The sequence below is a fragment of the Podarcis erhardii genome, assembly GCF_964252035.2.
Source record: "Podarcis erhardii genome assembly, chromosome: 14".
Classification (NCBI taxonomy): domain Eukaryota; kingdom Metazoa; phylum Chordata; class Lepidosauria; order Squamata; family Lacertidae; genus Podarcis; species Podarcis erhardii.
Genome location: NC_138503.1, coordinates 13697021 through 13818929, shown reverse-complemented (window position 1 = coordinate 13818929; position 121909 = coordinate 13697021). Strand labels below are relative to the sequence as shown.

General features: G+C 42.1%; 2 protein-coding genes and 1 long non-coding RNA gene across 4 annotated transcripts; all 3 read right to left on the bottom strand.

The window, feature by feature from the left end:
• Positions 1–25960: 25960 nt before the first annotated feature.
• On the bottom strand, positions 25961–35384 carry DUT (deoxyuridine triphosphatase). The gene is made up of 6 exons (XM_081839374.1): positions 34374–35384; positions 32285–32376; positions 30767–30811; positions 28270–28344; positions 26350–26420; positions 25961–26104 (listed from the first exon to the last, which is right to left on the bottom strand). The coding sequence occupies exons 1-6, from the start codon at positions 34532–34534 to the stop codon at positions 26048–26050; spliced, it is 501 nt and encodes a 166-aa protein (XP_081695500.1). The 5' UTR covers positions 34535–35384; the 3' UTR covers positions 25961–26047.
• A 157-nt stretch (positions 35385–35541) lies between these two features.
• On the bottom strand, positions 35542–37113 carry LOC309328938. Its single transcript, XR_014150918.1, has 2 exons — positions 36134–37113; positions 35542–35668 (listed from the first exon to the last, which is right to left on the bottom strand). It is a non-coding gene; the product is annotated as an uncharacterized lncRNA (long non-coding RNA).
• Positions 37114–40814: 3701 nt separating this feature from the next.
• Positions 40815–117739, bottom strand: SLC12A1 (solute carrier family 12 member 1). 2 transcript variants are annotated; one of them, XM_081838801.1, is made up of 27 exons: positions 117230–117739; positions 115095–115226; positions 113615–113690; positions 102362–102457; positions 101570–101665; positions 97516–97655; positions 96967–97077; positions 92092–92203; positions 90344–90471; positions 86017–86101; positions 83279–83430; positions 79919–80026; positions 78407–78530; positions 73644–73745; positions 69747–69902; positions 66197–66296; positions 66003–66114; positions 62527–62667; positions 57453–57559; positions 54309–54391; positions 49493–49636; positions 47860–47991; positions 47537–47648; positions 46664–46750; positions 44659–44794; positions 42512–42579; positions 40815–42097 (listed from the first exon to the last, which is right to left on the bottom strand). In XM_081838801.1, the coding sequence occupies exons 1-27, from the start codon at positions 117632–117634 to the stop codon at positions 41962–41964; spliced, it is 3381 nt and encodes a 1126-aa protein (XP_081694927.1). In that variant the 5' UTR covers positions 117635–117739; the 3' UTR covers positions 40815–41961. The 2 variants fall into 2 exon arrangements, with proteins under 2 accessions (XP_081694927.1, XP_081694926.1); XM_081838800.1 differs by lacking the exon at positions 102362–102457 and having other exon boundaries at positions 117230–117738.
• Between the last annotated feature and the right edge of the window lie 4170 nt (positions 117740–121909).

The following is a 121909-nucleotide window of genomic DNA, read 5'->3' as shown; positions in this document are numbered from 1 at the left end:
GCTGATTTCAAAGGTCTGTGCAAAGGGCTTTGCAAGACCTGCTGATCAGATCTTGCAAAGTGTTTGCAAGACCCAGCTATCGGCTGAAAGGAGAAGAGAGCCTTTTTTTTCCATTCTGCTGACCACCCACTCCAAATTGGTGACTGATACTGCCAAAATTGGCAACACTAAATATATGATGGAATTGACTGAATGGTCCCAGTCCAGTGACTGGAACTGGGCTTACAGCTTTGGGGGCTGGACTTGGGTGCTTACATGGGAATTGGGCATACAGCACCCTTTGGGGTATTCTGTTCTTGTAACAGCTATCTGTCTGCATGAGGAGATCCACTATAAATGGGAAGGTTTGTATTTATGAGCAGCCTTTCTTCCTAAATGCTGAATAAAATTTCTCTCATAAGCTCGTTTCCCCACCCTCCAACAGGGACACAACCAGTGGCGGCGCCTGCCCACACAAGCATCCTAATGGGGTGGCCGCTTGTGAGTGTCCCAATGGGGGTGCCGCCCGCAGCAATGTCACCCCCCTCAGGGTTGGGACCCAGGATGGTCCACCCCCTCTTCCTCTGCCAGTGGACACACCTTTGTGTCTCGTGTGAACTGGGGAAGATCGAAGGGTGTCTGCAAATAATGATAGTCAACTGTTAGTCATTTGGCTTGCTCTTCCCTCTGATCATGCTTCACAACTGCTAGGTCTATGGGAGGGGACAGCAAGACAAGTCAGGATGAAAACTTTTTTTTGCCTCAAAACTATTGTTGGAAATTAAATGGGGGGGTTGATTTGTACAAACGCGCTGTGTACATTTTGCCTTGCAATATAAACACTAGCAGTACCTACATATCTATCTATCCATAGTTCCTCTAGTTTTAAATCTTAAGATCTCCCACATCAATCACACACATCTTTTAAATGGCATTTTAATGAACCAAGTTATCATTGTCTCCCTCAGTAGATGATTCTGTGTTTTCTATAAATACGCTAACATCATAAAGCGAAATATAGGTATGCCTAAGTTTTGAAAGATGAGATCAACATTTAAGAATAATTTGTAATAATGAAAAATCAAGATTGTCTTCCAAACCCAAACAGCTTAACTTTGGCATTTGGCAAAGCACATAAACAGAATTATAATCAAGCTGTGACATTTACATTGATTTTGAGGTTTAGTAAGTTAATATGTCACTTCCCAGTAAAGATTGATTTACAAACAAGTAAAAAACACAATAAAATTACCGAAATGTATATAAAACAAAATTAACAATATAATATCATTGGTACTGCCCAAATGTCCAAGAAAACAAAAATGTCTTTGCCAGTTGAAATGGAGACATGGTTGGCACCAAGCAAGCCTTCCAAGGGAGAGTGCTACAGCCTAGGATGAATGTAATTGTGGGCATCATAATGTCAATGGATTCCAGATAAGTGATTTCAGAAGTTAACAATGTGTGTGTTCAGAATTTGGTGATGGCTTTTCACTGATGTTGGGAATTCCAGTTCTATCAACCATTCACTCACTTTAATCATTTACTGTCTCTGTAAACAAACATTTTAAAGTTTCCAAAAGTCATCATAACAGACAGTAGACAGACTTTAATGTACTGTAATGTACAATGCATTACTCATTTTGACTAAAGGGAGACATGGCAGCACCACTTGATTTAGTGGAATAATGTGAAATGAATAGGTAATTTCAGAGGTATTTCAGTTATTTAAACTGATTAACTCTGAGAAACAACAATTCAGATGAATAAGATACATGAAGATGTTTTGAAAAGCATGCATATTTCATTTCAAACGAATTGCATATTAAAACCGCTTTCAAGATGCTCCAGTTCAATCTATGCCTAGTATTTATTGCCTGATACACTGAGGCTGATGGTAGAGGGATAATCTAATATTAAAACCAACTTCAAACTAACATTGTTTTACTGCGAACTATGCAATGTGATGGCGCCAGCGCTTATGTCTTTAAAGAAAGAGGTATGCACAAGGGAAAATATTTTGCTCAAACCACATCAGAACAAATCTATAAAACTGCAATGTTGTTGTATTAATTCCATTCCACAGCAATTTGTGGTGTGGAGATATTCTCTAATAATTCAGCCTGCAGGATATAATTTCCAAGAATAATATATTATTTAATGTGTTGTTTGATGTAACAAATATGATAGTATGAAGGAGATCTGTAATATCTGGGATATATATATATATATAGTATATAAATATATATATACACACAGGAGGCATATATAGATATGTGGCTTGTATTTGTTATAATGCTAGAACTGTGAAAAACACATTTTCCATACCATGTTTACAAATTAAAATTTCCTGTATCATTGCAGCAGGTAGTGAGAAATAACTGAGCATCATTTAGCACATGTTTGTCTCACAGGTATGCACACCATATTCTGATATGGTTCTAACTGCTTATACTGTACTGTGTTTATCTAAGGGCATGTTTGCCTAATGATTCTGAAATGATGAAACCTGCATACAGACTTCTCTGTACTTGTTAACTGTACATTTCATGGATGTGGGAACTAACTCCATTGAAGAGCATGGCATTCGAGCTGAAGAGTTGATGTAAATTCTGTTTGCAGTCTTTATATCAGCCAGGGCCCAATCTCAAATGCAAGTCATCACTTGATGTAACTCTCATAAAGTGAGGAGTGTGTGAGAGCCAGCTCTCAGAAGCCCCTGTGATGCATGAGGCTGCCACTATCTGAAGCCAGAGCTGGAAGTGAGGAGGAGGGATCCAGTTTAAACACTAAGAAATTTTACATGTGCAAAGGCTGCCACATTCTGCCAAGGTAGGAATGCTTTGTGCTTGCAGAATGCAGCAAGCCTTTGTGCATGAACATTTTCTTGAAACACAGTGTCATCTGAGCACCCCTTCAGTCATCATGAGGAAGTCTAAAATGTATTATGAATTCCTCCCTGTGCAGCACGTGCACCTTCTATATTTTACAATGACTGGAAATTTCAGCTTCTATTGGTCTATTATTATTGGCAAAGAAAATTGTCAGTAAACAGCTATGGTCAGCCAGCCTGAGACATGCCCCCTGAATTTTAAATATTTGACATGGATGGCATAGAAAATACCTACTTTGTCCACTTACAATTTTGAAATATACACTGAATGTATAGCACATACTCTGCACATGATTATTTGTCCTTGTCTACTTGCATTTTCTTCTTCCAAGATGCCTCACTGTTATTTACAGGTAAAGGTGTCGCCCCAGTATGCATGTGGGAATTATAGACATAGTCCTTAAAAAACAAAAAACGAAACTCCTTTATGAAGAATCATGAATTACACATTACAAGAATGCTGAATCAACATGAAAACTATTTCAACCGCTTTCTTTTTTCTTTTTTTGCACGATAGCACATCACTAAAAATCCTTCTGCAATATCTGCACAAAATACGCTGACTTGGAGAGCTGTATCATCTTTTCTACCAATAGAAAATAGTACCAGCTCCATCTGGTACGCAGGCTAAGACCCTACCTGCCTGCAGACTGTCTTGCCAGAGTGGTGCATGCTCTAGTTATGGACTACTGCAATGCGCTCTACATGGGGCTACCTTTGAATGTGACTCGGAAACTGCAATTAATCCAGAATGCGACAGCTAGACTGGTGACTGGGAGTGGCCGCCGGGACCACATAACACTGGTCTTGAAAGACCTACATTGGCTCCCAGTACGTTTCTGAGCACAATTCAAAAGTCTTGGTGCTGACATTTAAAGCCCTAAACAGCCTCGGTCCAGTATACCTGAAGGAGCGTCTCCACCCCCATTGTTCAGCCCAGACACTGAGGTCCAGCTCCAAGAGTCTTCTGGCAGTTCCCTCCCTGTGAGTAGTGAGGTTACAGGGAACCAGGCAGAGGGCCTTCTCGGTAGTGGCATCTGCCCTGTGGAACGCCCCCCATCAGATGTCAAGGCAATAAGAAACTATCTTACTTTTAAAAGACATCTGTTTAGGGAAGTTTTTAATGTTTGATGCTGTACTGTGTTTTTAATATTTGGTTGGAAGCTGCCCAGAGTGGCTGGGGAAACACAGCCAGATGGTCGGGGTATAAATAATAATTTATTATTAATTACATTATTATTATTATTATTATTATTATTATTATTATTATTATTATTATTAATTATATATATATATAGAAGCAAAAAGCAAAACAGACCAGCTTAGTCCATACCTGCCAACTGCAGTAGCCGAGGCCTCAGTAAGGCAGGTTTCCTGTCTGTAATTCTATCCATACTTTGTAGCAAGGAAATGTATCATTTATTTTTAGTGAGGTAGATCTTGAAATGTGCTACTATGGATTGTTACTGTTTCTACACAGTAGTTTCACTTTAAACACTGAAAGTTATCTGTATGTGAATTCATCTCCAATTCTTTCTTACAGTGTGCACAAAGCTGGTCTTACAGACATGACCATAGAAGCATAGATTATGAATTCCTTTTCTCTTTGAAGTTAGTCTGTTTATCTGAAGCAACAAAACCAAAATATATATGTCTGCTCTAACTGGTCTCTGTAGATCTCTAGGTACAATCAAGCTATTGAATTTGTTTGCAACTGCTTTTAGTACAAATTGTTAAATGACTCAGCCTTGTCTGCAGAAATAAAGGGGCTCATAACAGACTGCATTGTAATCCTTGTCTCTTCCTCTTCTTGCCCAGCAACATACCTTTGTATTCCTACAAAACTAGACCCTAGTTACTCATTCCCTGTGCCCCAGGGCATGAGATACTCCCAGTAGGGTTGGTGCTGCAGGTGGCGAGTAGAGGTATGTCAGATCCACCTGTTTTCACCTTAACTAGGTAGGAATAGCTGGGCAGGATGGAAGGGGTAGGTCATGGGGAACACCTCCATTCTTGCCCTGAATGTCAAATAACTGCTTTATCATAGATCAGGTTTTGAAACAACTGTCTCAAATGACAAAAAGCAATTAAATCAACTTCCAGGTAGTGATATCCCAAAGACTCTCGACAAAATAAAGATAGGAAGCTGGACTTTAGTATGCATAGCAGTGTGCAATATGTGTGAAGCAGTACACTGAGAGACATATTTTGCTTGTTAGCATTTTGTACAGGGAAAATATTACAGGTGATGCATATATTTGCTGCCTCCATTTTCCTTGAGTCTTCATTCTCATTTAATTTCCAAAGACCTCAATTTATATTCATAATAGGGCAGATATGATGTTTTTCTAGGTAATTGTTTTTATTAAGATTCAGGTAGGTAGCCGTGTTGGTCTGACGCAACAGAAATAAAAAAAAAAATTGTCCAGTAGCACCTTAGAGACCAACTAAGTTTGTTCTGGGTATAAGCTTTCATGTGCATACACACTTCTTAGCATGTCATTGTAATGTTTTAACTTGCCTCCCAGCTTAGCTTGCATTGTCGGATGCTGTGGTGGACATTTGGCTGTGTGAGTTTTAAGTTTCAAACATTTGGATTATTAAATGACAGCTCCATGTGTAATGTAGCGTAACCTATGAAACCCCCAGATCCACTTACTTTCATTTCAGTTGTCTCTCCAATATATGTCAAGAAAGGAAAGCCATAGTAGAGATATGTTAATAAAGCTGTTTTATGTACATGCTTATTAGAATATGTATACCCCACTTTTCTAATGAAAAGGAAATCAGAGGCAGAAAACACTAAAATCACATAAGAACACTACCAGTATCATTAAAACCACTTAAAACCCAATGCAAAAGAAACAGTTAACAGATAAAAAGCCCCATCCCCTCATCACATGCAGTGAATATCCCAAAATTGCTACTACTATAAAAAGGTAAAGGGACCCCTGACCGTTAGGTCCAGTCGTGGCTGACTCTGGGGTTGTGGCGCTCATCTCGCTTTACTGACTGAGGGAACCGGCGTACAGCTTCTGGGTCATGTGGCCAGCATGACTAAGCCGCTTCTGGCGAACCAGAGCAGTGCACGGAAACGCCATTTACCTTCCCGCTGGAGCAGTACCTATTTATCTACTTATACTCGGACGTGCTTTCGAACTGCTAGGTTGGCAGGAGCAGGGACTGAACAATGGGAACTCACTCCGTTGCAGGGATTCGAACCGCTGACCCCTTCTGATCAGCAAGTCCTAAGCTCTGTGGTTTAGACCACAGTGCCACCCGCATCCCTGCTACTACTATAGAGCTCAAATAATTCCTGAGCCACACCCCTTTGAAGCATGTGCATTAAAGGAGGACAGTACATGTGCCAAAACTCTAACCTAGCTTCAGATGTTTTCTGAATGGGGCTCTGCACATGTGCAGAACGTATATGTGGGTTTACACAGAGACCATGAAGAAAAGCCCCCCCCCCCTTTCGAAGCCAAATCTGACTGCAAAACTAAGTGGATGCCTTACAGATCTATTCTGAAGTCCCATACATTTCCACCAGCTGGCAAAAGCAGAGCAATGAAGGGACCAGGCAGGCCTCCAGGGGTGTGTGGATTCTAGGGATAGAAGAGGCTTTGCCTCTCCCTACCCACGGCGCTGTGGGTTAAACCACAGAGCCTAGGACTTGCCGATCAGAAGGTCGGCATTTCGAATCCCCACGACGGGGAGAGCTCCCGTTGTTCGGTCCCTGCTCCTGCCAACCTAGCAGTTCGAAAGCACGTCAAAGTGCAAGTAGATAAATAGGTACTGCTCCAGCGGGAAGGTAAACGGCATTTCTGTGCACTGCTCTGGTTCTCCAGAAGCGGCTTAATCATGCTGGCCACATGACCCGGAAGCTGTATGCCGGCTCCCTCGGCCAATAAAGCGAGATGAGTGCCACAACCCCAGAGTCGGCCACAACTGGACCTAATGGTCAGGGGTCCCTTTACCTTTACCCACCACGTGCCGCACTTCAGACAATTGGAACGCAAAGCAGTCCCTTTGATATTGCTCTAAGCATGCAGCGGCACTTATGGGAAGAAAGTCTGCTTAAGATACCCTGGCTTTTTGGTGGGAAGTAGAACACTCTGACTAGAACTTAGGCATAAACAGACAACCAGTGTAATTGACATAATGTGGAAGTAATATGCTTGATCAGAGGAGCCCGTTAGTAATCTGGCATGACATTCTGTGCTGAGGTTCCTGTATGCTTTCCAAAGACAGCCCCATGTAAATGCATTACAGTAGGCTAATCTGAATGTTACTAAGGCCTGAATGACCAAGAGAGCTGGCTCATGTGACACTGGCTTAGCACTCAATGATTTACATTTAATTATATGAGATGGAAGTAAATGGGTATAATATGACAATGCTAGAAAACAATATTTGAGATCCAGCATCCCTGCTGTGGGCTTTACAAGAACACACATCATTTTCTCACAAACGGTATATTATTGCTGGCCCATAAGCTAGTTTATAACAAAAGAAGTTAGCTTAACATGTATCATATAAGTTTAAGAAAGCAATACATGTGAAGGTGAAATAGCTAACTGTCAAAGTAAAATGAAATTCTGTCTCATGAGATCTAACAATTGCTCACCAAGTATAGGGTTCAATACACTTTTTTAAAGCCAGTGTTTTGCAGTTGAAGCTCAAACCAATATGAAAATGGCTTGGCAAAGGCATTTCAACTTAATGGTTTAGTTGAAGTCATAATAAAATACTTTTGTCAGAACCAGTTTCGAGAAGCAGTGCAGGCAGTTGGAATTATCAATAGTGCTAAATTTTTGATATGTTATACTTGCAGTATGGCAGGAAAAAAAGAACTTCCCTCTGTAATTAATGGCTGTTCCTTGATTTATTTTGCACAGAGTCTTTTTTTTTTTTTACAATTCCAATAGCACTACAGATTTATCTAGTACAATTGGGCCGATGAGCACTTACAGTTCCCAACCCTAACCCTGCGGAAAGCCATCTAATTAGACTTTGATTTGACCCGTTTTTAGGAGGTAATTTAATTATTGTTTGATTTTATACTAATGTTATATATCTGATGTTAGTGTTGGCTATTTGCAGTTTAGTAGCGCTGCAGAGAGCTTGCTGGGGAGACCATGCATAACAAGGAACTCAAAAATAACTTTAACAAGGTTTTAATAACAAAACAAAAACTCCTTTTACACTAAAGATAACAACAACAAACATGACCCATCCCCCAGGGTGATGAGAGAGCTAGGTGCTGCTCCTTATATACTATGCCCAAATGCTGACACAGCTTAATTAACACAACCTAACAGCACCTGCTATGTTTCACAGTTGCAAGACTGGGTCTCGTTATTTGCCCTGGCCCTTAAAGACATACACAACTTGTGAAACAATAATGAACCTTCACATTTTACAGTGACCATTCAACAATAATTGTTTGATTTTATACTAATGTTATATACAGTGGTGCCTTGCAAGACGAAATTAATTCATTCCGCGAGTCTCTTCGTCTTGCGGTTTTTTCGTCTTGCGAAGCACGGCTATTAGCAGCTTAGCGCTATTAGCGCCTTAGCGGCTATTAGCGGCTTAGAAAAAGGGGGGGAAAGGGAAAAAACTCGCAAGACGTTTTCGTCTCGCGAAGCAAGCCCATAGGGAAATTCGTCTTGCGAAGCACCTCAAAAACGGAAAACTCTTTTGTCTAGCGAGTTTTTCGTCTTGCGGGGCACCACTGTATCTGATGTTAGCCGCCCTGAGCCCCACTTTGACCGGGGAGGGCGGGATATAACTAAAAGATGATGATGATGAATTCTATTCTGTCTTTTAATCCACTAGAAGCCACCAAGGCATTGAGGAAGCTCAGTCTCACAAGACTGTGCTTTGGAAATGCACTCTGTATAAGGGTCTGTGGATAAATTTTGTTTGCCTTTCATGCTGCTGAGTGCGGTAAATTTGCACAAGCTTGGGGGCGTTGCTAGATCCTGGCACCAAACCTAATAATTTATGAAGTGTCTCTGTTTTCCTGAGCAATTTTTAAGATGTTCTGATATTAGGCATCCAGAAATCTACTTGTCAACTCACCATGGGCAAGTGCCTTTTGCCAGAAGTATGCCCTTTTGCCAGAAGTATATCCTATGAGATTTCCCTTGAACTCTGGTTCAGATAAGAAATTCCCTGTTTCTTTTCCTATTCAAATCTCAGTGTAAAGCTCCCATCTCCAGAAGAGCTAGGCATTTACACTGCAGTTGGTGAATGGCAGAAATAGCAGGAAAGACTCACATTGCAGCTTGATTAGGACGGGGGGGGGGGTCACTGATTAGGATGGGGGGGAGAGTTTCTGACACTAATATTCTGCAGGGTGAGAGAAAACTCAACTTTTTCCCCAAGTCCTCAAACAAATTGCAGAGGGCTTGGCGGAAAAACAGTATTTATCTCTTTTGCACTGAGGCGTAAGAAAAAAATACTTCTGTTTCTTCCCTTCACTGAACTCCAGTTTATGCAAGTGAAACTGCCATCTCCAAGCCCACTGGCAGACAGATTTGGTGAAGAGGCAAGGATGTCTCCCACTTGTGCTGACGTTGAGAAATCATACTCCTGATGCTTACTTTCTTCTTAAAAAGTAAAGGTAAAGGACCCCTGACAGTTAAAGTCCAGTCATGAACAACTCTGAGGTTCCAGCGCTCATCTCACTTTACTGGCCGAGGGAGCTGACGTTTTGTCTGCAGTTTTTCTGGGTCATGTGGCCAGCATGACTAAGCTGCTTCTGGAGAAACCAGAGCAGTGCATGGAAACGCTGTTTACCTTCCCACCGGAGTGGTACCTATTTATCTACTTGCTTTTGAACTGCTACGTCGGCAGGAGCTGGGACCGAGCAACGGGAGTTCACCCCGTCGTGGGGATTTGAACTGCCAACCTTCCGATCGGCTCTGTGGTTTTGACCAGCCCAGTGCAAATAAAAGAATCCCTGCCTCTTTCCCAAACCCTTTACGTATGCCAGAAAACCTCCCCTCCCCAGGTGGAAAATTGAGTCATAATCAGAAGGAACTGTAAGGGTCATCTAGTCCAACCCCTGGAAATGCTGAAATCTTTTGCTCAACCTGCCGCTGGAACCCATTACTCTGAGATAAAAAGTTTCATGCTCTACTGGCTGACTGACGCATCATACCCTTCAACTGTCCTGATTTAACTGAGACATCCTGTTTTGGGAGGCCATGCTTTGGTGCAAAACTGTGACCTGGAAAGCTGGAATGATCAGTCTCTGCACCAAGGAGCTTACAATCCAAACTTCATAGTGAGGAAAGAATGGAGGCAGGGGGTGAGCAAGGCAGGGTGTAATTTCCTGTGTGGCAGGGGTTGCCAACATAGCACATGTCCTTCCATCTGTTGAAATTAACTCTGAAAGTATTCTGTTGTAGCCAATGGAATAGGTTGTGCTTGATTGCAATGTGCACGTAATGGTTTCTACCATTTGCAAATGTGCCCCCGGACCCCAAAAGGCTGGGGTCTCCTGCAGACAGTTGAAGGCAACACTCAGGCCATGCTTCTGTTATTAAGAAGTCATTTTATTTTCATAAGTGATTGGGGTACTAAAAGGAAGTGGCATTCTGCTGATGCTCAGAGTTTTATCTCCTCTCTCATTTTCTGAGTGCCTTAGGTGCAAAAAAAAAAAAAATGTGATAGACAGATTTCAAATAAATTTTGAGGGCACCTATCTAGAGAGGAATGTTTGGAAAACAAGGCTGAGATTATGAGGAAGGAATGAAATTGCTGAAAGGCAATAACGGATATAATGGGCATTGAATTTTGTGTTTGGAGTTTTGAAAGCATATCTGGTGCTGATAACAGTGTAGCTTGGCCAATATATAATTTCCTAAACCACACAAAGATCATTCTCTGGTGGAATCTTATCGCCCAGTTTCTCTATTTAATCTTGACTATAAAATCTTTACAACAATAACGGTTAATAGAATGAAAGCATTTATTGGGAAATACATCCATCTGGACCAAGCAGGGTTTGTTCCAGGACACAAAATTATAGACCCAATTAGAAAATTACTGAACTTAATATACCACAGCAAGCAGGCAACTTCAACATTAGCTTGTCATTGGATATATTCGATTGTGTAGAACCCAGGTATTTAATTGAAGTGATAAAAAAAGTTTGGATTCGGCCCAAAATTCATTGGACTATTAGAGAACATTTATGGCACCACATTTGCCACAATTAAGGTAAATAATATATACTCACAAAAATGTCAAATTGACTGTGGGACAAAGCAAGGATGCCTACTGTCGCCTGTATTATTTGACATAATTTTGGAACCCTTGGCAATTAGACCGCACCAAATTCTGGCAGGAAAGGGCGTAATCATCAATGGAAAGGAATATATTCTGGGACTGTATGCAGATGATATTGTTTTATGCACATCAGAGCTAATCAACACCAGAAAACTGTTGAGTCTGGAATTGGAGAACTTTTCCTATATTTCTGGACAGAGTAAACTTTCAAAATTTCAGAAGTAATGTTCTTTCATACACGCCCCCCACAGCTTCAAAAAATCCTTCTCTATAATGTTACAAATCCCAATAACCAATAAGTTTCTTCAGATACCTAGGTGTTCTGATAACTCACAATTTAAGTAAGTTATATCAGACCAGACCAATTATGGCAAATTATGGAAAACAATAAACACAGATATGAGGAGCTGGGAGGAAATGAAACTTGCACCGACTTGCCACAACCAAAATGATGATTGTTCCAAAGTTATTATTTTTATTCCAGACCCTAGCAGAAAAATTAACAAATTCACATTTCAATCAGATAGAACCCTCATTAAAAAATCCCTGCTGTATCAGCACCTAACTATTGTAGGATGGGGACTTGCAAACTTAAATGGCCTCAGTCCAGTATACCTGAAGGAGCGTCTCCACCCCCATCGTTCTGCCCGGACACTGAGGTCCAGCTCCCAGGGCCTTCTGGTGGTTCCCTTGCCGTGAGAAGCCAAGTTACAGGGAACCAGGCAGAGGGCCTTCTTGATAGTGGCACCCGCCTTGTGGAACGCCATTCCACCAGATGTCAAGGAGAAAAACAACTACCAGACTTTTAGAAGACATCTGAAGGCAGCCCTGTTTAGGGAAGATTTTTAATGTTTAACAGACTATTGTATTTTGCTATTTTGTTGGAAGCAGCCCAGGGTGGCTGGGGAAACCCACCCAGATCGGTGTGGTATAAATAATAAATTATTATTATTATTATTATTATTATTATTATTATTATTATTATTATTATAAACAGCTATTACAATGTGTGTCAGCTTAGCAATACAATACACCTAATATCTGGTAATGAAAGAATGCAATAGAACAGGCATTGGCAAACTCCAGCCCTCCAAATGTTTTGGGACTACAACTCCCATCATCCCTAACTAACAGGACCAGTGGTCAGGGATAATAGGAGTTGTAGTTCCAAAACATCTGGAGTGCCAAGGTTCGCCACCACTGGTATATAGGAACTGAGAAGTTGCATCCAGGTACATAAACCCAATTTATTTTACAGAGGAGAAATAAATGGAGAAAAGAAGTTGGAAAAAGGTAAGGAGATTGTTGAGGGCACCATATTACCTAGAAATCTACATATTGCTATGGTAAGTTTGAGGCTCTCCATCTTACTCTTAACACATCTAACTTTCAAAAGGAAGGCAATCATTCACAGCCAATGGGATGTGGGTGTGTTTTAGGGGGAAAAGAAGCTATAACAAAAATCGAACCTGCCAAATAATGTGAAAGTATGACAAAAGCACTTCTTAAATTGTCAAGAGATCCTATCAAATACCGTTAAGTAAGTGATGAAAATTAATACTAAAATCTGGCACCATACTACATAGCCCTCTACCGCTGGATCAGGCTAGAGCACGAGACAACTATGAAATTTCATAATAGCAAGCCAAGCTTTGCCTAGGAGGAAACTGACTTCGCATTAGTATAGTGTATGAAAAATGATATGTTAACCTGAAGTGTGTCAATCATAATAAAACCCTAAAGCAGTAACCTAAAACAGGCAAAAACAAGTTTTGGATTTCATTTCAAATCCACCAGAATAGCCAGGTTTGTCAAGGTTCATGAACCTCTTCTTGAAACTGGGCTCATTTTCAATAAATCTTGGACTGTTATCCAGGAAAGATGGGGCCAAGCTTGGAGTCAATTTTGAATAAAGTTCAGGTGAATCAGGAAATATTTTTGCTGTGAGGTAGAAACTGTACAAGCCTTGGAGGCTTCGCTTAGTTTCAGCCTGAACCCAATGAGTTGTTGGCAGCGTTTTCCCTTTGGTTTTTGAGTTTCAAACCTGAAAGGAAAATGGCCCGGTGAACTCAAAAGCAGGTGCCAGAAATCTGAGGGAAATGAATTCCCTACAGCAAATTATTCCCATGCAATAATTTGCATGAATCCTGCATGCAGTTTGGATAGATGTTTGGAAATAGACTTGTGCGCATTCTCTTGCGTGTGGCCAACTACACACAGAATTCTTTCCTAAACTGAAATCGTGTCTGCAGGAAATTTTTGTCTTCTGTGAATTGGCCCTGAGTGAGACATCTATCTGATGACTTGTGCAGCTTTCAACCTGCTGTCATCATCTGCCTTGCATTTCATATATAAAGCTGAAAGCGTGGACCCACCAGTGTCCAAACCAATTGCCATCACAATTTGACGTGCCAGAAATCACGTGGGCTTGAATAAAAAGCTTCATAGTCTATAAACTGTTGCTTAGCTGCATTCACCTTGGCTAGCCCACCAGCTGTAGCCACCTCACACTCTGATCAAAGACAGGTGTGCCTACAGACACCCAAACAGAGAGGTAAACATGGAGAGGCTGATCTATGCAGATCAGCTGAGGTGGTCCTCTCCCTGCTCATCTGAGGACCGGGGAGCAGGCAGTTTGAACCTCCATTAAGGCAGTGAGCACCCCAGTACTGTGTCTATTTTTTCTTTCTTTTGGCCACTCCCAAAACCTGTGGGGTTCTGGGGGAGTGGAAAAACATTGCTTAGGGAGCCAGATTAGGTTCCACGGTCAGGGTTAGCAACTCCTGCTATATCGTATATACTAATGAGAAACTCATTTTCCAAGTGCTGATCCTTATGTAGCCAAAATGCACAATTCCTGCACAAAACAGTTATCAGCAGGTTTGGGGAAATCTTAAGGTTTGTTGAACTATATAACAAGCTTTAGGGAGGGATCCTAAATGGGGTGCACCCAAAAACTGTTGGTGCAAAAGGAATTCCTGGTTGCCAGGATCCAAGTTTGGGGCAAGTACTCTCTGGTGAGAGAACCCTAGCAGAGATTAAAAATCACAAAATACGCAACAAAGTAAAGCATGGAAATATAGGCTTTTAAAATAGGCCTTTAAAATAGGCCTTGCAAGTTCCTTACAAAGTTTTCCACTTCCCTTAGCACGGAAAAAGACCACGTTTGGTAAGATAAAAATTGGTTTACTTACAAACTTTTCAGATGTCCAGTTCATGCATCAGTCAGACAAGCTGCACAGGCAGTAAAACTTGGTTTAGTTGCAAAGTGGCAAAAGCTCCTTAATTTATTGGTATAGGAGCACCAGAAAGGTTTGTGAGAGCCATGCAGTTAAGCTGGAGCAAGCAGCTGAAGCCTCTTCACACAGCTGAGCTCCATCAGGTAGATTTAGAGCAACAATAGGCTTGATTACTCCTTTCCTCCCAAGGTAAGGGAAGTCAACATAGCTAAGCCTAGCAGGATAGGCTTACTCAGTGGTATTAACCCCTTAGTGTATTCATTAACTTAATCATGTTAGCTATATGAAGCTGGTTATACCACAAAAACTGTCATATGAGAACTGTGCATCTTTAGTCGCCATGGATCACTGGGAGTCTGTTAAAGAAAGTCTGGAATGGAGCATTCTGCCTGGCACCCTGATCAGAAGCACTCTGAAACATTTTGTGATGATTTTACACCAGGGGTAGCCAACCTGGTGGTGTTCAGATGGTTTGAATTGCAACTCCTATTATCCCCAAGCAGTGTGTTGTCCAGGCATAGGCAAACTCGGCCCTTCAGATGTTTTGAGACTACAATTCCCATCATCTCTGACCACTAGTCCTGTTAGCTAGGGATGATGGGAGTTGTAGTCCCAAAACATCTGGAGTGCCGAGTTAGCCTATGCCTGGTGTTGTTGATTATCAGTGATGATTGGAGTTGTAGTCTAAGCCATTTGGAGGGCACCAGGTTGGCAACTCCTGCTCTATACCATATAAATGGGAGAGAAATCAGTTGTCACTGAGATCATTTTCAGTGACAGTTCCATGACCACTGCAACTTTATCTTCTGGCTCTATCTCATGCACTCAGATTCCTCACTAGAATGACATTGATTTCGGAGAAGAAAAAAAATAGAAAAAAAATAGAATGACATTGATTTCAATATATAGGTCAAATGTAATGTCACAAAGGCTGAAGAAAATAACAAAAAAAAAAATGGCACATTCCTGGCAGGGGTTGTGATATTAAAGCCAGCTGGCTGCAAATTATTGGGGGTATGTCAGTTTAGTACAAAGTTTGCTATCTGTCATTTTTAGACGTGATTATGGCTATATGATATTGTGTCTTATGAACACAATGAAAAGACATCTCTGTTAAGAACCAAGGTTGGTTTTTTTACTCTCTTTATGTACGCTGCTGTGCTGGTACAGTTACCATTACAGTGGTGCCTCGCAAGACGAAATTAATCCGTTCCGCGAGTCTCTTCATCTTGCGGTTTTTTCGTCTTGCGAAGCACGGCTATTAGCGGCTTAGCGCTATTAGTGGTTTAGCGGCTATTAGCGGCTTAGAAAAAGGGGGAAAAAGGGGGGAAACTCGCAAGAAGTTTCGTCTTGCGAAGCAAGCCCATAGGGAAATTCGTCTTGTGAAGCACCTCAAAAGACGGAAAACTCTTTCGTCTAGCGAGCTTTTCGTCTTGCGAGGCATTCGTCTTGCAAAGCAAGCCCATAGGGAAATTCGTCTTGAGAAGCACCTCAAAAGACGGAAAACTCTTTCGTCTAGCGAGTTTTTCGTCTTGCGAGGCATTCGTCCTGCGGGGCACCACTGTATGGGGGTAGGCTGGGTGAATAGGATATATTTTACTTCAATCAGCTTGCTTCAGATTAAAGAACACATGCATTAAAAGGTCTGATTATGTTTCACTTCTAGCAGGCGTGGTGATGACTCCATTCCCATGAAATCCCTGCTGCCAAACAACTGGGAATCAGACTAACAATCATTTTTTGCTATCATAGGACAAAGTTTTCTCAAGTGTCCATTAGCCATAGGAAATGGGGCTGTCAGTTTTCTATGTTTCCTTCAAAAATATGTACTCAGCTCTCACTAAGAATGCCGGCTGGCTTCATGCTGAATTGTAAGTAACCCCATCAATGAAATGATAAATCATGGTACAGAATGTATATACGATTCTAATGCAAAATGTGCATTTTGAATGGAAAACCCATACAACTAACCCATCCCTACCTCATTGTTGCTTTATATGCTTCTTATCCCTATAATTGAGACCATGTGTTATTCAGCAAACAATAACTCTATTACTCATGGTTCTTGTTGGTTCATACTTTGTAATGAAAGTGATGGGAAGGAGAATAATTTCTTTTCTTTTTGGTATGTTAACAACTCTAAATTATTAGGGTGGGAAGCAAATGTCAATGGAACATGAAAGTTTTTGGTGCATTATTCGCATTTGCTCATGCTTTCAAATCCACTGTGGCTTATTAGTTCATGGGAAAGATGACAGAGAGAGAATAAAAATCAGAGAATGAATCCAGGATCAACAACTGGCTTCTATAGTAACAGAGAAAATTGGAGCGGGTGGCTGAGAGGTGGCAACATAGAACAAGGAGCTGCATATTGTGGGGAGGGAGGGGATCCAAAAAGGAGATATCCCCCTGAGAGATACACTGTCCTTTTGGCACAGTACATTCCAGTGGAGAAAATACTGTCCTGCACGTTGCTTAAAGGGCTGAGATCCTGAACCCTCTGCTTCTAAAACTGTTGCTTTTACTCTGAAATCATTCTCCCTGGACTTGAATGCTGACAGAAAAATTATCTACTAAAGAGGAATGTTTGTTCTCAATTTACTGCAAGGGAGTTCAGGACTTGCCCATGGGCTTTTAGGGATGATGGTCTTCAACTGATTCCCCCAAGTGATCCGTCCATTGGTGCTGATGTTCCCATGGAAAAGTAGCTTAGGTCCTTACTAGAGAAGTGACCAGCTGTGAGCAGAAACATTTCATGTGGCAGTCACATGCAGTCTCCTTTCCTTAGATTCTTCGTTGAAGTTAAGAAAACTACTGTGGGAGTTGGTGCAATATCCGGGCCATGAGTGTAAACTGGGAAGAGGATGGTTTAAATTGCCCTTCAGCTACAAATTCACTAGAATCTGGTCTTTTGATAAACCACTATTCTCTCAGATTCCCATCTAAAATAAAAGGATACAGTGGTGCCTCGCAAGACGAAAATAATCCGTTCCACGAGTCTCTTCGTCTAGCGGTTTTTTCGTCTTGCGAAGCATCCCTATTAGCGGCTTAGCGCTATTAGAGGCTACGAAAAAGGGGGGGGGAAAGGGAAAAAACTCGCAAGACATTTTCGTCTTGCGAAGCAAGCCCATAGGGAAATTTGTCTTGCGAAGCGCCTCAAAAAACGGAAAACCCTTTCGTCTAGCTGGTTTTTCGTCTTGCGAGGCATTCGTCTTGCGGGGCACCACTGTATTAGTAAAGACTTGCTCTACAGGGCTTTTTTGAGAATTGCCGAAAAATTGTAAGTGTGGTGAGATATAGAAAATATAAATATTATCAAATAACAATTGAATTTAAAAATTGTTGTTAAGTAAACTGCTGTTTCTATGGAGGTGGGAGTGGTGGGAGTCTGTAGCAGAGAATCGCCACTTCCTTAGCCCTGGTAATGCAAACACTACCATCATGGATTAGGCCATAGGCCCATGCAATCCAGTAGTTTCCATTGGTACTTAGTAAGATGTATCTGGGGAACTCATAAGCAAGATATAGGTTACAGCCTTCCCCAATTCTTTGCCCTGCCTCTGAACATGAAGGTTCCATTTAGGCTAATATTAAGGCATCCCCAACACTAATTCAATGTTCTGCCAATCCCGTATAAACCACGGACCCTAACAGCTACATCCACATTATCAAAAATACGGTTTTCTTGCTATTTTGCAGAGGATTCCACAGCGTTTTTTCAGTGTGTGGAGAAAGATGGTTGCTAGTTGAAGCATTATTAACACTGAAGGATAATCACCCGTTCTTGCAAATTTAAGACTCCATTTTCAACTCCACTAACATCTATGAACATTATATTAATTGAATTGTGGCTAACCCCAAAACCCGATCACAGCCTAATACGTAGTTATGTGGGAACTCTGGTTTCTGGAAGAATTCCCAAACTGCTTGGGTGTGTCCCATATGTCAAGAATTTGGCACACACAGAACAAACTCTGATGCACCATTGTCCTGTATGCTCTCTGGGACATTGCTTAGCAGCAGTGTTGAACAAAGCATGAGAATGACCTCTTGCAGCAGTCATTAAGTTGGAGAAAAGAGGTTAAAGGAAAATAAACATGCCTAGCTCTGTCAGGAACAGCCCTCAGTGCAGCTCTGACACAACTGCATTCCAGTCCATCACATATATTCCATACTACATATTTAATCTGTTCTAGCAACCCTGGATTTCATTAGACAGATGTACAAATAAATCGGTATTGTTGCAATGCAATTTGAAATAATATGGTCAGACATTGCATGTCCAAATCTGTCAGACTGATAGAAATACATTTTACAGAGTTAAAGGAAGTGGAGTATGTGGGTGAGGTGGTCGTTTTGGCTTCCAGAAGATTGATGACTGAACTACGGTAGTTCTGCCAACTCTAAGGGCATATTGTCAAACCAGGTTTTTATTAAATGTTTGCAAATCATCTTGACACTAATGTAAAAAGCAATTAATAATATGTATCTCAAATTTTATAGAAATAGCTGAACTGCTGTTTCCCAACTCATCCTCAACCCATTAGTTATATTCCTTATTCTTCCCTTCTTCTGTCCTCCATATGTCCACAGCCTTACCATCTGAGTAAATTTGCTCCTCTGAAAGGTACATTTTAAACGAAATAAAAATGCCAGACATCCTCTTCTGCTCCAACACACATACACACTCTCTTTTACACACTTACACACACACACAGAGGGAGTACTGCCCCATGGGGAGCTGGTGGAATTACCAGGGTGGAGCACTTAGAGGCAAGGGTAACAGGGGTGCTGGAGGTGTAAATGACTATTAGACTTTGAGAAATTGGTATCACTGGATCAAGTGTATCAATTTTGTTGAATAGCTTTAATTGGATTTTGAATAAATGTTCAATTGCTTGTTACTGTTTTGAATTTTATTGTTTAATCTTTCTTAGTGGGTCATGCAAACTGCTATTCTGAATAACGCTTTTCGTAGGGTGGGGGGCACTGAGGGTGAGTTTATGGAACCAAGGTGGCGGCAGCAGCCAAGAAAAGAGAACCATGGCTTTATGGCCTTCTGTTTGGCATCTAGTCAGGATGATGAAATTGCGGCTAGTTGGCAATCTTGATTTTTGCTTGACAATAAATAACTTGCCTCCCATTCAGAGGATTTGGCAGATGGTCTAGGGGTGAAGGAATAAAATGTGAGATCCATACCATGGCCTGTCTCTTTTTCTTCTTGGAAGTAAATGCCTATATTATCAGAAACTACCCTACAATCTGACACAAGAATGGTTTGTGGAGGTATGGTCCAAGCACAGATGGCACAGTAGGGTCTAAAGTGCATTGGCTGAATCTGACTGGCTGAAAAGGAAATGAAGAGCTTTCCATCCATCTAAGACACATGGCTATTTTGTCTTGCACAATTAGACAGCCTTTCCTTTTTCTTCTTTACTCTGGCTACAAATCTTTAAACCACAAAATACTCATGTTAGAAGAATCCACTGAAGTGATTTTTATGATTGTTCAGTTTTCATTATATTTTGTTTTGTCCAATTTCACCACAATCAACAGCAATCAAGAGACACATTTGCTTCACTTCAAAACATGCCAGCTTCAGTTGTTAACTGGATCATTTAGTTGCTGACATTTTTATCGTGCTGTTCCAGGATTCTTGAACTGTTTAATGTATATTGTTTTTAATTCTAATTAAGCAATGGAAAAAACACACACTAATGAATCAACAAATTTTAAATGCAAACAACAGTAGCATCAATAGTCAACTGTAGCCAGGTAACTGCACACATTCTCAACTAAACCCCTTTCTAAACAGATGGGTCCATCTGAAAGGACAAGGCCACTGAAAAAATTCCATTTCCCACTGCAGATGTGCCTGAATCAAGGGAAAATTTCAGAGCAGGCACTTCACAAGGCAGCTAGACTAAATAAAAATATCCAGGTATCCAGGTCTTTATTATTTTTTGTGAACCCTGTAATGATTGAGAAACCCACTGCATTATATTTTCCTAGTGCTAGAGGGGCCGCAAAATACAGTAGAGGGGCTTCTCATAAAGCGTAGCCACCAGTCTTCTACCAAGCCACTGTACTAAGTGCTTGTTGGAAGACCAAATATGGTGCATTCCAGAAGGCTCATTCATCTAGAGACCTTTCCATGCCTTGTATTCTGACATCCACATAGACTTTGCACCTTGAGGCCCCCAAGTGCACAATCTCTGCTAGGAAAGTGAAAACCTAGCCATGAGAGGACCAGTGCAAGGGCAGCCTATTGAATGGTCTGTGTGCTAAAGCACGGAGGGGTCTCTGAGGAAATGGAGATACCCAGGTGGGGGAGTGAAAGCTACACTTCTGCTATGAAATATTTTACACCCTGTTCTAATCAACAGTGTCCATAATAATATGATCGTTATTATCATTATTACTATGACTTAAGACTTTAGCAAACTGTTCCCTTTTCCTTACCACTTCCACCAGCGTATAATAGTGTAATGATGGGAAATAGTTGTGCCGCTACTTCAGATACCTGAATGGTCCACAATCATTTTTTTAAAAATAAGCAAAACCTGGGAAACACTGAACCAAAGCATTCACTTTAGTTTCACTTGAGGTCACAAATGTATGCAAGTTGAAAATGCCAGGCCTGCCAAAAAAAGCACGCTGAACTCGAACCAAAGAAAAGGACACTGTTATTCTTATGAGGAGATATTTGACGGGGCAGGAAATTGGCAGGGTCATAGAAGTTTACTTAATACTGAAGCTCATTTAACTGTCCTGAAGCCAAAACACAATGACAGCAGACACTAAGTACCTGTCTGAGTAGTTACAAGAGTCCCAGCCAATACAGAAATTGAGAAATATTCATAAGGATTCTCATAACTCTGCCATGTTTCTGTAAGTAGATTAGGTTAACGTGCAGGGGTTGAACATATTCAATATCATGACAACACAGAAGTTAAAGGAGAAAAGAAGTTGAAAGCTGGGGGTGGGGTGGTAACGTTTATCTTCATTGCAATTTTCCATTTGTGTTGAAACCCAGCAGGGGAAAGAACCCACAGGCTTCTCTCCTATGCCAGAAGTGATTGTACAAAAGGCTCAACCTTCCAAATCTTATTTCAATTATGGGCATTGTTCCCCTCCTTGACATTATGCTTTTGCCAGCTTTCACTCAACTATTGTTGCATGTTGCTTTCCATCAATGTAGTCCCATTGGGAGTTATCAATGATTAATTACATACAAAAAGATCTTCGGGGGTGGGGCGGGGGATTCCTTTGCAGAAGTGTGTGCAATGTTAAAAGAAAAGGCTTAAAGTGCCATCTAGTGGTTCATTTGCTATACTAGAAGAGACACCCAACCTGCTACTGCTTTTGCTGCCTGTTTAGGAATGCAAAAACAGCATGTCCAGCAACTAGCAGCTCACCATACATGACTAGAGGGCTACATTCAGCTGGGAAGGTCACAATCATTCATTTGGACATCATCAGCATGGACATTTTTAGTTTTATTATAATTTGTTAATTGCCTGATTCAGGGTAGCCTCTGGGTCACTTACAATCAAGCTTAAAAAATACGAAACTATTTTGCACAACACAATACAGTGGTGCCCCGCAAGACGAACGCCTCGCAAGACGGAAAACCCGCTAGACCAAAGGGTTTTACGTTTTGGAGGCGCTTCGCAAAACGAATTTCCCTATGGGCTTGCTTCGCAAGATGAAAATGTCTTGCGAGTTCCTGCAGGTTTTTCCCCCTCCCCCCCTTTTTTAAAGCCGCTAAGCCGCTTATCAGCTGATCCGCTAATCCACTAAAAGCCGCTAATAGCGCTAATCCGTCAATGGGCTTGCTTCGCAAGACGAAAAAACTGCTAGACGAAGAGAATCGCGGAATGGATTAATTTCGTCTTGCGAGGCACCACTGTAATTATTTCAATCATTGTATTGAAAACTGTAAGAGTATAATCAAGCTTAGGTGCAAAGGGACAGCTTTGTAAACCAGCACTGCAGAAGAACTTGCAAGGTCTTTTAAAAGCCATGCTATGACAAAGGGTAGCAGTCAGTATTAAACTAGGGCTGGGGAGGCCAAGGTTCAAATCTTCACTGTCTTACCCTATAAAAAGTTGTGTCAGATACATTATAGGAAGGGAGAACCATGTATGTCACTGTGGACTCTTTTGAGGAGAGGCAAGATAAAAATGTATTAAAATAAAAACGCTAGTTCATAAACCTGTCCCTCTGCAGTAACCCCTCCCCCTATTGTTAATCATTTGCATGTTGGCTTGAGCTAAAGATCTGTAGATGGTAATAATATTGGAAATTAGACCTAGCTATATACAATTCCCCCCCCCTTTGATTCTTAGACTGCCCATGCCGGTTAAAAAGCAATGTTATCTGTTGGTTTATATTTTGTATATTTACAGTTAAGTCATGTTTTAAGTTATTTGTTTTCTCAACTCTTTACATTGTGGTGGCTCAGGATGACAAAATTAAATGCTGACATAAGTAAAATATTGCTAGGCTGCTAGTTCAGCAGGATGCACTTGGAAGCCACTGGGAAACAAGAGCAGTTAGAAAGCTTAATAATTCTTCAGTGTTTATATTGGAAAAGTTCAGCTTGAGGTGAACTTGAAAGCATTACTTTCCCATTGAAGTAGATGGATTTTCCCCAGATCCTTCCTGGCATGGGTTCTGCAGTTTCTCTTCAGCAAAATACTAACTTTCTAAAATAGGTTTTGAAACATGAATCATAAAGTAAAATGTTTTGTCTATCAGGTAGGAATAATTTAAGATGCTTTCCTTTAGCATTAGCTGGACAAAGGTACATGATGCTCAGCAGCTAGTCTTAATTCATAGAATCATAAGAGTTGTAGGGTTTGAAGGGACCCCAAGAGTCATCTAGTCCAACCCCCTGCAATGCAGGAACTGTAACTAAATCATCCATGACAGATGGCCATCCAACCACTGCTTAAAAACCTCCAAGGAGAGTCCACAACCTTCAGAGGGAGACTTGTTTAACAGCTGTCAGAAAGTTATTCCTGAGTTTTAGTCAGAATCTTCTTTCTCATAACTTGAAGTCACGGGTTTGAGTCCTACCATAGGTATCATATCTCCTCTTTTCCAGGCTAAACATACCCAGCTCCCCTTAAACCATTCTTCATAAGGCTTGGTTTCCAGACCCTTAATCATCTTGGTTGCCCTCCTCTGCACACATTCCAGCTTGTCAACATCCTTCTTAAATTGTGGTGCCCAGAACTGGACACAGTATTCCAGGTGTGGTCTGATCAAGGCAGAACAGAGTGGTACTTTTACTTCCCTTGATCTGGACCCTGTACTTCTAGATCCTTTTCACATGCACGGTTAGTAAGCCAAGTGTTTTCAACCTGGTTCTTCTTGCCTATGTGCAGAACATTACATTTTGTTAGCTTGGGGGCAGTTCTCCAATCTGTTAGTTATTTTGAATTCCGATTCTGTCTTCTGTGGCATTAGTTACCCCTCCCAGTTTAGCGTAATCTGCAAATTTGATGACCATCCCCTCAATTCCTTAATCCAAGTCATTTATGAATGTTGAACAACAACAGACCCAGGACAAAACCCTACAGCATCCTATTAGTCACTTTTACCCATGATGATGAGGAACCATTAATGCGTACTCTTTGGGTTTGGTCAGTTAACAAACTACAAATCCACCTAAATTACCTCATTTAACCCACATTTTACGAGCTTCCTTGCCAGAGTATCATGGGGGACTATGTCAAAAGCCTTATTGAAACCAAGATATACTGTGTCCACAGCATTCCCAATCCACTAAACTTGTAACTCCATAAAAAAAAAGGAATGAGATTTGCCTGAAGACTTTATTTTTTAGAAACCCATACTAGGTCATGATCGTAGCATCCTCTTCTGGTTATGTTAATTATCTGTTCTAGCACCTTGCCTGGTATTGATGTCAAACTCACAAGTCGGTTGTTACCTGGGGTCTCCTTTCCCCTTTTTGAAGATGGGTACAGCATTTGCCTGCCTCCAGTCTGCAGGGGCCTCACCTGTTCTCCAAAATTCTCAAAGATCATAGAAAAAGGCTCTGAGATTACATTCACAAGCTCCTTTACAGGTCCTGGAGATTTGAATTCACTTAAACTAGATGTTCCCTTACTACCTCTTTTCCTGTCTTGGGCTGCAGCTCCCGCCTTACTTCATTTATTTGGTTATCACCAGGTTGGGCATCACTTTCCTTTTGGGTGATGACAGAGGCAAAATAGGTGTTGAGTAGTTCCACTTTCTCTGTCGCCCAATAGCATTTTTCCATCGTCTCCATGCAAAGACCTAACACTTGCTTGTTCTTCCTCTTGCTTCTGAAGAAACCTTTATTTTTAACCTCTCTTGCAAGCCTGAACTCATTCTGAGCTTTAGCCAGCCTGACCTTCACCCTGCAACTGCTGGTTACTTGTATATACTGCTCCTTTGTGATTTCCCCTTTCTTCCATTTCTTGTACATGCCCTTCTTACATCTCAGCTTATCTGTAAACTCCTTATGCAGCCACACTGGTTCCCTTAGATGCCTCCCACTTTTCTTTGTTGGAACTGTCTGCATTTGGGCCTTCAACTGATAAGGAGAATGGCAGTTTTCTTTCATTGGAAATGTCAGCTGGAAAGTCTGTTGGCACAGAAAGGGGCCATGAGTGGGATACCCAGGAGGAGATAGGGATTGGGAACTGTTGCTAAAGTCATCTGGATATCCTGTTTTCTTTAACAGGCATTTGGTTTAATTGGAAATTCTAATTGTTCTCCTCACTGCTGTTTGTTTTGTTCATTTCATTATGAAGATGTTAATCTGCTTGTTGGAATTGTTTTATGGATTCTGTGATTGTTGAATATTGCCTCTTTTCTTAATGTTCATTTCTATTGAGATTGAATTAACAACGTATTGGTGAAGGCAGATTATAAACACTTAATAGTCATTTCTCATAAAGCGAGTCAGGTGGTCAGTTAAGGACCCAGACATAAATAGTATGCATTCCTAAACATTTTCCTCTCATTATTTCATTCTGAGTCAAGAACTGGGTGGGAAGCATAAAATCTGATGAGCAATTTCTGTTTTGCATATTAGTTTGAGATGCGGATCACGTCTGTTGCACCCAGGAATAGGACCATTTATGTTGTGGTGTCACACTATATAATAGCCCCCCTAGACGTATTGGCATCACTGTTGGCTTTTAGATTAGAGTTGTTCATATTCTAGGCATTTGCTAGGTGATCATTTTATTTTTTTCTTTGCTTCTTGCTGCTTTTGTTTCAGTCTTTATTTTAAGTGTGATTTTATAAACTTTTTTTGTTATGACTCCACTGATATTTTGTAAGTAATTCTGTGAAGAGCTTCAAGTGCCTTTTGTAGTTCTTAATAGTTTTCACTTGAAAAATTATTCTGCCCTCTACTAGCATGATATTGACCCCTACTGAACATAAGTAGGCAGAGAATAGTATGTTGTAACACATATTCAAGTTATTTTCCTTGAATAATGGTTGTAACTTCAGCAACTCTTTATGAACAGAAAGCAAGTCTACCAAAAGAAGTTTTATTTATACAAAAATGCTCTATACAAAAAAAAAGGGAAATAAAATCATTTACTACAAGTAACAGCTATCCTTATTTCTGGCCAGTTGATCCAAAACCTCCTGAGCCACGTTCTGTTTCATCCAAAACCTAAAAGATAAGCATGTGATTAATTTATCAAAGCCATTGTCTCTTGTTCTATAATTTTGGAAATCATGTGACCACCACAATATATTTCATGTTTAGATACAATATTAATTAATAAAATGCAGTGGATAGTGAATGACAAACTCTTGTGCTAAAGTATAATTCAGTAGCAAGCAGGGTTTAATTCCTCTCCTTCCTTTTAAAAAGAATAAATCAGCTGTGGATACAAAGTATTTGAAGTTCCTTACCTGGACTTCTTCAAGCTCAGGATAGTAGATGCGCTCACAGATCAGCTGGGCAATCCTATCCCCCTTTTTAACTTCAAAGCCAAAGTAAAAAGGGTTTAAGAATTCATAGTATCAACACTTTAAGAACACTACAGTATAAATTATCCTGCAATTCTATGGCTCCTTACTAAGCATATATATTAACTCAGGACATGTGAGCTACGTAATCAAAAGTTTTGAATTAGCCGCCACTACTGTTGTAAACCAATGTTCTAACAGTTATGCAGCCAGTTAGCATGTCTGCGTGAACCAACTATTAATTTTAGAAGAAAACGTGATTTAAAATCAGTCTGATTTAAAACCAATCTACCCTCATTCAGTCCTCCCAATCACTGACTAGACCTAAATTTGCTTAGCAATGCTGCCTGCATCCTGTTCCATCAGACTATGTCTTGAATCCATTACAGTGGTACCTTGGGTTAAGTACTTAATTCATTCCGGAGGTACATTCTTAACCTGAAACTGTTCTTAACCTGAAGCACCACTTTAGCTAATGGGCCTCCTGCTGCCGTCAGAGCATGATTTCTGTTCTCATCCTGAAGCAAAGTTCTTAACCTAAGGTACTATTTCTGGGTTAGCGGAGTCTGTAACCTGAAGCGTATGTAACCTGAAGCGTATCTAACCCGAGGTACCACTCAGGTACCTCAGTACAGTCTTCATTCATCTTCAAAGTTTGGTGATCCAACTTCAATTTAATACATCACTATGTATTATTCTGATTAAGTATTTAACTAGATGTATTATTGGAGTTTTGTTTCACCACAAACTCTAATATTTTTAATAACATCTGGAGCAGTCATTTGCTGCTGTAGCTAGTGATGTTAAATTCTTGAGAATAATCTTTTGGAGAATATTCTCAATGAATGAGAATATTAGAGAATTTTCATTAGTTAATATACATGTTTAGTCATGGATAAACTTGTTCAGATGGCAATCAAAAACTGTATACTTTTATTCAATGGGGCAATACAGTGAATTCACATTCTTCAAAAAATAAAAATAAAGAGACCTCAACTGTTTAAATCAAGACCACCTCACATGCAGTTACGCATAACTGTATAGGCCTAGGTACTGTATAAAGCATTAAAGCTACTTTCTGGAAAAACAAAACAAAACAAAACACTGTATGGGCCAAGGGTACAGAATTGCTAAGAATAAGGTCACACCAAAATAGAAAAAGGGCTATTACATATACTTGAAATACATACGAATTAAATTGTTCATCAAATTAAATAAATAGCATTTTTAAAACGAAAATAAAAATGTTTTCTGTAGTTCACATCTCAGAACTTCCAATGGTGAATGACACAATGCCCAGTAATGTAACTGGATCAAAAAAATTACTATTCATTACTTACACTGGCAATATCACAGCTTGACTTATTATTTACTATATCTTTTAAATGTGGGTTGCAAAACTGGTTCTTACATTAGAATTTACAGTTTGTGGAGAATATTCTCTGGAGAATTTTCTAGCAGAAAATATTCTCTAGAATATTCTAGCAGAGGATATTCTCACCTCACATCACTAGCTGTAGCAAGAGGACTATTGAACCTGAAAACACAAAGCAATACTGTAGAGAAGTTCTGCTATTTACTTTCCCTTGGAGATGCTTCTTAAACTCCAGGAAGAATGGTCATCCTCTAAAATACAGACCAGGCTAACTACACAACCCTAGCATATTGAAACTCCTTTTGTAAATGAATCACCAAGGCTAAAATAAGGCCGCAACCAGCTCAAAGTTTTAAACTACATTAGATCTTTCATATTGAGGACTGGAATGTTTATATGTTTCTAAAAAGGACACAATAAAAGAGAAAGCTTTTTTAAAAAACTACAAAGTTCAGGTGGATATCTACACTTCAAAGTTTAATTCTTACCTTTAAAAGGTTCCTTTCCAAAGTTAAACAGTACAACACCAACATTTCCTCTGTAATCCTCATCAATAACCCCAGCTGTAAAATATAACATCAGTTAATGTAAGAAAGTAGATGTTTTTCATTATACATTTATTAAGGAATTCTACCTTTTATTTGATTGCTAGAAACACCTGAATATTGAAATAAGAAACTGACTTAGATGCAACCTGTATCACACTGAAGTAAGTGGGCTAGTTCAGATGTAACATTTATGGCTCAAGACAAGAAAGGGCACTGAGTCTGCACGCTTACCTTCATCCTTGTTGGCTAGCTTTGATGCTTCAGGCCTAGTCTCTTTAAATCAGGCTCTCCAGATGTTGCTGGACCCCAACTTCCACCAAAGATCATGAGTTGCAGTCTTCCAACATCTGGAGGGCGCAGGTTTCCCACCTGCTTTAAACCACTGTTTTATGTTACACCCAAAACAGGCAATTATTGCTTAATGCCAAATTACAAACAACAATAGAATGTGAGGGGAAGAGTTCAGGCCGGATAACTTGTTTCCAGTTTAATAAAGTATTCTTTCTTTAACCAGGTTTAATACAACAGTACTGGTTCAATATCAAAACTCCAGTCTCAAGCTTGCAGTTAGTTTCAAATGGTCATAAAGGCCATTTATAGTGTAGAATTGTTACAATTTTACTTTAAAGAGGGGCATGAAGGGAGCCACTGCTGGCAGTTCTTACATAAACAGCCTTGTTTTCTCAGTACTGTACAGTGGTACCTCCAGTTGCAGACAGGATCCGTTCTGAAGGTCCGGTTAACAAAGGTATGACTATATTAATACAAATTAGCAAAAGCTACAGCAAGGGAAGTTCAGAACAAGTAGACAACTCTTTCCTATTTCCCTCTACTTGTGTCAAAGCAGCTAAAGTAGATAATACTGGGCTGCTCAAGGAATTTAACAGCAAACCAAATAAAACCGTGTAACGGAATACAGATACAGTGGAACCTTGGGTTGCGAACATGATCCATGCAGGAGGCACGTTCACAACCTGCCCCGTCTGCGCACACGACGTGATTTGGCGCTTCTGTGCATGCGCCAAAACCTGGAAGTAACCCGTTCCAGTACTTCCGAGTTTGGCGCAGTCCGTAACCCAAAAACGTGCAGCCCGTGGTAGTTCATTGTGGGTGTCAAGAATATTAAGCAATAAAATGAAAATCTGTACTCTCCCTGCCAGATTAACAATATACATTTTGTTGAAATCCTTCATTCCAAAAGCACACACATGCAGATTATGGAAACTTCCATAATGGCTTTTTCAGAATTACAATAACCTTCAACTATTCATACGTGTAAGGAATTTCCCAAGATTTTAATACAGGAGCAAAACAAAAAGCAGGAGATAGCCAAACTCAATTGTAATGTTTAAACTAGCATTCAAAATTTATTCTTAATTTGTATGCATTTAAAATAAGTTAGAAGAGTTCTCTGGAATTATGTTAATTTATTCAACTGCAAAGACTACATATAACAAGAACCAGCTATTCCAAATATTCAATGTGTGGCTGAAGAAACACTAATGAACTATTCAAGTAAGTACTAAGTAGGATATTTTCTAGAAACTAAATTGATGTCTTAAATAAACACCTTTACTTATCCAGATCTATATTTCTCCTCTCTAGACACAGCATCTGGTACTCTATTTCCTAAGCAAACTCTTTATCAGAGTTTGCATATTATTACTGGCAGTTTTAAAAGTTTTGCTGAGGAAAACATAATTTCAAAGGATCTCCCACCAGTGAAGTTATTGCAATGACAAAGATATGCAAATGGAACGGTCAAAATGGGGCCAAGTTAGATGTGGGTATGTAGCATAAAGTGTGTTTCCCACCTCAACTCCACGTGGTCCCCTGGTAATACAGCACTAAATTCTCTCCATTTCGTTATACCCAAGACACAAATGTTGCATATAACATGTGCTTCCTTTAAATTGAAAATGTTATGAAGTAAAACATGCCTCAGGGTCTTTGGGCACCTCATAGCCTCATGAGAGTATATGCTTCAGGGACTACCTAAAAATCAACACAGTAATGAGATTTTGCAGTATTCTGCAACTAAAGCTATGAATCTAGGGTTATGGTACACATAGCAGCATAAATGTCAAACCCATGTTAATTTCATGCTCTACTGAAACAGCTAAAGTAGTTTGTTGAAGGCTTGTGTTGAGTGGCAGTTGCAGCAGCGGTGGAAATAATATTAGAACAAGCCAGTTAAAGGTTTTATGAAGCCAACTTCTATTCCTGCAAAGCAGCATGAAGCTAAACCTCATTTGACTGAGGATGCAAACACCTAGGATAGAGATCTGATTTATTCCATCTACAAGTTAGCCATATCAGATGTCTCAACTGCTTGTGAACCCAGCTGTCAATTTCAACAATGTATGTTTCTACTATCATATACTGGTATATGATAAAGCCACCAAGTGTTAAAAAGTGTAAGAAACAAGTGACTTACCGCCAACATCTATGAAGTGGTTTGCGGCTAAACCAGAGCGAGGAGCTAAACAAAAAGAAAGGGAAATAGTTTTTAAAAACAAAAAATCAAAACTATTTTTTTGTAAAATGTACCTCCATGGCAAGTTGTTCAATACTAATAGTTTCACATTTCACAAATATTTCTAAAATGTTTCAATTAATGGCATTATATAGTTTCTTTCAGCAATAAAATAAAACACAAAGACTAAAATGGCTTTAATAAGAGAGCTGTCTTGCATTTAGAATAATTGTTTGCATGGCTGCACTCACACTAGTGAGCATTATTAAGTGACACATATGGACATGGCTAACTTGGTTAAGGTAGCCAGGAGTAAGAAGGAACACTCTATCCACACTTCTTGTTCAGCGTTATGGTATCTGGTGTGGTTATTCCCAACTTCAGTAGAAACCTACATTGCTTGACAAAACCGCTACAGTACATTCTTCAGTATGTTGCAATCCTTTTCAGTTAAGGTGGGGGAAAAACATTTTAGCCCATCAGTGTAGGTTTATTACTCATTTTATATAAGCAAAAAGGTACTGCAATCATAAGCATTTTGATTTGACGTTAAGCATATACAAAAATTCTTGAAGGACTGGAATACAAATGATATGTTGAAGCAAGTTGCAACTCAAATGAGTTCACTTCTGTGCTGGTACTAAGCTCAGGACAACTACAAAGGGAAACACACACTAAGTTTGCTTTCATTTATTGAAGCTAAATGCCCAATGAAAGGTTTAAAGAATCACATCCCAAAACCCTGATCTGCTAATAACATGGAACCAATAAGTGAGGCAACCCTGGATTTAATTTTAAGTAGAGGTCTGGACCCTGGCAAGAGGTAAGCATTGTTGGACCAGCACGAAATAGTGATCATAGTGCTATCACAATTCACCACTTATGTAACTGGACAAGAGTCTTTAACTGATTTCAAAAGAGAAAATTGTATTTGCAGACCCAACAAATTTTAGGACTGGACTTTATGGGTGGTATTTGTATAATTATCAGATTTCCAAATGCAAAGCAACAAAGAAACCAGGCTTCAGATACATAAAAATTAAGGTGTTCCAAATTTAGTTTTACATAAATGAATGTATTAATATGGCTGCTAAATAAAGCTTTAAGAGAGGCTACTAAAAAGTTGCCCTAGGCTGCAAATCCATAAGTACCTTATTTTTCCGTGCATAAGACTGTTTTTTTCCTAAAAAATAATGTCAGAAATTAGGGGGCGTCTTATACACGCATACCTCTTTCCCCATTTTCTTAAATCTGAGTCCCCCAAAATACGGGGCGTCTTATACATGGGGCATCTTATAGATGGAAAAATATGGTTCTTATTCAATACAAGGGACTATAGAACTAATGTACTCCTGCAGGTTTTGCAGATCATTTCCAGGAAATACTTATAGAGAATTTACATTCTTATTGCATAGTTCTCAGGATAATAGTCTTAAGAAGCAATTTGCAAGATTAGAAGCTTTCTGTTTTGCAACTTACCTACTCGACCATAACATCCAGAAGGAAGGGCTATCTGAATGTCTGTTTTCACTACAGCCTTCCCTGAAGCAGGGATTTCAATGTCATATGCACTAGAAAAGCAAGCAAATTTATGTTATTACCAGAAGAAATACCAATTGCCTTGTTAAGCATGACCATCAGACCAGCATTCAATTTCTAGGCATAACCAGCCAGGTGTTCTGGGAGCTCACAATGCCTGAAGGGAATGGCCTTCCTCTGCCATTTGGCCCCAGAATGTGATGAATCACATGTGTCAAAATTCCCTTTTACTGTATACATCAAGCTATTTTCCATCTGGTCACAATTGTACGGGCTGTAAACATTTCCGACTGGGTTACATGGTGGAAGGTGGAGATAAGGATAGGTCCTGAGTGCAAATAAAAATTAAAATAAATTGAAGACTAAAAGCTTCCTAGATAATTGCAGTATAAAGATAGTAACACCAGGTTAGCAATCTAAAGGGGTGCTTAACGCTACTTAGGTGATGTGTCTCTCAGGCAGGTTTTGAGGAGTGCTTGAATTACGGGGTGGGGTGCGGAGACCCCCCAGCTATTAGCCACCTTAAGCACCACTGTGAGGAAATGCAAAACAATACATTTAAATAATAAGTATCTTTTTGTGACAGACCCATAGCTAATGACTGCAGGAGAAAGAAGCAATTTAGCCAAAATTCCAGGAATTCAGGGATGGGATTTGTTTCATTTGGAAAACCCCTACTTGTGAAATTGTTCAGGGGATTGGAATATCTTTTGTACTGTAGTTTAAGGGTGAATTCTGGACACAATGGAGATGTAAAAGATGTGGATCACCTTAAAAATGCAGGAGGAAATGATTAATAGGACCCATAAAGGGAAGGGTGGAAGCCCAGGAGATTCCTTGGAATCTTGTTTTTATGATTTATGTCTGATATCTTTGTAAAATTTTAATTTGAAAAACCAAATAAATTTTTAATAAAATAATAATTTTATTATTTCCACGCTGCCCATCTGACTAAGCTGACCCAGCCACTCTGGGCAGCTTCCAGCATATGACCAAAACAAACATTTAAAAGCTTCCCTATACAGGGCTGCCTTAGCCTGATCCACCACTAATTCACCCAGTCCTCTTAAAGACACAAATAGCAGGTGTGGGGCTGAATGCACCGACTCCTGGCCTTGATAAATGGGTTGTGGCAACTCTCTCTCTCCACCTTGATCTTCCATAGTTCCAGTTACAGATAGGTAGCCGTGTTGGTCTGCCATGGTCAAAACAAAATAAAAAAATAAAAAAATTAAAAAAATTCCTACTGGAAGGAATTTTTTTATTTTGTTTTCACCTTGATCTTAAAAGTGAAAAAGGCTCTTTCCAGGATTGTTAAAACACTGAGAAGCAAGCAAGATTCAAACACTATTTTTTTTAAAAAAAAATACTGTTAAATCACTCTGAGAAGCAGGCAGGATTCTAGCACTATATATTTTATAGTTCCAGTTACAGGTAGGTAGCCGTGTTGGTCTGCCATAGTCAAAACAAAATAAAAAAAATTCCTTCCAGTAGCACCTTAAAGACCAACTAAGTTAAAGACCAACTTAGTTAGTTCTTGGTATGAGCTTTCGTGTGTATCTGAAGAAGTGTGCATGCACACGAAAGCTCATACCAAGAACTAACTTAGTTGGTCTTTAAGGTGCTACTGGAAGGAATTTTTTTATTTTGTTTTTATATATTTTATATTGCTGAACCGCTCTGAGGAGCAAGCAGGATTAAAGCACTATTTTTTAAAAATATTGTTAAACCATTCTGAGAAGCAAGCAGGATTCGAACTCTCTCTCTACATATAATAAATAATAATAGTAATAATAATAATAATTTTTATTTATACCCCGCCCTCCCCAGCCAAGGGGCTTACAAGCAATAATAAAAACAAGATGATTACAACTTAAAAACAAATAAAATACAACCTTAAAATAATGGAACATTAAAATATTAAAATGTAGCCTCATCGCAGGAGGAGAAGGGGAAAAAAAAGAGAGATATATAAATATATATATTTATCCATTGTTTAGCGGCGGCGGGCCAAAGCCCTCTCCCTCACCTGTACAAGTCATAGCCCGCAGCCCGGGAGGAGCCCTTGGAAGGAGCGGACGCGTTTTCCGACAGCTTGGAGAAGCGGAGTTTCTCGCCGGGCGCCTCGCAGGCGGAGACCTTTGGCCTCTTGCTGGGGGAAGAGGCGAGGTCCGCTTCAGAACAAGGCATGTTGGGCGCGCGAAAGAGAGAGACACAAAAAGGCGGGAGAAACAGAGATAAGGAGAGGCGGTTAATCCTGAGGAGAATGAAGAAGAAAAGCCCGCGCTTTTCTCCTCCCCGCCTAACCGCCTCCCTCGCGCGCGCGAAAATTTCAACCCCAGCACCAATGGGCGCGCGAGGGGGGCGGGGCGAATGAGGGGAAAGGATGTGCCGTCAGTCACTCTTGTTTTAGAGGCAAGAGATATGGCGTGGGGGGGGGGGTGTAGAGGAGCCCAAGCTACCCTCGCATAACGACTTTCCGAGTTCGTACTGGAACCCAGCCACTTCCATTCATCCTTTTCTACTGGATAAAGCGGGAGCTGCCCAAATGAGCAAAGCAAATGGAGAAACCCTCAGTTCTAGCGGAATTGTGACGAGATAGCAGCCTGCCCTCCACCAGCAATAATAATAAAAAAAAAACTGCTAGCACGTTTGCAAAAGCTAAGCAGAGTCCGGTATGGTTTCGAATTGGATGGCAGCATGTTGAGATTCCTGCGTTGCAAAGGGGTTGGACTGGATGACACCTAGGAATCCCTTCCAACTCTACAGTTCTGTGATCTCCCCCCTCCCGCAAAAAAGCAGCTCCATATTAGGGTGTGTGTGTGAGATTTGATTATTATAATAATGCCAAATAAATATATTCGTTTAAAACTATTGTTTAAAAAAAAGCCCACCGCTATAGGAAAGAAGACCCGAGTTAGTAAGCCTATGCACATTTTACATGGGAGGAAGTCTCCACTGAACTCGATGGTGCTTACTTCCAAGTAGACGTCCACTGGCCAGTGTGGTGCAGTGGTTAAGAGTGCTGGATTAAGACCAAGGAGATGGGGCGGCGGTTTCTAATCTCTACTCAGCCACTCACTGACCTAACCTACCTCGCAAGCTTGTTGTGAGGATAAAATGGGGAGAAGGCAGCTGAAGCACCTTGCACGACTTGGAGGGAAGCTTGGATATAAATGAATGCACTAAAAAAAAAAAAAAAAGTATGCCCTCCCTGGGAATCAGATACTGTTTGCGCTCACATCCCACTTGCAGGATTGCCATCTGGTTGGCTGCTGTGATCCCAGGATGCTGGGCTAGAATATCATGGGCCTTTGGCCTCATCTAGCAAGGCTAGATAAAGGTCCGTATGGTTAAAGCTTTGGTTTTCCCAGTAGTGATGTATGGAAGTGAGAGCTGGACCATAAAGAAGGCTGATCGCCAAAGAATGGATGTTTTTGAATTATGGTGCTGGAGGAGAGACTCTTGAGAGTCCCATGGACTGCAAGAAGATCAAACCTATCCATTCTGAAGGAAATCAGCCCTGAGTGCTCACTGGAAGGACAGATCCTGAAGCTGAGGCTCCAGTACTTTGGCCACCTCATGAGAAGAGAAGAGGAAAAGACCCTGATGTTGGGAAAGATGGAGGGCACAAGGAGAAGGGGACGACAGAGGACGAGATGGCTGGACAGTGTTCTCGAAGCTACCAGCATGAGTTTGACCAAACTGCGGGAGGCAGTGGAAGACAGGAGTGCCTGGTGTGCTCTGGTCCATGGGGTCACGAAGAGTCGGACACGACTAAACAACAACAAAGCAGGGATCTTCTCTGTGTGTTTTTTACATGGGTAAAAGATGCGTTGCTGCAAGGCGCAACCTTTTCTGGCTGGGCCAGCCTGCCTCACAGGGTTGTTGTGGAGGGTTCAACAAGAAAGGGGGAAGAGAACTATTTAACGCCACCTTGAGCTCCTTTGGAGAAAAAAAGTGGGAAACAAAATTGCAATGCAATGCAGTATGAAATGGTTGGCTGGGGGAAGGGGCGAGTTACATGCTGCTGCCCAGTTATTACAGCTAAGCTATAAAAAAACCCTCACCCAACCCCTCCTTGTTTGCAATGGGGAGCTTTTCCTTCTTACATTCCTAATTTTGCAACCAGGAGAAATATAGCAAGAGTAATAGATTTCTAGCGCAAACTCGTTTCTGAGTTTATTTAGGGAGCAATGACTTGGGTTTTTTGGGGGTGGAGAACAGGGGTCGAAATGAAATGAAATGTACACCTTGCACACTTCCCCCTACTTTTCCCAGGCTCTTCTCTCTCCCCCCCCCCTTCAATGCCTAGTTAGTACGGTCCCCAAGGCTGAGGGCGCTCCTTGGTGGGAGAAACCAATTTCCCCAAAAGGAGAGGGGGAAAGGGGCGTTTCGCCCCTGCAGGTTCGGCTGGTCGACCCCTTCCTCCCGAGAGGGAATAATGGCGGCGCCCTTTCTTTCGCTTTGGGCGACACCTCTTGACTCTTTCCCTTCTCCCGCCCCGCTCCTTACTTGCTCCGGAAGAGCAGCCGGAGGAAGCGCCCGGCCATGGCCGTCGCCTGCAGGCCCGCGTTCGGGCTTCACCGCTGACCCAGCCGTGGGGTCGCCTGCCTCAGCCAAGCACGGCAAGAAGCGTTGCTTTATTCATGCAACCCCTCAATCCACCGCCAGAGGGTTATGGGTTCTTTGGACTACATTTCCCAGCAGCCCTTGCTGTGAGCTCTGCCCCGCCCCATACCTCGAAGGTTATGAGTCATGATGTAGAGTAGGCTTCCTCAACCTCGGCCCTCCAGATGCTTTGAGACTACAATTCCCATCATCTCTGACCACTGGTCCTACTAGCTAGGGATCATGGGAGTTGTAGGCCAAAAAATATCTAGAGGGTCAAGGTTGAGGAAGCCTGGAGTGCGTGTGTGAACTTGAAGGCGCTAAGGTTGTTTTTTAGTTGCTATTTTGTTAATGTTGTTTTATAGATATTTAAATTCCGTATGGATTTGTTAATCGTGACTTGCTGTAATGTGATGGAAGAACTGTGTGAAGAGGTGTGGGACATAGCTGTTAATGATAAATTAACATGTGCTATTAAGGTTAGATATGCAGGAAAAATGATTTTGAGGAGATAACGGAAGGTATTTGTAGAATTTGTACTGTTGAAATGGAAAGGGGTCAAACCATCGCAAGAGGTGTTGAAATTTTGGAGGTTGGATAGTTACAGTGGTGGTGGTGGTGGTGGTCTTGGTGGTGGGGTGCAAATTTTTATTTATTATTATTACTTTGTCAAAAAGAAAAGAAAAATAGTGATTAGCTTGTTTTTTTAGTTGCTGTTTTGTTAATAAATTACAATACAGTGGTACCTCGGGTTACATACGCTTCAGGTTACAGACTCCGCTAACCCAGAAATAGTACCTCGGGTTGAGAACACAAATCGTGCTCCAGCGGCGCGGCAGCAGCGGGAGGCCCCATTAGCTAAAGTGATGCTTCAGGTTAAGAACAGTTTCAGGTTAAGAGCGGACCTCCGGAATAAATTAAGTACTTAACCCGAGGTACCACTGTACAAAAAACACTGTTATTTCTTATTTTATATAATGTATACTGTATTTGTGATGTTTTATTATGTTTTATTGTGCTATTTTTATTTACTGCTTGTAAGCCACTTTGAGATTCATTTGAATGAAAAGTGGCATAGAAATACAATAAATCAATTACAATAAAATAAAATAAAATAAAAACCTGTTTCGACTGCATGATGAGCTTCTAACATTGTGATCGGACTCTGCGCTCCTGCCAACCCAAATTCTTAGAAATGTCAACAAAACAAAATCACGGAATTTCATTATGTAATCCAAAATTTATTAGTCACCTGTCACCATTTATTGATTGCATTGCAACCCCACCTTTCTTCCAAGGAGCTATACATAGTTTTCTTCCTTCTTGTTTCCTCCTCACAACAACCCTGTGAGGTAGGTTAGGCTGGGAGGCAGTGACTGGCCCAAAGTCACCCAGTGAGCTTCATGGATGAGTGGGGATTTGAACCCTGGTCTCCCAGGTTCTAGTCTGCTACTAACCCAGTGGTTCCCAAAGTAGGTGCCAACCCTTAATGGCGGTGCAATTATCTAGGGGAGCACAAAGTGACAGGGGGGGTGTTAGAGGTGTAAATGAGTGTCTTTTAATTACCTTTTCCCCCTAAGTGCAAAAGTTCAAAACAGGAAAAGTACTCTGACCTCTTTTGGTAGCAAACCCCAGTGTATTCAATGGGGCCTGTTTGAAAGTGTTCTTATGATTGTGATATCTGAGCAATGAAAATAGAACTGTTACATAGCAAAATTATTTTAATTGTCAGCACTTGAGAAAGCTACCATATGCCTTTGAAGAGCATGTAAGCCATCTTAGATTATTAGCAATTTAAGATGACTGTATTATCAGCAAATACTGTTGTGAACCTTGCTTGCACCTTTAAACTTCATTTGAACTGTCACAGACTGTTTTGCATTTCTCCCCCTCCACCCCCACAGGTGTATGTATTGTTGACACCTGTCTGTCTCAAGAGACAATGAAGTGCGCCTCCGGTGCAAAGTCAAACTTTCGGAGAATCACAGCGCCTGCTGTGGCTGCAGAGACCGGCAACTCGTAACTGTTACCTCCTGTGTTGTTATTGCTGCAATAGCAGCACCAAAGTGACCTCTCTGAGGTGCAAGCCTAGACAGTGTACAGTGGTACCTCGCAAGACGAATGCCTCGTAAGACGAAAAACGCGCAAGACGAAAGGGTTTTTCGATTTTTGAGTTGCTTCGCAAGACGAAAACGTCTTGCATGTTTGTTTCCTTTTTCTTACATCCCAGGCGCCGGGCGGCCACGCGGATGGGTCGACGCTGGCGGGAGCCTCGTTTGTGGGCGCCGCCGCTGCCTCGTCGCCTCTCCCTTCCAAATCCTGCGCGCAGCGCCCGTACAGGATAGCCAGCACCAGCAGCGCCAAGAGCAGCGTGGCCAAGAGCAGCGCCAGCAGCGCGGCGGACTTTTTGCCCATGTAGAAGCCCGAGCGCAACTTGACGGTCATGGTGGCCGGTTGAAAGCGAGGGGGGAGCCTGAGCGACTGAGAAAGAAATTCAGCACAGGATCCGTGCTTCGCAAGACAAAAAAAATCGCAAGACGAAACAACTCGCGGAACGAATTAATTTCGTCTTGCGAGGCACCACTGTATATGGAGGTACTGCCCAGACAAAACCACCCCCCTCGGCCTCACTGATGTGCTCCACAGGAAAGCACAGTGCCTGATTTACGTATAAGCTAAACAAGCTATAGCTTAGGGCCCCACTCTCTTGTGGGGCCCTAAAAAAATTAAAGGAAAAAACACCTGGATGTACATTTCCAAAATATAAGAAAAAAAATAAAACCTACATACAGCAACAGTGTTTTGTGTTGTGTAGGCTCCTATGATGTAAGTAATGGGCCCCGCCTGCTAGCCTGCTCCCTAAAATATCACTGGTTTGCTCATTTCTATATATAGGGTGCCTACATGCTGCAAGGACTGGTTGCATGGCATATATTCAACACAAAAAACAGTGACAATTTGTTGTTGACAAAGGACAGCTGGACATATAAAGGGCCCCATTACCTTCAGTAGCTTAGGGCCTCATCAAACCTAAATCCGGCCCTGGGAAAGCAGAGCAATACACTTGGCACCAGCTTGGCTGGTGGCTTTAGATGAGATTTATTGCCACCCACCCACAATTTTTTCTCACACTCTACTAGCAGGAAGCTTTCTACCAGTGTGTAGATAGATTTCAGGCAGCTTAAATACTGCCCTACCTGTGTACCTTAACGGCCCTCAGCCAACTTCATGGTGGCTTTCGGCTTGCTTTCTTACAGTGCTGCCCTAACTCCTGCCAGGCAGAGGTGGGGCTTGATGGAATGGCACAGGCAGTGCCAGACCTCCAGTGCTTGTGCTGACCAGGGCAAAAAGTGATGGCCGGGAGCAAGAAATGTTCCTAGGCTGGCACAGTAAACTGGCCTGGATCTAGCCTGTTGCTGTTGCGTGAATCTGCTGGCCTCTCTAAGCAGAGATGCCATTGGAGGCTACCATTGGGGCCAAGTGCATTGGGGTACATTTGCCAGGGGAGCTTCCTTGTTGCCGATGGAGCTTCCCTGCTGGCACAGCTGGGCTGGGCTAGGCTGGGTGGAGAGAAACCTCTGCTCCATCCAAACCCTCTCCAATATGGCAGATTAAGGGTTTAGATTACTTACCCAGCTATCATCCATAATACACCTACAAAGGAGTAAACTCTATTGAACACGGAACAACTTCCCAGCAAACATGCATAGGATTGTACTGTTTGTCTTTAAGATGCTACAGGCCTGCAACAGGCTACCCCTCACCCGGAGTTTGATGTTAATGGTAAAACAGAAACAATACATCAAAACATGCATTATAAAATCATTGAAGTCATATTTTAATTCACTTTAGTTGATTTCATGTTGGAATATTCAACATATTGTTGCAAGTCCAAGGAAAAAATATTTTTTACTAATCAGGTCATACTAGAACACATTTAAAATATTTAATATCAAACTCATTTCAAGGCCCTGTGGAAATTTATCAGAAATGCATTTCATTATATTCCTTGAAATTATAAATCTAGAATAATAAATGATGCTGTTCAGATGAAATCTTAGAAAATTTTAAATTGGCATTTCATTAAATTTGACTTGAAACCTACTGAGTTGATTTAGTATGATTGACATTCATCTCTTGAAATTCATTTTAATCTAATGTAATTCTTCCCCAAATAATTTGGGGAGGAGGCGTAGCTGGATATAGCATCTGCTTTGCACCCAGAAGGTCTCATCTTAGATCTCCAGGAAAGGCTGAGAGGGACTACTATCTGAAATTGATTACAGCATCTATCTGTTGATTAGAGCGTGGTGCTGATAATGCCAAGGCTGCAGGTTCAGTCCCCGTATGGGACAGCTGCATATTCCTGCATTTGAGGGGTTGGACTAGATGATTATCAGGGTCCCTTTCAACTCTACAATTCTATCATTCTATGAAATCCAGGATTGCTGCTGTGTCAGTATAGACAGTAATAAGCTTGATGGACCAATGATTTGACTCAATATAAGACAGCTTCTAATGTTCCTATTATATTGGTTGGAAAGGAATAGGACCACACCCAAATCTCCTACCACTGATGGAAAACAAATGACAGTGAAGGTACCTGGTTGTGGTGTGACAGCTGTACTACATGAAAAACAGGTGAGGTTAGAAGCTCTATGGGTTTCTTTCTTCACCTTAGTTTTCTCCCTGCAAATTGGTTGTTATTCCACCATCTTTGGGGTTACTGCAAGTCTGCTGAGACCTCTTCTGCATTGGTATTGCAGTTTTGGAATGTAAGCATGAGCATAGGAAGACTCGAATTGGTTTTTAGTGTATATCTATAACTATATATATGATTTGGATTTTGCTGTCAAATGGTGGCATCAAAGTGATGCTTTCAGTTGTTGAAGTGTATATTGTAAAGTGTCAGATCCTGGGACCCTGTTGCTCTTCAGCGTTTGTAAAAATACGTTTGTGTCACTGATATGTACAAAATGCATATATTTGATTCCAGGTTTTGCTTGCTAAGAGTAAAACGTTAGCACGTTTTTGTGGTTGCCTCGGATGAGCAAAACTGGAGGCAGGTTCCTTGAGAGAATTTCTAACCAAGCCATATAGAGGTAATCAGATATAATTCCTTTTCTTGCTACTGGTAGAGTCCTGTTGAATGGAATAGGATGAAAGTATTAGTAATATTCTTCAGTAATACAACAATATTCCCCTCCAAATAACATTTCAGCCACTATCTGAGCCTTTTCCATCCCTGAATGTCATTTGAAATGACCAGTCATTACTAAAGAGGTGCCATTTTTTACAAATCCTTGCTCAGATTAAAAAAAGTACACTTAAAAAGAACAATCAAATAATAGCACAAAAATCTTAGCTAAAAAGTCAACAAAAGCCTGTACAGTACATTACTTTCATTCCCATTAACAGCTTCAAATACAGGGCCTTATAGATACCAGTGAACCTCACTGAACCACTGTCCTTTGTCCTTGAGTTCTCGCTTAAAAATCTCCTGGCAAAGTTTGGCTTGCTTTCTGAACAAATCAAAATTAAATCTGTGTCACTTACAGAACAATCAGATTAGCAGCCCTAGAATGTTCCTGAAGGAGTTCGTTCAAACGGACCTGGCGGTAGCTCTGTTTAAAAAGAAACAAAATTTACTGCAATAAAAAAACGGGGGGTCTTGACTTAAAGCAGAGTTTAGTGATCATAAAAAATTCACACAGGTTGTACTTCTGTAAGTCATACTTGGTCTAAATTATATGGACTGCAAATTGGGAAGCATTAAGTTTATGATTGCTTGAGGAAAACCTAAAAAAACAACCCCCTGAAACATTTCATATTCCGTTGTCATTGCCATATTAATATGCACCAAAAATTATTTTTAGTCTGCTGCATAATGAAATACTGATGGCTATAAAATATAGCTTCACTTAAGAGACATGAAACAGTGAGATTAATTTTTAAATCTCTTAAAACTCGTTTGCTGCATGTTTTCGAGTTGATGATCCTACTGAAGATCAACAATTTCCCAGTTTCCACGGGCACCTTTTGTGGAGAATCCTTTACTTATTTGGAGGGAATATAGAATATAATCTACCTTCTCTATAGAATGCTCCCTACCCACACGACACAGCATATTTCCTAACTAAGTTTGCCTGGGCAATGATTTTTTTTTTTTTCCATTTTTAATCCCCCCCCAATAAAAAAAAACATTTCTGCCCCGTACCTACCGCCCCCCCCCCCCGCAAAAGCGATTTTATTCCATGGCTTCAACATTTCAAGTAATTTTACTTTTCTGCTTCCCATTTTATTACATTCAATAGCTGCGGCATATCTATATCAGCAACTTAAAGAGCAGCTCCATGCATGTTTATTCAGAAGCAAGCCCCGCTATATTAAATGGAATTTATTTCCAGCATAAGGGTGGATAGGATGGTGTCCTTAAACTGAATTCTCACTCCCTCTTCCTAAGGACCCTTGGAGTAACATTGTTCTGTTAGGGACTTGAAATGTGATGCAGACAACCCATAGCCCCCTACCCAAATTGCAGTTCCCGGGATTCTTCCACACAGGGGACCTTTCTTAGCCCAATAGCCCACATTCCAGCATGGGCAACGTCCCAGGCCCTTAAAGCAGTGACAGGTGGGGCTATGTGTAAAGGAAGCAGAGCAATCAATATATTTGTCATTGTATAGTAGATAATATTCCAGCCATGCAAAAGGCAGAGGTTTATACACACACACACACACACACACACACCATCTCTCCATCCTTGATCCAGGAAAACCAGAAGCATTATCACAGATCATGGGCACATTCCAGCCCAGCAGAAGCACTCAAGGAAGGTGTGGCCTGTGAAAAGGTGGGTGGCCTGCAGGGAGTCCCACAGGCCAAGTGCAGAGGCTGGGTAAAAGGTAAAGGTAAAGGACCGCTAGATGGTTAAGTCCAGTCAAAGGCGACTGTGGGTTTGCGGCGCTCATCTCGCTTTCAGGCCGAGGGAGTCAGCGTTTGTCCACAGGCAGCTTTCCGGGTCATGTGGCCAGCAGGAATAAACCGCTTCTGGTGCAAGAGGACACCGTGACGGAAACCAGAGCGCACGGAAACGCCGTTTACCTTCCCGCCGCAGCGGTACCTATTTATCTAATTGCACTTTTGACGTCCTTTTGAACTGCTAGGTTGGCAGGAGCAGGGACCGAGCAACAGGAGCTCACCCTGTTGCGGGGATTCGAACCGCGACCTTTCGATTGGCAAACCCAAGAGGCTCAGTGGTTTAGACCATAGGGCCATGTAAAAACTGGTAAATATTTCATTGCGCATATGCCCTTAGTCTAGTGGTTTATTACTGTCAATTGGAACCAGTCCATCCCAAAACATTAGAAGCAGTGTCTTTAAAGCCTGCATGCCATCTTGAGTCCCCTCTGGACAGATTAATGCCATAAATAAACAATATCATTCAGCAGCTGTTTTGACTAGTAGCAGTGCACCTGCCTTAATTCTATACAAGGGGTTCAAATTAAATACTGTTTTCTGCCAAACTTCACCATTTGAAGAGATGCTCACCAATTTCCTGACTGCGAATGAAGCTAGGTTCTCTTTTTCCTTTGTGACCTACCAGATTTGCCTTATTGTTCTCAGGTAGTGCTTGTGCACGATTTTCCTTTTTGACTAGCCATCCCACAATGTCAAAAGTAATGGCAGGTATTGCTCTTTACCTTTTCCTTGACTGCTTCCAGCTCTGCATCAGTGATTTTCCACGGTGCCTCTCTCTTTAATTTCTCAGCAGTTGTTAAATCTTTGCAGCTTTCATGAAGGCGGTATGGTTCAATCATCTCTTCAAAGAATTTCCAGCTGGAACAGAAATTATAAAGGAGGCATCACAGCGGGACTCTAACTCATTATTTCACAGATATACCTTAGAATGGGATAGACTCTGTTGGCTTTGGAATTGTGGCTGAATTTCATTCAAAATCTTTAGACTTCATGCATCAGATTTTATGCTCCGTTATATATGAGCAGCTTCATTGTGGAAACACCTTGTCTAGACAGGTCTGCATTTGTCACTGCTAAGCTTTTTATCTGTCTTAACTGTAAAATAAAACATAGCAGCAAAGTATACTACATTCATTTCTGTGTACACAAGAAGAAAACAATAGTTTTCTCTTCTCCTTGTTTTGACCCCTGTTGTTTGGCTGTATTACTAAAACCAGGCATAGGCAAACTCCGGCCCTCCAAATGTTTGGGACTACAATTCCCATCATCCCTAGCTAACAGGATGATGGGAAACATCTGGATGGCCGGAGTTTGCCTATGCCTGCTAAAACTGTGGAGGAAGCAACAACAACAACAAAAAAAAGGGGGGGAGGGGGGAGGCCACAATCCAGCATTTGGGCTACACTTCAATGTGCACCTAATTCTGTCTTGAATTGCGACTATAGTTTGTCAATAATAGCTTTTCAGAGATACGAAACTGGCATGTGAAGTCACAAGTCATTATGTCACAGGTATTGATTCTTAGTGTCCTGCCATCGTCTCTGGTTAAATTAGTTTGTCAGATTTTCATTACACTCAGATTTGTACCGTGGAAGAGCCCAAACAAGCCCTCTGCCCCTGACCAGTGCAGCAGAACATGGGTGTAGATTGCTATTACTGTAACGTCCAATACATGTGACAGGACAGAAGGCCCTATTTCTTATTTCAGCACCAAGTGTCATGTCTTGACTGGTGGAGTCCTTGCCAGCCCCAGCCTTGCACCAAGTCCTGAGTCAGGCTCCATCTGGGAGTGAGGAGCCAGAAATCTGTGATAAGGCTGAAGTGGAGCCATCCACATGCAGGATGAGTTTGGCCTCTGAGATCAAGGCAGAATGGGCCCCAAACTCAGGGGAGATGCTGTGTCACAAACTACCAGATGGAAACCTGGACCACCTGGACAAGTGCCAGCCTATAGGCAAGTGCTGCTTGGGAATAAAGGTTTCGTCTCAAGGAGACCTCCAGATGAAGGCAGTTGATAGAAGTCAACTAAGATTGGGATGCGTTTAAGGCAGTTCCAGCTCAAAACCCCCAGTGGAGGAGGTTGGAAAAGCTGCTGGAACAAGGTTCGTGTAACACCAGCACTCTGCTCTGCCTGATCCTCTGCCTTCTCCAACTCTACTCTTAGGAGTGCTGGGTCAAAAAGTACTTTTGTATTTAGAAATTTACTAAAATCGTATTTTCACTTATTTCAATTTCTGAGTTACAGTACCATCTTATACATGCCTAAAGGTAAAGGTAAAGGAACTCCTGACCATTAGGTCCATTCGCATACGACTGTGGGATTGCAGCGCTCATCACGCTTTACTGGCCGAGGGAGCTGGCGTACAGCTTCCAGGTCATGTGGCCAGCATGACTAAGCCGCTTCTGGCAAACCAGAGCAGTGCACGGAAATGCCGTTTACCTTCCCGCCGGAGTGGTACCTATTTATCTACTTGTACTTTGACGTGCTTTCGAACTGCTAGGTTGGCAGGAGCAGGGACCAAGTAACGGGAGCTCACCCCGTCGCGGGGATTCAAACTGCCGACCTTCTGATCGGCAAGCCCTAGGCTCTGTGGTTTAACCCACAGCACCACCCACATTCCTACTCAGAACTAATCTACATTGAGTTCAATGAAGCCTACTCCCAGGTAAGTGTTATAGGATCACAGCATCATCATCATCATCATTATTATTAAAAGCTGATCTTACCTCTCTTTGCTTGGTTTCATATTGATATCACCAATGATGTGAATGTCAGCAAACTTTATTCTGAACTTGCTTAAAAGTGAAGCCATCCTGAAAACAAAAGGAAAGGTGTATTTTTAGCATTGTGATTCAGAATGCTGATAAACAAATAACTAGTTAAAGAGTTAAAATATAGTAAAGGTGCATTAATTGGTACTTCTCAGTTATAGAATGTGGTGAACATGGCATGGATGAGCTAGTTGATATAGCTGAAAACCAAGAGCAGTGGGAAGTAAAACCAGTGGGCTTTACATGGGCTTCAGCACTTGCATTATTTTCAGGACCAAGTAACAGTCATAGAATCACAGAAAAGTAGAGTTGGGTGGTATCCTGAGGGTCATCTAATCCAACCCCTGCAATGCAGGAATTTCAACATGCTGACCTCTTCTAATCTGATACCATAACAGACCCTGCTTAGCTTGAAAAAGAGCAGACAGAGGGCATGTTTTGTCAAAATAAATAAAAAAATTAAAAAATAGTTCAGTAGCACCTTAGAGACCAACTAAGTTTGTTCTGGGTATAAGCTTTCATGTGCATGCAAACTTCTTCAGATACCACTCTTCTTCATGTTTTGTAACACTGAAAATATCTCCAAACTAACAACATAAGAGGATAAGGCAGGTTTGAGACTACTACTAATACGTAGAATTTATATAGCACTTCAGATAGCTCCACATATTGTCTCAGTAATTCTTAAAAGGACCCTGTAACAGGCAGTTAGGACTGATAATACAAGGTCATCAACAGCAATTTCCCCTCTCTCTTTCCCCTTGCCTCATGCACAAATAATCTTTATAAGCAACGAAACCTTAAGCAGAACATTAAAGCTATACATACATTAGCTTTTCCTCTTCCAGGCGAGTGACTTTTCCACCAGTAAAAATCCTTAATTTACAATCTTTCCATTTTTTGCGGAGGGTGAGCATGTAGGGAATTAGGAGTATTAACCCTGTGTAGACAGATTTTATTAAATTAAATATATACCAAAACTAGAGCAACGCATAATAATAAAAAGCCACTTTTATTGCTATTAAAATTGTGTTCCCCGATTTTTTTAATTTTTCAGATAATTGGTTGTTTATTTTTATTTTGCAAACCCTACCTTGACTATTCAGTCTCCCCCACGCCATCACTGTGTGATGTTCCTTTCAGCGACTTACCTCCGTCATCAAACAGCCACCACACGTCAATGGTACCTTTCCCTTGCTTTTTTTTAAACTGAGCGCTGGCTTCCAGCAACCGCTGATTGAATTCCCCAACATGCATCGAAGAGATTGTGCTAATGCTGCTTTCTGAAAGGAGAGGACATACTCAGAGCCTTTCTGCACAATTACCGAAAGTGCTCCACAACACACCAGCTTAGCACTTGGAAGGCAGTTAAGTACAATGGGAAATGCTTATTCAGCCTTTGAGCACTTCATGGATCATACATTTAAGTTTCATAACCCAGGGGACGGAGCATGGATTTACTAGAGCGAAGTGAGTGAGAACCACCCTCTTTTGTTTTTAAATAACTTGTCGCTACTTTGAATTATGTTTGGTTAGTGTCATTCAGTTGTTCAAAAGGCTGTGAGATTAGTGGCTTGAGATGCAGTGAGTTTGTTCATTACCCACACTGCATTTCAAACTGCCTTTGTGTGGGATGTGATACATAGATAGCAGTCAAGTACAACATTCCTTGTTTTCCTAGAGTGGACATGCAAGGGGATGTTTGGTCCAGCCAGTCGGAACTTCCTGTTTCCTCCTGGGTAGGGACATACCTCTTCTTGTATGTGACTAGAGGTGGGCATGACCTTACCTGGGCAGGTAACAAACCCACAAGACACGCAGCCCTCCTCTCTCTTTTCCATCTTCCTTTCGTTGTGTGAACTGCAGTGACTGTCAGGCTGCAGTCACTGGGATTAAACCCCCCATATGGGGTAGATCCACATGTATATAACATATTTTTCACTCTATAAGACGCACCAGACCATAAGACTCACCTAGTTTTTGGAGGAGGAAAACAAGAAAAAAAATATTCTGAATCCCAGAAGCCAGAACAGCAAGAGGGATTGCTGCACAGTAAAAAGCAGCGAAAGCAACGCAAAGCGCAAAGCTTCAGCGAAAGCAACACAAATCGTCTTCAGGGCAGCAGGAGGGACGCTCCCCCTGCCCTGAAGAGGCTTCGCGCGGCTATCCCAGAAGCCAGAACGCCAGATCGCTGCTCAGCAATCCCTCTTGCTGTTCTGGCTTCTGGGATAGCTGCACAGCCTGCATTCGCTCCATAAGACAAACACACACATTTCCTCTTACTTTTCAGGAGGGGAAAAGTGCATCTTATAGAGCGAAAAATACGGTACTTTGTAACTAAGTCTGCCTTCAGGGATCCAACTGTGAACTGAATGTGAGTAAACTTCTGTTATATACTTTACACAAGATTGTGGTGTGTTTATTCTTTTAAGGGGGATATAAGGGAACTTACCAGGAAGCTAATAGTGAGAGGCTTAAACAAGCCTGCAACCAGCTACCCACTATGCGTTTGAAAGGGGAATGTAAAACTCTGCTAAGTTATAGAACTTGCTAGCGTAAGTTCGGAAGGATATTAAAACAGGAAAGGTCATGCGTGTCAGGTGAAGAGATCCCTGCTCCCTCTCTGATGTGTCTTATACACAGAAAAGTACGGTACGTGACAGTTTTTGTTGCAACAGGCTAACATGGATACCCTTGGGTTCCCTTCTGAAATTGATTCTTCGGGAAAACTAGTTGGTGACCAATAAGCTATTATGTATTTTATCTTTCAGCTTCAGGGCTTGCCTTTTTTGGGTATAGTCTTTGTAATGTTGAGCTTGGCGGCTCTTCTGAAGTATCTCTGGATGCCACCATTTCCTTCTTCAAATTCACTGTCCTTAATGGTAGCCTCTAGAACTTGCCTCTCCTGCTCCAGCTTCTTCAATTCCTCTGTCAAAAGAATACAAGACTGTCAATAATAATTGCTTGTGAGTTACCTTTCCCAAAAGACCTGAAGCCTTCTTGCTGGGAATGACAGGTAAAGAAATTAAAAAAGAAGACAAGACGATATTTCTCTACGCCACCACGGCCGCAAGAATTATGCTGGCACAATATTGGAAATCGGAAACCATGCCCAGCATAAATGACTGGCAGGTTAAAATGGTAAATTACGCTGAGCTTGATAGATTAACAGCTAGAATACGAGATCTAGATGAACAGAAATTTCAGCAAAATTGGAGTAAATATTGGAAATATATTGGACAAAACTTATAAAGTGAACTGGCGGGGATAGAACAACTCTATCAGCGATGGATTATAAGATCAAAAATCAAATACGTAAGGGAGGAAGATATTAGATACTTACCAAAAGGGTGGACGGGAGTCCAGGGCCCAGTAGAGCCCAAAAGAATATGATTTTTTTATTATGGTTTTTTACGTTGTATAATTTAAGGAAGAGAACACTGTTGTATATTTTTTGTTGTTGTTGTATTTGTTTATTTTTACCTGTCTTTATATAACTTGAATAAAAATGTATTAAAATAATAATAATAATAATAATAATAATAATTGCTTGTGAGTTGAGAAAGACAGATAAGATCCAGTTAGGTCTGTGGCATTTGAACCTTACTGAATGAAATTGCTTTTCATTGGCCACGATTACCTTGCATTAAATAGATCCTTAAAGGTAAAGGGACCTCTGACCGTTAGGTCCAGTCATGGCCGACTCTGGGGTTGTGGCGCTCATCTTGCTTTACTGGCCGAGGGAGCCGGCGTACAGCTTTCAGGTCATGTGGCCAGCATAACTAAGCCGCTTCTGGCAAACGCCGTTTACCTTCCCGCTGGAGCGGTACCTATTTATCTACTTGCACTTGATGTGCTTTCAAGCTGCTAGGTTGGCAGGAGCAGGGACCGAACAACGGGAGCTCACCCAGTTGCGGGGATTCGAACCGCCAACCTTCTGATCGGCAAGCCCTAGGCTCTGTGGTTTAGACCACAGCACCACCCATGTCCCATAATAGATCCATAATTGTTCCTGTCCCATAACAGGAACAAAAAAAATGTTCTTCAGAGTTTCTTGTGTTGACTTCTAAGCTCAATATGCTAATAATGCTAATGCATGCAAACTTAAACTGAAAGCATGGTCAATGTCCAGCACAAATATTTAATTTCTCTGTTTTGTTTCACTACATTCTGGACAAGTACTCCTGTGTAGAGATGGGAAGGCCTGGCAAAAACCCAGAAAAATTGGAAAAAAACAGATTTCCCCCCAGTTTTTCCCCCAAGCTGTTTTTTTCTTGAAAAATTGAAAAAAACAGTTTGATATAGTTTGAATATTCCACCCCCCATTTTTCTGGGGGGGAAATGGGGGAAACTGGGTCCCCCCCCAATTGTTTTCCAGGCCTTCCCATCTCTACTGTGGAAAGAGATTTGGACTACAATCCTATAGCACCTTATTTGGGACCAAGCCCCACTGAGCTCCATGGGAATCACTTCTGAACAAACAGATACAGGAATGAGCTGTTTGCAAAGTAATGCTGTAAATAAGGTGATACAGAAAGTATACCTAGTTCCACAGAAAGGACAGTGGCAGAAATATAATTTCTTTTCAATTACGTTCCCATGTAAATATATGGTTTTTGCATGATTTTAACCACTTTCATATTTCATCAAAATTAAAACACAGGTGAAGTAAAGACTGTCCTTTTTTAAAAAAGAAGTTGTAGTTGAATGTGAACAGACCATTTTTTTTTACCCATTTCCAGTCTTCTACATAAATTTACTCTAGATCTGTTCAGAATGTTGGGAGTTCTTTGTTTAAGATTCTGTTGTAATTTATTGTTCCTCTTATCTTCTTTTTCCTATTTCAGTTTCTTAGCATTTGGAGTGTTTAATGGTACAGAATTGATATCTGTTATTATTTCATTGTAATCTAGGATGTATCTCAGATTAGTAAAAAAACAACATATCAGCTAGTTTCCTCACTATTTTTAAACAAGAGATTATAACAGGTAGTTCTTCTGGAGACAAGCCAACGAATAGAACATTGTCCTGTCCTGAATTCTAGCCACGCAGATCACGGGGTTATTTGGCTGGAAAGAAAAGTTTGATTTTCTATATAGTAGAACGCAGCAAACAAATCAGCTGTATTTGTCCGTCTGTTCCAGTTTGATAAGAGAGAGATTTGTGTGTGTACAGAGTAAGACCCACCTCAAATATTTCACTCAGAGCATTAATATTTGTGGGTGGATTCTGAGCAATTTGAGGATAGAAACTGTGGATAGAAATGAGCGAAGGCAGCAGGTGGCAGCAGAGAGTTGCAATTTTGCATGATGATTGCAACCAAATATTGATTTCAAGCTAATTCTTGGAGATTAGCGATGGGAATCTCGTTGCTCTCCAGATAATGGCAGATTGAAACTATCTTCAGCCTTTGCCAGCATGGCCATTGGTCAGGGATGGCTGAAGTTGCAGTCCAGCCACACCTGGAGCTTCACAAGTTCCTCATCTTAATATTTCCCTGCCCTGCTCTTAATATTTTGGGGGGGATCTTTCCCTTCTGGAAACCCTCTAAAATGAAAGGCAAGACCAACTGATTTTTAAAAAGGTAAAGGACCCCTGGGTGGTTAAGTCCAGTCAAAGGCGACTATGGGGTTGCGGCGCTCATCTCGCTTTCAGGCTAAGGGAGCTGGTGTTTGTTCACAGACAGCTTTCTGGGTCATGTGGCCAGCAGGACTAAACTGCTTCTGGCGCTACGGAACACTGTGAAACCAGAGCGCTGAAGGACTGTCTCTTTAAAGCCCTTTGCTTGTCTATGGGGCAGGTGCAAGGAGTGTCGCTTGAGAGGATTAATCTGGGCTGAGAATGATGTAGGAACTTGGAGCTGGAACTCCAGTAGACTAGGGCAGGTAGCTCTAGCGACCTGTCCATGGTGCTGAAAGCCTTGTAACTTTGTGTCCTTGTTCACCAGGTCCGGATCTCAGATTATATTCCTCTGCCAACCTGCCATTCTATCCTTCACCTTCCAACATTCTCATCCCAGGGGTCTTGATCATGGATTGCAATATGTTTGCATGTTCGTTTCCTGTTTTTACTAACTGTTCCTGGCCACTTCTGGGATCTTACCCAGCTGTCTGTGGGCTTATCCCAGGGTGGTGGTGGTGGTGATGATGATGATGATGATAATAATAATAATAATAATAACAATAATAATAATATATCTCATTTATACCCTGCGGGTGTAAATACCAGCGCAGGTGGTGCTGTGGTCTAAACCACAGAGCCTAGGGCTTGCTGATCAGAAGGTTGGCGGTTCGAATCCCCGCGATGGGGTGAGCTCCCGTTGTTTGGTCCCTGCTCCTGCCAACCTAGCAGTTCGAAAGCACGCCAAAGTGCAAGTAGATAAATAGGTACCACTCTGACGGGAAGGTAAACGTTGTTTCTGTGCACTGCTCTGGTTCACCAGAAGTGGCTTAGTCATGCTGGCCACATGACCCGGAAGCTGTACGCCGGCTCCCTCGGCTAGTAAAGTGAGATGAGCGCCACAACCCTAGAGTTGTCTGCGACTGGACCTAATGGTCAGGGGTCCCTTTACCTTTACCCTGCCCATCTGGCTGGGTTTCCCCAGCCACTCTGAGCGGCTCCCAACAGAATATTAAAAACACGATAAAACATCAAACATTAAAAACTTCCCTAAAACAGGGCTGCCTTCAGATGTCTTCTAAAAATCAGATAGTTGTTTATTTCCCTGACGTCTGCTGGGAGGGCATTCCACAGGGCGGGTGCTACCACCAGGAAGGCCCTCTGCCTGGTTCCCTGTAACCTCACTTCTTGCAGGGAGGGAACCGCCAGAAGCCCCTCAGAGCTGGACCTCAGTGTCGGGGCTGAACGATAGCCTGCCAGTTGTGATGTGAGAATTTCCTCAAGCACAGGAACTTCTGTTTTCTAAATGGGGAGTGCTTTGAACATACAGTGGAAATTGCTGCGCACTTGGGGAGTATTCATCTATTATTACCTGGTGATCTGAATCCTGACCAGATTCCGCCCCCCCCCCCAGCCCAGATTGAGTGTTATCTACTGAAATCCTTTCTCTGACAATTCTACAGGGACAGCACAGCTTTCTAGCCCATTGATTATCTTCCCCTCCATTTTTATGTCTAGATTTCCATTTGATTTCTTTTATCGCAACTATGGGGCATAAAATCCCCCACTAATTATACATATCTTAAGAGTTCCCAATCTCCAGAGAAGATAATTAACCAAATCAATGGCCATGCCATAAAAGTAATTGAGCTGGTGCGTTTGGAAATGTGCTTGTTGAGGAAATGTGCTTGTTTACAGGAATAATGCCTCTAGTGCACGAATTTTGTGAAGTTCAGTTCATTAAGCCAGTGTGGTGTAGTGGTTAGAGCGGTGGACTCGTAATCTGGTGAACTGGGTTCGATTCCCCGCTCCTCCACATGCAGCTGCTGGGTGACCTTGGGCCAGTCACACTTCTCTGAAGTCTCTCAACCTCACTCACCGCACAGAGTGTTTGTTGTGGGGGAGGAAGGGAAAGGAGAAAGTTAGCCGCTTTGAGACTCCTTAGGGTAGTGATAAAGCAGGATATCAAATCCAAACATACCTTGAACCAGGAGGACTTGCGATATGTCAAACCCTTGACTTATTCGAGCAACAACCACACCAAAGTCAAAGTCAAATGCATCGCTGGAACAAAATATAAATGTATATATGCATATAAATTGTTTTAACACAGCATTGGAACAGTGACAGTTGGACATTTTTCACAAGCAGTATGAGAAACAAATGGATTTCTAAAGTTAGAAAGTCCATTTGGAATCCTCCCCCACTCTCTCATTTAACCATCAACAGTGCTTTGATTTCCCAGCTTTTTGGATTCTGATATATAGAATATATGAAGGAGCATTGCAAACATTGGATTAGCACTTGTAACATAATTTGATAAAGGGTATTGAAAAAGGAGATTTAATAGATTGGATAAAAGTATTTAGTCGCAGAAAAGAGAAGAGAAAATTATTGGAAACCAGGGAGAGGAGTGGGGGGGGAGTCCATAGGTCGGAAGAACCCCTATAAAGATATTGAATTCATTATGGATTAATGCAAGTAATATTGTATGCTAAAAAAATTCTAAAATAAAATATATAAAAAAAGATTCTGACCAGTTCCAGCTCCCAAAATCACTGCCATAGTCACTTATAGAATTCCTGCTTCTATCCTTAACTGAACTATGTTTAAACCTCTACAAGACCTTACACAGTTCTTTTGTGACTGTGTGTTAGCACAAAGGGTGTGAGCTGGTTTCCAGTAACAACACCAGGAAAAAAAAATCGGGGATAGGGCACAGAAGTGGCAAAGTATATTTCTAGGTGTGCAAGAAATAAAAATAACAGTACAGTAGTACCTTGGTTCTCAAACACCTTGGAACTCCAACCCCGAAAACACAGAAGTAAGTGTTCCGGTTTTTGAACATTTTTCAGAAGCCAAACGTCTGATGCGGTTGTCGGCTATTGTTTCCGGGGCCCCTGCACCAATCAGAAGCTGCGTTTGGTTTTTGAACATTTCAGAAGTCAAACAGACTTCTGGAAAGGGCTACCTTTGGTGCTTTTGTTTTTGCTATTTATTTTGCGTTTTTGTTTTTGAGGCCTTTTTGCTTAATTTGTTTTTGTGACTGTGTGGAACCCAGTTCAGCTACTGGTTGATTGATTGTGTGACTGTGGAAATGGATAAAAGCCCCCCCATCCAAACAATGACTATCATCAGTGCAGGTAAGAAAAATATTAATATTAATTTTTATCATCTACAATACTATCTTATTTATTTTATAGTACAATACATTGATTATTGCTTTCATTTTATGGATCAATAGTCTCGTTAAATAGTAAAATTCATGTTTAATTCTGTTTTAGGGGTTGTTTTTAAAAGTCTGGAACGGATTAATCCGTTTTGCATTACTTTCGATGGGAAAGCATGCCTTGGTTTTGGAACGCTTTGGTTTTGGAACGGACTTCCGGAACGGATTAAGTTTGAGAACCAAGGTACCACTGTAGTAGATGCAGAAGGAAGACGTTGCTTAAAAATCACTGTTTTCCATGTTTTTTAATCCACGAGTGGAAATATCTTCTCTGCATTTTCCTGTCAGTGAAAAAGCTCCATGAGTTGGTTTTTTGGGGAGGGGAGAGCAGGAGGGGAAAAAATTATGCAGTTTATCTGTTCCTGCCACTTGTCTGCTTGGGCTCTGTAAGCCCAGGTTGTTCGGGGTTAAAAAAAACAAATGAAGCAAAATGCAGATGAAAGAATATTGGCAGTCCCTGCAACCTGTAGTTTGAGCCATGGAGGGAAGCACAAAGTAGATTTTGCTTGAGATAAATGCCTAATCAAGTTATTTTGCTCTCAGCCATATGGCTCTTTCACAGAGAAACCTCCCTATTTCTTTTCCTTTTTTTTAAAAAAATATTTTTTTATTAAATTTCCAAATTTTACATTTCAAATTAAGCCAATGAAGTCAATGAATGTACGGCAGAATAAAAGAAACCTTCCTATTTCAAGGCATGTGTAGGTTGACAAATTTAAAATAGTTTGAAACTAGCTTAATGGTCACGGGTAATTTCAAGAACTTCAGGAATTGTAATTTTGTGAAGTAGCCAATAACTCTTGGCTGGCTGTCCTATGGTATTGGTGAAATTGCAGTCTATAGGATTCTTGTACTGGGAGCCATGACAGTTAAACAGTTTTGAAACAGGCTTAAAATTTGTAGTGTGGCCATCAAAACACATGCTTTTAAAGTCAAGCATGATGACTCTTTCGCTCTGCACACCAATATGCATGTGAAGGAGAAATTGGTTTGGGGTTGTGGTCCTAAACATCTCATGTTGATGGCTGGGGGTGGGGAGGCGTTATGTTATAATCTGTGTTTTCTGCCAGTGTGGTGTAGTGGTTAAGAGCGGTGGACTTGTAATCTGGGGAACCTGGTTCACGTCTCCACTCCTCCACATGCAGCTGCTGGGTGACTTTGGGCTAGTCACACTTCTTTGAAGTCTCTCAGCCCCACTCACCTCACAGAGTGTTTGTTGTGGGGGAGGAAGGGAAAGGAGAATGTTAGCCACTTTGAGACTCCTTTGGGTAGTGATAAAGCGGGATATCAAATCCAAACTCTTCTTCTTCTTCACATTGGAGGGGGTTTTCTGCTATGTTGGAGGTCCTAGTTTTGACCAATCAGGTGGGAAAGCTGTTACCAGTAGTAACAGGAAGCCCCAAAATGGGGCATTTGGAGGTCGGGTACCAGATCTAGCAGACCCAAAGCCTCATGGATCCCTCAAGGGCTGGTGGTTCTCAGGTCCCTCAGCTATGCCAACTGGTGCAGCAAAAATTGAAAACATTGCCACCATCTTATGCCCTGGCCAACATGAGGCGCAAGGACTATAGATGTAGCGGTGGTCTGTTGTCGACCTACTCCCCAGCCAGGGTTTTGATTACTCCCTACTTACTGTGTGGTCCACTGTTTGAAACTGGAATCCTCAAGTTTGATGGTGTCTTTATTTGTTGTGACACCATCAAACTTGGGTCTCTAGCTGTTGTGGGACTACAACTCCCATCATCCCTGACCACTGGTCCTGCAAGCTATGGATAATGGGAGTTGTAGTCCCACAACAGCTGCAGACCCATGTCTGAGAAACACTGCACTATTATTGAGAGATGGCAAACAGTTCCAGTTGTGCCCCAAAGCAGCAGGCTAAATTCTTCAACTTACTGTACGACACCCATGTAATTTTCAACTTCTACTGCGGTGGCTTCTTTCCAGTCCTTTTTAAATCCAAGCACCAAAGTATTTGGTCTCATCCTGCCCAAGCCGGAGGCCTAGTAATATTAAGAGGCAGTGTTTAACAAGATGCATGTGCAAGGTTCATCCAAAATGAGAAATAATGGCAAAAGATAACTGAAGTAATGTTCTGGAGAAATTTGAGATTAAATTACATTTGGTGAGTGTCCTTCATGCTTGTACCCAAGCAGCACATATAAAGATTAGCTCTAAATCATCTCGGCTGTAAATGGTTTTTAGATGACAGAAATGTAGCTTTGCTAAATTAGCATACATTTGCATTTTTTTCTGATGCCTGCTCATTAAAACGATTTAATAATTTAAGATCAACAGAGTTTTCATGTTACTGTTCATGTGCTCATTTTTAACATGATAGCACCAGGTTTGTAGCAGCACCCATTATGAAAGCATGGCATGAGATTCCTGTAAAGAGTTCTAGTATCTAAGACTAGATCCTTTTATTCAGGTCCTTTTATTTAATTTATTGCTGCAGTCCTAATACTATTACTTGTAAGTCCTATTGAGCACAGCAGGACTTGCTGAATCAGGCTGCAGGATTCCTAGCATCCTAGGAAATAATTCACACCTAGCTGAGCACATTTAGGGGGCCAGGATTTGTGTGGAAGTCCACTCCACTTCACCGTGGGGAGGAGTTGTGGTGGACCATGTGGCTACCCACTCTCCTCCGGGGGCAGGGGACGAAGTCCCACATTGCCCAGAGGATCCCGGCCATGTCAGCAACCAGTCTGCCAATCCGCTGGCTGGGGGCGTGGCGTGGCCGGGACCCATTTAAATGGAGGCGCAAGCCAGAGAGCTCCAGGGAATGTTTAAAAGGCTAGCTGAGAATGTCAGATCTTTGATGCCCCTAAATGCACAAGTTATTTAACCTTATGTGCTGAAACTGGCGAACATCTGATGGAAACCAAAGCATAGCTCTCTACAATCAAGGCCTGGCTGAAAGTCCACTATAGAACAACACCTAACTCCTTCTTAACCTCTATGCTTGAAGAACGCATCTCATCCAGATGGTATAGACTAGGGACAGCCAACTCCCAAGAGACTGGGATCTACTCACAGAATAAAAAACTGGCAGTGATCTACCCCTTTTGGGGGGGGGGTCAGGTCATAGTTGATTAGCTTTTTTAAGGAGGAAAGTCAAAGTTGTTGACCTTTTTGGGGGGAATCAACCAGTCGATCGCAATTGGCCAGGTGGGCATCCCTGGTATAGAGCAATTCATGACAAAATCCATAGTTTGGGCATTGCTCTCTAAAGCCTTGAAGCATGTGACGAAAGTCACATATTCCAATTAATCAAGCAGCGGCTCTATGACCATGACAGTGCTTGCTACCTCATACTCTGAGATCTTGTTCTCCAGAGTTCTCCTTAGGTGTCACAACATCCTACGGAACCTGTGCCAAATACCTAAAGAATTTACTACTCCCGTCCCATTGAAGAGCCTTTATGCTCGCAAGATTAAATACTTTCCCTTCTGCAGTGACTAAAGGCAGATTCTCACATACTCCATATCAAGCCTGTTTGAGTGCCTGCAACCAAGAAGCACCAGATTCAATGGACCACATTGTCTTAGATTGCTCTCTACACAGGAGACCTTGCCATCTGATGCTGAGCAAAATGTTGGATCTCCGGCCCACAACCCCGAGAAGAAGCCAAATGAGGTTTCTCCTGGCAGATCGGGACAAAGATACCACTGCTCTGGTAGCTTCCTTTTTAGCCACAATTTTACCCAAGGGTTCCCAACGGACCATCCCTTCAGGAAATAGACTGAGCGTAGCAGTATATCTAAGTGCACACGACCACAGTGTGACTCTTTAACCCTTGACAGCTTCATCCTTGTCCCTTTAATTATCCCAGTGATTTGAAATGTTTTATATTGCAATGCCAATAAAGGTATTTGATTTGAATGTAACATTTAGTTCCATACAGAGACAAAGAAGATGAGTGTTATTATCATTTCATCTATTAGATTTCACCTGTGGTGCTGCTGTGTATTTAACAGCTCACCTGGTAGCTATAGGTAGCCAGAAATTCCATGCAAGCAAGTAAGAGGATTATAAAGATGTCTGCAAACATGGCACGAAGGCTGGCAACATTTAAAATTTTGTCCAAAATGTATAAATTGCTGCTTGAATGGCATTTGAAGGATGAGGAGGTAAAGTCGGTAATGATTCTTTGGGCCAAAGATATTGGGTATAATATACAGTTGAATGATTGGGAAAAACTATGGAATGAAGGTTTAAAATTTACTACATGCAATGCCTTAAAGGAAAATGTGATGAAAATGATGTATAGATGGTATATTATACCCGTTAAATTAGCTAAAAGTTAGCAATAAAAGTTGGAAATGCAAAGAAAAAGAGGGAAAATTTTATCATATGTGGTGGGAATGTAAAAAGGTGAAAAACCTCTGGGAGATGATATATAATGAGATGAAAAAATGTTGAAATATACATTTATTAAGAAACCAGAAGCATTTTTACTTGGCATTGTAGGAGATGATATAAATAGAAAGGATTGTAAGTTGTTTTTATATGCAATGACCGCAGTAAGAATATTACTGGCACAAAAATGGAAGCAAGAAGAATTACTGACAAAAGAAGAATGGAGGATGAAATTGATGGACTATGCAGAATTGGATAAACTAACAGGAAGGATTTGAAACCTGCAGGACCAGAGATTCACAGAAGACTGGTGTAAATTTACAGACTATTTGAAAAGTAATTGTGATGACCAGATTACGTTTGTAGGTTTGCAAGAAGTTTTGTGAGGTAAATTATTTGAATTATTGCAAAAATGGTTAAAGAGGTGGATTGTGAGTTAAGATAATTAAAGGCAATAGGAATTTAAGAAATGCAGAAGAAATGACAAAAATGGTGGATCATCAGAGGTGCTGATGGAAGTCCAAAAAGATTGTATAAGATGTGAAGTTCTGTGGAATGTATAATAATTGGTATGTTGAAATTAATTTATATATATATATATATATATATATATATATATATATATATATATATCTATATCTGGCAACATTAACCCCACCACGTGGGAATCCCTTGCAGACGTCTGCAGTGCATGGAGACAGACAATCAGATTGTGCATACACAGCAGTAGCCAGAGGAGAATGACTGCTGGGGGGGAGTGCAGACTGAAAAAATGCCATGGTGTGTCTGTAACAGTGAAACCAGATGCCTTCATCTGCTAGGGCTGCCATATGTCTGGGTTTTCCAGTGAATTGGGCTGCAAAAATGGCATCCGGGTGGATATTTTTTTTTTCTGAATCGGATTTTCACTTTTGGGGATATGGCAATCCTATCATTTGCCCCACCTGCAATAAAACATGTCTTTCCCATATTGGTTTCTACAGCCACAGCAGGTGCTGTAACTCTCCAATGGAGAGTTTATCCTCAATGGCACACTTTTCCATTGTCTCTCGAGACAGACAGATGTCAACATTGAGTCTGCATGAGCTGCAGAGGAAGGAAAGGGTCTTCCTTAACAATTGGCATGGGAGTGCAGCTAGGGAATGGGGAGGAGAAGATGACATTCTTCTAAAGTCATCTTTTAATGTGTGGGGGGAACAAATGACTCCATCCCTCCTCCACAAGTCTACTTGACGGCACGTAGTTAAGCGGCTAGTAAACAATATATCAGTGCTGGCTGTGGAGGAGCAAGCCAGTGGAAAATTAAGCAAAATTGCAGGCTATTAACTTTTGTGGGATGTAATCCACTGGAAGCAGTCAAATACAACATTCCTTGTTTTGCTAGAGTGGACATGCAAGGGAATGTTTGGTCCAGCCAGTCGAAACTTCCTGTTCCACCTGGCTTGGAGCATCCTTCCTTTTGCATGTGACTAGTAGGTGGGCGTGACCTTTCCAGACCTGGCAAAAGGCCAAGTCATGTAGCCACCTCCCTCCTTTTTCGTCCTGCCTGCTTCCTGCTTCACCTGGACTGCATGGCTGGCTGTCAGCCAGAAGTCCCTAGGTTATCTCCCGTGTGGGGTAAACCTGTTTGTACATATTTGTAACTTTAAGCCTAAAGCCTGCCTTCAGATATCACGCTGTGCTCTGCCTGATCATGACTAAAACTACTTTTTGTTACTTATGAACAAGACTGTTGTGTCTTTATTCTTTTAGGAGGGATCAAAGGGGTCTTAACTGGAATAACAGAACATATCTCAATCTGGGCAAGCCAGATTGAATTGCTTATTATCTTAAGAGACTCACACGAGTCTGCAACCAGGTTCTTGCTGTATAAAGGGGAAATGCACTCTGCTGTATAAAGAAACTTGCTAGTGCGAGTTAGGAAGGATAATATTAATCAATATATCCTCTGCTGTCACCCAAAACTTTCTCACAACTTTAGTCTGCTGATATGTTTGGAGATCTAGGATTATGTTGAAGTCTAGTTCACAACGTGCATGTTTATCCTTTGAAGACTGCACCATCAACTAATGACTTGGATACCATCACAGATCTTACATTCCAGATAAAACTTTAAGGTATTGTTTATGTTTGTAGCCACTGCCATATATGTTGGGGCCTCACTTGTTCTTTTTCTCAGTATAAACATCTGCCACACAATGTGGATAAGATAAAGAAACTGTTGCTAAATGACAAATGAGTTGCAGCATAATGTTATAACACACAGAATATTAGATGTAATGCAATAGAACTTGTTTGGGTAGTCTCAGGTGTTTCTGAGATATCCTTAAGGCATCTCCGTTTACTACAGGGCCATTTAATATGGCATTGATTAGTTTCTTTCATAGCTGCATAGCCTGGACCCAGAATTATTTCTGAAGTAAGCAATAATACAGAGAGAAAGAGAGAGAAGGAGGCGGGGGGGCCTCCAGGATTCACTCTGCCTTTACAAGACATTATCCACATCTACACAAGCATTCTTCACAAATAAAGAGAAATTCTTCACCTAATGGAGGCTGCTTTGAAGTCATGCTCATTGCATGTGCAGTGCAAATAAAGAGCTTACTTGGAGGAGACTTTTGACTCCATCTCTAAAGCTGTCGGCTGCCACTGCAGCATAAAAGGCTTTCCTTTTGTTCTTTGTCAGCCAGGCCTGCTTGGTTGCCATGCCGCTGTTCATCTCTGTAACGCACAGCTTGCGTGGGCCCTGCGTGACACAATAATATATTAGGGAGAGGACTTTGTATTATGCATCACACAATAGTGCGATTTTGAAGGAGTAACCGAATCTGCTCTGCGAGGGGAGGATGGAAATAATGTCAAGGAAGGGGATAAAAAACACACACACACATTTCCACAAAGGTTCTGCAGAGATTCAACCTTTTGAAATGAAACCTGCTGCCAACATCACTCATTTTCTATTTCAAGGAGGGGGTAAGCCTGTTAACACCACTTAGGTACAGTGAGAGCTGACAGAAACAAGTATGAAAATATAATTTGAGAAGTGGGCCCCATAGCTCTTCGACAAGGGGCAGGAAATAGCATGGGGTTAACACCGTTAACAATCTAATGATCTACATTCTGGAAATAGTTGTTTTCAATTGGCAAACCATTTTTTTTTTACATAGTGTTTATGCAGTAAAGTTCACAAGTTGGTATTTGGGGGGGGGGCATGGCAGCCTGTTTTAGGAATGGTGAGTGCCAAGTGGTGAGTGTCAACACAACAGCTAGTTCACATGTCCATTCATCGAGTGCTGGACTAGGGACTTGGACAGCAGGGTTCAGGTCCCCTCTCAGCCATGAACTTGGGTGAACTTGGGCCAGTCACTTTCTCTTAGCCTGACCGACCTCACAGGGTTGTTGTGAGGATAACATGGGGAGGAGGAGAAGCATATATGCTACCTTGAACTCCTTCAAGGAAAAAATGGGATATAAATCAAATAAATAACAACAACAAAGTCAGTTCCCAGCAGCCTTGTTCTGTAAAAGATAAACATGAGCTCATCAAGCCCAGTTGCAGCTAACGACTAAAAGCTTCAGGTGAATATTGCATTGCTTTTTCCAGCTTCTAAGGAAGACAGGGAAGTCCTACAAATAGCACCACTTGGGGCTCTGTGACCTTTTTGAAATGGGCCTTAAATACATGCCGGGTTCCTTGACTGTTAGTCCCATTCTTAAATTCTGGGCTCAGAATAAGGCAAATTGGATAATTTGCCATTGGAATAACTGGTTTGCAACATTTTGACTATAAATTCTTTTATCAGGTACAGCGTAAGTAGTATTCTTTACACGGGAATTGGGCTGGTGTTTTTTTTTAAAGACACCCAAGTACTGTATTTTTCATTCTATAAGACGCACTTTTCCCCCTTCAAAAATTAAGGGGAAATGTGTGTGCGTCTTATGGAGCGGATGCAGGCTCCATGGCTTCAGCGATAGCAACGCGAAGCCTCCAAAGCGCAGAGGGAAAGCTCCCCCGGCACTCCGGAGGCGTCGCGTTGCTTTCGCTGAAGCCGCCTGAAGCCCCTGGAGTGCAGTGGGAACTCCCGCTGCGCTCCGGAGGCTTGCGGATAGCTGCCTGAAGCCTGGAGAACGAGAGGGGTCGGTGCACACCAATCCCTCTTGCTTTCCAGGCTTCGCTTCGCTGGAGAGGCGCTGCACAGTTTTCCCTCTCTGCGCAGCGCCCCTTCAGCGAAGCGGGAGGAGAAATGGAAGGGGCTCCGTTTCTCCTGCCGCTTCGCTGAAGGGGCACTCAGCAGAGACGGGGAGATTTTTTCCCCCCCTGTTCTCCCCCTCCTATGGTCCGGTGCATCCTATAGAGAGAAAAATACGGTAAGTGTAATTGTGCAGTCTTTCTGGGCATGATGGGAGTCCTGCTTGCAGAATACCCCTGTTTCATCTCTCTCTCTCTCCTTTTCCCAGTTACACATCTCAGAAGTTCATCATGTCACATTTTTTATTTAGCCAACGAAACTAAGCTTGCATTAAATCTCTAAAGAAGGGAGAAACTAGCTAAAATGCTTACACTAGCACAGTATGCTTATGTTAAATGTTGGTAGAAATAAAAATATATCAACACCCCCCAAAAAACCCGCTTGCTGATCTGAAACTCTTATAGATCCTAATTATGTATCCCCACTGGAATAAGCAATAAAACTTCCATTGGCTTCAGCTGTGTAGGTCAACTGGGTGGAAGAAGAGCATCTAGCTCCCGCTTTGGACTGTGCAACAATCCTACCCTGTTTTAATTATTTAGGAGCAATCTCATGAAAAAGAGCATCTCATGAACCCTGCTGATACTGCCCTGCTATTTGAACTTGAGTCTAATATCTTTGAAAACAACATGTACCACACTAGTCTTCAAAACAGATGGCTATTGACCTTTTCTCTATTCCAGAGTGTATTCTAAAATTAGGAAAATTTAGCATTTAAGCCTGCATCATATACAACCCATCTTGACTTACTAACCCCATTTGGGGCTCTCTGGGCTGAGTGGTCTTCTTCTGAAGCATTCAAATATGCTTTGTTTGTGGTTCGTGGTTATATTTAGTTAAATATTTTGTTCGCTTTGTATATTGTCTCAGTCATTGGTCTTGTGAGGCCCTTGTCAAGAAGGTAAGATTGCAATATTTTCAACAAACGAAATGGAAATTAAAGATATACCTGGAGGCTATTTGACATACCCTTGTTGGCAGGTGCTTCCCATACGTCAGGAAAATTCAGGTGTAAAAATGGTGTTGGGGGGAATTTTGCCGAACCGGCAAAATGTCAGGGAAAACCCGGATGTATGGCAATGTATGGCAACGCATTGGAAAAAGCAGTGGAATCAGCTCAAAAAGCTTAAAATAACTATTTTTGGGGTAGGTTGCTCCCCAAAAGCTCAACAATGCAAGTTTGCTTCCCCCCCAAAATTAACAATTTTTGAAATATGGCAACACTATCCACACAGCAAGCACTTCATGCACAGCAATTGGACTGGGACTGTGCTTCTGCAAACTACCAACGTAATGTTTTGTGACAGTGTGGGGCCAACCCACATCACGAACATACGGACACAGGAAGCTGCCTTATACTAGTCAGATGATTGGTTCATCTAGCTCAGTACAGTGGTACCTCGAGTTACAAATGCCTCAGGTTACAAATGCTTCAGGTTACAAACTCCGCTAACCTGGAAGAGTTACCTCGAGTTGAGAACTTTACCTCAGGATGAGAACAGAAATTGCGTGGTAGTGGCAAGGCGGCAGCAGGAGGCCCTGTTAGCTAAAGTGGTACCTCAGGTTAAGAATGGTTTCAGGTTAAGAATGGACCTAAGTTCGTAACTAGAGGTACCACTGTACTGTCTATGAGAATGGCAGCAACTCCAGGGTTTGCTATCCCCAGCCCTACCTTGAGATGCTAGGACCTTCTGTGTGCAGAGCAGATGCTGTCCCCAAGCCTCTTATTAAGACCTAAATTTCCACACAGAGCAGCTGCCATTTCAAGTTGACTTCATGGGGGCAGCCATTTTCTGTAAAGCTCTCCTTAGCACGCCTTGGTTGAGCTTACCGTGTATACTTCACAACAGATGCAGAGACCATTGTTCTTTGTGAATGAATGTGCAATGTCTAACAAAGCTGGTCTTGTCATGGGTTCTCCAGTTAATACTATGCACTGCGGCCTGTGAAGGTGGAAAAAGGTACATTAAGTTTGGTGATACATACATCCACTCAGCATCCACTCACATCCAGCAGAGACCTTACCTGAAGTTTTTCACATGATCATCCACCGTAGTTAATTCCAATGCAGAGTCAATGGCATTAATATAGTATACTGCCTGTGATGATGAACCCCAATTTACATCTGTTGTGGATAAAAAAATATTTCATATTGTATCATCATTCATTTTTTTCCAGCCATCCTTTCTTGACAACCATGGGAAGAGCTTGAGTTTTGTATGTAGGATGGTGAACAAATTCAGTGCATTTACGTTAAAGAAACTTCTAATAGCAGAACACTTTTTAAAAAGAGAATATATTTGCTTTCTAGCGGATCTTTCTACTTGGTGTGGTTTACTGTGGTTCAAGTAATGGTTTTAAAGAACAAGCCTGTGCCTGACTACTCAGAAGTAACTCCCACTGACATTTACAGGTAAGTGTGAATAGGTTGGAAACCATGCAGTACTTAAGGAAAACGCAGGGGGAGAGAGTGAATTGGAATAGCAGTGACCAGAACACTGAGGCTATCATGTCACTAGCTAAGAAGCCATCTTGGCTTTCCTGTTTTGAGCCTGATACCTGCGCCCACAGAACCAGAGCCAGGATCTGAGGCACCTAATGTGTCACATAGTACCCTGCTAGTCCAAGAGCAGAGGGAGTGTGCCAAGCAGGAAATCGTTGAATGAATGAGAAGGATTGGCCATTTAGGAGCCTCTAATTCACCCGGGACACGGGTAGTACTGTGGGTTAAACCACAGAGCCTAGGATTTGCCAATCAGAAGGTCGGTGGTTCGAATCCCCGTGGCGGGGTGAACTCCCGTTGCTCGGTCCCTGCTCCTGCCAACCTAGCAGTTCGAAAACACGTCAAAGTGCAAGTAGGTAAATAGGTACCTCTCCGGCGGGAAGGTAAACGGCATTTCCATGCGCTGCTCTGGCTTGCCAGAAAGCAGCTTAGTCATGCTGGTTCACATGACCCGGAAGCTGTACACCGGCTCCCTCGGCCAGTAAAGTGAGATGAGCGCCAGAACCCCAGAGTTGTATGTGACTGGAGCTAACAGTCATGGGTCCCTTTACCTTTACCTTTAATTCTCCAAAAGGTATAAAGCTTAGGACAGGTCCTTTACTAAACTTATATCCTACCCTTATGCCCAAAGTAGTCAACGTAGCTCACTAGGAGCTCTCCATGGTGCTACAGCAACCAACTTGCCTTGTCGCCTTCCCCCTTGACTCCCAGAGGCAAAGAACAGAACATCCACTTTTTACTGTACCGTGGGTTCAAGATACGGGTTGGCTGCCAGTCCCAGACCCAAGCACCTTACTGTTGCATAGCATGAGGAGTGATTTATCTGGAAAAAAAGCTTCACAGCATGTTCACCTCCAGGATATTATAAACAGTATTATTATAATATAGTTATGTATACCCTGGCAGGACTTAAGGCTGCTTACAACATGCATATAGAAAATTTATAAAAACCATACCCATAATTATAATAAAAAGAGCACAGCAGCAGCCCTTTCATTAAAAGCAGTCAGTTCCCAAAAGCTTATTGGAACAAGAAAGTCTTCACCTGCCAGCGGAAGGACTTATAGACTCAAGCAAGCCAGTTCACTCTTTCATCCTGCATTTTCTGTTCCTTTTTTAAAAACATTGCATGGCAGAGCCACCCTCATCCATAGATTTAATTGCTATATTCATGTCGTTTGCCTGCGTTGATACTGCCATTATATAATTTAGTCAATAGGAGGCACTGTTATTAATTGCATCTTAGTGGAGTTGGGCGTTTCTTCTTCCTGCTGTGTTCTTATTAGAAAAATAGGGACAAGTTCTTCTTTAGCTTCCTAACTGGGTCTGTCCTCCAAGACTTCCACAGCACTGCCTGATTTCCAGAGTCTTTAGACCCTCCTACCACCTGAGGCAGAAATAAGAGCCATCAATAAAAAACAACGAAGGAATTCAGGATTTTAGCCAAGCTGTGATTGGGGAGGAAAATGTCTCCTGTTTCCCTAAGGTGAACAAAAGGAAGAAGCACAATCAGAAATTCTTAGCTTTAGCATTGAACGCAGAAGTTTGTTCTTCAGTCAATGAACTATGTTAGTCCCGACTTTTCTTATCACTGCCCCCCAAATTCTGCAGCTCCTGGAAGCTCATAGGTAATAGATATAGCTATACAGGTTAAATACAGGTTAAATACAGATATAGATACAGATAGATAAATTCTGAATACCTAGGAGAGACCCATAAGTATGCAGAAAAATCTTGTTTTTGAGTGGCCTCAGATTGATATTGCTTTCAGACTGTGAGGCACTCAACTACCTAATTTCACTTGTAAAGGAAATGGGGGGATGTTTGTGGGGGGGTTTTTTTGTGTGTGTGTAGTGATGGCTTTCCATTTGCTTTTCGTGTGACCCTGACCCATGACAGTAGTATTTCCATGATAGCTAGAAATATGTTGTTTTTACAGGAAAACAGAGACTCGTGGAAATTATCGCAGGTCTGAAAAAGAAGTATTAGAAGCAACCACCATCATCTATTTTTTATCTTGCAAATACATACTTATTCAGACAGAAGGGGTTTTTTTTGCCCTCTGTTCATTTGGATAAGTGCTTTTGTACTGTACATTTTGTGAAAATGTAGCACAAAGACTTCTAGGTTAAAAGCACAAAGAGAACAGGTGGTTTTAGCTGATGTGTTGCTCTGCAAAGGAAGAGCTGGGCTGTCCTGTTCAGAAAAGCCTCATTTGTTTGAAGACACAGTTTTTCAGAAGCTGATGAACTGTCTCCTTGAGGAGACAGAAAGTGTCACATAAAAGTGTCAGCAGCCACCCGGCAGATAGGATTAGGAATCTGAAATAGGATTGAATAATATTACCAAGTATTTTTAGGAATATATGTTTGTGTGCATGTGTTTCTACTGGGGCTGGATTAAACAGACGTAAGGAAGAGCAGGAGAATGGAGGCAGATTAGGGGAAAATTTAAAGCTGTATCATCCTTTTATAATCTAAAGTATATATCTGCTTGGGACGCGGGTGGCGCTGTAGGTTAAACCACAGAGCCTAGGACTTGCCGATCAGAAGGTTGGCGGTTCAAATCCCCGTGACAGGGTGAGCTCCTGTTGCTTGGTCCCTGCTCCTGCCAACCTAGCAATTCGAAAGCACCTCAAAGTGCAAGTAGATAAATAGGTACTGCTCCGGCGGGAAGGTAAACGGCATTTCCGTGCGCTGCTCTGGTTCGCCAGAAGCGGCTTAGTCATGCTGGCCACATGACCCGGAAGCTGTACCCTGGCTCCCTCGGCCAATAAAGTGAGATGAGCGCTGCAACCCCAGAGTTGGTCACGACTGGACCTAATGGTCAGGAGTCCTTTATATATATGCTTATAATTATCTTGAAATTATGGCAATTTCAAGAAGGGAGTAGAGAGTACATTTTTTACAGCAAAAACAGTAGCTGTGAAATATTTCAACAGTAAACAAGATTCCCCCCTTTATGGGGATCTCATTTTGACACGAGACTTTATCATCCTTGAGTTTTACACACCAGATCCACCCGTCTTCCATTCTTAAGCATTGTCTCTCTTATTTTTCTGCCCTGCCTTACCTGGCTTCTTGTACGTCACGTAAATATAAAGAAAGAGCTCGACAGCGTACGTGATGACAGCTGCCCACCAGTTGATGACGAACATGACTCCACAACACAGAATTGCTCCGAAAAGGGACACCCACATGTTGTAATACTTGAAAGCAGGTCTCCAACCTGCAGAAATCACAAATGGACTAAGTCGATATTAAGAAAGGCCAAGAAAATGGAAACTGTATCTACGAGATTAATGGTCTCATTTGTTTATTAAATTTATTAAACAAATTTATTTGTTTATTAAATTTATTAAATGGTCTCATTTGTTTATTAAATTTATTAAATTTATTGCATGAGGACATGCCCTAACTCCCCAAGTTGCTATTGCAGAGTGTGAAATAGCAAAAGCACAAGTCTTGTTTGTTGTACTTGCCAATGGAAAGTTAGCAGAACACATGTGCAGCTGTAGGAGGAAATATACTTTGAAGTTGTTCCTAGAGATGTCATCCACTCTAGTACAGTGGTACCTTGGTTCTTGAACGTAATCCATTCTGGGCGTCCATTCGATTCCCAAATCTGTTCGAAAACCAAGGCACAGCATCTGACTGGCTGAAGGAGCTTCCTGCACTCAATCGGAAGCTGCAGTAGCCACGTCAGATGTCCGGCTTCTGTAAAACATTCATAAACTGGAACACTCACTTCCAGGTTTTTGGCATTCGGGAGCCAATTAGTTCGACAACTAAACTGTTCAAGAACCAAGGTACAACTGTATACTTAAAAAAAAAATCAATTGGTGTCAAACTATATTTGCATGGTTTTGTAATTACTTAATCCATTTGGGGAGTCCGTTCAACTCCCGAAACCATTTGAAAGCCAAGGCACAGCTTCTGATTGGCTGCAGAAGCTTCCTGCACTCTATTGGAAGCCGTGTCGGATGTTCGGCTTCTGAAAAACATTTGCAGACCGGAACACTCACTTCTGGGTTTGCGGCATCCGGGAGCCTATTTGTTTGGGAGCCAAGCCATTCGAGTACCAAGGTACCACTGTACCAATAGCATTCGGAGGATATACAGTAATTGGTCCTGGGGTTCTTGCCAGGCTGGGCCTAATCTGCAATTGTTTCGCTCTGCAGATAATTAGGGGAAGCCTGTCTTTTCAAACCTGCACTCTGATCAGGCAGCAGCATGAGCACTGATGGGAACAGGGTTAAGATATATATTTGTGCCACCACTGTGGTTTCACCCATGCTGGAAAGATGAGAGCTTGTTTCTCTACAGCTGAAATAAATGTCTCCATGTGGTATAACAAGCGATTTGCAGCTTGTCTATGACTAAAAGGGAAGGAGATCTGTAAGCTCTGGCTTTTGCTGAATTGGCAAGGAGAGGATGCAAGTGTAGCAGGAACCCCCTCACCCCAATCATTCAGTTCGCACAAACTTCACACACACTCACACTCACACACTACATACGCTACACTTCTGTTATAAATTCATAGAAAATCAACTATACATCGGTTTTGCACTGTTCTACTTTTATTTTACTCCATGAAGGAAGGACTACAAAATGGGGAAGGTTTGATACAGGGCAGCCATAATCCCTTCACCATCCCAGCACATTCACAGGAGCCCTGCCCGGTTGCTATGCCAACCCTGATGGTCCTAGACAGAAGACAATCAAGATCACAAAGAACTTGCATATGGGAGTGGATTCAGCATGGACTGAAACAAAGGACAATGATCAGATCTTCCCTCTGGGGGCAGGAAACTGCCAACTCCCCTTTGTCTCCTGGAAGTGACTCATGGGGAGGGGGAGAGAAGGGAACCAGCCAGAGAAGGGACACTCAGGTTACCACCACAACTCCTCCCTCAACCCCTCCTTTCTGTAATGTATGCATGATGTTTCTGGGGGTGGGCTTGACCTACAGGATGGAAATTTCAAAAGTTTTTATAAAGTCTTGCACACCATTTTTCTGTGTCTTTCCTCTCACCTGCAAGTGAGGGGAGCACCCTGTTGCAACAGTCAATAAAGGCCAAGCCTACAGGCTGCTGATTTGCTCCAATTTACTCTGGTTGGTGTCTTTACTTTTTGTCCAAGGGAGCCCTCGGATTTTTCCGGTAACACAAGTAAAGGGCACAATTATTTATTTCCTTTGTGGTGGAGCACTATTATAACAGCCACTGAAAAAGAAAATCCGAGTGATGGCCTTTCCTTCTAAAAATGATATGTAGCTGCCATTTATTAAACTGGTATTATGAAATAGCATTGTGGTATGTCAAAAAAGCACCAATATTGAGATTTGGCAATATGCAAAGCATATACATTTAACTGATTTTTTTTTTAATGGATAATTTCTCAACTAAAAACTTAATAGTAAAAAAAAAAAGATAAAATCAACTAATGGAAGATAAAGTCAGAGGTTTTTAAAAATTATTATTAAGCGGTATGTATATCTTACCAAACAAAATAGATTCCATCTATGTTTTATTAATTTTCTTATGTCAACTGCTTTTCGATGTCTGCTTTTATTGCTATTTTTAATGACTATTTTATACCATTTTAGGTAAACCACTTGGTGGTTTTTTTCCAATTAAGTGGCATTTAAATCTTGCTAAATAAATAAAGTAATAATGTATTAAACTTAAAACAATTGTATTGAACTTAAAAGTTCAATCTTTTTCTTGCACCTGCGGATTGGATAATTTACTCCACCTTTCTTTGATTTGCAGTGGGCTGTGACAATCCACACCTCCTCCAAGCTTTACTAGACTTGAATTTAGACTTCTAAACTAGAGAGAGAGAGAGAGAGAGAGAGAGAGAGAGAGAGAGAAAGAAAGAACACTAGCCCTTTCTCATTTTTCCATTTTCTTTCTTCAGCTTTCAAATCTCAGTTCACAAAAATTAAGAGGACATTTTGTTTTGGCATGTGTGGATATAATTAGAGAAACCAGAAAATTTGGAAAAAAAAACCCCAGGCTTCTCTCTGTTTTCCCCCAAAGCTGTTTTTTTCCAGAAAAATTGAAAAAACAACAACCCCACAAGTTTGATATAGTTGGAATATTCCACACACTCTCCCCCCCCCCCCATTTTTCAAGGGGAAAAAAGGCTTTGGGAAAAAATGGAAAAAACCTGCGCCCCCCCCTTTTTCCGTTTCCCTCTCAGGCCTTTTCCAGGCCTCTCTAGAGATGTACCAAAAACCATGTGAGAAAAGTTTATATAACTTGTTGCCTACCATCTGATGCAGTTCATTAACTTGTAGGATAATCTTCCCAGTGTTTATTAAACTAATTTTGTTGACTGCGTTCAACTGAATTTGGTGGGGTAACGTCTTGAATGCAAAACTTTAATTTCTTTCCTTTTAAGATATTTTGTTTGAGCACCTTTGACAAAGAGCATGGTTAAATAATAAACTGAGGGGAATTTGGGCTGGTGTGGCTGTGTTTCACAAGTTGTTCAACCTCGGTATTCCCTTTCTGTCTTCTTAGTCATTTCTATCAATCTAAATAAATTGAATAGATGTCCACTAAAGCTTATCTCACAATATATCAGGTTAGGCTATAAAACAGTGGAATGTTTTTCTTCTAAAGTAGTGAAATATTTTGTCTTCAGCAAATGCAATACAAATCTGCCAGAAGTAGGGCAAAGCTGGTTTTTAAGAAGGAAAGTGATTGTTGCAATTTATACACAAATAATAATAATAAATAAACACAACAGTGAATTCTGGGCTGTCTTCCCACAAGCTCAAGTTACTTGCTTACACTGGGGACTTCTATATATTATTTTGGAAAATGGCTGGAGTGTGCAATACAGGCAATAAGTTGCCGTCATAATGTTAGTGTCAGGACCACTTTCTCCTAACAGCACAATGGTTTGAAATACGACATACATGATAGATAGAGCAGGAAATAGAAAATGAAGCACGAACCTGGAGATTTTGCATACGATGCATGGAAACAAGAGAAATTGATAAGCGCATACGAAGCCAGGAAGAAGTTGGAGATGATGGGAGCAATGGTGTTCAGCTCAGCTGTAGGGAAAAAAGAATAAAAAACTAGATGTTAGCTGTGCAGGTATCTGAAGAGAGTCAGTTTTAGATATTGGGGGTCTATCAAGTTGATGGACTATGCCGAAATGGCAAAATTAGCTGGGAAGTTCAGGAATCAAGAAGACAAGAAATTTTAAAAAGAATGGGAAATGTTTATAATGTACAGTGGTACCTGGGGTTACATATGCTTCAGGTTACAGACTCCACTAACCCAGAAATAGTACCTCGGCTTAAGAACTTTGCTTCAGGATGAGAACAGAAATCGTGCTCCGGTGGCGTGGCAGCAGCAGGAGGCCCCATTAGCTAAAGTGGTGCTTCAGGTTAAGAACAGTTTCAGGTTAAGAACAGACCTCTGGAACGAATTAAGTACTTAACCTGATGTACCACTGTATATACAAAATCACTGTAAGCAGGTCAAAACATTAGCAGTATTTAAAATACACTTGTAATGTGACAGAACGTATAGATAACTTAGGAAGATGAAAAATTGGAGAGGTATTGATATGCAGTTGAAAATAGAATCAAAACGGAATTTTGGACTCGTGCGGAGCTTGATATATGGGTACCTTCAAAAATTTAAAATTTGGCTGTATAATTCGGAACCAATGTGATTTGAATAATGTGATGTGATTGGCCTGTTAATAAAAATTATTTTAAAAAAAGAAAAAAGAAAAAAGAAAATAGAATCAAAACGACCCATGGATGGGATGGGGCGAAGTCAGGAGATTAAGAGCAATCTCGATATTTGGATTTTGTACTTTTTTATGTATGTCCATTTTCTTATTTTCTCTTTTTTTCTTTCTCTCTTTTTGAAAATCAAATATAAAGATTATATATATAAAAAATAGATACTGGAGTCTGCTAACTGGGGCTGCAGCCCAGTTTTCCCATTCTCAAGGGCCACAGTTTTCCCGTTCTTGGGATAAGGTGTGTAAAGAATGGACAATTCCATTCATTATCAGCTTTTTCGTCTTCGGAAAAATTCCAGGACACTAGGTATCTTGGCTGTGGAAATTACTTTCTTTTCTTATATTAAAGGTGTATCTACCCTAGACCATGTTAACTGTCATGACTTCAACCAAACCATTATGGGAATGGTTGTTTGCTGAGAATTTGCTCCCTTAAGGTGTGCATTATTGCAGCTTTCCCTAACTGGTGGCCTTCAGACATTTTGGACTCCCAGGCAGCATGGCCAAGGGTAAGGGATGGTGGAAGCTGCGGCCCAATAATATTTGGAATGCATTTGGTTGGGCAAGTCTACATAATTGAATAAACAAAGTGCATTAGTGTAATGTCTGGTGTGTCTTCAATGTCATCTTACACACACACACTTTCCTGCATATCCCTTGAGAAATGTTCAGGAGGGTTGCTTCGCAGCAGCACGCAAAAGAACTACATACCAGTTTAGAAACTACTGTATTGTTATAATATTTGATGAATTTAACAGCAATAATATTTGATGAATAAATTTAACAGCAGTAAATGCGTACATATGTGTGTATAATAATATTTGATGAATAAATTTAACAGCAGTAAATGTGTACATATGTGTGTGTACACACACACACACACATTGTGTATTTTACATATATTTTTATTTCGGGGAATTTTTTAAAAAAAGGTGGAACATGAATAAATCATGATTAAACTCTGAATCTGGGGCAGAAGTATTTCGTACCAGAGTTAGTTTTACATCCAATGCAGTCCCTCCAAATGCCCCTATTTTCCAGGGACGTCCCTGATTCCGGTTTGTGATTTGATCCCTGAATGTCCCACTTTTCCTTAGGATGTCCCTATTTTCATTGGATAAATGTTGGAGGGTATGGAGTCAGATGACTCCCGAGCCGTCTGAAGGCAATCCTATACAGTCATACCTTGGTTCTCGAACGCCTTGCGAGTCTAACGTTTTGGCTCCCGAACGCTGCAAACCCGGAAGTGGGTGTTCCAGTTTGCGAACATTTTCTGGAAGCCAAATGTCTGACGCAGCTACTGCGGCTTCCGATTGAATGCAGGAAGCTCCTGCAGCCAATCAGAAGCCATGCCTTGGTTTTTTAACGTTTTCGGAAGTTGCACGGATTTCTGGAATGGATTCCATTCAAGAACCAAGGTACAACTGTATAGGGAAGTTTTTTAAAAAAATGTTTAATGTTTTATTACGTTTTTATGTAAGTTGGAGGCTGCCCAGAGTGGCTGGGACAACCCAGTAAGATGTGTGGGGTATAAATAGTAAAATCATTATTATGGAATGGGACGTCCCTATTTTCATCGGAGAAATGTTGGAGGGTATGACAATGCAGTTCTTAAATACATAAGGACTGTCAAGGCCTTTTTTTGTTTTGTTAGCATTCTCCTTAGAAGAGAGTCGACATGGTGTGCACCTAGATCAAAAAGCCTCTTTTGTGCAGTGACAAAGCGTCATGTATTCAAAATAGGAAGCCAAGTACAAAATGAAACATTACAAGTTGCGATCGGTTATGATCAAATGAGAGGGATTGCAGTTGAAATCTCCCAGGAATCAGTACTGTGAACCTGATATGAAGGCAAGCTGAATTTGCTGTGCTAATGGTTTGGAACAGTAGGCCTTTGATTTGTGTAGACAGGTTTTTCAAAAACGAGACTTATGCTACATTGGGGAAAGTGCCTTGAAGGGCAATCGCTTGATTTCTTAAGGTATTGAGCTCCTTGAGGAAACTGCAGATACTGAGCGACTTTGACATCAAACAAAACCTTTACGAGAACAAAAAACTTCATTGGGTTCACTTGTTTCACTCTATTCAGCTGACTGCTTGCCTGCTATTCCTGTTGGATAATGGGGATTTTGCCGCTGTCTGAATTCCTACTTGTGTTAGGCACCCTAGGCCTTTAAAGCTCTATTATGCAAGCCTTATTTATCTAAAATGAGATGGGTCTGCGACTTTTCAGTATATTTCCAATGGAGTCTTTGTGTCCTCATCTCCCTAGCCCAATTATGTTTACTGGTCTCTCCATTAGGATATATCCAGTGCTTTTCCCCTCAAAAAATGTTTAGGGATACTCTCATTTTGTCTCAAGAAAATCACCATTTTATAGTTCAAATCGGGAAAAATAAATACAGTAAATGGACAAAAGTACAAAGATTCACAAAATGTTTAGGGATATGCATCCCCTGGCGTTCCCCCCAGAAAAAAAGCACAGGATATATCTGCTCACAAACCAGCAGAAGATTATTGATGGAGGATATGACCTAGTTCTTACAAGTGTGGAACAGGTGTGACACCTGTAGAAGTGACAGTTCCACCGATTGAAGTGGTCAGGTGTTCGCATGTGGCGTTAAGATGTTCAAAGTGGTTTCGTTGTGCATTAAATGTATGTTGTGAATGTGGCTTAAGAGAGGACTTCAGCAGCTCTCCTGACTTTGATTAAAGCTCTGAGCAGAATATGCGTTAGCAATCAATGTCAATGAAAAATGTATGCCCTTCTTTCTTTTTTACATATGCCTTTTCCTTGCAATGCAGGGACGTGGGTGGCGCTGTGGGTTAAACCACAGAGCCTAGGACTTGCCGATCAGAAGGTTGGCAGTTCGAATCCCCATGACAGGGTGAGCTCCCGTTGCTCGGTCCCTGCTCCTGCCAACCTAGCAGTTTGAAAGCGCCTCAAAGTGCAAGTAGATAAATAGGTACTGCTCCAGTGGGAGGGTAAATGGCGTTTCCGTGTGCTGCTCTGGTTCGCCAGAAGTAGCTTAGTCATGCTGGCCACATCACCTGGAAGCTGTACACCGGCTCCCTCGGCCAATAAAGTGAGATGAGTGCTGCAACCCCAGAGTTGGCCACGACTGGACCTAATGGTCAGGGGTCCCTTTACCTTTACCTTTCCTTGCAATAGGTGGTGATTCTCTTTGTTTGCTTGTTTAGCCTAACAGTTGAAATAGCATTTTCTAGTGGTGGGGTTGTGAACAAATTATTTTTTTTGGGGGGGGGGATATTTAAACCAACATTTGTGAAAAAGAATGGAAGCCTTTCTTCCAGGCATTTTGACAATTGACATTCCAAATGATAAGAGGAGGGTTTTCTCATATGCAACAACAGCAGCGAGAATGCCGATTGCTAAAAATTGGAAGGGGGAGAAAATCCCTACGAAGGAAGAACGGCAAATTAAACTATGTGAATACTTGGAAGTAGCAAAAATGACAGAGGTAATCAGGAATCAATCAAACAATTTTTTTTAAGGGAGCGGGATTGTTACAGAAGGTATTTGGGAAAACATTGTTCCCAAACAAAAACTTTAATGTGTTCCGATTAAAATTTGCCAATAAAGATAACAGATATATAATGTATACTATGTAAGATAAGTGATTTAAAGGAAAATAAGGACATAGTCATAAAGATAATGAAGAAGTAAGGAGCCGCAATGAGGTGGAGGGAAGTCATATTCAAATAATTTAAGACTTTAAGACTTAAGAATTAATGTGACAGTATTATCAGATATCAGATGTCGAATTATTTTGGTTATGGAATATCTGTACAATGGAATATCTGTACAATTAATTAAACTAAAAACTCAATAAAGAATATATATATATATATATATATATGAGAAATAGCATTAGGGTTGATAAAAGGCAGGGGGAGCTATTGGTGAAAAAGTGCTATTTGTGATATACGCACCTATCAGAATAAAGGCCATGGCAATGATGAACGTCAGAACGTATCCTCTAATTGGCTCGTTGTTTTTGCCATATCCTTTGGCAAAGAAGTGAAGTGCTCGGTAGATGTTATCCTTGCAGAGAGCCTGTCAAAAGAGCAGAACTTAGTTCAGAAAGGTAGGGTTGGGTGTGAGGGTATGTTGAATGCAACAGAAAAGTTACTTCAAATGTGAAATGTAAAACACAGGGATGGGTTGAAGGGATAAATGACACATTAACTCCAGCACTGCCCTTTCCTGGGAGCCAGCATAATTGGTTTCAGAAATTACCATGGTATGGGATACAACTACCGTATTTTTCGCTCCATAAGACACACCTTTTTACTCCTAAAAAGTAAGGGGAAATGTCTGTGCGTCTTATGGAGCGAATGCGTGGTCCCTGGAGCCGAATTGCCCAGGGGCAAAAAGCAGATCATGCTTTTTTCTTTCTTTTTTTAGAAAGTGGGAAGGAGAGGTTGAAACAAAGCCGCTGAGCAGCTGATCAGCAAGCAATCGGGAGGGGAGATAAGGGTCTCTAGCGATAAAGGAGGCTGCCTGGGAGGGGGGAGGTAAAGACAGCGAACTTGCAAGGAGAGGAGACAGGAACATTAAACAATGAGGAGAGAAATTAGAAGAAAAGGAGGAGCAAAATACTGCTCCAGCTAAGGAAAAGACACTAAGGCAAACAAGAGGGAAGGGGGTGTTGAAACAAAGCCGCTGAGCAGCTGATCGGCAAGGGATCAGGAGGGACATAAGGGACTCTAGAGATAAAGGAGGCTGCCTGGGAGCGGGGAGGTAAAAGCACATGGATCCTCAGGATTTTTGCACTGGGTCACCCCAAATTCACCATCAGATCACATAGCATGTCCATGGCTACAGCCTGCACCAAAAAAAACCCATGCATCCACTGTTTCGTGGGGCCGCAATGGTGCAAAAACGTGGTTACAAAGCACGGATCCACATGGATTCTCAGGATTTTTGCATTGGGGTACCCCAAACTCACTTTCAAATCACATATCATGTCTGTGACCACAGTATGAACCACAAAAATCATACATCCACTGTTTTGTTCAGAATATTTTTTTTCTTGTTTTCCTCCTCTAAAAAGTAGGTACGTCTTATGGAGCGAAAAATACAGTACGTAGAAATGGCAAAAGCATACCGTTCTGGTAATGTAAGAATTGGTCCTCACTTTCATCACAGTGGGGTGGGAAGCCTACATCTTTTCCAAGAGTGCCTTATTGTAAACCTGGATTTGGCTGGTCATCGAATAGGTACAGCATCTGTTCAAGTTGTTCAGTCTGCAACAACTACCATATGGCAACCATTCATTGCCCTAACTCTGTGTATCAGACCCAGCTGGTTCAATTTTGTGGCAGCCAAGGATATAGGGAGGAAGCTTTTAAAAAAAAAAGTTGTGCAAGGCATTCTCATGCATGTGGACCAACTGATTACACGAAAACAAAGAACAAGAGAGACTGTGCTTTTGGCCTTACCTGGAAAACCTTGGGCGCGCTAACAAGCGAAGTGAGGGCTGATGACAGGGTTGCAGAAAATATTCCAGCAGTGATTAAAGGACCAAAACCTGAAACCATGCTCATGACCTTTTGGGGGGGTAAAAACACACATGAAAGCCGTGAAGCTCATGTAAGCAAGGGTTCAAGCACAACATCCCAATGTTTCCTGTTGCCGTATTGATGGTAATATATGTTAAAGGTAAAAGGTAAAGGGACCCCTGACCATTAGGTCCAGTCGTGGCCGACTCTGGGGTTGCTGCACTCATCTCACTTTATTGGCCAAGCGAGCTGGCATACAGCTTCCGGGTCATGTGGCCAGCATGACTAAGCCGCTTCTGGAGAACCAGAGCAGTGCACGGAAACACCGTTTACCTTCCTGCCGGAGTGGTACCTATTTATCTTACACTTTTGACGTGCTTTCGAACTGCTAGGTTGGCAGGAGCAGGGACCGAGCAACAGGAGCTCACCCCATCGTGGGGATTCGAACCGCCGACCTTCTGATCAGCAAGTCCTAGGCTCTGTGGTTTAACCCACAGCACCACCCGCGTCCCGCCCTATATGTTAGTACTACCCTTTCCAACCTCTTCTCTATTATCTTTTGTCACCCATTAAAAACTCAATGAGTCTGTACCCAGCACAGCAAATTAACTGTTGCTGTCAAGAAAACCATTTTCCTGGTAATGGAGAAGACTGTTCTGTAATTCAGGCCTGCCCTGCTCTCACTGAAGCCAAAGGCAATATTTTTATCTCTTTTGCAAATAGTGCCCTTCAGAAATGGCATCATATTAAGAACGAGATGTTTCAAGGAACAAGTCTGCTACATTTTAAAGAGTGAGTGATCGCCATGTCCTCTAGATAGAAGCCTTCCTGTAATAATATCAAACCCAGACTTTATTCTTCAGATATTGAAAGATGGCATGTGCCAATGAATTAATGGATAGTTTCTATCAGCAACTTTTCAGAAGCAGTTCTGTACCTGTTTAAGGTGCAGAGCTCTTCAGGTTGTCTTTGCCACGCTACTAACTGGAGAACCAAAATGGCAGATAGATAATTTAACTTTGGTTAGACCAATATTTGATGGAGGTGTAAAGAATTACTAAGTATGTGCTTCTAATACATATATTTTAAATTGTTTAAAAGAATGAGCTTCCAGGTTCACACAATTCTTCATGGAGTGGCTTGTCTTTGTGTTCTGCATCATTTAGAATGTAATTTACACAAGTAGGTCCATTGCTCTGCTTTGCTTCTATTTGGAACCTGAACTTGTGAGGAGCCTTGCCTTTTCCCATTCAATTCAGGTGAGGTGGCAGGTCTTAGGAAAGTCAATTGAAAAATTGCATTTTTATGGCATTTTCAAAAAAAAATGGCAACTATTTTGGAGTCTTCCTAAAAAAAGTTCAACAACCTTTAGGGTGTCTTGTTACTTTTTGAAGTATGGCAACCCAGGCATCCTTTTACACAAGCACAATTACACCCCCCCCCCCAATTGCAGTGAGTTGAGAAGCTGTGGGGAGCATGAGATTCTGTGTACAAATTGGAACTCCTTTGGGTGCATATCTAATACAATCTGTGGTGGAACAAAGAAGAGAAGAAGAGTTTGGATTTAATATCCTGCCTTTCACTCCCTTTAAGGAGTCTCAAAGTGGCTAACATTCTCCTTTCCCTTCCTCCTCCACAACAAACACTCTGTGAGGTGAGTGGGGCTGAGAGACTTCAAAGAAGTGTGACTGGCCCAAGGTCACCCAGCAGCTGCATGTGGAGGAGCGGGGAAGCGAACCCGGTTCACCAGATTACGAGACTACCACTCTTAACCACTACACCACACTGGCTCTCAAAGGTGCTCATCTGATTTGCTGCTGCTGCTTACCTGGAGGGGCAAGGCAGTGAGGAGGGTAATGTGGTGCAAACTCACCAGTGGTGCCAATCTGGTGCTTCTGCCTGTACATTTGCACCACAATGCCCTCCCCAACCCTCCCCTTCCCCTTCCCAGCAAGGAATAGCAACTCCCCTGCTGGGAAGTCAGGTAAGTGCCTTTGCCCCACCCTGCCATCTCCTGCTGATAGTTAACAACAACCTTCTGAGGCCATGCAGTAAGTCTGCAATCCTGAAGGCACTTATAAGCAACTGATCCCCATTTGGAAAAAGTGAGGTTTACTTCTTAGTGAAGATGCATGTTGCTGTGTTGTGAAGCTCTTTCTAGGTGGTGCCTAACTGGAACTCTTTTGAACTTTGAAATTATTCACCAGCCCATAATCACATGTCTGGGTTTTGCAATACATTCTGCTTGTTCATGCATAGTCCAGGCCTCAGAGAGGGTGAGCCTTTCTGGTTCTAGTTAGAAACATCCTGGGCCATGATCATTAGAGCCTTTACAAACCATCCAATATTGAATGTTGCTAAGGAATCTAGGCAGCTGTCTTAGGCCAGGTCAGACTACCTGTCAATCTAGGCTTTTATTATCTATTCTGATGTTATCATCAACTCTGCAATTATATGATTCTGATGTGGGTGGCACTGTGGGTTAAACCATAGAGCCTAGGACTTGCCGATCAGAAGGTCGGCAGTTCGAATTCCTGTAACGGGGTGAGCTCCCGTTGCTCGGTCCCTGCTCCTGCCAACCTAGCAGTTCGAAAGCACGTCAAAGTGCAAGTAGATAAATAGGTACCACTCTGGTGGGAAGGTAAACGGTGTTTCCGTGCGCTGCTCTGGTTTGCCAGAAGAGGCTTAGTCATGCTGGCCACATGATCCGGAAGCTGTACGCCGGCTCCCTCGGCCAATAAAGCGAGATGAGTGCCGCAACCCCAGAGTCGGTCACAACTGGACCTAATGGTCAGGGGTCCCTTTACCTTTACCTTTATGATTTTATACCACTTCTAGCTGTACATTTCTATCCCACCTTTGCTCCAAGGAGGTCAAGTTGGCACACATGCTTCTGTCCTCTCTCCATTTTACTTTCCCAACAACCCTGCGAGGTAGGTTACGCTAAGAGATAATGACTGGCCCAAGGTCGCCCAGGGAGCTCCATGGCTAAGAGGGGATTTCTGCCACCCTGGCTCTCATATGCTACAGTTCTGCTTCCTGACCTTTTAGGTAAGGTGGTATGTAAAACACTGTCCAGGTATGTTAATTGCCACATCAACAACAGAATGGATTGGCTCCCATTTCAGGTCATGTATCTTAGCTGGGGTGTTAACAGAGATATTGCAAAATCACACAATGCACTCTGCTGTGTGGTTACGCTTGTGTTCGTTTGTGTTATTACATATATAGTATGCAGCTTTCTCGGTTGTACAACACACATATGATTATACCAATTGCATAATTAGAGCTCTTTTGAACCTGGAAATTATTCATCAGCCCATAATCACATGTCTGGGTTTTACAGCTGGAGAAATCATAGCCTAGGGCACAAGCAGATGATCCATTGCAATTCATTCCGGATACAACTGTATCATTGACGTTCCCCGTAGCATCACGTACGACACAAGCAGCTGTGGAAACAACAGCATATTATTATTTCCCTTCCTTGTGACAGGGGGAGAATACTTTCACCGTGCCGCGTACATCTTCAATTGCTTAATGCTTTCCCACATCTAACATCTTGGGGCGGTAGGGCGCCGTTTCCTTCTGATCACTGCGAATAATGCCACTATTCATTAAAGCGGTGTTATTACTGCTCTACGTTTTGTGCTACATTCAACAAATTAGGACATGTGTGAAATTTGGAAATGCCCAGTGCCTGACCCACACGGGTTTACTTAACCTTAAGTGGCATTTGCAGAACCTGAAAGGTAGTGGGGATCGTAGACTTATGAAACAGAAGACTGTGAGAATGATAGAAAGTTCTATCATGTAGCATGTTCTGCTATATTTTAAAAATAGTGCAGATAGCTTGCCCTCATGCCACTAATTGCACAAAGCAACTATCATGGGCTCCAGGTATCAGAGACACAACCTAATGAGAACATAACAGCATCAGAATTTCCCTGCTGGATCAGGCCAGGGCAGCATCCTGTTCTCACAGTGGCCAACGAAATGCCCATGGGAAGCGCGCAAGTGGGATCTGGGTGCAAGAGCACTCTTCCTTCCTGTGGTTTCCAGCAACTGGTATTCAGAAGATTGTCTCCAACAGTGGAGCAGCATTGTGGTCAGCAGCCACTGAATGTCTCATGGAGCCAATGTGAGCTCAGTCCTCAGAGCCCTCTTCAGGCATGGAAAGGAGATGGGAGTGCACAACATCTCACCTTCCAATTGGCAGGCAGGGTAAAGACTCTGGATTGGCTGGGTCAGGTAGATTCCGGGAGCCTGGCCTTCTGACCTTGGCTGTCACCCTCACACCCTGCTTAGTAGAGGTAAAGGGACCCCTAACCATCAGGTCCAGTTGTGACCGACTCTGGGGTTGCAGCGCTCATCTCGCTTTATTGGCCGAGGGAGCCGGCGTACAGCTTCCAGGTCATGTGGCCAGCATGACTAAGCCACTTCTGGGGAACCAGAGCAGCGCATGGAAACGCCGCTTACCTTCCCGCCAGAGCGGTACCTATTTATCTACTTGCACTTTGACGTGCTTTCGAACTGCTAGGTTGGCAGGAGCAGGGACCGAGCAACAGGAGCTCACCCCATTACAGGGATTCGAACTCCCGACCTTCTGATCGGCAAGTCCTAGGCTGTATGGTTTAACCCACAGCGCCACCCACATCAGAATCATATAATTGCAGAGTTGATGATAACAGCAGAGGCTCTGTGGTTTAACCCACAGCACTACCTGTGTCCCTATGCATCGCCTAGCTGCATCTAATTTGTCTATGGCTAGGATGTCACCTAGGTATGGCTCTGCATATGTCCACAAGGAACATGACCAAGACCGCCTGTCGCATAGATCCTCCTGATTGGATAAGAGTCTGAAAACTTCCTGTGCAGTCATCATGTAATAGAAACCCCCCATTTAGTCTGCATCTATAAAATAACCCACAGCGCCACCCACGTCCCGCTCATGGAGGAGATGGCTATCAATGTCTGCTAGCCATGATTGCTATTTTCGAGTTCCACAGTATGCATCTGAGTACCATTTGCTGGAAACTGCAGGGAAAGGTGGAGAGCGTTACTGCACTCAGGTTCTGCTTGCAAGCTTCCCACAGGCATCTGGCTGGACACTGTGAGAACAGGATAGTGGATTAGATGGGCCTTTGATCTGATCCAGCGGTGCTCTTCTTACTTATATCTGGTCAACAGAGCAGGGACTCCTGCTAGCTACTCTACAGGCTGCAGCTCAAACCACCAGCATTAACAGGGAAGACTTGTAAGTTGGGAGACTTTTATCCCAAGACTGGATACAAGCACAGCTGCTCTCAGTTCCTCCTGGCCGTGCAAGTAGCCACCTGACTCGGCCTTGTGGAAAATTATCTTCCCTCCTTTCAAAGATGGCAATCAGCTAGTCCTTGAGAAAACCAGAACCGGTTTCTCTTGTCTTATCAAAACATCTGATTGCCCTAATGGCAGTGATGCAAACAGGAAGAGGCAAGATGAAGGAGAACTGTTCTTTGACAGTATTTTTCCTAACTCGTTCTGATGGCGCTTGTAGTTTTCCGTAAGCCAAGCACTGGTGGAACCTCTCCATATGATGAAGTCACAAGTTCAACACAGTGGAATATTTCAACTCCTTGAACTTTTCCTAGAAAAGTAGCCTCTTTAGCTATTTGTGAATCCACAGCTGATCCAATTCTATGCAGTGAAATCAGTGGCGTAGCGTGGGTTGTCAGCACCCGGGGCAAGGCAAGTAATTTGCGCCCCCTAACCCGTGGATTTGCGCCCCCAACCCGTGGATTTGCCCTAACCCCAGATGTTGCGCCCGGTGCGGCCGGCCCCCCCTGCACCCCCCACGCTACGCCACTGAGTGAAATGAGGATTGTTGTTTTCAAGTTTGTGTTTTTACTTACTAATAGACATCTGTTTTACTATATAGAAAATCCATAAGATAAACAAATAATGGGGGTAAGTGATGATCTGAGCACAAGACTTTAAACATACCTAAGAATATTAATTACTCTGGATTAGAATGCAAACATATGCTTCTTATTTACCTGCACAGATTGCTACACCTACATAAGCAATCGTTGTAACCAGAATGGCCAGCATTGTTCCTTTGGGTATAGCAGCTTGTGGATCCTAGAATATTACAATAAAAAGACTGCAATGAATAGTCATTAAAGACACACACACACACACACGGTTGCATATCCTCTGCATGTTTGCGTTCACAAACAGTTCTGTTACAGAATTTAAATACTATTTTTTTTAAAAAAAATAGTTACTTTTTTTAAAAAAAAATAGTTACTTGTCCTTGGGATAATGTGACAATAAGTCTAAAATTGTGTAGGCAATTTGGAGATTTTGTACAGGGATGTTTTATATGGACATGGTTAATGTGCTGTTTAATGGGCCTAGTTGGGCATAATTAGGGGAAGGGCAGTAGCTCAGCTGTAGAACATCTGCTTTGCATGCAGAAGGTCCCAGGTTTCCAGTGGTGTAATGGTTCAGTGCATCTGGCTGTTAATCAGAAGGTTGATGGTTCGGGCCTACCCTGGGACGGCTGTGGGCAGAATTCCTGCATTGCAGGGGGTTGGACTAGATGACCCTCAGGGTCCTTTCCAGCCGTACAATTCTATGATTCTATGACAGGGGAAGAAAAGGTATGATCCCTGGCATCTCCACATAGGGCTGGTAGAGACTGCTGGGTATAAAACACATTGCACACCTCCATTCAGCAGAGGGCAGGGTAGAGGCTAATAGCTAGCCAAGGGAAAATACATTGTGGTTTGCTGCTAAACCCCTGTAGCTCTGCTGCTTCCCCCTTCTCTCTCTCTCTCTCTCTCTCTCTCTCTCTCTCTCTCTCTCTCTCCTGCATGAGAGGGCCATGAGAAATGGCTCAGGACCTCCATACCTCAAGGACTGCCTCTTTCCATATGAACCTACCAGGACCCTGAGATCATCTTCTGAGAGCTTTCTTCGTGTGTCTCCTCCTCGAGAGGGTTGGAAGGTAGCAAAACAAGAACAGGGCCTTCTCTGCAGTGGCTCCCAGTCTGTGAAATGCTCTCCCCAGGGAAGTTTGCCTGGCGCCTTCATTATACATCTTTTGGTGCCAGGCAAAAATGTTCCTTTTTAACCAGGCCTTTGGTTGATCCGATTTACATCTCATGCCTTTTAAAAATGTGTTTTTTTATTTTTATTGTGTATTTTGTGGTTTTATATCTTGATTTTATTTTGTGAACTGCCCTGAGACCCCCGGGTATAGGGAGGTATATAAAATCAAACAACAAAAACAAGAAGAAGCCCCATCACCTAGGCTTAGACTCCAAAGCCATCGTAAATATGAAGACGCTGTAAGGAAAGAACTTTTCCTCCCTTTCCCAATGCTCTGCTTTATTTTACTAATTTTAAGCAATGCTAGTGATGTGCGATTGAGACAGATTGGGTGGTACTAGGCATTACTGGGTTTCTGCTTTGGTTTGATTTTATATGTTGTGGTCTTGTTGTGAACCGCTCTGAGACCTCCGGGTATAGGGTGGTGTATAAGTTGAATAAATAAATAAGTAATAAATAGGCAGTGCTTTTTTTTCTAAAAAAATGTTTAGGGGTACTCTCATTTTGACTCAAGAAAATCACCATTTTATAGTTCAAACTGGGGAAAATAAATACAATAAATGGACAAAAGTACAAGGATTCACAAAATGTTTAGGGGGTATGTCTACCACTGTGTACCCCTAGGAAAAAAGCACTGGTACTAGGACTGGGCAGTTTCAGCTACCAAGCTTTTTGATTCTGGTATAAACTACAAACCAGAAGAAGAAGAAAAAGAGTTTGGATTTGATATCCCGATGTATCACTACCTAAAGGAGTCTCAAAGTGGCTAATATTCTCCTATCCCTTTCTCCCCCACAACAAACACTCTGTGAGGTGAGTGAGGCTGAGAGACTTCAGAGAAGTGTGACTGGCCCAAGGTCACCCAGCAGCTGCATGTGGAGGAGCGGAGACGCGAACCCGGTTCCCCAGATTACGAGTCCACCACTTAACCTGAGGTACACCACACTGGCTCTCAATGACACTGGGAGTCCTTTTTAAGTAACCCAAGCGAAATTTCATACCTGAAAGCCTGCCAGTCAGTGCAGACAATACTGAGCTAGATGGACTCATAAAAAGGCAACTTCTTATGCTCTTCCTATGTTCCCTGGATTTCATGGAAATTGGGGCTGGGGGGAATGGAGGTCAAAAAGGGAAGCCCACCAACTTCCTCCCAAACCTTGCAGGTAACATATTTTGTATGTTTAGATTACCTAAACACTGATGGAAACTTGGCACTGCCTAAAAACGGTAAGGCATAATGATACGTGCGGAAATGACATTCAGATTTCCACCCGCATTTTTGCTCCACATGTTGCTACCCGCGTGACTTAACTTGAAAGGTTGTAAGTCCTGTATTTGTCAATGTGGGCTGCAGTTTCCGGAGTCAATATGTGACTGTAAGAATCAACCGCTTTCATCATTTAATAGAAAGGCGCCCAGATGCCATTCCCTAAAGGCTTAGAACGCAAAAGCACAAAGAATGGGAAAATGTATTTATAACCAAATAGGAGTAAAATAAAAAAAGGGGGGGGGGTGAAATGGCTCGCATCTTAGATGTTTCTGTGCTTGCACCAAAAAACTTACACAGTATAAGATACTTGACAAGTGCTAGCAAGTTAGCTCTTTGTGCAAATCACCTTGTAGTAATGTAAGACATAGCTGTGTGAAGGACAAGCCTGAAATAAAAGGACTGATCCTTTTGCTAAGCCTAACCCAAGCCACTCTGGAGAAAGAAACACTGCATTTCCCTCTAGGGCCTCCAGTTGTAAATTTGAAGTCTGCCGCATGTAGAGTTTTTATGAATTAGCAAAGCTGTGGTAATAGGAATTACATAGCTCATTTCGATGTGCAGTACCCTGATAATGGGTCCATTAATATTCTGCTTCTAGAGTTAGTGAAGTGGCCTTTTAAATTTCATAGTCCGTTTCTGGAAGACAAATGTAGTTAAATTTGTGTAGCTGGCTGTTTCTTCAGACAATACAAGTGGGGTGCTTAGCTTAGAGGGTCCAGAAATATGTGCAGAAATTGTCTGCTTTGCACCTCTGCCCTGAATTGTTTGTGGGAAAGCCAGACAACATTTGCTATTTATTGAACGTTCATTCTGGTTTGTTTGTGGAGAGGTCAGATGACATTGTGTCAATGAAGTGTTATCCTACACTCCCCAGTGGCATTTCCCCATCACTTTCCTTATCACAAAAAGTCTCGTCATTGGGGGAAGCAGGTTTGTTGCACATGAGCTCCAAATCAACACTAATTGTGCATTTTCCAGTGTGTGACTGGAGGCAGTTGGAGGATGGATGGTGACTAACAGATTGAGGTTGAATCCTGACAAGACAGAAGTACTGGTTTGGGGAGACGGGGCAGGCAGGTGTGGGGGACTCCCTGATCCTGAATGGGGTAACCATGCCCCAGGGAGACCAGGTGCGCAGCCTGGGAGTCATTTTGGACTCACAGCTGTCCATGGAGGCGCAGGTCAATTCTGTGTCCAGGGCAGCCGTCTGGTATGCAGGCTGAGACCCTATCTGCCCACAGACTGTCTCAACAGACTGGTGCATGCTCTAGTTATCTCTTGCTTGGACTACTGCAATACTCTCTACATGGGGCTACCTTTGAAGGTGACCTGGAAACTACAACTAATCCAGAATGCGGCAGCCAGACTGGTGACTGGGAGTGGCCACCGAGACCATATGACACCGGTCCTGAAAGACCTTCATTGCCTCCCAGTACATTTCTGAGCGCAATTCAAAGTGTTGGTGCTGACCTTTAAAGCCCTAAACTGCCTCTGCCCAGTATCCTTGAAGGAGTGTCTCCACCCCCACCGTTCAGCCCAGACACTGAGGTCTAGCTCCGAGGTCTAGCTTCTGGCAGTTTCCTCACTGTGAGAAGTGAAGCTACAGGGAACCAGGCAGAGGGCCTTCTCGGTAGTGGCACCCATCCTGTGGAACACCCTCCCATCAGATGTCAAGGAAATAAACAACTATCTGACTTTTAGAAGACATCTGAAGGCAGCCCTGTTTAGGGAAGTTTTTAATGTTTGATTTTATTTTTAATATTCTGTTGGAAGCCACCCACAGTGGCTGGGGAAATCCAGCCAGATGGGCGGGGTATAAATAATAAAATTATTATTAGTATTATTATTATAACTGTATCCCTCCTGAAAATAGCGGTGGTGTGGAAACAGCCCTAATTCTGAAGGTGTTGTGCCAGTTTTGCCAGGAAGCAGAAGTTCTAGATATTGGATGTTCTAGATGTTGCAACTCAGCTTGCAGAACATGGGCTTGTGCCTACCTCCAAGTCTCCAGAGATATTGGCTCCAGCAAGAATTCCAGTGGCTGCAGGGAAAAAAATGGCAAACACAGAGAAAAACCCTTCATCGCCTCTGAAATCTGGTCCGAAGTTTTCTGCAAATATGGAGGCTGCAAAGGCAAAGAGAAAAATCACTGTGAAATTTTGAGGCCATGTCACTGACTGATATTATCTTGCAGAACCCCCTTTTGGTCTCCATCTTGTACATTGGGCAGGGGGGACCTTTGGCCCTCCTGATTGATTTATTTCTTGTATTTCTATGCTGCTTTTCATTCAAATGAATCTCAAAGCGGCTTACAACCAATAAATAACCATAAGATAATAAAACATAATAGCACATCGCGAATAGAGCATACATCATATAAAATAATTAACAAATTATCAATAAAACAGTTGCAATCTATAAAAAAAACTTAACAAAACAGCAACTAAAAAATAAGCTAAACCTCACAATCATGGCAAGTCATGTGATTAACAAATCGATGCAGCATTTAGAATCTATAAAACAATATTGAAAGCATTAACAAAATAGCAATTAAAATATAAGCCAGGTCCTAAGATGTTTAGTTCAGATGTTGCTGAACTAAAACAATGAGCTGATGGGAGTTTGGTAACATTTGGGGGGCCAAAGTTTCCCCACCCATGTGGTGTAAGAAGTCTAGGCTCCCCTGATTCATTGAGAAGCCACGAATTGTGGTGGTATGTGGCATAGGGGGAGGAATAGCAGACTTCACTCTGTATGGCTGAGCATGTTTCGGTATGCATCGCCTAGGTAAAGGTAAAGGGACCCCTGACCATTAGGTCCAGTCATGACTAAGCCACTTCTGGCGAACCAGAGCAGTGCACAGAAACGCTGTTTACCTTCCCACCGGAGCGGTACCTATTTATCTACTTGCACTTTGACGTGCTTTCGAACGGCTAGGTGGGCAGGAGCAGGGACCAAGCAATGGGAGCTCACCCCGTCATAGGGATTCAAACCGCCGACCTTCTGATCAGCAAGTCCTAGGCTCTGTGGTTTAACCCACAGCACCACCTGTGTCCCTATGCATCGCCTAGCTGCATCTAATTTGTCTATGGCTAGGAGGTCACCTAGCTATGGCTCTGCATACGTCCACAAGGAACATGACCAAGACCGCCTGTCGCATAGATCCTCCTGATTGGATAAGAGTCTGAAAACTTCCTGTGCAGTCATCATGTAATGGAAACCCCCCATTTAGTCTGCATCTATAAAATACGACTTTTTCTAAGTGTTACGTCGAGGCTATTATTGTCATGGAAAATGTAATTGCTTTATTCTCTTTGTATACTGCTCTGAAGATTTTTTTTACAATCAAGTGGTGTATATATTTTATGAAATAAAATACATGGATAAATTTGCTGGCGGTGGCTTTGTGCATTGAACAATATAGAGGCCTAGATGCAGTGCAGTAGGCACCAGGTTGTCATCGATGAATACAGAAGCAGGTTAATAAGATACAAAAGCACAGCTGGTTATGGTTTTCAAGTCAGTTACTTGGGTGAAAGCTTATGCCCAGTATATAGGTAAAGGTAAAAGCCCCCTGGACGGTTAAGTCCAGTCAAAGGTGACTTTACCTTTACCCAGTATACAGAATACGCCTCACTCAATTACTTTATGTAAGATGGTAATATGGTCACTCATAGTTGTATGTCAGTACTCAGTACTGTTTGCTACAGGAGCTCTGCTTATCTGCAAAAAAAGAAACACTTGCCTTGATAATTGAAAAAACCTCTAGCCTTCTTCTCATTGTTGCTTGGAATGACGGTTCCAATGAAGAAATTTGCAATAGCAGCAAGAAGGATAAACAGAAGAACAACTTGGGCCTGTAAAGCCAAGTTAAGAGATTATTTTTGGCAGAGGACTTGCTTTCAACATTTGCTTTTCATAAGCTACTTCAGAACTTGATGCAGTTGCAAAGTGGCATGATATTTGTACAGCTTAAAAAAATTGGGAGCCGAAACACTAAAAAGAGAGTTACAGTGGTGCCCCGCAAGACGAATGCCTTGCAAGATGAAAAACCCGCAAGACGAAAGGGTTTTCCGTTTTTCGAGGCGCTTCGCAAGACGAATTTCCCTATGGGCTTGCTTTGCAAGACGAAAACGTCTTGCGAGTCTTGCGAGTTTTTCCCCTTTTTCTAAGCCGCTAATAGCCGCTTAGCCGCTAAGCCGCTAAGAGGGATGCTTCGCAAGACGAAAAAACCGCTAGACGAAGAGACTCGCGGAACGGATTATTTTCGTCTTGCGAGGCACCACTGTAGTCACAATTTTTAAAGTCTCATTAATTTCAGTAGGTACTAAGGATGAGGAATATTTTCAGCAGCGTGGCACAAAGAGTCTCTCCCATACTCAACTCTTTGACTTCGTGTCTGGTAACTGCTAAGGCTGGCACAAGTAATAGGAAGTGGGAATCTGTGATTTGCATACCCTCCAACATTTCTCCAATGAAAATAGGGACGTCCCATTCTATAATGATAATTTTACTGGTCGGAGCGAAACAATATAAACTTAAAGTGTTTGCAGATGACCTAGTTTTGACTCTACAGGAGCCAGAATCTAGTACGAAAAAAGTATTACAACTGATTCAAGAGTTTGGTCGGGTGGCGGGATTTAAATTAAACAAGCAGAAAACTAAGGTACTGGGAAAAAATTTGACAGTTACAGAGTCAGAACGGTTTCAGAAAGAGACAGAGTTAAATGTGGTTAAAAAAGTAAAATACCTAGGGGTAAACATAACAGCAAAAAATCTGAGTCTATTCAAGGATAATTATGAGAAATGCTGGTCAGAAATTAAGAGAGACTTAGAAAGTTGGACAAGACTGAAACTTTCCTTGTTAGGCCGAATTGCTGCTGTAAAGATGAATGTATTGCCAAAAATGCTGTTTTTGTTTCAAACATTACAGATTGTGGACAAAACAGAGTGCTTCTGGAAGTGGCAGAGAGACATTTCCAAATTTGTCTGGCAGGGCAAAAAGCCCAGAATTAAGTTTAAGATACTAACGGATGCGAAAGAAAGGGGGCTTTGCCCTGCCAGACTTAAGGCTGTATTATGAATCAGCAGCGTTCTGCTGGTTAAAAGACTGGCTGCTTCTCGAGGACACTGACGTATTAGATTTGGAAGGTTTTGACAATGCGTTTGGTTGGCATGCATATTTATGGTATGACAAGGTTAAGATTCATAATGCTTTCAAGAATCATATTGTCAGAAAAGCAGTGTTTAATGTCTGGACAAAATATAAAGACTTATTGGAAAATAAAACTCCAAGGTGGCTTTCACCATTGGAAGCTAAGGCCTGGAAAAGGCTCAATATGGAGGCCAAATGGCCAAAGTATTGGGAAATATTAGAAAAAGATGGGGACAATTGGAAATTGCAGAGTCAGGAGAAAATGAAAGACAAAGTCCGAGACTGGTTACATTACGCTCAGATTAAAGAAGTCTTCAAACTTGATAAAAAGTTAGGATTCCAGGTGGAAAGATCGAAGTTAGAAACGGAATTGTTAGAGCCTAAGACTAAGGTACTTTCAAGAATGTATAACTTGCTGTTAAAATGGAACACACAAGATGAAACGGTTAAATCGGCTATGATAAAGTGGGCACAGGACATTGGGTATAATATTATGTTTGAGGACTGGGAAAGGTTGTGGACTACTGGGCTGAATTTCACTGCATGTAATGCTTTGAAAGAAAATGTAATGAAAATGATATATAGATGGTACATGACCCCAGTCAAACTTGCAAAAATATACCACTTGTCTGATAACAAATGTTGGAAATGTAAGGAAAATGAAGGAACGTTCTTTCACCTTTGGTGGACTTGCCCTAGAGTGAAGGCTTTCTGGGAAATGATATATAATGAGCTGAAAAAGGTATTTAAGTATATCTTCCCTAAGAAACCAGAGGCCTTCCTTTTGGGTATTTTCGGCCAAGGGGTGTTAAAGAAGGACCGAACATTTTTTATGTATGCAACAACAGCAGCAAGGATACTTGTCGCTAAGCATTGGAAAACCCAAGATCTACCCACAGTGGAAGAATGGCAGATGCAACTGATAGACTACATGGAACTGGCCGAGATGACTGGCAGAATCCGAGACCTGGGAGAGGAGACGGTAGAAGAAGACTGGAAAAAATTTAAGATTTACTTGCAAAAATATTGTAAAATGTATGAATGTTAAGCAGGATGCTTGATTATAAACAACTTGGCACTATTGAAACAGATGAAGTGAACTATGAAGATAAGTCAAATTCAAGAAAAAACAAATTTTTAGATAATTATTAGGCTAAGTTTAATTTTTTAAGGAGTGAAATAAACGTATCTAAAATTTGAGATATAACATTGGAAAATTAGATAGTAAGGATGGAGATAAGGTGATAAATTGCTGGTTTAATTTTTATAATTTGGAACGCAGGAGTGGGAGATGTGAGGAAGTCCAAAGGAGATAAGAAAATATGTTATGATATGTAATATTTTTGCTTGCCTTTTTATATTGTAATCAAAAAACTCTTAATAAATATTATTAAATATATATATATATAATGATAATTTTACTATTTATACCCCACACATCTCGCTGGGTTGCCCCCGTCACTCTGGGCAGCTTCCAACATATATAAAAACACAATTTTACATTATAAAAAAGCTTTCCTATACAGGATTGCCCTCAGATGGCTTAGAAGTCAAATAATTCCATACCCTCCAACATTCATCCAATGAAAATAGGGACATCATACCATTCCTGCTAACATTTCTCCAGTGAAAATAGGAACATCCTAAGGAAAAGTGGGACATTTGGGGATCAAATCAGAAACCAGGGTGGCTTCTCTAAATGAGGGACATCCCTGAAAAATAGGTGTAATGATCTCTGGCAGGAAAGCAAGTCCTGATAAGAAGTAATGACTCTGGCAATTTTATGTATGTTTATTTACAAAAAGACACATCCAGAGCCTGGCTTCTCGCCTGCTCACATTTACATTTGTTGGTCAGTCTGAAGTTTCGCCCCTCCCATAGAAGGAAGGATGCCAGAATCCCACCTTTCCCTTCTTGCCCTTTAGTTGCCTTCTGATTTTATCCAGATGCCTAGAATGGGGACCGAAAGGCTCCCCCTCCTCCCCACTTTCACTCGACACAGACTCAGACCTCTGCTTATCTGCTAATTGCCTAGCAACTCTCTGGCCGCCTTCCAACTCTCCCTCTCCTTGACAGCTAATAGAGCCTTCTCCGGAAAGGGGGGTCGAACTGCCCTTTCTCGATTCTGTCAGCCAGTTGTCATCTGTAGAGTCAGTCCCTCGTTCACTTAGTTCAATCTCTAACTCACCCCCTGTGCTCTGGGGGGCCACATTCTTGACAATATTGGAGGGTCTGGATTTGATATCTCATCTCTACTCCTCGTAGCAAGTGGCAGCTGTGCGGTGTGTGATTGTGATCTGGAATGAGGCCGTGGTGTGGGAGAGGAGCCTGGAGCCTTTCCCCAATCACCCTCTCAAAGCCGCTCCTTGCCCCATCATGGGAAAGGGACAGCACCTAAGTTTATCCCAATCAAATAAACAACTCCAACCACGGATCCCTGCCACGTAGTCTAGCTAGTCTGATTAGATGTTTCAATGCATTGAAACAAACAGCACTAAAATTGCTGTTTATAGCAACTGGTATTCAAAGTTGACAGCCTTCACTAATCTAATTTTAAAGCCATTCAAGTTGGTTGCCATCACTGCTTCCAGTGGCAGCGAGTTCCACAGTTTAACTACGCGCTGCACAGAGAAGTGCTCTCTTTTCTCTATCCTGAATCTTTTGATGCTCGGCTTCATTGGATTGGCAGGAGTTCTAGCATTATGAGAAAGGGAGGAAAACATCCCAGGCATAGGCAAACTCCAACCCTCCAGGTGTTTGGGACTACAATTCCCATCATCCCTAGCTAACAGGACCAGTGGTCAGGGATGGTGGGAATTGTAGTCCCAAACATCTAGAGGGCTGGAGTTTGCCTATGCCTGTCCTATCCCCTTCTCTATAAAATTCTATCATGTTACGTCTTCCTCTCCTTTTCTCTAAACCGAAAAGTCCCAATGCTGCAACCTTTCCTGTTGTCCCTTTGTGCATTTTTCTACCACATTCCTTTTCATTGGGTGGAGGTTTGTTTGTGTGTGTGCGCATGTGTGCATGCGCTACAGTGGTACTTCGGTTCTTGAACGTCTCCGTTGACAAACATTTCGGAACCCGAATGCCGAAAACCCAGAAGTCAATGTTTCTGTTTTTGAGCAAGCCTTGGAAGTCAAACATCTTCCACTGAGCGTGTTTTTCAATTTTCTCAATGAATTTGCAGAGAACCCTTTGCGCCTCGGTTTCTGAACGTTTCGAAAGTCAAATGGTCTTCCAGAACGGATTACATTCAAGAACCGAGGTACCACTCGTGTGTGTGTGTGTGTGCGCGTGTGCGCGCACATATCTTTGATATTGGATGGGGTATTGTGCATTTTGTACCTATACCTTAGTAAAAATGGGCCGTCGACACAAGACTCTGCAGCAAAACCACCTTGGCTTCCACAAAATCTGAGCATCCGCCTTCTCTAAACAGCTTTAATATTGAGAATGTTTTACCTTGGCTTCCCATTCCATACCGGCCACAGAAATGCCCAAAAGAATGACTACCGTTATAGCACCAATTATTCGGATGTCGTTGGTTGCATCAACCATGATTGCGTTGCTGTTCTGGGGGGAGGAAAGAGTGAGAAAGAAATGATTAAGGATATAGTTTCTGCAGGATAGTTTCTGGCAGCAACATAAAGCAGAAGGAAATGACTAAAGAGGGATACTGTACATTCCATGGGTAATGAGCCCTGAGTTTCACATTTCTTATGACGGTTGAGCCTCTGTCGTCAAGGTTATTGGCTTGCTAATTAGAACCCTAATTCCCTTTAGTAATTTCGGAACTCTTAACAGCCCTGTAAGAAACATTTCTTTGACCTGGTAGTAGTGGAGGAAAAGCTTATAAATTAGAATTTATGACACATTTAGGGAGTTCTAATTCATGAATAAGGTTGCCGCTTAACACATTTATTAGACCTATGATCGTTATTTATTTTTTTAAAAAAGTTGTTAGCCAAGGTTCCCTTGCATAACCGCATGTAAAGTCTTGCGAGCTCGTACCTTGAGCAGCTCCACGACGGTTTCTGCAAATCCAACGACGTACATGGCTACTGCCACAGCATTGGCAAAGGCAAAGATTAGACCAATGGAGCCCCCAAACTCAGGTCCTAAACTTCTGGAGATGAGGTAGTAAGCGCCACCTGTCAACACAGAAAAGAGTTTCTTTGAGCACATTAACAGAGCTGCCCGAGAAATTTGGGGCTCCCCAGTTAGCGCCACATATACAAAGGATCTCCTGCCCAGTTGCAGAGGGTAAAACTCCTGTTTTGCACACTCTCCACTGTATGCGATTGGAGATTTCAACCTTGGGCATCATCAGCTATGATGTTGCAAAGGATCCTGGGAGTATCTCTTGGGTTACAAGCTGCTTTGTTGCCGCCTACTAATGCAACTCAAGCTGTTGGGCTAGTTCTACATGTGACACCCAGGGATGGGGAAGCTGTTTTTGGACTCCAGATGTTTTTGAACTTCAGTTCCCAGCAGCCCCAAGCAAGCTATCCCGTGGTCAAGCATGATGGGAGTGGTAGTCTGACAAGAACTGAAGGGTCTTTGATTCCCCTGCCCTAAACCAACTTATTGTAACCTTGTGGGTTATATAAACTTGCTGCTTTCTCAGTCTGTCAAACAATATATAGTTCTGAAACTAAGGAACTATATATTTCTTAACTTTATTTCTCTCTCTTTTAATCCATCTTCTACCACTCTCTCTTTCTCTCTCTCTTTTCACCTTTTTTCTTCCCTTGCCTCTGGATCTATGTTTTTTATTTTACATAGATTAGTGTTTTAGTCTGGACAAAAAAGACCTTTGATAATAATATTGATTTTTTAAAATATAAAATCCAATAAAATTTATTAAAAAACAGAACCAAACAACAATATATATTTCTATTTAGGCAACAGCTAAAGTCCTGAAGTAATAATAAGAATAATAAAAATAATGATGATGATGATGATGATAATTTATACCCCGCCCATCTGGCTGGGTTTCCCCAGCCACTCTGGGCGGCTCCCAACAGAATTAATGATAATAATAATAATAATAATAATAATAATAATAATAATAATAAAGCAATACAGCATCAGACATTAAAAACTTCCCTAAACAGGGCTGCCTTCAGATGTCTTCTGAAAGTCAGATAGTTGTTTATTTCCTTGACATCTGATGGGAGGGCGTTCCACAGGGCGGGCACCACTACTGAGAAGGCCCTCTGCCTAGTTCAGGGCCTTTGAAGTCTTAAGGTTTTTTTCCAAATGAATGTACAGTGGTACCTCACTAGGACCCTGCGGGACCTGACATCTTTCCGCAGGGCCTGCAAGACAGAGTTGTTCCACCAGGCCTTTGGTCAGGGCGCAGCCTGACTCCCTCCTCTGGCAACCTGCACAGAATATTGCTTAATTGGTTGCCACTAATTTAATTTGATTTTAATTTTTATAATGAATATTTTGAATGTGTGATTATTTGATTATTTGATTATTGTTAGCCGCCCTGAGCCCGGCTTCGGCTGGGGAGGGCGGGATATAAATAAAATTTATTATTATTATTATTATTATTATTATTACCTCGGGTTACATACGCTTCAGGTTACAGACTCCACTAACCCAGAAATAGTTAAGAACTTTGCTTCAGGATGAGAACAGAAATCGTGCTCCGGCAGTGCGGCAGCAGCAGGAGGCCCCATTAGCTAAAGTGGTGCTTCAGGTTAAGAACAGTTTCATGTTAAGAACGGACCTCCGGAACGAATTAAGTACTTAACCCGAGGTACCACTGTATTTAGGATTGAGTTGGGGGGACCAGGACTGCCGAAATCAAAGTCTAAAGCCTCACTCAGCCATGAAGCCCACTTAGTGGCTGTAGGACAGTTACTATCTCATAGCCCAGCCTAGGAAGATATTTTGCCCTCTGGATATTTTGGACTACAACTCCCATCCTTCTGACCATTGACCATGTTGGCTGAGCGTGATGGAAATTGTGGTCATGAAAACCTGGAGGGCACCATGTTGGCTACCCCTGACCTAGCCTGTCCCTCAGAGTTGTTGTGAAGGTGAAGTGTTGTGCAGCTAATCACGAGTGTGCTCCCTGGAATTCCTTGGACAGGTAAAAGTGTAATAACAAGGTGAATAAACCTGTACTGTCCCAAAGGCTTCCCCAACCACATTGCAATCCAATCAAAATATCCCGTGAGAACTAACTTTCTGCAGACAACAGATTTAAACCACCAAGTTTCTTGCAAATGTGCAAAAACAAATGCTAAAACTGAAGACAACTTCTCACCTGGTATTGTGGGTGGCCATACCAAAATCCAAGACCGGAAGACATGGAGAAATAAGGATCTGGAGCCTGAAAAGCTGCATGCACTACTCTGATGATTAGGCAATTGTACAAGAACCGGTTTCTAATATTTGCACCCAGCCTAGCCAGTCCTGAGGCTGCATTGGTAAAATGTAAAGGACCCCTGGACGGTTAAGTCCAGTCAAAGGCGACTATGGGGTTGTGGCGCTCATCTTGCTTTCAGGCCGAGGTAGCTGGCGTTTATCCACCGACAGCTTTATGGGTCATGTGGCCAGCAGGACTAAACTGCTTCTGGTGCAACAGGACACTGTGATATGGAAGCCAGAGCGCACAGATATGCCGTTTACCTTCCCTCTGCAATGGTACCTCTTTATCTACTTGCACTGGTGTGCTTTTGAACTGCTAGGTTGGCAGGAGCTGGGACAGAGCAACGGGAGCTCACCCCGTGGCGGGGATTCGAACTGCCAACCTTCTGATCGGCAAGCCCAAGAGGCTCAGTGGTTTAGACTACAGTGCCACCCGTGTCCCACTTGAGGCTGCATATTACAAGGATCATTGCTATGCACTCCCCTCTTTTTATGTAATTGCAATCATACTTGGTAAAAGGATTTTGGCCTTTCGCAGGCATACCTAGTACATAGATCAATCTATTTGGAATGCACTCCCACCGGAGGCAGTGATGGCCACCAACCTGGGTAGCTTTAAAAGATTAGACAAATTCCTGAAGTTATCAATGAGTATCAGTAGCTACTCGCTGCAATGGCTATGTTCTACCTCCACTGTCAGAGGCAGCCATGCTTCTGGGATACCAGCTTCTGGGAATCACAAGTGGGCAGGGTGCTTTGGCACCAAGGTCATGCTTGCCAGTTTCCCGTAGGCATTGGGTTGACCACTGTGAGATCATCATGCTGGACCAGAGGTGTTTTCAGCCTGATACAGCAGGCTCTTCTTATGTTCCTATCTATTTTTTATTGTAGTCACTCATAGTGTTCACCAGTGAGGAAACTTCTAGGGAAGAGCTCTTGTCAGATTACTATTATTAAAGCCAATGATTTGGCCAGAAATGTGGTTGCTCCTCAGGAATAATAACATGTGGTCTGAAACATGGGGAATGTGGAGAATAACATTCCCATCCATCTTCTCTGAAATGGCACACCTGGGATTTCCATATGTAAATATTCTTCATAGGGATTTTCTGCATCTGCTTTGTAGAATCACCAAATAATGGATTCAGAAAGAGTCAGGAGACCCAATAAGATAAACCCTTCGTTTGCAGCTTGCAAACCAGGATTATCTCCTAGTGCCAGTCCGATTCATAGGACTCCTCATGAGCAGGTACTTTGTGGAAAGGCACCTGCTGAATAAATAGCTACTTTAAGTACATGAAGTACATGCACCTCCTTCGAATAACTTTCTCTGCTTCTGAACAGCTACAGAGTTGGGAATGTTGTCCTAATATCAACCTGCCTTTCTATAAGGCAAACATTTTGACTGCTAGTTTCAATAAATATGGTGAAATTACCCTCTCATCTAATTTGGCTCTCCTAAATATCCTAAATCTTGGTCTTTTTCTCTAGGTTAGGCTAACCAATTAACATCAAGTAACGACCCTGCCTCTTCTCATCCAAGCTGTCTCCCATGCTTCAGTTGAGTCCTTGATACTTAGTCATTTTACTTCAATTTATTTGACTTGGACGGGCCAGCACAGTTATCACTTTTCCAGAGATACCTATAGTCTTCATATGAAACACAAAATTGACTCACCTCCTCTTACCACTCCATTTGTACATATGGCAGACATGGAGATACCTGTTAAAGTTGTAACTACCACACTCAGGCAAATAACTACGACTCCAAGACCTGAAAAAATCCCAGAAAAGATGTTTGACCCTTGGTCATATAATTCATGCTAATTATATATATATATATATAAAAGAAACCACCGTTTTCTAGTAAGAAGCCACCATCATTCATGGAGAGGGAAGAGGTCTGACTGGCTCTGTTAAATACCTGGAATTCATGTCATCAAGATAAAGAGTAAGACCCTGGACATTGGTGGAGCATGCCAGAACTAATCCATGTTCTCAAGAGACTTTGTAAGTTAAGGGAGTAAGAAACAAGTTAATGAATCCAGTGATCTCCACGAAGTTTTCCATCTTTAAGCAATCTGGATTGCCATGTCCACTGAAGAAAACCTGCAATGTTCTGAATGCATTTAAAAAAAAAAAAAATGAAAGAGAAAAAGAACAAAAGCACCTCCAGGAAAATAAGATGATTCTGTTTCCCCATCGGTCTCGGATAGGATCATCTGACCTTTGTGAACTGAACTTTTTGATTCAGGAAAAAGATTAAGAATCAGTAAATTATAGCGTCTCAGTACTGCTGATTATACAACTCACCTTCTGATACCTTTGAGTCTACTGTCCACTGTGCTGTTATTTTAGGTTGAGGAACCATTTTACTTGTCTAATAGTAAGACAATACATGGGGAACTATTTCTGAACACCAAGAGTAAGAGGGCTGGGGAGAAACATCCTAAAGATATTTAATTTTTACCTCCACGGACAAAACCATTAGTTGCTATTGCAGAAGTTGATAAGCCAGTAATAGAGGTGACCATGGTGGCAAGGAGGATAATGATAACTCCAAGACCTGTCAGCAATGAAAAGATGAAAAATGAAACTTGTGGCTCAATTGTTATTTAAAGTAGTAGAGAAATCAGACTTTGTCTTTCACTGGCAAAACCGCTTCATCATTACAGCTATATGAATATCTGTTTCCTCTCTCTTCCTCATTTTAGCTATGTCACGTAAGACTATATAAGCCAGAGTGGTGCATGCTCTAGTTATCTCCCGTTTGGACTACTGCGATGTGCTCTATGTGGGGCTACCTTTGAAGGTGACCTGGAAACTATAACTAATCCAGAATGCGGCAGCTAGGCTGGTGACTGGGGGCGGCCGCTGAGACCATATGACACTGCTCCTGAAAGACCTACATTGGCTCCCAGTATGTTTCCGAGCACAATTCAAAGTGTTGGTGCTGACCTTTAAAGCACTAAACTGCCTTAGCCCAGTATACCTGAAGGAGCATCTCCACCCCCATCATTCTGCCCAGACACTGAGGTCCAGCTCCGAGGGCCTTCTGGAGGTTCCCTCACTGCAAGAAGTGAAGCTACAGGGAACCAGGCAGAGGGCCTTCTCGGTGGTGGTGCCCACCCTGTGGAACGCCCTCCCATCAGATATCAAGGAAATAAACATCTATCTGACTTTTAGAAGGCATCTGAAGGCAGATCTGTTTAGGGAAGTTTTTAATGCCTGATGTTTTATTGTGTTTTTAAAATTCTGTTGGAAGCCACCCAGAGTGGCTGGTATAAATAAATTATTATTATTATTATTATTATTATTATTATTATTATTATTATTGACCTTCATTGGCTCCCAGTATGTTTCCGAGCACAATTCAAAGTGTTAATGCTGACCTTTAAACTCCTAAATGTCCTCAGGGTGTAAACAAATTGTTGTTGTTGTTGTTATTTTAGGAATCAGATCCTCTTAATGTTCTGTATAGCACTTGGCAAATTTTGGTTAAATAACCATATTGTAATCAACGGGAGCAGCAGTAGGAGACAAAGCATGGGGTCTGTATCCAACTAACTGGGCACATGGAAAAACCTACATGAATGAACTGGAACTTCTCTCTCCCCTCATGTGCCCCCTACACCACCCCCAGCTCTGTTCTGGGGGGTTGGAGAAACCACAAGAGCAAACTTCGGGGTGCACTGGAGGAGAAGATGGAGAGGAAGTTATGTTGTGCTCATATAAGTTACTCTATGTGTGCCTTGATTTAGTTGGCTACAAGCCTGAGTACCTGCGTTTGTTCACATTCATCCCTTGCAGCTAACAAAACTAGGCTTTATTTCATCTGGGTCAAAGACCCAGTTTGGAACCCCCGACTCGCATTTGCATACACACACACACACACACACACACAAAGGCAGGGAGCCTCCATGGCGCCACTCTGGAGGCTTCGCCCGGGGCAAAAAACCTGGCTAGTTCTATTATAGCGACAGCTTTGCTTCACTTATCTGCCTGCTCCATCTGTTGTCTCCTCCTCTGTCAACATATTGATTGCAAGCTGCTTGCAGACTTCTCTTGCCTTCATGTTACTCAGCAACATGTGGTATCTGTTGATCATATTTTAATAACTAATACTGTAAAGTGGTACCTCGGGTTACATACGCTTCAGGTTACAGACTCCGCTAACCCAGAAATAGTACATCAGGTTAAGAACTTTGCTTCAGGATGAGAACAGAAATCGTGCTCCGGCGGCGTGGCGGCAGCAGGAGGCCCCATTAGCTAAAATGGTGCTTCAGGTTAAGAACAGTTTCAGGTTAAGAACGGACCTCCGGAACGAATTAAATTCTTAACCCGAGGTACCACTGTACTTTTCCATGTGCAAGACACCCCCATGTATAAGATGACCCCTATTTTTTTTTGAACCCAAAATTAAGAAAACAAAACCCTAAAATAGAAGTGAAAAGCTGGATGATCTGCAGTGGCGGCGGCAAGTTGTTTATCTTTTTGGGGGGCGGTTGCATGAGGCGCATGTAGTGCACCATGGTGCAGAAGCAAAGTGCAGAAGCAGTGGACACCACACACTCCCCCTCGGCGGCAGCTGTGGCGGTGGCGGCGGAGAAGGAGGCTCCCAGGGAGGATGTTGAGGAAGCGCCAGGGGAACGGAATGCCCATTTTGCTCTGGGCCATGCCATCGAGCAAACTGAGCTGAGGAAGGGGGTGAGCTGGCTTGGGGAAGGCTGGGAGTTTGAGAGGGGAAGAGGGAAAAAAAGGAAAGAAGGGCAAGGAGAGGTAGCTGAGGCAGCTCCTGTGGTTGAGTTGGCGGAGGCTTCAGGAGGCAAGCCAGTCGCCAGCATGCAGCCCAGAGGGGGAGGAGAAAGGGGGGAACGTAGCTGTCAAGTGTCCCTTATTTGAAGGGACAGTCCCTTATTCCAGCGCCATGTCCCGCTGCTGTCCCTTATTGATGGCTGTCCCTTAAATGACGTCCCTTAAATTTCAAAGGAAGCAGCTCCTCTCCCTCCCTCCCTGCTGGCCAGGGAGGAGGGAGGCTCCAACTGTGTTGCTTGTCTGTGTTGCTCACCCAATAAGAAGTCTAAGAACGACTGGGGAGTGGAGCTTGCATGCCTTGTGTGTGGCTAGTTAATGCAAGCTGAGGGGGTTTTTGAACACTGGACGCCATTTTGTTGCACGTGCTGCTGCAAACTTTGCAGTGCAAATCCAGGCCGGGGAGCCATCTTAAGTTGAGGCTGCATAGGCTTCGTGGTGCATGTGATTCAGATTCTATTCAGTTGAACCTCTGGTTACAAAGTTGGTTGGACAGTGTTCTCAAAGCTACCCAGCATGAGTTTGACCAGACTGCAGGAGGACAGGAAGACTGGAGTGCTTGGAACAGGTGAGGCTGCAGGTCTCTTATTTTCAAGGCTGCTGGTCCCTTATTTTCAAATCTGTAAGTTGACAGCTATGGGGGGAAAGGCAGCAGGAGGAACTGCCTCAGCCTGCCCGAGCCAAAATCCTGGACTTATGTTTCAGGGATCAGCAAACTTTTTCAGCCATGGGCTGGTCCACACTTCCTCAGACCTTGTGGGGGTCCGGACTATATTTTGTGTGTGTGTGTGTGTGGGGAAATGAACCAATTCCTATGCCCCACAAATAAGCCAGAGATGCATTTTAAATAAAAGCACACATTCTACTCCTGTAAAAACACCAGGCAGGTCCCACAAATAACCCAGAGATGCATTTTAAATAAAAGGACACATTCTACTCATGTAAAAACACGCTGATTCGCAGACCGTTCGTGGGCTGTATTCAGAAGGCGATTGGGCAGCATCCGGCCCCAGGCCTTAGTTTGCCTACCCATGGCTTAAATATTTTAAAAAATCCCCCCAGATGCCCATGTTCTGTGTACAAGACGACCCCCATTTTTTTACTATTTTTTAAAAGTGAAAAACCTCGTTTTATACACGGAAAAATACAGTAATTTTGTGGCGCTGGTAGCAGTAATTTCTCCACAGTGCAGTAGCCTACTTCAGAATGGGACAAACCATTTTAACATCCCAATCAAAGCAATGCAGTGTTAATAAATGAGCCACATCTGGATCATACTATTCGTTATCTCCCTATGCGCAGGAGGGAGCAAGATTGTGCATCTCTCCCACCCAGCACATCCCTCCAGGAACCTGCCCCCACCTGCCCGGTCTTATTCAACATCTTTATCAACGACTTGGATGATGGACTCAAGGGCATCCTGATCAAATTTGCAGATGACACAAAACTGGGAGGGGTGGCTAACACCCCAGAGGACAGGATCACACTTCAAAACGACCTTGACAGATTAGAGAACTGGGCCAAAACAAACAAGATGAATTTTAACAGGGAGAAATGTAAAGTATTGCACTTGGGCAAAAAAAATAATGAGAGGCACAAATACAAGATGGGTGACACCTGGCTTGAGAGCAGTACATGTGAAAAGGATCTAGGAGTCTTGGTTGACCACAAACTTGACATGAGCCAACAGTGTGATGCGGCAGCTAAAAAAGCCAATGCAATTCTGGGCTGCATCAATAGGAGTATAGCATCTAGATCAAGGGAAGTAATAGTGCCACTGTATTCTGCTCTGGTCAGACCTCACCTGGAGTACTGTGTCCAGTTCTGGGCACCACAGTTCAAGAAGGACACTGACAAACTGGAACGTGTCCAGAGGAGGGCAACCAAAATGGTCAAAGGCCTGGAAACGATGCCTTATGAGGAACGGCTAAGGGAGCTGGGCATGTTTAGCCTGGAGAAGAGGAGGTTAAGGGGTGATATGATAGCCATGTTCAAATATATAAAAGGATGTCACATAGAGGAGGGAGAAAGGTTGTTTTCTGCTGCTCCAGAGAAGCGGACACGGAGCAATGGCTCCAAACTACAAGAAAGAAGATTCCACCTAAACATTAGGAAGAACTTCCTGACAGTAAGAGCTGTTCGACAGTGGAATTTGCTGCCAAGGATTGTGGTGGAGTCTCCTTCTTTGGAGGTCTTTAAGCAGAGGCTTGACAACCATATGTCAGGAGTGCTCTGATGGTGTTTCCTGCTTGGCAGGGGGTTGGACTCGATGGCCCTTGTGGTCTCTTCCAACTCTATGATTCTATGATTCTATGATTCCTAGACATCCATACCTAGACATTATGTTTGAAGAGGCGCACACAATCCAATGCATGCAAAACCAAATTACATCAACAACAACCACCCCACAATTTGGGAACTGACCATGTGATTTGGGCTTATGTACAGAGTGGATTTAGATGTGTACAAAATATTCAAATGCTATAACCACCCATAGGTGTCTGGGAGCATCTGCAGCAAGATAGCCACATTTGGTGATGAGGCAGCACAGGGACAAGATTGGGGAGCATATCACCCAAATTCTGAATACTAGCAAATTATACTTTTGGAATTAAATTTGGGGCGGCGGAAGCAGAGCCATTGTGGTAGCTCTTGTTACAAAGTAACGCCAAGCTCTGATTAAAGTTTAGATTAAAAACCCCAGTTGTAAGGGCATTAAATAACATTAAAATGAATGGCTCTTGCCCGTAGCTATTTTCATACCTCGGAACAAAGTAATGCTTCTTGATAATGGCAATAAGTTACTAAACTACCCTTAGAAAAGGAACTAATTTTGCATGAAACCCCTGAGCAAAGTCTTGGCAATGTTAAGATGTGGAGTTTTCATGGCAAGGCATATACTTATATGTGCTTCCAGCTGCAAGGCCTCATTTGGTATGCATCATAAAACCGGCAAGCACCCTTTTGTCAGGCACAGTGCCAGGTGCAAACATGTAATGCTGTGGAGATGGAGAAAACTTCCCGTCTCCCCTTCATTTATTCCAGCAAGTTTCCTGCCAAGCCATTCTCCTCTAAATAGCAAAAGTTCTTTCGCTGTGTGATCCTGTACATGCCTGCTTAGAAACAAGTTCCACTGAGTTCAGTGGGACTTACTCCCAGGTAAGCATGAAATCAGCCCTGAGTGCTCACTGGAAGGACAGATCCTGAAGCTGAGGCTTCAATACATTAGCCACCTCACGAGAAGACAGGACTCCCTGGAAAAGACTCTGAAGATTGAGGGCACAAGGAGAATGAGGTCACTAGTTCAAAACGGTTGGCAACAAACCCCTAGGAACCTCTTCCTCCTCATTCATTCATTCATTCATTTATTAACAAGATGTATATACCAATTATGTATGGCAGTAAGAGCTGGACCATAAAGAAGATTGATCACTGAAGAATTGATGCTTTTGAATGATGGTACTGGAGGAGACTCTTGAGAGTCCCATGGACTGCAAGAAGATCAAACCTATTCATTCTGAAGGAAATCAGCCCTGAGTGTTCACTGGAAAGACAGATCCGGAAGCGGAGGCTCCAATACTTTGGCCACCTCATGAGATGAAGACTCCCTGGAAAAGACTCTGATGTTGGGAAAGATGGAGGGCAAAAAGAGAAGGGGACGACAGAGGGCGAGATGGTTGGACAGTGTTCTCGAAGCTACCAACATGAGTTTGACCAAACTGCGGGAGGCAGTGGAAGACAGGAGTGCCTGGCGTGCTCTGGTCCATGGGGTCACAAAGAGTCGGACACGACTAAACAACAACAAAGCATGCACAGAATTAAACCTTAAGCCTAATTGCAGGGTTTTCCCACCATATAGCTCAAATACACATCCAGAAATCCTTATTCCAACAAAATGCCTTTGGAGCGAAAGTCCCATCTGCACTATACATCTAGAGCAATATCATTTAAATGGTCATGGCTTCCTGCAAAGAATCCTGGAAACTGTAGTTTGTTAAGGGTGCTGAGAGTTCTTAGGAGAACTCTGTTCCCTTCACAGAGCTATGATTCAGAGAATTCTTCCTCCTTAGAATTGCCTTCAGTGATCTCAATGGGGGGTGGGGTGGAGAGGATGGGGGCAAAATTATTTGTTGGCTCTGGCTCCATCTTTCAGTGGCTCTGCTCCACCAACTGTTGGTACTCCTGTCTTGCACCCTACTAGTCCCAACACCACCAGCCACCACTGGGTACAATCCTTAGCCATAATCCCAGTGCAGCTGGTGTTCATGTTCAAAAACAACAACAACTCAGTTATGTGTGGAGAAGCCTTCCCCGTCACTGCTGTCTCCCAATCATCTCAGAATCTAGCATTCATCGAAATCCTTCTGGTACAGTCGTACCTAGGTTTGCGAACGCCTTGCGACTCAAATGTTTTGGCTCCTGAACGCCGCAAACCCAGAAGTGAGTGTTGTGGTTTGCAAACGTTCTTTTGGAACCCAATCGTCCAATGAGGCTTCCACAGCTTCCGATTGTTTTCGAACGTTTCAGAAGTCGAATGGACTTCCGGAATGGATTCCATTCAAAACCAAGGCACGACTGTACTGTAGGTAGACAACTTATAAATTTCTTTGCTCCAACTGGCTTGTTCACATCCACACAGCTTTTGCCTTTTTTACTAAAAAAATGAAGAAAAAAAATGGTTCATTTTCACCAGGAGTACTTGCCGTCTGAGCGCAACTGAACTGCGTGTTTTCTAAAGAAAACAGATTTCACTGTAGGGGTTCCAGCCCCTTAGGAGTAAAATACAGTGTGTACATCATCAACAAGACTCAGGCTGCAAAAGTCTATCTGACATCATCTTCATTTTATCAGGAAGCTTGTGTGTCAATTAGATACTGTTTGAAGTTTACTTTCAGTGATTTTGAGGTGGTTGGGTTTAATATTCCCAGTGCTTTTTTTCTGGGGGACACAGGGGTATTCATACCCCTAAACATTTTGTGAATCTTTGTACTTTTGTCCATTTACTGTATTTATTTCCCCCAATTTGAACTATAAAATGGTGATTTTCTTGAATCAAAATGAGATTACCCCTAAACATTTTTTAAGAAAAAAAGCACTGATTATTCCTGTTATTTTGCAAGTCTGTAGGATGGTGTTGTTCCCCCAGCAGTGATGTTATTTCCCCGCTAAACATGAAGGCAGCTGTTGTTGACAGGAATCACCCTGCATCAGCTCCTCATAATTTTTTTTCTGCGATAGATTGCACAACAATGAGCAGATAGTCTCACACACGTCATACATACTGATTGTAATTCTCAGATTTCGGTTCAGTCCATTAAAAACACACTGTCTAGTTAACATGTGTTTTAGTGATATGCCTTTTAAAAGCAATGTTTTGCAAATTCTCTTGCAGAAATGGGCCATATAAAAAGACATTGCATTTACCTTTTCTACCGTCTGCAAAAAAAAGAAACGGCGTTCTTTCAATTGATAGTATCCTGATTCTTGTGTTAGCGCTGCTGTTGTTGGAGCTCCATCTAAAATGACCCAACATTCCTTCTACAACTGCAGTGCAAAATGTGCTTTGGTTTCAGGGAGAGATGGACCGGAGCATTTGATGCTAATGGCAGCTTGCCTCCTAGAGCAAATAGCAGCTTGGTATTCATCAGAAGGTATTCATTCATTCATCAAAAGGGACGCAGGTGGCACTGTGGGTTAAACCACAGAGCCTAGGACTTGCTGATCAGAAGGTCGGCAGTTCGAATCCCCGCAACGGGGTGAGCTCCCGTTGCTCGGTCCCTGCTCCTGCCAACCTAGCAGTTCGAAAGCATGTCAAAGTGCAAGTAGATAAATAGGTACTGCTCCGGCGGGAAGGTAAACGGCGCTTCCGTGCGCACCACATGACCCGGAAGCTTTATGCTGGCTGCCTCGGCCAGTAAAGCGAGATGAGCACCGCAACCCCAGAGTCGGTCATGACTAGACCTAATGGTCAGGGGTCCCTTTACCTTTACCTTTACTATTCATCAGAAGCACCTTGCAATGGGAAAGTAAGCTTCTAAACCCACCCCACCCTGGATGTTTCGAAAGGGGAGTCTAAATGCCCTAGTAAAGGGCCTTTCTCTATATGTGAAGTCTGAGTTGGCCACACCCATTCCCAGTATGCAGCCCTCAGAGGACTGACTAAGGGTGAATGCAGCTCTCAGGCCAAAGGAGATCTGCCCCCTCCCTATAAGGGCTGCATCAGTAATAATGTACAGCCATATATGTACCGCCGGAGCATTGGATTTTTTTGGGGGGGGGGAGTTGCTGCTGGAGGGGGTGTTGCTGCTGCTATTGCAGTTGGTTTTTGTAGCTTTATTTTAGATTGTGCTGTGATTTATGTGGAAATTGTTCAGTTTGGTTACATTTTTTTAATGTTTGATTTCTTGTGTATTTTTTAAATAAATTTATTAGAATATAAAGAAGAATTCAGAGCTTCTTATCAAATCTCTTTCCCCCCTCTAAACTAAAACAGTAATCTAAGTATCTTATCAAAAGGAAAAGAGAGAAGAAAAAGAGCAAGAAAGAAAAGAAATAGTTTGGTTTCATATTTTTTATGTTTTATTTATTGTTTATGTTGTGGTTATGTATTTTTTTCATGTTGTAAGCCACCTTGAGCATAGTTTGAACTGTGGAAAGGTGGCGTAGAAATAAAATTATATATGTATGTATGTATGTATGAAAGTGCCTCTGCCCGATTAAAGGAAAATCAAAACATACATTGAATGCATACATTGTCGATTATGTGTTACACTTGTTTAAGCTGCTTAGAGCAGATCAGTTTGTTGTTGTTGTTGGTGGTGGTGGTGGTGTTATTTATATGCCATCCATCCGACTGGGTTCCCCCAGCCACTCTGGGCGACTTCCAACAAATTAAATCACAATATGAAAATAAATCAAACATGTAAACTTCCCTGAACAGGGCTGCCTTCAGATGCCTTAGTTTCATACACCTACCTGGTTAATACAGGGTGGGTACCAAACAATCCATGCTCTTCATTATAATTGTATATGTTGTTTTTCCTTTGGGCACACATATGGAATGATAGTGTAGACCAGTGGATCTGAAACTTTGTGTTATTAGGCTACTCTTTCCATATTGACCTCTGCCTGGAGCAACTAGGCTTCTGGGGGAGTCTCTTAGGAACCTCACTGCTATAGACCCAGGCTGAATATATCTTCTACTTTTACAGCACATTTAAATCACACTGCCTTCCCCAAGAACACTGAGCACTGCAGTTTGTTAAAGGTAATGGGCATTGTAGCTCCTTAAGGGGTAAACCTTTGAGGGGAAATTTGTGCTTTGATTATCGTCTTCCAAAGCAACTACTTTACAGTCATACCTCGGGTTACAGACGCTTCAAGTTGCGTTTTTTTGGGTTACGGACCGCCGAAACCTGGAAGTACCAGAACTGGTTATTTCTGGGTTTTGGTGGTTGTGCATGTGCAGAAGCACTAAATCGTGCTTTGCACATGCGCAGAAGCGCCGAATTGCAACCCGTGTGTGCGCAGATGTGCCGCTGTGGGTTGCGGACGCTGTGGGTTGCAAACATGCATCCCACACGGATCACATCCGCAACCCAAGTGTCCACTGTATTCCGAACTTAAAAATGGAAAGCGCAATGCTGGTGGTCAACAAAAGATCTTTACAGACTCTCTCTCAAGGCAAATCTTTAAAAATGTCCTATAAACACAGACAACTGGGAAACACTGGCCTGTGAGCGCTCCAGTTGGAGAACAGCCTTTACCAAAGGTGTCATGGGCTTTGAAGACATTTGAACTCAGGATGCAACGGAGAAACGTGCTAAGAAGAAGGCACGCTTGGCAAACCCTCACCGTGATCAACTTCCGCCCGGAAACCAATGTCCCCACTGTGGAAGGATGTGTGGATCCAGAATTGTCCTCCACAGCCACTTACGGACTCACTGTTAAAACCATGTTCATGGAAGACGATCTTACTCGGCTACGAGTGATCACCAAAGAAGAAGAGGGTGTACTGAGCCCCCTTTCCCACGAATAGGAGTAACCCTGTCTCTAGACTGCATTGCTTCAGACTTCAAAGGGTGTGGGTTTTACAGTATATGATGGATTGCTGCCCCACAAAAGGTGAGGAAACAATCCAACACAGGGAAAACTTAAATGTAAGAAGAATGGTTCTCGCCTTTCCCTCTCGCTGATGCGGTAGTTTTCTATAAGCTGTGATTTATTTGCTTTTCAGGCTGAAGCATTCGGCCATGTGATTTTCCCACCTGCAATTTGGAATGGGACATGTACAGTCCAGAAATGGGTGGATGGCCTCCGTTTGCTGTTTGTGAGAACCAGACTCTTAAAAAGCTCCTAAAAATAGTCAAATAATTCAAAATGTATGGCTTTAAAGATGCAGTGCCAAACTGTAAGGTACGTACTTTTCATTTATATACAGTGCTTGCCATCAACACAGTACTGAATATTAGATTGGCACAAGAAGCTGCTTTTGGAATAGACAAGGTTTTTGTCTGAAAAGCTAGATGAAGGTATGATAAGTAAATCCTGCTCCATAATCTGATGGTTGGCACATTAGGTTATTAGTCCTGATTGATTTAATAGAATTGTATTCCATGCTAGCCTTTCTCAGAGTAGGCCCATCAAAGTTAATGGGCATGACAAACTACATTAATGTCAAAGTAGGATTTAGTTTGAGACAAAGCATAATTTTGAAAGTATTCACATGTCTGTTCCTTTTAAAGATAGCAATTTACACAAAATAGTTTTTTTATAATTATAAAAAAGATGTTAAACAAATGTGTACCATTATACCCATTCACACTTTAGTTTAAATGCTAATCATCTTTGTTGAAAATTTCTCCTGTTTCTCCTTCATATAGTGGAAAAATATACTTTTAAAAATACGTACCAATTCCAGCTTGACCTACAATCCAGGAGAGTCGGATGAAGAGCATCACCCCCCAAATATTCAGCATGCATCTCACCTAAATTATAAACAAAGACAATTGCATCGCCATGTAATTGCAGAATGCAAGAGTTTTCCATGTATAAAAATAACCTATGGCTTTGAAGACTATGATCAGTTCAGTGAAAATGTTTAACAAGGCTATGAGACAAAACAGTCAAATGTAAAAGTGGTCATAACACAACAAACAGCAGCAATGACCAGTGGCCCTTCATGTTGTGTTAAGGCATTTGCCGCAAATGGTATCATGCAAGATAGGCCCACCCTCATTTCCCCCCAACCCTACTAGCTGTAGCCTGAGATCTTCACATCTGGGGAAATATTTCCACATTTAGCTGAACGCACAGAGAATCCTTCATGGATTTCCTGGCACTCGAGGAAAGAGTCTGGGTGGGTTGGATAGTGGGGCAGTGCAAACAGTTATACTGTTCATAATAGAACATGTGGAGACAACTGTCAGAACAGTGCTTTAAATGAAATTTTTAAAAGACCTAACGGTAAAGGTGACCCCTGATCATTAGGTCCAGTTGTGGCCAACTCTGGGGTTGCGACGCTCATCTCACTTTATTGGCCAAGGGAGCCTGTGTACAGCTTCCGGGTCAAGTGGCCAGCATGACTAAGCCGCTTCTGGCGAACCAGAGCAGCACACGGAAATGCTGTTTACCTTCCCGCCAGAGCAGTACCTATTTATCTACTTGCACTTTGATGCGCTTTTCAACTGCTAAGTTGGCAGGAGCAGGGACCGAGCAACGGGAGCTCACCCCGTCGCAGGGATTTGAACCCCCGACCTTCTGATCAGCAAGTCCTAGGCTCTGTGGTTTAACCCACAGCACCACCCACGTCCCTTCCAAAAAAAAAGGAGACATATATGAATGCTAATTGAAGCTGCCCATAGAGAGAGAGGGAGGGGGAGATGCAAAGCAAAAAACACAAACCCTGATATACTAACCAGAGCAAGTAAACTCCAGCACAAGCAATTGCATTTGCAGAGGAGGGCAACCAAGATGATTAAGGGTCTGGAAACCAAGCCTTGTATGGAACAGTTGAGGGAGTTGTGTATGTTTAGCCTGGAAAAGAGGAGACTGAGGGGAGCTATGATAGCCTCCTTCAAATTTCTAAAGGGCTCTGATGTGGAAGCTGGATCAAGCTTGTTTTCTCCTGCTCCAGAGGGTAGGACTTCTGGTGACTTCATGTCACCAGAAAGGAGATTCTGACTAAAAACCAGGAAGAACTTTCTGACAGCAAGGGCTGTTCAACAGTGGAATGGACTTCCTCAGAAGGTGGTGGCATCTCCTTCCTTGGAGGCTTTTAAGCAGAGGTTGGATGGCCATCTGTCATAGATGCTTTAGTCGAGATTCCTGCATCACAAGAGGTTAGACTAGATGACCCTAGGGGTCTCTTCTAGGATATATATTTTGCTTACCAGGACCCCTTTCACCCATCCAAATTTCACAAAGCCTCCTTTGGTTTCTTCTTCCTTGTTGGATTCCGCTTCCACTGTATTGTCATCTGCTTTGGCGAATTTGTCAACTGAACCAGAAGTCACCGCAATGTTCTAAACAACGACAAAAATTATTTTAAAAGGCATTTAGTAATGTCTTTCAGATGAAAGGAACAGGAGTGTGTCTAGCCTGTGGTTCCACAGGAAGACAGGAAATATGCAGAATGTCTGATCAGGGATACAGCAATCTGGAAATCTCAGCTTTCCCCCTTTTAAAAGGAAGCAAGGTTCTGGCATTTATGATTGTGAAGATATGGGCAATGCCAGCTGCAAATAAGACACCAAAGCAAATGAGATTTTCAGTGGTTGGAGGTTGTGCTTCAGGACCTGGATAGCTCCCTTCTGTAATTAGCAAAACTATAACAAATCGTGCAAAACAGGAGAAAACAAGCAAATCTCCAGCTTTCCCCCTCACATGGAATACAACATCGTTCTGCCAAGGCATGCCAAGACTTTTTTCTCTACATATCATTTTCTCATTTCATTAGGGACTTGAAAGAGACAGAATCTTGGATGATGTGAATTTTCTAGAGATATATTCATATATCCATGGCCTCTAAAAATTCTCCATGCTATTTTGGGTGGCAAATTTTGAGTGTTTGTGTGTGTGTGTGTGTGTGTGTGTGTGTGTTTCATGGTATTTTCTACAGAGGAGGATGAGAATTCTCAAACAGCTCAGGAACAGCTTGAAAGCATATGGGGCTCTATGCAGTGTTCTCTTGTCTGCTAGTTCAAGGGCTCTTGTGCTAACAGACAGGTGAATTTTAATGTTGTGCAACAGAGGAATCCACTGCAATAGTTGTGCCAATGGAAACTCATTGTGCATCAGAATGCTTTATTTATTTTACAACAAAGTCATCGGCAACCTGCTTATGTGTTCATTGGCGCAAAGCATTTTGCTACTGATATAAGAATAGGGCCAAGTGACTTTAACTTAGTGCTGCATGGGATAAACCCCTACTCATACGGGCCAGTCGTGACCAACTCTAGAGTTGTGCGCTCATCTCACTCAAGAGGCCGGGAGCCGGCGCCGTCCGAAGACACTTCCGGGTCACGTGGCCAGCATGATGAGGCTGCACTGGTGAGCTAGCACCAGCGCTGCACACGGAAACGCCGTTTACCTTCCCGCTATAAAGCAGTACCTATTTATCTACTTGCACTTAGGGGTGCTTTCAAACTGCTAGGTGGGCAGGAGCTGGGACTGAACGACGGGAGCTCACCCCGCCATGGGGATTCGAACCGCCAACCTTACGATCAGCAAGTCCTAGGCATTGAGGTTTTACCCACAGCGCCACTCGCGTCTCTGCTGCATGGGATACATTACATTAAAGAAACTGTCTAGATAGATAGATAGATAGATAGATAGATAGATAGATAGATATATGAATTTTGGATCAACCCTCTGCTAACTGATAAACAGGATCTATTGTTTTACGTCAGTGGGCTTCATATTTTTTAACCTTAGGACCCTTCCCACTATGGAATTATCCATGAAGCAGTTCCTGAAATCCAGAGCTCTACAGCTTTCCCCCTGACATGCTTATCATCTGCATATTATGTGAAGCTCCACCTGAACAGTTACTACATTACTGAGAACTAGAACTTTGTGTTAAGCTGATTGAAAGCTGCTTCTTTTTTTTTTAAAGCCTTGCTTTATTACATAAAATCATGGGTGCTTATTTACATACATAGAAAGAAAGTTGGGGATTTAGGTCCCACTGAATTTAATTAACCCAGCTCACAGCTAAGCATACAAGATTTCAATTTTATGCATGCATACCTGGCAGTGGGCCCCATTGAGCAGGGATACCCAATATAGTGCCATCCAGATGTGGACTACAACTCCCATCAGTCCCAACCAGGGTGGTCAATGGTCAGGAATAATGGGAGTTGTATTCCACAATATTAAGATCGCCGACCCTGCCATTAAATATAGACTTCCCTCTGAGTAAATATGAGCTACAAGTATGGTCATTCTTAATGCCCTCTCACTTGAGGCTAATATGGGTTATGTTACCAATAACCCTTCAAAAGCGTCTTTTCTTTCTTTGACATACCTTTGCCAGCTGTTCGTGGATGTCCATCAGACTTGGTCTGTTAATTTTGACCCCACTGACGCTGCCAGTGTTTCGGTAGTAACCAATCTTAGGCACGGCATCCATTGTATTATGACCAAATGTCTTCAGGTAATACGTGTTGCTGTGGGTATCATAAGGGTGAAAATTCCCATCTGTTTTAGAAGCATCTCCGTTTTGAAAGAAATTGTCATATAATTCTCTGTTTTCAGGCCTGTAGCCGACTCGGAGTCTATTATTGTCTGCAAAAGAAGTCTCTTCATAGCCTTGTGAGTCGGGATCGCCTTGAGATTGTACTGTATTGTCATGGCTTTCATTAATGACATTGACCTGAAATCTGTTTGGACTTGGGTCCAAAAATACATTTTGAGAATTATTCATAGACATATTTATGGGCAACGGATATTTCAGTCACAGATCTTACTGCTTACTGGTCAGATTCCCAGACTGTTGTGGTGTGCAGATGATCCTGGTGTCTCTCATTCAGTAATTGCTTCCGCCAACACTCTTACTCTTAAAGGGATGATGTGCAACTCTGTCACCCAACAAAGAAAAAACAAGCAATATTTTAAATTAGCTGATTTCTTTCCAGCCATCAAGGCAGGCATCTTACCATTTATTTTTATTCTTATTTTTAAAATATCAAATTTATGCACTACCTTTCAACAGACAACTGCGAGAATGGTTTGCAAGACAGAATAAGACATCAGGGAAAGCATAAGATCCAATAGAATTAAAAGCAACAGGGTTGCTTTTAGAGGATTTAAAGGAAAAAAGGATTTGATGATAAAAAATCAAAATTTGAAATAGAAATATTAAACAATGAATGTAAAACAATGTATAAAATGTATAAAATACTGTTGGAATGGCATTTGAAAGACGAGGAAGTGATATTGGTAATGATACATTGGGCAAAAGACTTTGGATATAATATACAGCTTGAAGAATGGGAAAGGTTGTGGAAGGAAATGATAAAATTTACAGCCTGTAATGCTTTGAAAGAGAATATGATGAAAATGATGTATAGATGGTATATTACACCAGTGAAATTAGCTAAAATGTATAAGACAAATAATAAATGTTGGAAATGTAAAGAAAAAGAAGGAACATTTTATCATACGTGGTGGGAATGTAAAAAAGTAAAGAACTTCTGGGAAATGATATATAATGAGATGAAAAAGATGTTGAAATATACATTCTTAAAAAAACCAGAAGCATTTTTACTTGGTCAGGACATTAATAGGTGAGATGTTAAATTGTTTTTATATGCAACAACTGCGGCAAGAGTATTGTTAGCTCAGAAATGGAAACAAGCAGAAATTCCGACGAAACAAGAATGGCAGACGAAATTAATGGACTATGCAGAATTGGACAAAATGACAGGAAGGATTCGAAACCTGCGGGATCAGAGATTTACAGAAGATTGGAAGAAGTATATGAATTATTTGAAGAGCAACTGTAATCAACAAATTACGCTAGTAGGACTACAAGAAGTTTTGTAAGGAGAAATATACGAAGTGTTACAAAGTAGAAAAAAGATAGAGATATTGGTTATGAGTTTGAAATGTAATAGGGAAGATAAGAAATGCATACTGAGAGATTAGATTGGAAAATTTTCAGACAGGATTGATGGAAGTCAAAAAATTGAATAAGATGCTTAATTACTGTTGAAAATGATATGTTAAAAAAAACCTAATTAAAAAATATATATATTTAAAAAAAAGGATTAAAAGCAACAGCGAAATTCATGCTGAAGATTCCAGAGAGTAAATGCCTGGAACATTATTACTTGACCAGAGAACTGTGATGCAAAATTCTTTAAGGAAGGTAAGCAGAGGTAGGTCCTCTATTTCCCCCCATTTAAGGAGCCTTCAGGGTTTAGGCTTACACAGCCCAGCCCAGATCACAGCCACACATTTGGGTTGTTTTTGGTGGTCACAGAGAATGTGCTAAGACAGACATGGGTGAATATGTCAATTATCGCTTCTCTCAGTTCCTCATTTTTCTCATCTTAAACTCAGTTATCCACAGGTCTACATCAGTTTTTTTTTTTTTTAAGTCTTCAGATTTCATTGGCATTTCAGAGCAAATTTCTCCTAATATATACCGTACATTTTTTGTATGCAACATAATACACATTTTTGCAAAGCGACCTCCCCTAATGCAATTCATTCCACCCCAATTACTTGATATGGCTGCTTTGCCAAAGCTAAGCAGTTCAGGCTCTCTTCAGTGCCTGGATATTGGAAACTGTCTTGAAACCCTTGCACACACAGCCTTGAGTTTCTAAAGCAGGGTAGTAGACAAATAACTATTTCTTGCTACTGTTGTGGGTCACGATCCAAACCTGCTTTGCCGTGCTCAGAGCAGCTAACAACAGTAAAATAATACAGCATTCTAAAATCAATTCATTATAAAATCAGTTCAAATCAAATTAATGGCAACCATTGGGCTAGAGTTCTGTGAGGATTACCAAAGGAGGGGGTCAGGCTGTGCCTTGGCCAAAGGCCTGGTGGAACAGCTCTGTCTTGCCAGTCCTGCGGAAAGATGTCAAGTCCAGCAGGGCCCTAGTCTCTTGTGACAAAGCGTTCCACCAGATCAGAGCCACAGCCAAAAAAGCCTTGACTCTGGTTGAAGCCAGCCTAACCTCCCTGTGGCCTGGGACCTCCAAGATGTTTTTGTTTGAAGACCGTAAGGTTCTCCGTGGGACATGAAGTTTTTGAGCTATTTTTAAGGGAAATTGGCAAAAACAACCCTGCCTATTTTCATTTGGATGCTGTTTCCAACAGCCGATTACCGGCTTACTGGGGTAAAGGTGGGGTATAAATGCTTTAATGAAATAAATATAAATGATTCGGTGGAAGCTGATCTTCCCTTGGGGAGGAATGGGGCACCACAAGAGGAGACCCTCTACTGACTTTGGGGAAGGGCGTAGCTCAGTGGTGGTATAGCAATTGCTTTGCATGCAGAAGGTCTTAGGTTCAATTCTTGAGTTACAGGGAACCAGGCAGAGGGCCTTCTCGGTAGTGGCACCCGCCCTGTGGAACGCCCTCTCACCAGATGTCAAAGAGAAAACCAACTACCAGACTTTTAGAAGACATCTGAAGGCAGCCCTGTTTAGGGAAGCTTTTAATGTTTAATGGGTTATTGTATTTTAATATTCTGTTGAAAGCTGCCCAGAGTGGCTGGGGAAACCCAGCCAGATGGGCGGGGTATAAATAAATTATTATTATTATTATTATTATTATTATTATTATTATTATTATTATTGGTATAAGGCAGCTTCCTAGGTTCCCATGACCTGCCATGGAACAGGCATTCCATCAGGCGCCAGAGTCCAAAGGTACATAGGGCTTGGGAAGTTAAGTACCAGCATGTTGACACGTACTCAGAAATGAACTATGTCAGCACATCTCATTAAAGGCAAGTCCCACCCAAAAGCTTAGCTTGTGTCCTCACAAGACCTATAATTGCACTGGCTGCCAATTAGCTCCTAGGCTAAGTTCTTAGGGCTGCCATTTGTCTGGAATTTCCTGGACATAGCCGGGATTCAGCAGTTGGAAACAGTATCCGGCCTCTGAAATGTCAGGGGAAATCCGGACGTATGGCAACCCATATCGGAAGTGTAGGTTTTGCCGAAATTCCTTAAAAATGGCTTTTTTATTTTTATTTTTAGATTTTGCAAAGAAAGCTCAACAACTTTGCCCTTTATATATCCAGTTGACAACCGTGCCCTGCAGATAGCATCTTATCAGAAAGTCCATTTTGCACGATACAAGAACTGGCACCTACTCCCTTTGCAATTTCTTTCTCTTAAAAATCAGACAGGTGCTGCCTCTGTTGTGTTTTTTGTGCCTACCAAAAACCTTTCTCTTCCAACAAGCCTTTTAAGTGCAGTGGTACCTCGGGTTAAGAACTTAATTCATTCTGGAGGTCCGTTCTTAACCTGAAACTGTTCTTAACTTGAGGTACCACTTTAGCTAATGGGGCCTCCCGCTGCCGCCGCTGTACGATTTCTGTTCTTATCCTGAAGCAAAGTTCTTAACCCAAGGTACTATTTCTGGGTTAGCGGAGTCTGTAACCTGAAGCGTCTGTAAACCAAGGTACAGTGGTACCTCTGGATGCGAACGGGATCTTTTCTGGAGTCCCGTTCACATCCTGAAGTGAATGCAACCCGCGTCCCTGCGTCTGCGCGTCTCAATTCGCCGCTTCCGCATGCACGTGATGTCATTTTGACTGCGCATGCTCAAGCGGCGAAACCCAGAAGTAGTGCACTTCGTTACTTCTGGGTCGCCGTGGAGCGCAACCCAAAAATACTCATCCTGAAGCTACTTCAACCCGAGGTATGACTGTACCACTGTTGACAACTTTCCCAGTCTGCTTCTGTATTGGAATTGGGTTTTTAATGTTTTAAAGATGTCTTTTATTGTTTTATCACATTTGCATTTGCCACCCTGGGTTCCTTCAGGAGGAAAGGCATGGAGTACATTTAGTAAATGGATACCATCTAGCAGTTTGTTCAGAGCGGTTCAGAATGATATCACAGCTATGGGAGGATGATGCAGGAGTCTTGAGTTGTGCCAGGGACTGCTTGCAACTGACATATTTACTTCTCACTTTTCACATAAGACTCAAACAGGCTTATAGTTAACGTAGTAAAAC

Coding starts and splice junctions, on each gene's coding strand:
- SLC12A1 (XM_081838801.1), bottom strand. CDS start 117,634: ATGTCTATGAATAATTCTCAAAATGTATTTTTGGACCCAAGTCCAAAC. Junction 90,472..92,091: donor AGGTTTTTTCAATTATCAAG/GCAAGTGTTTCT, acceptor TTGCCTTTGCAG/CCTCCATATTTGCAGAAAAC. Junction 46,751..47,536: donor CTGGAAGAGGAAAAGCTAAT/GTATGTATAGCT, acceptor TTTTGTTTTCAG/GATGGCTTCACTTTTAAGCA.
- DUT (XM_081839374.1), bottom strand. CDS start 34,534: ATGCCTTGTTCTGAAGCGGACCTCGCCTCTTCCCCCAGCAAGAGGCCA. Junction 30,812..32,284: donor TGGATGTTATGGTCGAGTAG/GTAAGTTGCAAA, acceptor CTTTTTGTTTAG/CTCCTCGCTCTGGTTTAGCC. Junction 26,105..26,349: donor CTGAGCTTGAAGAAGTCCAG/GTAAGGAACTTC, acceptor CTTATCTTTTAG/GTTTTGGATGAAACAGAACG.